The following is a 142,766-nucleotide window of genomic DNA, read 5'->3' on the forward strand; positions in this document are numbered from 1 at the left end:
AGGGTTATTTATGAATTACCCATTTGGTCATTGGTCTTTCTTAGGTTATTACATTAGTCTGAGCTTCCTTTCTCTGAGTTTCTTTTGGAGTATTGAAAAGCTTTTCACAAGGTATATTTTAAAATTACGTTTATTTTTAGTCCATTAAGAATTGGTTTTTGACTCACAATCTGTCGTTAAAATCTAAAACGAACAGAGCCTTACTTTACACGACAAAATCTAGAAATATAAAATTGAATTGCTTTCGAACTTTAAAGAATGAAAAAGAATTCTAGTTGTAGACACGGTGTACAGCTGCATGTCAAACATCTAAGCACGTTTAGGGTTAAAAAGAATTAGGGTGTCCATGTGTTTAGGATGTCATTGTAAGCCTAGCTTTCGCCAAATAAAATTTATTTAAAGCCTTTTAAATCTTATAAGATCCTAAGCTGCTGCAAAAGAAGCACCACCCGTAAGCACCCATTTCCTTACGTCATTTTTCATTCCTTCGGTTATTTTAAGATTCTCACCATTTAATAAAGATATCAGCTTCTCTTGATCCTCACGCGTATGTTCATAATGGTTAACCCATAGCTTTTTCCCTTTGTACCTAAACCGCAATTCTTTCACCCTGTCGGAAGAGGTCTTGCAAGATGGAGACCCAAACGGCGAGTCATAGAATGGAGACGCAAGCGGCGACTCCGGCGGAGATATGTCTAGGTCGTCAAACATGGTGAAACCTAAAGAAGGAAAAGAAAAGCATGAGAAGAAGAGGGGAATCAAAAAGAAAAAATTAGATATTAGAGCAAGAGAGAGAGAGAGGGAGAGCTGAGCTCGTCTCAGACTCTCAGATAACCTTCTTGTGCTTATGCAGCGTTAAAACTCCTAATTTTCCTCTTTCTCCGCTCTTTCTACGCCACTAGAGTTAGTTATGAATTACCCATTTGGTGATTGGTTTTTCTCAGGTGATTACATCAGTCTGAGCTTCCTTTTTCGGTGTTTCTTCTGGAGTACTGAAAAGCTTTTTATAAGGTATATTTCAAAATTACGTTTATTTTTAGACCTTTAATAATTGGTTTTTCACTCACAATCTGTCGTTAAAATTTAAAACGAACAGAGCCTTACTATACAAGACAAAATCTTAAAATATAAAATTGAATAGCTTTTGAACTTTAAAGAATGAAAAAAAATGCTAGTTGTAGACACTATTTACAGCTGCATGTCAAACATCTAGGCATGTTTAGAGTTAAAAACAATTAGGGTGTCCATGTGTTTAGGATGTCACTGTAAGCCTAGCATTCCCCAGATAAAGTTTATTTAAAGCCTTTTAAATCTTATAAGATCCTAACACAGTGTTGTGTGCCTAATAGGCCGTAAGACAAATAAACTTGCACCCCGCTAAAAAAGTGTTTTTTATGCCTAAATGAACCCCCGAAGCGCATTACATACCTTAGTTTAGAAACAAATTGTACCATGAATACAATTGGGTTGGAAAATATCTTCAGCTTAAAAATCAGGGTAGCTGATTAAATTTCATAAATATGCTAAACGAGCACTTACAGACATAAAACTAGAGAGATCAAAATAGAGATAAGACTAAGTTCTTCTTCAGAAATTTCTTTGTCCCCCTCCCTATCTCAAGCAGAACTTACCTTCATAAGGTAGACAGTAGCTACCGCTGCTGCAAGAGCAGCAGCACCGTTAAGCACCCATTTCTTCACGTCATTTTTCATTCCTTCACTTATTTTAAGAATCTCTCCATTTAATTCAGATATCAGCTTCTCTTGATCCTCACGCATGCGTTCATAATGCTTAACCCATAGATTTTTCCCTTTGTACGTAAACTGCAGTTCTTTCACCCTGTCGGAAGAAGTCTTGCAAGATGGAGACCCAAACGGCGAGTCATAGAAGGGAGACGCAAGCGGCGACTCCGGCGGAGATATGTCTAGGTCGTCAAACATGGTGAAACCTAAAGAAGGAAAAGAAAAGCATGAGAAGAAGAGGAGAATCAAAATGAAAAAATAAGATATTAGAGCAAGAGAGAGAGTGAGTGTGAGAGGGAGAGCTGAGCTCGTCTCAGACACTCTGATAACCTCTTGTGTTTGTGCGGCGTTAAAACTCTTAATTTTCCTCTTTCTCCGCCTCTTTCTATGCTACTAGGGTTATTTATGAATTACCCATTTGGTCATTGGTTTTACTCATGTGATTACATAAGTCTGAGTTTCCTTTCTCTGTGTTTCTTCTTGAGTATTGAAAAGCTTTTTACAAGGTATATTTCAAAATTACGTTTATTTTTAGTCCATTAATAATTGGTTTTTGACTCACAATATGTCGTTAAAATCTAAAACGAACATGGCCTCACTATACAAGACAAAATTTTGAAATATAAAATTGAATAGCTTTTGAACTGTATAAAATGAAAAAGAATGCTAGTTGTAGACATGGGTTACAGTTGCATGTCAAACATCTAGTCACGTTTAGGGTTAACAACACTTTGGGTGTCAATGTGTTTAGGATGTCTTTGTAAGCCTAGCATTCCTCAAATAGAGTTTATATAAAGCCTTTCAAATCTTATAAGATCCTAACACAGTGTTACGTGCCTAATCGGCCGTAACACAAATAAACTTGCACCCACACTAAAACAAAAGTGTTTTCTATGCCTAAACGAACCCTCGAAACTCTTTACATACCTTAGTTTAGAAACAAATTACACCATGAATACAATTGGGTTGAAAAATATCTTCACCTTGAAAATAAGGGTAGTTGATTAAATTTCATAAATGTGCTTAACGAGCACTTACGTTGATAAAACTACAGAGATCAAAATAGAGATAAAACGAAGTTCTTCTTCAGATATTTCTTTGTCCCCCTCCCTATCTGAAGCAGAAGTTACCTTCATAAGGTAGGCAGTAGCTACAGCTGCTGCAAGAGTAGCAACACCCTTAAACACCCATTTTTTCACGTCATTTTTCATTCCTTCAGTTATTTTAAGAATCTCTCCATTTAATTCAGATATCAGCTTCTCTTGATCCTCACGCATGTGTTCATAATACTTAACCCATAGCTTTTCCCCTTTGTACCTAAACTGCAGTTCTTTCACCCTGTCGGAAGAAGTCTTGCAAGATGGAGACCCAAACGGCGAGTCATAGAAGGGAGATGCAAGCGGCGACTCTGGCGGAGATATGCCTAGGTCGTCAAACATGGTGAAACCTAAAGAAGGAAAAGAAAAGCATGAGAAGAAGAGAAGAATCAAAATGAAAAAAAAAGATATTAGAGCAAGAGAGAGAGTGAGTGTGAGAGGGAGAGCTGAGTTTGTCTCAGACTCTCAGATAACCTATTGTGTTTGTGCGGCGTTAAAACTCTTAATTTTCCTCTTTCTCCGCCTCTTTCTATGCTACTAGGGTTATTTATGAATTACTCATTTGGTCATTGGTTTTACTTAGGTGATTACATAAGTCTGAGTTTCCTTTCTCTGTGTTTCTTCTTGAGTATTGAAAAGCTTTTTACAAGGTATATTTCAAAATTACGTTTATTTTTAGTCCATTAATAATTGGTTTTTGACTCACAATCTGTCGTTAAAATCTAAAACGAACATGGCCTCACTATACAAGACAAAATTTTGAAATATAAAATTGAATAGCTTTTGAACTTTATAAAATGAAAAAGAATCCTAGCTGTAGACATGGATTACAGCTGCATGTCAAACATCTAGTCACGTTTAGGGTTAAAAACAATTTGGGTGTCAATGTGTTTATGATGTTTTTGTAGGCTTAGCATTCCTCAAATAGAGTTTATATAAAGCCTTTTAAATCTTATAAGATCCCAACACAGTGTTACGTGCATAATCGGCCGTAAGACAAATAAACTTGCACCCCCACTAAAACAAAAGTGTTTTCTATGCCTAATTGAACCCTCGAAACTCTTTACATACCTTAGTTTAGAAATAAATTACACGATGAATACAATTGGGTTGAAAAATATCTTCACCTTGAAAATAAGGGTAGTTGATTAAATTTCATAAATGTGCTAACGAGCACTTACATTGATAAAACTAGAGAGATTAAAATAGAGATAAAACGAAGTTCTTCTTCAGATATTTCTTTGTCCCCCTCCCTATCTCAAGCAGAAGTTACCTTCATAAGGTAGGCAGTAGCTATAGCTGCTGCAAGAGCAGCAGCACCCTTAAACACCCATTTCTTCACGTCATTTTTCATTCCTTCAGTTATTCTAAGAATCTCTCCATTTAATTCAGATATCAGCTTCTCTTGATCCTCACGCATGTGTTCATAATGCTTAACACATAGCTTTTCCCCTTTGCACCTAAACTGTAGTTCTTTCACCTTATCGGAAGAAGTCTTGCAAGATTAAGACCCAACGGCGAGTCACAGAAGGGAGACGCAAGCGGCGACTCCGGCGGAGATATGTCTAGGTCGTCAAACATGGTGAAACCTAAAGAAGGAAAAGAAAAGCATGAGAAGAAGAGGAGAATCAAAATGAAAAAAATAATATATTAGAGCAAGAGAGAGAGAGAGAGAGAGAGAGAGTGGGAGTGGGAGAGCTGAGTTCGTCTCAGACTCTCAGATAACCTCTTGTGTTTGTGCGGCGTTAAAACTCTGCATTTTCCTCTTTCTCCGCCTCTTTCTGTGCTACTAGGGTTATTTATGAATTACCCATTTGGTCATTGGTTTTACTCAGGTGATTACATAATTCTGAGTTTCCTTTCTCTGTGTTTCTTCTGGAGTATTGAAAAGCTTTTTACAAGGTATATTTCAAAATTATGTTTATTTTTAGTCCATTAATAATTGGACTTTATTAAATGGAAAAGAATGCTAGTTGTAGACATGGATTACAGCTGCATGTCAAATATCTACTCACGTTTAGGGTTAAAAACAATTTGGTGTCAATGTGTTTAGGATGTCTTATTAAGCCTAGCATTCCTCAAATAGAGTTTATATAAAACCTTTTAAATCTTATAAGATCCAAACACAGTGTTACGTGCCTAATCGGCCGTAACCCAAATACACTTGCACCCCCACTAAAACAAAAGTGTTTTCTATGCCTAAATGAACCCTCGAAACTCTTTACATACTTTAGTTTAGAAACAAATTACAACATGAATACAATTGGGTTGAAAAATATCTTCACCTTGAAAATAAGGGTAGTTGATTAAATTTCATAAATGTGCTTTACGAGCACTCACATTGATAAAACTAGAGAGATTAAAATGGAGATAAAACGAAGTTCTTCTTCAGATATTTCTTGGTCCCCCTCCCTATCTCAAGCAGAAGTTACCTTCATAAGGTAGGCAGTAGCTACAGCTGCTGCAAGAGCAGCAGCACCCTTAAACACCCATTTCTTCACGTCATTTTTCATTCCTTCAGTTATTTTAAGAATCTATCCATTTAATTATGATATCAGCTTCTTCTGATCCTCACGCGTGTGTTCAAAATGCTTAACCTATAGCTTTTCCCCTTTGTACCTAAACTGCAATTCTTTCACCCAGTCGGATGAAGTCTTGCAAGATGGAGACCCAAATGGTGAGTCATAGAAGGGAGACGCAAGCGGCAACTCCGACGGAGATATGTCTAGGTCGTCAAACATGGTGAAACCAAAAGAGGGAAAAAAGCATAAGAAGAAGAGGGGAATCAAAATGAAAAAATAAGATATTATGCAAGACAGAGAGTGGGAGAGGGAGAGATGAGCTCGTCTCAGACTTTCAGATAACCTCTTGTGCTTGTGCGGAGTTAAAACTCCTAATTTTCCTCTTTCTCCGCTCTTTCTATGCGACTAGGGTTATTTATGAATTACCCATTTGGTCATTGGTCTTTCTCAGGTGATTACATTAGTCTGAGCTTCCTTTCTCTGAGTTTCTTTTGGAGTATTGAAAAGCTTTTTACAAGGTTTATTTCAAAATTACGGTTATTTTTAGTCCATTAATAATTGGTTTTTGACTCACAATCTGTCGTTAAAATCTAAAACGAACAGAGCCTTACTTTACACGACAAAATCTTAAAATATAAAATTGAATTGCTTTCGAACTTAAAGAATGAAAAAGAATGCTAGTTGTAGACACGGTTTACAGCTGCATGTCAAACATCTAGGCACGTTTAGGGTTAAAAAGAATTAGGGTGTCCATGTGTTTAGGATGTCATTGTAAGCCTAGCTTTCCCCAAATAAAATTTATTTAAAGCCTTTTAAATCTTATAAGATCCTAACACAGTGTTCTGTGCTTAATTGGCCGTAACACAAATAAACTTGCACCCCCGCTAAAAAAAAGTGTTTTTTATACCTAAATGAACATCCGAAACGCATTACATACCTTAGTTTAGAAACAAATTATACCATGAATACAATTGGGTTGGAAAATATCTTCGGCTTAAAAATAAGGGTAGTTGATTAAATTTCATAAATGTGCTAAACGAGCACTTACAAAGATAAAACTAGAGATATCAAAATAGAGATAAAACTAAGTTCTTCTTCAGATATTTGTTTGTCCCCCTCCCTATTTCAAGCAGAACTTACCTTCATAAGGTAGACAATAGCTAAAGCTGCTGCAAAAGAAACACCACCCGTAAGCACCCATTTCCTTGCGTCATTTTTCATTCCTTCGGTTATTTTAAGATTCTCATCATTTAATTCAGATATCAGCTTCTCTTGATCCTCACGCGTATGTTCATAATGGTTAACCCATAGCTTTTTCCCTTTGTACCTAAACCGCAATTCTTTCACCCTGTCGGAAGAGGTCTTGCAGGATGGAGACCCAAACGGCGAGTCATAGAATGGAGACGCAAGTGGCGACTCCGGCGGAGATATGTCTAGGTCGTCAAAAATTGTGAAACCTAAAGAAGGAAAAGAAAAGTATGAGAAGAAGAGGGGAATCAAAAAGAAAAAATAAGATATTAGAGCAAGAGAGAGAGAGGGAGAGAGGGAGAGCTGAGCTCGTCTCAGACTCTCAGATAACCTCTTGTGCTTATGCAGCGTTAAAACTCCTAATTTTCCTCTTTCTCCGCTCTTTCTACGCCAGTAGGGTGAGTTATGAATTACCCATTTGGTCATTGGTTTTTCTCAGGTGATTACATTAGTATGAGCTTCCTTTTTCGGTGTTTCTTCTGGAGTACTGAGAAGCTTTTTACATGGTATATTTCAAAATTACGTTTATTTTTAGTCCTTTAGTAATTGGTTTTTGACTCACAATCTATTGTTAAAATTTAAAACGAACAGAGCCTTACTATACAAGACAAAATCTGAAAATATAAAATTGAATAGCTTTTGAACTTTAAAGAATGAAAAAGAATGCTAGTTGTAGACACTATTTACAGCTGCATGTCAAACATCTAAGCACGTTTAGGGTTAAAAACAATTAGGGTGTCCATGTGTTTAGGATGTCACTGTAAGCCTAGCATTCCCGAGATAAAGTTTATTTAAAGCCTTTTAAATTTTATAAGATCCTAACACAGTGTTGTGTGCCTAATAGGCCGTAACATAAATAAACTTGCACCCCACAAAAAAAAGTGTTTTTTAAGCCTAAATGAACCCCCGAAGCGAATTACATACCTTAGTTTAGAAACAAATTGTACCATGAATACAATTGGGTTGGAAAATATCTTCAGCTTAAAAATCAGGGTAGCTTATTAAATTTCATAAAGGTGCTAAACGAGCACTTACAGAGATAAAACTAGAGAGATCAAAATAGAGATAAAACTAAGTACTTCTTCAGATATTTCTTTGTCCCCCTCCCTATCTCAAGCACAACTTACCTTCATAAGGTAGACAGTAGCTACAGCTGCTGCAAGAGCAGCAGCACCCTTAAGCACCCATTTCTTCACATCATTTTTCATTCCTTCACTTATTTTAAGAATCTCTCCATTTAATTCAGATATCAGCTTCTCTTGATCCTCACGCATGTGTTCATAATGCTTAACCCATAGTTTTTTCCCTTTGTACCTAAACTGCAGTTCTTTCACCCTGTCGGAAGAAGTCTTGCAAGATGGAGACCCAAACGGCGAGTCATAGAAGGGAGACGCAAGCGGCGACTCCGGCGGAGATATGTCTAGGTCGTCAAACATGGTGAAACCTAAAGAAGGAAAAGAAAAGCGTGAGAAGAACAGGAGAATCAAAATGAAAAAATAAGATATTAGAGCAAGAGAGAGAGAGTGAGTGTGAGAGGGAGAGTTGAGCTCGTCTCAGACTCTCAGATAACCTCTTGTGTTTGTGCGGACTTAAAACTCTTAATTTTCCTCTTTCTCCGCCTCTTTCTATGCTACTAGGGTTATTTATGAATTACTAATTTGGTCATTGGTTTTACTCAGGTGATTACATAAGTTTGAGTTTCCTTTCTCTGTGTTTCTTCTTGAGTATTGAAAAGCTTTTTACAAGGTATATTTCAAAATTACGTTTATTTTTAGTCCATTAATAATTGGTTTATGACTCACAATCTGTCGCTAAAATCTAAAATGAACATGGCCTCACTATACAAGACAAAATTTTGAAATATAAAATTGAATAGTTTTTGAACTTTATATAATGAAAAAGAATGCTAGTTGTAGACATGGATTACAGCTGCATGTCAAACATTTAGTCATGTTTAGGGTTAAAAATAATTTGGGTGTCAATGTGTTTAAGATGTCTTTGTAAGCCTAGCATTCCTCAAATAGAGTTTATATAAAGCCTTTTAAATCTTATAAGATCCTAACACAGTATTACGTGCCTAATCGGCCGTAACACAAATAAACTTGCACCCCCACTAAAACAAAAGTGTTTTCTATGCCTAAATGAACCTTTGAAACTCTTTACATAGCTTAGTTTAGAAACAAATTACACCACGAATACAATTGGGTTGAAAAATATCTTCACCTTGAAAATAAGGGTAGTTGATTAAATTTCATAAATGTGCTTAACGAGCACTTACGTTGATAAAATTAGAGAGATCAAAATAGAGATAAAACGAAGTTCTTATTCAGTTATTTCTTTGTCCCCCTCCCTATCTCAAGCAGAAGTTACCTTCATAAGGTAGGCAGTAGCTAAAGTTATTGCAAGAGCAGCAGCACCCTTAAACACCCATTTCTTCACGTCATTTTTCATTCCTTCAGTTATTTTAAGAATCTCTCCATTTAATTCTGATATCAGCTTCTCTTGATCCTCACGCATGTGTTCATAATGCTTAAACTATAGCTTTTCCCCTTTGTACCTAAACTGTAGTTCTTTCACCTTATCGGAAGAAGTCTTGCAAGATGGAGACCCAACGGCGAGTCATAGAAGGGAGACGCAAGCGGCGAATCCGGCGGAGATATGTCTAGGTCGTCAAACATGGTGAAACCTAAAGAAGGAAAAGAAAAGGATGAGAAGAAGAGGAGAATCAAAATGAAAAAAATAAGATATTAGAGCAAGAGAGAGAGTGAGTGTGAGAGGGAGAGCTGAGCTCGTCTCAGACTCTCAGATAACCTCTTGTGTTTCTGCGGCGTTAAAACTCTTAATTTTCCTCTTTCTCCGCCTCTTTCTATACTACTAGGGTTATTTATGAATTACCCATTTGGTCATTGGTTTTACTCAGGTGATTACATAAGTCTGAGTTTCCTTTCTTTGTGTTTCTTCTTGAGTATTGAAAAGCTTTTTACAAGGTATATTTCAAAATTACGTTTATTTTTAGTCCATTAATAATTGGTTTTTTACTCACAATCTGTCGTTAAAATCTAAAACGAACATGGCCTCACTATACAAGACAAAATTTTGAAATATAAAATTGAATAGCTTTTAAACTTTATAAAATGAAAAAAATGCTAGTTGTAGACATGGATTACAGCTGCATGTCAAACATCTAGTCACGTTTAGGGTTAAAAACAATTTGGGTGTCAATGTGTTTAGGATGTCTTTGTCAGCCTAGCATTCCTCAAATAGAGTTTATATAAAGCCTTTTAAATCTTATATGATCCTAACACAGTATTACAATCCTAATCGGCCGTAACACAAATAAACTTGCACCCCCACTAAAACAAAAGTGTTTTCTATACCTAAAGGAACCCTCGAAAATCTTTACATACCTTAGTTTAGAAACAAATTACACCATGAATACAATTGGGTTGAAAAGTATCTTCCCCTTGAAAATTAGGGTAGTTGATTAAATTTCATAAATGTGCTTAACGAGCACTTACATTGATAAAACTAGAGAGATCAAAATAGAGATAAAACGAAGTTCTTCTTCAGATATTTCTTTGTCCCCCTCCCTATCTCAAGCAGAAGTTACCTTCATAAAGTAGGCAGTAGCTACAGCTGCTGCAAGAGCAGCAGCACCCTTAAATACCCATTTCTTCACGTCATTTTTCATTCCTTCAGTTATTTTAAGAATCTCTCCATTTAATTCAGATATCAGCTTCTCTTGATCCTCACGCATGTCTTCATAATGCTTAACCCATAGCTTTTCCCCTTTGTACCTAAACTGCAGTTCTTTCACCCTGTCGGAAGAAGTCTTGCAAGATGGAGACCCAACGGCGAGTCATAGAAGGGAGACGCAAGCGGCGACTCCGGCGGAGATATGTCTAGGTCGTCAAACATGGTGAAACCTAAAGAAGGAAAAGAAAAGCATGAGAAGAAGAGGAGAATAAAAATGAAAAAAATAAGATATTAGAGCAAGAGAGAGAGAGAGAGAGTGTGTGAGAGGGAGAGCTGAGTTCGTCTCAGACTCTCAGATAACCTCTTGTGTTTGTGCGGCGTTGAAACTCTTAATTTTCCTCTTTCTCCGCCTCTTTCTGTGCTACTAGGGTTATTTATGAATTACCCATTTGGTCATTGGTTTTACTCAGGTGATTACATAATTCTGAGTTTCCTTTCTCTGTGTTTCTTCTTGAGTATTGAAAAGCTTTTTAAAAGGTATATTCAAAATTACGTTTATTTTTAGTCCATTTGTAATTGGTTTTTGACTCACAATCTGTCGTTAAAATCTAAAACGAACATGGCCTCACTATACAAGACAAAATTTTGAAATATAAAATTGAATAGCTTTTTAACTTTATAAAATGAAAAAGAATGCTAGTTGTAGACATGGATTACAGCTGCATGTCAAACATCTAGTCACGTTTAGGGTTAAAAAGAATTTGGGTGTCAATGTGTTTAGGATGTCTTTGTGAGCCTAGCATTCCTCAAATAGAGTTTATATAAAGCCTTTTAAATCTTATAAGATCCTAACACAGTGTTACGTGCCTAATCGGCCGTAACACAAATAAACTTGCACCCCCACTAAAACAAAAGTGTTTTCTATGCCTAAATGAACCCTCGAAATTTTTTACATACCTTAGTTTAGAAACAAATTACACCATGAATACAATTGGGTTGAAAAATATCTTCACCTTGAAAATAAGGGTAGTTGATTAAATTTCATAAATGTGATTAACGAGCACTTACATTGATAAAACTAGAGAGATCAAAATAGAGATAAAACGAAGTTCTTCTTCAGATATTTCTTTGTCCCCCTCCCTATCTCAAGCAGAAGTTACCTTCATAAGGTAGGCAGTAGCTACAGCTGCTGCAAGAGCAGCAGCACCCTTAAACACCCATTTCTTCATGTCATTTTTCATTCCTTCAGTTTTTTTAAGAATCTCTCCATTTAATTCAGATATCAGCTTCTCTTGATCCTCACGCATGTGTTCATAATGCTTAACCCATAGCTTTTCCCCTTTGTACCTAAACGGTAGTTCTTTCACCTTATCAGAAGAAGTCTTGTAAGATGGAGACCCAACGGCGAGTCATAGAAGGGAGACGCAAGCGGCGACTCCGGCGGAGATATGTCTAGGTCGTCAAACATGGTGAAACCTAAAGAAGGAAAAGAAAAGCATGAGAAGAAGAGGAGAATCAAAATGAAAAAAATAAGATATTAGTGCAAGAGAGAGAGTGAGTGTGAGAGGGAGAGCTGAGCTCGTCTCAGACTCTCAGATAACCTCTTGTATTTGTGCGGCGTTAAAACTCTTAATTTTCCTCTTTCTTCACCTCTTTCTATGCTAGTAGGGTTATTTATGAATTACCCATTTGGTCATTGGTTTTACTCAGGTGATTACATAAGTCTGAGTTTCCTTTCTCTGTGTTTATTCTTGAGTATTGAAAAGCTTTTTACAAGGTATATTTCAAAATTACGTTTATTTTTAGTCCATTAATAATTGGTTTTTGACTCACAATCTGTCGTTAAAATCTAAAACGAATTGGCCTCACTATACAAGACAAAATTTTGAAATATAAAATTGAATAGCTTTTGAACTTTATAAAATGAAAAAGAATGCTAGTTGTAGACACGGTTTACTGCTGAATGTCAAACATATAGGCATGTTTAGGGTTAAAAACAATTATGGTGTCCATGTGTTTAGGCTGTCTTTGTAAACCTAGCATTCTCAAATAAAGTTTTTTTAAAGCCTTTTAAATCTTATAAGATCCCAACACATTGTTAGGTGCCTAATTGGCCGTAACACAAATAAACTTGCACCCCTGCTAAAAAAAAGTGTTTTCTATGCCTAAATGAACCCCCGAAACGCATTACATACCTTAGTTTAGAAACAAATTGCACCATGAATACAAATGGGTTGAAAATTTTCTTCAGCTTAAAAATAAGGGTAGTTGATTCAGTTTCATAAATGTGCTTAACGAGCACTTACAGAGATAAAACTAGAGAGATCAAAATAGAGATAAAACTAAGTTCTTCTTCAGATATTTTTTTGTCCCTCTCCCTATCTCAAGCAGAACTTACCTTCATAAGGTAGACAGTAGCTACAGCTGCTGCAAGAGCAGCAGCAGCCTTAAACACCCATTTCTTCACGTCATTTTTCATTTCTTCAGTTATTTTAAGAATTTCTCTATTTAATTCAGATCCTTAGGCATGTGTTCATAATGCTTAACCCATAGGTTTTCCCCTTTGTACCTAAACTGCAGTTCTTTCACCCTATTAGAAGAAGTCTTGCATGATGGAGACCCAAACGGCGAGTCATAGAAGGGAGACGCAAGCGGCGACTCCGGCGGAGATATGTCTAGGTCGTCAAACATGGTGAAACCTAAAGAAGGATAAAAAAGCATGAGAAGAGGGGAATCAAAAAGAAAAAATAAGATATTAAAGCAAGAGAGAGGGTCGGAGAGGGAGAGCGAAGCTCGTCTCAGACTCTCAGATAACCTCTTTCTCTTCTCCAGCGTTAAAACTCCTAATTTTACTCTTTCTCTGCCTCTTTCTACGCTACTAGGGTTCACATATTGATAACAGAATTGGACGGTTGTGATTTAACACATCGTGACTACACGCGTCGTTTTGTGAGTCATCGGAAGTTTCTAGGAAGGAACGAGAATAGGAGCCGTCTTGGCGGCTTGGCTTGGCCCACACCGTGGGGTCTCTCTATCTCTTTCCCTCTCTCTCTCTCTCTCTCTCTCTCTCTCTCTCTCTCTCTCTACTAGGGGTGCAATTAAGGTTGCAACTAGGTTTATTCGGGGTGCAACTCGGGTAGGGTTGGGTGGGGTTAAGGCCAACCCGAACCCAACGCGAGTGCTCATTTCTCCGACCCGAAGTGGGCTAGCCCAACCCAACCCACATAACTATTTTCTAAACCCAAACCCAACCCGAGATGTAGGGAACAAAAAAAAACAGAAATTGGTAGAAAAAGAGGTCCCTGAAAGTCATCCGTTGGTGCCATGCACAAGTCCCCTTTCGACCCATAGAGATCCACCTAAATCACTTGGGAAGTCCAAGCCATTGATTTGACGGATCATCAAATCAATACATACATGAGACACAAATTTTAAAATCCAGACCATTGATCTGATGGATCATCACGAGATCTCATGCGGATGCATCATCCGATTGTTGTTAAGAACGCCTTAATCATATCATCTATCAAGTATCATTTAGGCCCGATTTGAATTGCAAGAACTTTATGGAAAAGTTAGGAAAAGAAAAACCTTTTCAAATTTTCATGTTCTTTCATTGTTTGATTAGTCCTGAAAAGGATGTAACTTTAACTACCGGGTGCAAATTTTATTTAGGCTACTGAGATCCATGCTTTCAAACTTTCCTATCATGTCTCCATAGCATAATACTAGGCAAAGTATAGGAGATTACTTAGCAAAAAAATCACTTGAAGATGTCCATTTTGTTGTGAAAATGGGATGCTTGGATGCAGAAATATGGAGGGATAAGGAAGGAGGAATTTTCGCCTAAATTGGTGGGAGTCAACCAGAACAAAACGAAAATTCCCTAAAAATCAGTCGGATCGCTTATTCCATATTCAAAAACTACGTAGCAGCCTAAACAAAACAGAAATTCCCTAAAAATCAGCTAAAATAGAATTTTTTTATTGTTCTCTCTCTCTCTCCTTAATATATTTCTTATTTTATTGCTTTCTCTCTCCCTCTCTCATACCTCCTCCCTTAATACGGTTTTAACAAAACAATCTCTTAGTACAACTCCAATCTCCCATCAACCTTCCTTATCTGTTTCTTTAACTCTTAAGCTTTCTTCTTAGCAACATCGGCCACGCCCATCCTCTCTCTCTCTCTCAATCCTATTAATGCGGGTGCTTAAGAGGGAAGAATAAGAGAAATTAGAAACCAAGAACACAACTTAGAGAAGAAGAAGAAAATGGGAGCAAAGCTCAACCCAATTGATATTCCATCAATTACATAAGTTAATCAATCAACATCCAAAATCCCCTTTAAAGATGGTTTCTAACCCTTTAAATAAAATACAACCAAAGAAAATTCGTTCAAGCTCATCCACTAGCTAGCTTAGGGACTTACATATCATAAATGGCATTGTAACTCACTAACTTTGACTGTTTTGGGAACCCACTGACACAGTCAACTAAAACTGCCATAACTTTCTTCCCTCTTGTCCAATTTTCAAGTACAAATACTTGTTGGAAAGATCTCAAAGATACCTACAACTTTGTAGTTTACTACTTTCCATAATTCTGCCATTTAGAAACTCAAAAATCAGGTTCAAAACGGGCCAGCAACATTAATGAGGGACCGCACCTTGGAACTCCACCAAAACCACCTAGGCATGACATGGCTGCCATGTTGGCACTGCATCATTATCTCCGGGTGAGAAAGAACTCACCCACGAGTTCTCATCAAGCTCTCCATGATAAGTTGTCAAGTCTTTAACGTTGAAGTTGGGTGAGTATTGATATTTGGAGGGAGCTCAACCTTGAATGCATTATCCCCAATTTTCTTAAGCACCTGAAAAGGGGCATCCACACAATCTTGAAATTTGCTAAACTTCCTAGGTTCAAGAAAACTCGTCCTCGAACCTTGAAGTATCGAAGAATGATCATCAATTGAAACTTCTCAAGATCAAACTCCGCTTCATAATCTCCATGAAGAAGTGATAATTTGTCTAGATTTTGAACATGTTTGAATATATAAATATCAACTGTGAACTTCAATGTAGGATCGAATAAAAATAGATCGATGTAATTGGATGAAAAAATCGATGTAATATTTTTTCATTCACCCATCACTTCAATATCCATCGGTTCACCTAATATGCAATCGGATCCAATTTCTTTGGTGATGAATTCATTGAATTGCCGTTGAAGTTCCTCTTACTCCTCGTTAGTTTCAACAACAAGTAGAGCATTGAATTTACCATTATCATTGGTCTCTTGATCAAATTCGTTCTTGGAAATAAAAAAGTTACTCTCATACCCTTTTCTTGAACCATGCAATCCGATACGGCTTTGGATGTGGTTCGGTTTTGAGCTTGTGCTTGTTCACCATTTTATGAGATACGATGTTCTCACAACTCCCACCATCGATCACAATAGAGCAAACCTTGTCATGAGATTCACATCGAGTCTTGAAAATATTGGAACGAAGCCAATCATCATCGGATTCAACCTTTGGTGTAGCAAGTGCTCTTTGGATCACCAAACTTTATCCTTCTTCGGGTTCGATTTCTTCATTTTGTGGGCCATCTTCCTCATCATATATGGGTTGATTTGAATAGTCAATAAGATCATCATCATATATGGGCTGATTTGAATCATCAACAAAATTATCATCATTTTCTTCATCAGCTAAGGCAACTACTTGCCTCTTTGGACAATCTTTGAAACGATTGCCAACTTGATCACACTTGAAACAAGCATTTGAATTATTGGGACGATTGGGCTGATTCCAACTTGATGTGTTGGGGCTGATTTTGTAAAAAATTTGTTGAAATATTCGGACCTTGACTTTATACCTCCACCATGTGAAGATTCACCTTTAGAAGAAGGATAGAGACTACGAACATCCACATACTTTTTAGCACCACGACGAGAAAGCTTATCCTCCACCTTCAAGGCTAGTTGATAAGCATCATTGACGCTTAATGATCGGTGCATTTCCACCTCATCACGAATGGAAAACTTCAAACCATTAACATACCTTGCCACAGGTTGATCTTCACCCTCTTGAATATCATTACGAGCCATGAGTTTGTAGAATTCTTCAGTGTAGTCCAACACCCTCTTGGATTCTTGGCGTAAGTTGTTGACTTGAGAAAATATGATTTGGGAAAAATCTAACGGAAGAAATTTCTCCTTAAGCCTTGATTTCATTTTCTCCCAAGAAGAGATCTTACGCATTCCTTTGCGAATTCTTATCTCTTGAACCTTATCCCAACATGTTGAAGAGTAGCCACGAAGCCTTGTAGCCACAAGCTTCACACGTTGGCTTTCGGGTGTCTCCTTGTAATCAAAGAACTTCTCAATGGCACTAAGTCATTCAAGAGACTCTTCGGATTGTAGACGACCATGGAACTCCAGCAAGTCAATCTTGACGGTGTCAAAATCAAGATAGAACATTCCCAACCTAGCCTCTTCACGAGTATTGGCGAATGGATTCACATCGGATTCATCACTAGAACCTCCACGGCTTGATCTACCACGCTCACTATGAGCCTCTTGGCGTTCAAGTCGCATGGTAAGTTGCTCAACTTATCTTCGAAGTGCTTGAAGTTCATCATCTCTTTCATCTCTCAAATCTTCTATCATTTGGTTACCACGCCTTCCTCTACCTCTTTGTGCCGTTATGAAAACCAAATCGAAGCTAGCCCAACAAAGTAATGTTGGCTCTGATACCAGATAATGCGGGTGCTTAAGAGGGAAGAAGAAGAGAAATTAGAAATCAAGAACACAACTTAGAGAAGAAGAAGAAAATGGGAGCAAAGCTCAACTCAATTGATATTCCATCAATCACATAAGTTAATCAACATCCAAAATCCCCTTTAAAGATGGTTTCTAACCCTTTAAATAAAACACAACCAAAGTAAATTCGTTCAAGCTCATCCACTAGCTAGCTTAGGGACTTACATATCATAAATGGCATTGTAACTCACTAACTTTGACTGTTTTGGGAACCCACAGACACAGTCCACTAAATTGCCATAACTTTCTACCCTCTTGTCCAATTTTCAAGAACAAATACTTGTTGGAAAGATCTCAAAGAGACCTACAACTTTATAGTTTACTACTTTCCATAATTCTGCCATTTAGAAGCTAAAAAAGCAGGTTCAAAACGGGCCAGCAACATTAATGAGGGACTGCACCTTGGAACTCCACTAAAACCACCTAGGCATGACATGGCTGCCATGTTGGCACTGCATCACATATTCAGGCCCCTCTCTCTTTTATAAGGCAAGGCAAGGCTCATGTTTGATTTTCTTTTTTCCTTTTGTTCATTAAACATATGAAGAGATGGAAATGTGACAGTTTTCGTGGTGAAGACGTATTTGGTTAGAAAGCTTGGTCACGAAGCTGATTAAATCTGTGTCTTCTATTATAGCAATGTGTATGCTTGATTCTATATGAGTGCTTTAATAGTAATGTTTTGAAGAATTCTTTATGATTGCTTTAAGGCTCTGTTCACTTGCTTTCTCGGGAAATTGAATCCCTGGAAAACACCTCTCTTTTTTCCGAGAAAGCTAAAATAGTGGTGTTCACTTGTTTTCCCGAGAAACTAATAGGATGAGGTGGAAAATTTTAAAAATGACATGGAAAATGCCACAAATGACGTGGAGAAGACTCTTTTCCCACATGTGTGAGAAACCAAATCCCACCATTTTGATGGGAATTGGTTTCCCACATAATAAGTCGTGTGAGAAACATTTTCCTGCACAGTTTCTCGGGGTTTCATGTGCAAGTGAACAGGCGCGGGCACAGTTTCTCCGGATTTCTTTTCCTTTTGCCACGTCAGTTTCTGAAGCATTCTTTTCTCGGGATTTCTTTTCCTTTTCTAGGAAAACAAGTGAACGGAGCCTAATAGTCATGTTCCGTTCAATTGGATGTTTCCTTCTTCTGCCTTTTATTGCTAATTTGACCAATGGATTTGCTTTTTAATTCAATATTGTTGGTTTTAATTCTTTACTTTTCTTTGATCATCGTTTGAAGTTTGGTTTTATTTACGAGTCTTTTATCTTATTTTTATTATACGGATATTGTTGATGGTATCTTATCTTAGCAGGTTATTATTGATTATCGGGTTATACTAAATGGTGAGTATTTTTTTGTTTATTTGAACGTGTGGATGTATGCTTATCTAGGGTTTGATATTGTTTGTTTTTTTATTATTCCCAAATTGATCATTGAATTTGCTTCTTAATTGAGTTGTTATAAAGTTAATTTTTAAATTCCTACATAAAGACCTATTCTCTTTTCTACCATTGTCCTTCTTCTCTCTTGAAATTTGAGCATCCTCCTCTAATTTTTCGTCATGGCAAGCAACACAAACTAAAATGCACAATCCATGGCTGAGACTAAGATAACACATCAGAGAATCACCATCCATTCTCCTTCCTTGAGAAGATGAAACAACAAAAAGACAAGTAGAAAATTAGTCTTCAATGTTTTGTTTTGATTGTCTCAAATGAATCTTTACTTTCATTGAGAATTTGAGCATCATGGCTTGAAAGAATTAATCATCCTCTCGTTCTTCACCTCAGGAGTCTCAATCCACACTAAAGGATTGGACATACACAATTCCATGGCTAAGATTAAGATTATCTCAAAAAAATTTGAATTTTCTCGAGAATCAAAATTTAAGCAAATCTAATCTACTCCTATCAATGTCTATTTATGCATGGAGAGTATTAAGTTAGGGGGTTATTTAGGAATGTTGTACGAAGTTTCAGATTTTATTGAGATTTGGGAATTTTAGCCAATGAGAACTAGGTTTTAGAGTTTAAAAAAAGAGAGATAAATTTGGAGAAAATTTGGGAGATGGATGGCCAATTATTAGAGATTTTGTTGGAGGTTTGATTGAAGATTAAAACCGGCAGTCTTTATATTATGGTTTGGGAACGTGAGCGAGCTAGGGAGAAATTTTATAGATGTTACTAATAATGGTAGAGTAAGGTTTATTGTCTTTAGATTTCATTTCCTAATTTTTTGATGGTTTTGGAGGGTTAGGATTAGGATCAAAATTTTAAGATTTGATAGTAATTAAAGATTCTAACCATTTCGCTTTGGGTTAGGAGGATGAAAAAAGAGAAAATTAAAAAATCGTTTGCGAGTGTAAGTAGGACAGTGTTCCACATTTAGTTTTATTTACCTATAATATATTATTAGATTAGATGTAAGTTACTGTTCATATATAAACACCCCAGCTGTGAGAGAGAGAGAGAGAGAGAGAGAGAGAGAGAGAGAGAGAGAGAGTTTGGGCTATCATAGGTTGCCAGGTTGGTAGGATGTGTTGGGAGTATTATAATAGGAAATGAGCAAAGATAAGAAAAGGTGGCATCTAGAGGAGCTTATGCTTTACATGCCCAATCAAGTGTAAGAGATCTTTCTCAATTTTGCTTATACTAATAATCGCACCGGGCAGCAACTAGTAGTCCATTAGTTTTCAAAGTAGGATGATCCTAACCGTCCATTTGATGGGCCACAACATAAATAGTAGGGGTGGCCAGAACCGAACCAGAACCGAAGAACCGAACCGGAACCGAAGAACCGAACCGGAACCGAACTGTAAAAAAATATTTTTGGTCCGGTTCAGTTCCACTGATGAAGAACCGAAAAATTTCGGTTCGGTTCCGGGTCTAATGTTCTCGGTTCGGTTCCGGAACCGAAGAACCGAACTTTGAATATATATATATATAATATTTTTATATTCTATTATATATATATACTTTATAATATAAATTACTTATAATATTAATAAGTAATAGTTAATACTATTCTTATAATAAGAAAGTAACTTATATTATAACTTTAATTAAAAGTTTTTATAAATTATAATTAATAATTAATAATTAGCCATTAGAACCGAAGAACCGAACCGAACCGGACCGAATATTTTCGGTCCGGTTCGGTTCGGTCCTACTGTGTACTACGGTTCGGTTCGGTTCTTACGGTTCATGGAACCGAGAACCGAGAACCGAAAAAAAATGAACCGAGAACCGAGAACCGAACCGGTTGGCCACCCCTAATAAATAGGTTGTGCCCAAAATATTATCTCCATAAGATAATCCTAGCCTTCAATCTATAGATATTTCCATAATATGCAGGTCCTATACTCATAGATTGGAGGGCTAGGATAATCCTATGGACATGATTTTTTTGGCCACAACCTAATTACGTTGTTGCCCAAGAAATGGATGGTTTGGATCATCCTATGGCCTATGCCGTACAGTTCCATTTTTTTTTTGTTATACGCCTTTTAGAAAATAAAAAGAGACATAACTTAGGGCATGTTTGGTTGGCATAAAGGGGTGGAATGAGATGGAAAGGAAAAGGTTTTCCAGCTTTTTTGCCCTTTCCAATGTTGGGTAGCATGTGGAAAGCAAATCCCGGATGGATAGGTCTTTCCATCTTAGCGATAAAGTCAATGCTAATCCACAAAAATCTTTTCTTCGTGAGACGTGGGATGCTCATAGTCATCTCACGTCTCTATCTAACAACGAAGATGTGCATATCCACCTTTTACTGTCCATTTCAGAGTGATTAAAATTTTGCAGACACTAGGTCATACATGCATGGGTTTTGAGGGATTCATTATTAGTGAGCAGGGAAAGGAGAAAAAATTCTAGAGTTGGATTCGTCTCTGACCACCTGATTGCCGACTCACTAATGAGATTATCGGGTTGGGCATGGAGACATCTGAAGGATGATAACATGGTGAATGGCGGAAAGAAGGGGATTCGATCAGCCATTGTTGGATGCCTCAGGCTCTTTGCATGTGATGGTCTTTTGGCAAAGAATCCTCATGGCATTTCTCCATCTCAATGTTTTAAAACTCCCCCGTGTCCGCGTTGACTCCCCCTAGTCGACTTCCTTTTACCTTGGCAGCATCCGCGTTGCACCGCATCCGCATTCCACATTTTGCCCTACAGAGTCAATAGAAATTCCTTCGATTCTTCCGAGTTATGACCGCATCAACCGAGTACTCAGCCGCGTCAATTGTGTTCTTCGCCGCTTCCGCGCCGAGTCTACAAGGATTTTTCTTGGCCGCTTTTTCAAACAATACTCCATCTATGTAGATAGCGGAGTTCTAAATTGCCAAACAATGAATCTTTTCTTTACAAGAAATGCTCATTTTAGCCTTTTCTCCTCCAGATCAACCACAAAATTTGATAGCGGAACTGGCTGGCCATCTTACTATAAGCCCATAGGAAACAATGTGAAATCAAAGTTAGACACGTCAATCATTTTCATGCCACGGCAGGAAGTTGTTTGTGCAGTTTGTGATGCCCATCTTGGCCATGTGTTTGATGATGGGCCTCATCCTACTGGGAAGCGGTATTGTATCAATAGGTGAGAACTCTTTTCACTGCTGAAATCATCTGAATTTTTTAGTAGTTCAATCTTGATGTTGATTGCATGTTATTGTGATTACCATATCTGCAGTGTTTCTCTAAAATTGAAGCCGAACTAGGTAGACATTTTCAGCTAGTATCTGAAAGATCGGCGGTCTTCAGTTGGAATTTATGATACTATTCTAATGTACTTTTATATTAAAACATGTATTGCATAACCCGCTCAATCCAACTTGGTTTTGGTATGTTATGTGTCCAATTTGTATTATAATCTGAGAACAATCAATGGCTATCGTAGATGTGTAATTTATGTAGTATGTATTGTGATTTTCTTTCAGATGCGTTTGCTATTATTGTCATTTTGATTAAAACATCGATTTTTGTGGTTGGTGTATGGATGTTCCAAGTTAGCAACTCTGTATTATTTGCCTTCTAAAGTTCTGTAAAGTTATCTATGCTCCGTTTCTTCAAGTGTAACACTCCATCTTAAGCTCTGTTGGTATCCTGCTTAGCCCTGCAATTTATAGCCTTGAGTTGATGCAGCTGCATTTTTCACTCCAGGGAAATACCTTTTGGATAAATCAAGATTCAATACTACCTGTAGGTCTATCTATGTACTCTCAGTGCTCTGTAAATAGTATTTATTTAGTGACTTTTATTGGCAAGCACACATCTGGTCCATTGCCATGACTCTATCTTGAATTGGTGATCCTATCCCTTGATCCATAAAGCTATTTAGAAAAATTTTTATTTTTATTTTTAATGGCAAATTTCATTCCAATGGAGATGGCCAAGAAAGTCATCTCCATTGGAATTTAACCCAATAATAATAATAATAATAGTAATAGTAATAATAATAAACCATTGATTTTTCTCCAGCTTATGGAGTATGTTGCAATCTAGTTTCCAATAGAAACCATGGAAGATACAAATCAAGCCAGGAAAGAACCAACCATAAGGGACCTATGAGTTTTGGTTTTTGAAGTTGCAATCTATCGATCGAAGCTCCAATCCATTGATCGATAGCCTGAACCATCGATAGAGAGAGTTCAATATTCCATCAATCAATTGTTCTGACCATTGATCCGTGGATTGACGAATCAGTGGTGGAAATGTGAAATTACGACTTCGAAGATTAATTTAGCAGGTTTTTCTTTGTTTTCTTTATTTTTGAGGAGAAATCATGTTGATTTAGGATTTTAGCTATATAAAAGTGATTCTACTATTAAAAAAAGAACATAGAAAGGTTCAAGGGGTTATGAGTTTATGTTTGAATTAGGATTTCCCTATGAAGGGTTTTACCAAATTTTGAATGGAAGTTGGGTAGGTTTGATCCTCTTTAAGTTGGCGATTTATCTCATTGACGCATTTGGGGGTATTTGGAATTATACAGTTGGGACACCCTTTTTTTTTAATGGTGCAGCTGGGACACCTTCAGCTTCTGACTTTTCAATTATCTATATTGGTTTAGAATGATGCTTTAAACTAACTAGACTCGAATTTATGAGCTTCATCCCCAATTTTACCACCCATTACAGATCTCCAGTATATGGTAATGGAAGATAAATGGGAAGGCCAACTATCATATTCTTATTCTCTTGTTTGCCGATGGAGCTTCCTTTTTGAAGTTCATCAGGCGATCTTGACATTTTCTTTCTTAGTGTTAATAATTATATTTCATAGGATTGTGTGATCATGATTTAACACTACATCAGAAGGTTACCGTTAGAAAAACACAAAATCTTTACGCAAGCGTCATGTCCTATCAAAAGAAATCAAAAATTTTGAGTGGCTCTGGCTACTCTTTTTAAGAAGTAGCTCTGGCTAGTCTTTTCCTTTTTTTTTACCTTCTCACATCATTTCTCGTTTAAACTCCCGTCTTCTTGACAGTTTCTTAGTTCCTTTTAATAATTATATTCCATAGAATTGTGTGACCATGATCTAACACTACACCAAAGGGACACCATTAGTAAAAGGCAAGAAACTTTAAGCAAGAGCTATCCCTACTAAAAGAAAACAGAAATTTCGAGGGGTATTTGCCTCGTCCCAATTTTGAAAGGTACATAATGCACAAAACGTTGTTCTATTGATAAATATTTTCAACAAAGATCTCAAATCACAATCTCAAGCAAGAACATAAGAAGTTGTGTAAAAAAGACTTCCCCTCTCTCACTTGCCGGGGACAAAGTTAGTGGCATAGGCCCAAGCGTTGTTGTTCACGGGATCAGCGAGGTGATCAGCCAGGTTTTCCAAGGGGCCTTTGCCGGTGACAATGGCCTGGACAAAGAATCCAAACATGGAGAACATAGCCAACCTTCCATTCTTAATCTCCTTCACCTTCAATTCTGCGAATGCCTCTGGATCATCTGCCAACCCCAGAGGGTCGAAGCTGCCACCGGGGTAGAGTGGGTCCACCACCTCACCAAGTGGCCCACCGGCAATACGATAGCCCTCGACCGCACCCATCAAGATGACTTGAGTAGCCCAGATAGCCAAAATACTCTGTGCATGTACCAAACTGGGGTTGCCCAAGTAGTCCAAACCACCCTCGCTAAAGATTTGTGCACCCGCCTTGAACCATACGGCCTCACCGAATTTGACACCGTTGCGAGAGAGTAGCTCTGGGAAGACACACCCAAGAGCTCCAAGCATGGCCCATCTGCAGTGGATGACCTCGAGCTCACGGTTCTTGGCGAAGGTCTCGGGGTCAGCTGAGAGGCCGGCGGTGTCCCAGCCGTAGTCACCGGGGAATTCTCCAGTGAGGTAGGAAGGGGGCTCACCAGAGAATGGTCCCAAGTACTTGACTCGGTCGGGGCCATACCATGGACTGCCCGAGACGACTGGCTTGGGCTTTCCTACACTCTTACGCATGGTGATCCGGCCTTCGCCGAGGAGTTGGGAGGTGGAGGGAGCAAGGTTGAGAGCCTTTCCGGCCAGAGAGGGAGAGGAGAGGGCCATGGAAGCCATTCCTGCTTTTCTTTCTAGTTGTAGCTAGAAATGATGGCTCCTTTGTATTGAGGTAAAATGGGTGTTGTGTTGATGAGGATGAGAAAGGAGATGGTATGTGAGCTGGTTTTAATAGCAAAGGAAAGATGAAGTAGAAGATTTTGTTCCTCATCTTTGGAAATCTAAAAGTGTCTTCCTATTGGACGATGGATTCTGTGTTAGACTGTGACCAACCAGTTGGCACTCCTTATACCACACAAACTCTAGAGATATTTTGTTTTGTGTGTGGGTGAGCGTTTTGTAGGTTGCATTTGCTCTAATGAATGCCAACAGTCCACGTTTCAATTTGAGATTTCACTATCCCTTTGATTTATCATTCTATTTCTATTTCTCAAAGACTATTGAGCCCACCAATTTGGATTATCCAAATCGTTCATCTACTAGGCCATGCTGCAAAATCTTCTGTTGGACTATTCTAACCCTCCGATATGTAGACATTTGCTATATGGACATTGATGGACGACTAAGATTGTTTCATGTTGCGGATTCTTGGCCCATGGCCATCCATAGTGGGGCTGAACATGCGAATGGATTGGATCATTGAACATGCGATTAGGATTGTCTCTAAATCATAATCTTGTTTGATCATTACCGAGATTTCTTTCTTCAAGTATAAAGATATAATTTCCAGAATTTTTAAGTTTTCAAACTAAGATTGTAATCTCATTGTCAGATAAAATATATCTTGAGCCTCCTGATGGAGTTGAAGGCCTCCTTGCAGTTGCCGATGATTTAGGACTTGGCTCCGCAACGCTGCGGAGGAACTTCCTCCGCAATGCTCTTACAGCAAGGGGAATAAGGGGTGTGGAAATATCAATTAAAAGAATGGAATTGATATTGGCCCTTGCTATTAGAGCATTACGGATTCATCGTTTTCTGCGCCAGAGCATTGAACTTATTTTAAGTGGCTCCGCAGCGTTGTGGAGCGAAGTTCTATTCGTTCAATGGCTACCCTCAATTTTGTTTTTCCATATAAATGCTTACAAATTTTTAAACGTAGAGAAGGCAGAATAACATAAACACTAAGGCCATGTCTGGCGGCTAGGAAATTTTTTTTTCATGATAAATTTATTGCCTCCAGGGGGTGAGAGAGGAGTAGGATGGGTGGGAGGAGCGAGATTTGAGAGAGCAAGAAACCGTGAAAATATTTTCCCTGGAATATCTGTGGGGCTAGTTGTGACTTATGAGAGATGGGTTTGAGAGAACCATGAAAAGCCCTTTAAAAACTGGGGAAAAAACCCCAATATTAGGTAGGGAAATTTTCACCATTTTTTGGGTTCTCCTTTCTTATCATTGTTTTGCTTTCTTAATAAATTCTCGATTGCCTAGCAACAAAAGTTAGTGTATTTAGGCTATGTTCTCCATGTTTGGATTCTTTGTTCAGGCCATTGTGACCGGTAAGGGACCTTTGGAGAACTTGGCTGACCACCTAGCGGATCCTGTCAATAACAATGCTTGGGCCTTTGCTACCAATTTTGTCCCCGGAAAGTTTGTGAGAGGCAGGCCTTAATGTTCTTGCTTGAGATCAATCAATGTGAGAGTGTGAATTCAGAAATTAAGATCATTGTTGTAAATTATTTATCAATGAAACGTGGTTTTGTTACCTTTCCCAAATTCTGTCCGTGCTTGCTTATGTAGTTTCTTGCAATATTTACGCCATGTTGGGCAACCATGAATTTTTCTTCCTATTGAATATTAGCTTAATTAATGACGAGCAAGGCTGGAAGAGGCGGAGACCTGAGAGGGATTGAGTGAGGAGAGGGTAAGAGAAGGCTGAAAAATAAGGGGGGAAAAAAAAACTTCATTCAAAATACGATTTATTTTTCCTTACTTTTAGCCATTTCTCATCCTCTTGTCATTCATGTCCTCTCATGTCTCTTCATCTCCCTACCCGTCTCTCACTACTTATAAGCTAATATTCTTTGGAAAAATGTTTTCATGGCTGAACCACCTATGTTTGGAATACGATCCGTTCGAATCCTTACTAGTGGGCTCCTAATCAGAGAATTCCTTAGATCTAACTTTCGTCGGCGTCATGATGCATTTCGAATTGAACCTTTCACTAGAGAGTTTCCTACTCTACATCGACTGATAAATTAAGGAGCAGTCTGTTGAACCATGAAGGATCTTTTGCATGACATCAAAAATATGCCACATATATCCATGAGAGCTTAGAGAATAGTTGAAGCAACCTATTGAGTTATATTAATGTATAACATGTATAACATATAGAATAACACCCCTCATGCTTAGCCTGTACATGAGAATCATGAAGGGTAATTTTTGTATTTTCCACACTATCCAATCGGACCTGGGATACTTCGATGGACCAACAGTTTCTATTTATGTCCTATCAGAGTAGATTAGGTTGTGTCTATGCCCCACTTGGGACACTCTAATGGACCCAAGACTTTTAGATTAGGTTGTGTCTATGCCCCACTTGGGACACTCTAATGGACCCAAGACTTGTGTCCATATCCATCCATTTATATTTGGATCTTTGAGACTCACCGGGTACATTGTTCTGCCAATCTTTGACCCAGAGCACCAAATTGACCGTGCAATCTCACTTGCAATCGAAGAAGTATTGTAGGGAATTTAACAGGGAGAACTCACCCCTAAAAGCTAGCCATTAGAGGAAGGTGCCCATTCCCTTATAAACCATCCCCATCCATTTCACTTATCTGATGTGGGACTATTTGCTTCCTCTCCCCCACCCCCACTTGGAGCAACGTGGACAATCTCGCCCCTCCACCTTTCCCCACTGTCGGAGGCAAACCGGGGTTACCAGTATACCACGCCCTGAGCACTGATACCATTTGTAGGAATTTAACAGGGTAGAACTCACCCCTAAAAGCTAGCTATTAGAGCGAGGGTGCCCCATTCCCTTATAGACCAGGCAAAAGTGACCCGGACCCACGGGTTCACCCAGCCCGCCTGTAATTTACAGGGTCCAGGTCACTAGTTAATTACCCATTTGAAATTTGACCCGGCCTGTACAGGTCACGTCCAAACTGGACAGGGCCGGTGGACCCGTGGGTTTAGTTTTTATATGGTGTAAGCCCTTATAATCCCTTATTTTTAAGATTGTACTATACGGACCACATCTTAGGATGATCTAAGCAGTCCATGTGATGGGACACAGCTTCAATAGGTTGTGCCCCAAAAATCATTTCCATAGGATTATCCTAACCCTCCGATCTATAGATGTTTCCATAAATAATAATATGTGATTCTTACATAGTTCAGAGGGCTAGGATCATCCTATGGAAATGATTATTTTGGGCTCAACCTATTTACGTTATTGCCCATCACATGGATGGTTTGGATGATCCTATTATAGTATGGGAATAAAAACAACAAAAGAAATAAAATAAAAAACAGGGTAACCCGCAGGTCAACCCGGTCTGTACAGGTGGGGTCCAAGTTCACCAAATTGTGACCTGTAAAATTCTAGGTCATTTATGACCCCGGCCCGTAAGACCCGGACCCGTACGGGTTGGGTGAAACCCGGACCCGTAAGACCCGGACCCGTACGGGTTGGGTGAAACCCGGCCCGGCCCCCCCGTTGGCCAGGTCTATTCCCTTGTAACCCATCCGCATGTTTTTACCGATGTGGGACTATTTGCTTTTGCATGGAACTCCAACAACTATGAATTACCCATTTGGTCATTGGTTGTACTCAATCGATTACATATATCTTTCTATGTGTTTTTTCAGGAGTATTGAAAAGCTTTTTACAAGGTATATTTCAAAATTACGTTTATTTTGAGTCCAATAATTGGTTTTTGACTCACAATCGGGTGTTAAAATAAAAAAACAGGGCCTTACATGACAAAATTTTGAAATAAACCTTGTAAAACTAATTGAAAAGGTTTTGAACTTTATAAAATGAAGAAGAAAGTTAGTTGTAGACACAGTTTACAGCTGCACGTCAAACATTGAGGCACCTTTAGGGTTAAAAACAATTAGGATGTCCATGTGTTTAGATGTCTTTGTAAGCCTACCATTCCTCAAATAAAGTTTATTTAAAAGCTTATAAATCTTATAAGATCCTAACACAGTTTGCACCCCGCTCAAAAAAAGTGTTTTCTATGCCTAAATAACCCCCTAAACACATTATGTGCGTGTTTGGCGTACCGTTTAAAACACCGTTTGGCGTTTGAAACACCGTTTTGGGGCCAAACGGCCGTTTGGGAGTGTTTGGGTGCGCAACCACCGTTTGAAACACCGTTTTGAACCCTCAAAACAGCGTTTTGCAAACGGAGCGGCGGAGGTCCGTTTGCAAAACACCGTTTTGAACTGTGTTTTTGGGCTACGGGTTTTTACATGTTTGCCCTCACCAAAACCCTTTTTTACGTATATACGTGCGATTTTATGCGTTACGTCAAATATAAAAAAAGTGGGGGTGTTAATATCATTCTTGATGACACAAATTTGTTAAATTGTTAATATTTAATTCAAAACAAGGGACTGCTGATATCATTATATGATCTCTTAATTTTGATTTTTTAAAGACAAAAGAATTAAAAGAAACCCTAGTTTCTTACTTTCTTCATCTACTTTGCAAAGTTGCAAACCCTCTCACACCTCACTGCCACAGCGCCTCCACTCGTCCGTCAAATCCGGCAAATCCGGCCGTTGAGAAGAAGAAGGAGAAGAACCCCAAAGGTATAGCCATTTTTTTTTTGGCAATGATGTTAAATTTTAATAGTGTTTGAATGAGATCCTAATGATCTTTTAATATTGGGCCTAATGAGAGAGTGGTTGAGTTACATTAAAGCCAACCAAACAATGCCCTTTTTGGTCATTTTACCACTAAAACTCTGTTTTAGAGCATTTGCAACCAAACACACAATACCTCCGTTTGCCGTTTAAAACGCCGTTTTGATCTGGCCAACCAAACATGAAAATGCCGTTTGGCAAAACACCGTTTTGAACCAAAACACTGTTTTGCAAAACGGAGTTTTAAACGCTATTTCAAACGGTACGCCAAACACACCCTATATACCGTAGTTTAGATACAAACTGCACCTGAATACAATTGGGCCGAACAAATTAAATGGCAAAACGTACTAAACATTGAAAGGGTCTGTGGTGTTATACATATAGTGGAGCTTTAATATTTTATATTCACGGCGGTCACTTTTTTATAAAATATTAGAGAAAATAAAATATTAGAAAATAGATCCACCACCACTGCACCTTACCCTTCATTTTTTTTTTCTTGACAATAGTAACTTTTAATGTTATATCTTGGATGAGAGAGAGAGAGAGAGAGAGAGAAACGGAGAGAGATGAGTTGAAACTAGCATCATGCAATGCAGTGGACAAATATGGCAAGGCATGGGGTGATGTGATGACAATGATAATCAAGGACTGTTGAAGGCATTGTGGGATCATTACCCACATCATTCAGATGGATCCACCATTGTGCAAGCTGCATATGGTACACCATGATAGAGGACTTCGACCCTTTGCCATTAGAGAAGGAGATAAAGCCTGGCCCGCGGGATCTAATCAATAAATTAAGCTACGGGTTCATCAGCCTATAAGCATTGAAATTTTGTTGAACCCCAAAGAGGAACTCGATGCATTCCAAATTTTCATGGATGACGAGCCGTTAGCTACATCTAAGGTAGGAGAAGAAGATGCCAACGAGGGAGTAGAAGAAGATGATGCATGTGACATTATACCGACGGAGCTTCACCCTGCCTTAGGCCTAGTGATTAGGAAGCTAGATGATGACCCCGTTGAAAACAAAGCGGAGATTTTAAAGCTTTCAACGTTGCGATGTTATGTTTGGGAGAAGGAGCATGAGCGCAAAGCTGCACAAATGGCGCAAAGGAACATTCACAACTTTTTTAGATTATATAGAACATGCGTTTTGTACGTACCATAGTTGCCGAAAATGCCTTGTGTGGAGGGGAAACTCATTTTTCTAGAAACACATTTCAAAATCATTTCTGAAATCTAAAAAAAAATTGAGGAAACATGTGTGAAATGGGTGAGAAACATATGGGAAACACGTGAAAAATGTATGTGAAATGTGTGGTATGCACGGAAAACGTTTCGAAGAAATCACACGGAAAAAAATTGTGGAATGCAAATTAAGGCCTATGTATGACTCTATTTAAATCAAAATTATGAAAAAATCATAAACATATGTATATATGTATAAATGCATGTAAAAATTTGAAATTAACACATTCCTAATCTAAAAAGGGACATGATTTCAGCACAACTATGTTTTGATACATGCACTCATGTATCTTGTCTTTTATCATTTAACTGTCACGTAAGTGCTTTTTGGGGACCGTAAAAACCCTTTTACAGTTCTTTAAATATAAGAGACAAGAAACATGAGCGTCATGTTTCAAAACATATTTGTGTTGAAATCATTTCCCTCTACAAAAGCACATATTTTGTGTTTCTCTTATGTTTATTATGTGTTTTCCATTCATGTTTCTCTATCGCTTCCTAAACATTTCTAATGAGTTTCTTAAAAAATTTCTCAATGCTCTTCTCATAAGATTTTCTATTGATTCTCCGTTCTTGTTTTCCCTCTATTTTTTCTATTTTTTATTTTAACCCCCTCACTCCACAACTAAATAGTTAGGATAATTGAACAAGTGGTTTTCACCAACATTTTTGCCCTTCTTCTTCTTTGGATAATATATGCAACCTAAAAATCACTAATAAATTTTTTTTATGGAAACACTTTGAAAACGAGAATGCATTATTTGAAGTTAAGACCATCCACCAGATGAAAAAAATACCCGTATTTACATTATAGATTTACAAACAGGTACCATTTCTTCGGCCTACTGTGACGGCCGGATGAGCCCAACACCAATAGACGTCATATTTTATTTACAGAGCATTGACAGAACAGGTAGAGGATATGTCAAACTGTCAAAGTAGAGATATTTGTAAAAGGGGCCCCTTCAAGAGCAGACCACATATAAGATGGCTAATATTGAAGAAATCTTTAATTTCTTCAAATACAAACGAATGCTGTAGGATAATCCAGTAGCCTGCTCTTATTGGTTAGAAGGCACTTACTGTTCAACCACACACCCAATCCTATACAGATGGATTGGTGGCTCACAAATGATCTTCTTATTCGTACGTGATGATGTTTGTGTGTGGTGGAGAAGGGGGTGCCACATATCAAAATCACATCAACCAATACAAAGAGAGTTGTCTATATTTCCACGGATAAGGACCATTTCCTTCTATCACCCCTTGTCTACACTATTTAAGCAAACCACAAACAGTTCTCTTTCACTCACTTAGAAGCTTGAATAGCCTAACCTTACCAAAAAAATCCTTCTCTTCCTTTCCTAGCTAAGAAACTGAAAACAGAGAAGACATGGCTACAATGGCCCTCTCCTCTCCATCGCTGGCCGGAAAGGCACTCAAGCTCTCCCCATCCGCCTCTGAGTTGATGGGTGAAGGCAGGGTAAGCATGCGTAAAACTGGAGCCAAGCCCAAGAGTGTCTCTGGCAGTCCTTGGTATGGCCCGGACCGAGTAAAGTACTTGGGACCTTTCTCTGGTGAGGCCCCTTCCTACCTCACTGGCGAATTCCCCGGCGACTATGGCTGGGACACCGCGGGTCTCTCTGCCGACCCCGAGACCTTCGCCAAGAACCGTGAGCTCGAGGTCATCCACTGCAGATGGGCCATGCTAGGAGCTCTTGGGTGTGTCTTCCCCGAGCTACTCTCTCGCAACGGTGTCAAATTCGGTGAGGCAGTATGGTTCAAGGCAGGTGCACAAATCTTTAGCGAGGGTGGATTGGACTACTTGGGCAACCCCAGCTTGGTGCATGCACAAAGCATTTTGGCTATCTGGGCTTGTCAAGTCACCTTGATGGGTGCCGTTGAGGGCTACCGCATTGCTGGTGGGCCACTTGGTGAAGTGGTGGACCCCCTCTACCCCGGTGGTAGCTTCGACCCTCTGGGGCTGGCCGACGATCCAGAGGCATTTGCAGAGTTGAAGGTGAAGGAGATTAAGAATGGAAGATTGGCTATGTTCTCCATGTTTGGATTCTTTGTTCAAGCCATTGTGACTGGCAAAGGCCCATTGGAGAACCTGTCTGACCACCTTGCTGATCCTGTTAATAACAATGCTTGGGCCTTTGCCACCAATTTTGTGCCTGGAAAGTGAGAGGGGAACACAAGCACATCTTCATGTTCTTGTTTGAGATCAATGAATGTGAGACTCTGAATTCCAGTCATTGTTGTAACTTATATATGAATGAAAAAATGTTTTATGCATTTTCCACCTTTCCAAACTCTCCAAGTTCCTGTTTCATTTGCTAGGAATTAGTGCTTATAATTTCTCCCTTTTTCTAAATGGGTATCCTCGAAACATTTCACTCTCTCGCAATATGCAATAATTTTTTCTTAGGTTTTATGTTTGCAACAAGAAATTACCGCAAAACATTTCACTCTCTTGCAATATGCAATATTGTGTGCCTGTGTGACAAAAGAATAATAAAAAGAATATTCTCCTGGGCATCCTTGGTTTTAACGGGGCACCAAGAAAATTCATGATCCAACATTGCAAAGCCAGAAAAACAAAGGGAACTGCCACCCAACCATGAAAAGCAGAAGATAGTGATTCCTACTCGAGTGCTGTTCGTAATTCCGCACTTCCATGAACAAAACTCTCTTCATAGTCTTGATCATGAACACTCCCATGCACATACACAGCCATGGCATGAGAAAGTAGTACATGTAACTCCAAGATATCCTCGCCAAAACGGCAAGAGAGATGCCTGTAAATGCATACCCGGCGTAGGCGATGATGTCCAATACTGGTGCATCTCCACTCCCTAATGAACATATTGTTACTTTAAGCAGTAAAACCTGCAAAAACCATCCAAGAAGCCCCTTCATGAACTGCAGGCTCAATGCTTCAGGGCTAAATCTGCATGACAACAATGGACAACTGAGATAACGGCAAATGCTAATTTCAAGAGAAAACTTAAAGCTTGGCAATGAATGTCTCACTTTCCAAGAAGACCCAACGAGAAGCCAGCGAGAACCACATAGGTGGCAAAAGCCGTGAATGGAATATACAAATCCGGAGCATTTATATCGTAAATTGGAGGTTTGTAGGAGACCCTGCCTCCGACTAGCTCAGTTATCCTTGTCCAATGTCCCTTGACGTAAGGAATATAAACTGTGAGAATCACTAGTTTTTAAGAACTAAAAGGAGCCAACCCATAAGAAATTAATTACATCTGAGAAATTACTTACCCTGTAAAAGAATGGAAATAAGATCACCTTCAACTTGTTCAGCACATACTGGTCATTCACTTGAAAATAGCATTGAGGATCCGAGAAATACCTGCTTATCTGTACAAAGAAGGGGGATATAGCTTTATATCCATATATCCATTGAAAATAATCGCTGAAAACCATTCAAAATACACATATTGTATATCTGTTCCTGCATAGGGTGGGTCTAGTGTCCTGTTAAATTCTTGTATTATTTTTCTTTTTATGGGTTAGAACTTAAAAGGTGTTCATAGAGGTACATACATTACTTTGCACATATTCCGAGCCTGATCCCAAAATTCTCTCCCCATATGCACCCAGCCCACCTCGGATTATCCCCGATCCAGGGCCATAGAATGCATTACCCAATGAGTTAGGATGTGGGTTAAACAAGGCTCCAGGCACTCCAGCCTGGCTTCCCAAATGCTCATTCATCGCTGTAAGGAGGCAAATGAAGAAAAAAATTATCAGATCATGACAACTAGGAAAATAAATAAATAGCAAAAAAGGAGCTTCATCTGACAGCAACATACTTTTATTAGAGGAAAATAACAGGTCCTTTTTTATAGAATAACGATTTTATTAATAATGTAAGTGGAATGCAGAAAGGGGACAGAGTCATGCCACACATGTAAACTGCAGTTACAGTAACCATATACAGAACGCCTTGGTAAATCAGATCCTAATGGGACAGAGCCATGCCCCCTTGCAATTACAATATGGGCCTGAAGGGCCCACATCTAAGATGGATTTTTTTTTATTTTTTTTTATTTTTTATTTTTTTTTGGGGGTGGAGGGGGGGGGGGGGTGGGTTAGGTGGCAGAAGCCACTTAACACGCACAATCCCCTCTACCTCGAGCAGGGGAGTAGAACAGAATACGTGTTGAGTGCCAGCAGCCACTTAACACAGAACACCCTCCCCCTCGGGCAGGGAATTTCTAACTAATCTCTCAAATCACTATAAAATGAAAAAAGGGTGGGAATTTCCACCCTGTCCAAGGGTGGGAATTTCCAACTAATCTCTCAAATCACTATAAAATGAAAAAAGAAAAAGAACAGAAAAACCCTCAATGATTCAAGAAAAATTATATGTATTCTTGATCAATGGAGAAATATATCGTCGTTTTTTATCAAGAAGATACCAAAGTGAATGATTGAAGTATTCCATACTAGAAATAATCACAAGAAATCCGTTGATAAGCCCTATGGCTCATCGCATGATATGCAATGTGGGAATCCAGTCTCTGGATTCATGCCCAAGAGTTTTGGAAAATGCGGAGCCATATCTTTGTTCACGTGTCCATATTTGTATCAGTATTTAGGTATCATACCTTCTTATCATTCAAAAAAAATCCATTGATAACAATGATTTCTATTCCTCAATAATATCAGACGACCAAGGTATTAGTTGAATCCTATGTGACTATAGAAGTTTATTGATATCTTCTTTTTATAAAGAAAACCCTTAGAAGATACAACAGCCCCAGGTGGTGAAGAGCCAGGCATTGACGTGTCAAAGTAAAATCTTGGAGAAGATCACCCTGTTATGCCAAGGGAGCTTTTATTCGTTGAGAAAAGACCCTCAATTGGTACCGTCGGATCACTAAGGCTGACTCCGCGAATAAAAATTACTAAGGGTCTTGATGCAACCAACAAAAGTTTCATCCATCATTATGAAGGGTGGTCCATCAACCCAAATTTATTGGAGAAGCCTGCAACCCTACTTGGCCTCAACCTCTAAAAGCAAAATGTTCATCCTTGGCAACAAATCCCCTGTCCTATCCTTATCATGGCGAGGAAAAAGCTTACCTATCAGGCATCCAAAGAAGCGATTTCATCTCACATTACATTTTATTAAGTCTATAGCTTCCTTATTCCACAAATAGAGAGTGCGAATCCAAACGCCTTTAAGCTTTAGCAAGAATTGGAAATGTGACAACCCAAATAATGGAACGGCAATCCACTAGTCCCAAACTATGTCTTTAGAGGAAGGTTGCAACAGACATGGGCTTATGTATAAGAAACACGATACATATCAGACTCCCATAGATCAAGAACGCAAGGTAGCATATTTCCTAGTGTAAACATGTATCAGATGATACCATCTATTCTCTTTTTCGCTTTTCTTACATAAAATTTATTGAATTGGTAAGAAAATTTTCACCAAGGGGAGTGATTGCCCCACACAAAAATTTATTGAGATGGGAAGAAAATTTACAACAGGGCCAGAGATTGCCCCACAAGGAATCAATGAAAAAAAAAAAATCCGTCTGTTCTTATGCATTAACAACAAAGAATCAGGAAATACACATAAATTTGGTTTGAATTGTCGGATTAAAAAAAATTAAAAAGGGAATATGAATCAGATTAATTGCAAGTGCTCCATCATCCATTCTACTTCAATTTACAACTTCCAATACGAGAAGAAAACAGTAAATGCCAGAAATCGATATAAGAAAGAAAACCCTTGGGAAGAATAAAATATAGAGTAGATCTACAAAAGAAAGCTAACCCAGAATGCACAATAAATAGTAATGTCGATGCCGAATCAGAACAAAACCTAAGAAGATCTCTACGGATCGTGAAAAGGAAAAGGAAGAATAGATTTTTTTTTAAAAAAGGTACCTGCAAGGCCTCCAAGAGGGATTAACGGTCAGGAAGAGGGAAATGAAGAAGGCAACTAATATTGAATAAGGGAACCATAACCAAAAAAGAATATTATATTGAATAAGAAGAGTGGTAGCAGGACGCTCAAGGATGACGGCAGAACGGGACTGCCACTCCCAACGCTCCCTGCATGTGGGCCCGTCTGTTATACCGAAATTCTTAAGTTCGAATCAATTCTTAAAATCCGTTTTACAGCCAACCAGGAAACCGAAGAAATCGGTTATTTCCACCACATCACAAGCGACATTCAAATCTTCCTTGTTTTTAGAAAACACATCAATGATTTTTGGTCTCTCCCATCAGTCTAATTCTCGGTGAGAATCATTTTCCTTAGTTTATTGATGGTTTGATCTATACGCTCTTGTTGGAATACTAGCATTGTCTAGCTTTGATGCGTGGGATCATGGAGTGGATTCAAAATTGTGTTTTGACCCTGTTGGGTTTTGGATTTTAAGAATTGATTTTGAGTCCAGAACTGATTATTAGATTCAACCAGAAGTCAGAATTGATTTTGAGTCCAAAAACCAGTTCACGGCTCACTTTTTCAGGAGAGAACTGCCACATCACATCAATAAGACAAAATTTGCTGCTAGGTGGCCTTTCTCTCACCCGACAGATTCAAGAGACTTCATATACAGCGCCTCAACATCAAGCTGACATAACCTGAAAATAACTTCGGACAAAAGCTCTAGATAAAGGTAGACGACAATACTTCATTTTTACCCTACGGGCAGTTTGGGTACTTAGAAAAGAGAATTGCTAAGCATTTTCGCAGAGAGACATTTCGCGGTTCACCATTTCACGAGAGAACAGCCACCTCAAATGAATTACAAGAATAAGACAGAGCCTGCACTTCTCTCCTGAAAAAGTGAGCCACTGCAAAATTTCCAACCCAATTTAGAAAAAGTAAATGGAAATGATATCAGCGCTCTAATGTTTTGATATTCACGCTAAGTTTCCTGTCATTTAAAGGGCTGTCAAAAGGTTATTACAGTTCCCAAAAAGCTCTCTCAACTTCACAAGTCCTTTTAAATACTAAAAGACAAGAAACTTGAGCGTCACTGTCAGAACAGTGGAGCGCCGATATCATTTCCCAAAATAAAATAGGAAATATTTTCCTTCAAAACGAGCTGCACAGTGTTTTGCTGACCCATTTATCAAGAATTTTTTGTTCGAAATCAAAACGTCTCATTGTCTTCTAATAAAATTGCAACTCCTTGGAATTTTTTTTCTTCCTCATTAACTTTCTGAGAAATTATGTCACAAAGGGTAAGGAAGAGATTTTTGTCACACGGCCTATGCCCTACCATAGGGAACCAACAATGGAATGGCTTAGATCATGCAAATAGGTTAGCCCCACTGTACGATTGAATGGTTTAAGTAGTGAATGGAACCAATTCAACCAAACCATGTCATCTGCATGCTCAGGTCGGCCATATTAAGCAAGTGTGTATTATGGCAATCATCTCATCTTTATTTTTAATCCCTACATGCTATACCCTTCAATATGAATGAATGGTTAGGATCACCCAGCACAGAAGATTTTTGGGGGCACGATTAATTTTATGCTGAGTTTGAGCCAAACGCCATCTAATTCCTCTAGTGGGTCGGACTTGCAGAAAATAAAGAACCTAAAATTAACCCAAAATAATTCCTCTCTTAGGATACCAGTTCTCATTGAACCAAAATAACGCCTGAAACTTTCAATATTCGATGTCGTTTCTACAAATATAGCATTCCCACGGCATCCTCATCTATCATAGAACTGTTTAAGACTGAAATTCCTGGCAATTTCCCCCCTGGGCGTATAATTTTCTGCAGATACGCCGGAAAGCCAAAGGTTCCAACTTCCAAATATGAACTACTCGTTCTAGTGCAACAATCAGTTTAGTTTTTGAAGAAAGATAACAATTATTATTAAGATAAAAGATTACAGGTGTACATCTAGGGTAAGTGCAACAATCAGCGGAAAGGCCAAAACAAGTGACCCATAAAAGACGTTGACACAAAACATCATAGTGGCTGTGAAGGTACTCGAGAAATAAGAAAAATCTACACAAAATGAACTACCTAGCAAATGGACTATGGAAGAGGGGCAGGCAATTTCACCTGCCCTAAAAGTAAAAACCTATAACAGACCATGGATGAAAGATAATAACATGAGGGCTTGCTGGAGATGTTGAGAGAGAGAGAGAGTCTGTATAAACACCTAGACTAGATGGAGATGCAAATACATGCGTTCTGCGCTGAAGGTTTATGCAAATTGAAACGAGACTATGATGTTGGCTCCTAATAATGCATTTCCCCAAACAGAGAATTCTTCCTTCAGTCTGACGTTAGACAGAGAGATGCACACCCTGTGAAACAAGGCACACGATTCACAGGACCAAACTCGTAAATTAAGCTAGTACTGGAAATTTAGAGAACTTGCATGTGATGCGGCTACAACTTTCAGTCTATCTTACAGATTGAAACTTTGGATTCCAGTCATTTATTTGAAAGAATGACATGGCACCATGCCCATTAGTCGAGAGAGGCTTCAATGCCCAACTAGGATTCCAGTCATTTATCTGATATCTGCAAAAAAAATGACAAAACTAGGGTTCAAAGAAGTGTAGGGAAATCAAGGTGTGAATATATATGGCTAAATGGAATGGCTGGTCAAAGAAATAGGACTTCAAACACAATTGTGATTTGTGAGGCTCAAAGAAGGCAGCAGAAGGGTAAATAATGCAGTCCTAGGGCTAACGACATGTCTGATGTCAGCCAACAAGTCAGTGTTGATCCAAAGTGGCTTGTGCACTCTGTTGCCAAGCCTCTTGGCAGGCTCACGGTATAAGTAGGGGAAATAAAATTGGAGTGATTAGAGTTGAGGTTGAGAAAAAATTAAAGAGAAATGTGGGCGAGCTAATAGGAAAAGAAATAATAAATCCATACATAGGAAGGAGTACCAAGCCTCAGGCATCATCCCAGTCCAAGTGCTCTCCAAGAGAGGTGAGAGATGCTAGAGTAGAAAGATATGAGGCTAATCTCAACCAAGATAAAGGAGAAAAGGAAGAAAGAAACGTACTCAAGAAAAGGGAATCAGGATCAAGAAAGCGAAGAAGACCAAGAAAGGAGAAAGATAAGAGTAGAAAGGGGAGCAGTTTATAATCCCAATTGGAAAGGATGAAGAAGGAAAGAGAGAGGAGGGAAAAGATACAGACTATAAAGAAAGCGATGAGAGAAGTAGAGAAGCGGGAGAAAGGATGTAAGAAGCGAGAAAGATGGGGAGAGGGGGTGGCAAGAATGAGATATAGATGGGGAAACCAAGGGAGATAAGTTGAGAGGAGAGAAAAAGGAGAGGAAGATTGGGGTGGTGGTGGTGCATGGGGGGGCTTCATTTTGACACCGTACACCTATGTCTGGCCAATATGTTAAAAGAAAAGGAATTAAAAGATTTTCAGTGAGTTTTAAGAGGTTTAGGAAATAAGAAATACGAAATAAGTGGGCCGGGACTAAAAGGGTATAAAAGATGAATTTTAAAAAGAAGGCAACGGAAAAATGTAAGATGAGTAGTAGGCTAGTGTGGACAATTCTCACACCTATGATAAATAAAATGCTAATAAATCAAACAATATACTACTTAAAAAGTAAATGTCACATGTCCAATAGTCCAATAGAAAAAATAAATCTAACCGCCCAGGTGATGGTTAGATCACATCAAACTTCCATAGTTCCATTTATCATTTCCTTTCCGCCTTGTCATCCATAACAATCTCCTCACTGCTGACACACGACTAACAAACACAGTAAGCTTGGCACAGGCAATTGGACCTGTCTTCTAATTATGTGATGCCACAATCAGTTAAAATGAACGTCCCAAACTACGGCAAAGCAACTTTACAAAACCTATGAAACCAGTTCAGTGTCCATTGTACTATCAACACTGGTCTCTAATCACCATAGCAACTCTAAAACTATTGTGACCAAATAATTGAGAACAGTTGCACTCACCCAGCTCCACAACCAACTCAATCTCCTCACGTCATGGGCAAAACCAAGACTTTGAACACAGTGCCCCTAACCAGGGAACCAGGAGGCCATTTTCCAGCCTCATGCCTCCTGTCATTCCATGACCGACTCTGGCCATAAGGCTGTTAGACAACCAGAAGCCTCATTGATGCATTGCCAGGGTCACTGGAGGGAGTGGCAGCCTCCAGCATCACTCAAAAAACACATACAATACAGTCATGACGTAATGAAAGCAGTGCATATGCATTAAAGTACAATAGCACAGCCAATGGCACCATTACTACCAAAATTCAAATGCACAACTTCAGAATCTTATAGTTATTGTAAATTAACGGATTATCCAGCAAATTTGGACCGAATGAATAAAAACAGAACGCTAACAATTGTATTGAATCATATGAAAGACAAAGCAGTAGACAAAAGCGACTCATCACTAATCCCAAGCAGTTCAAATCACAAAACCAAACTACAACTAACTGAAGCTTCCAAACTACCAATATCTAGATACTGCTATACGCCGTACCTACGAAAAAAGATGGAACCTCTCAATCAAACAAACTAAATCCCATATCCTGCACACACAAAAAAAAGAAGAAGATCAGCATAAATCGAAGAGGCTAACACATTAGGAAGAAACAAACATGAAACATGAAGAAGTTTCGGTTCTAAGAAGCAATACATCATCAGATTCCTCCTTTTCTTCGACCTTCTCCTCTTTCTTTGGCTCCGCAGCAGCAGGAGCAGCGGCCGCTGCTCCGCCGCCACCAGCGGCAGCAGTCACCGGCACGCCACCTCCGCCGCCAGCCGGAACTGAGGCTAGTTTCTCCAATCCAGCAGCGACAAGCTCGTTGATGTCTTTCCCTTTGACTTCGGAAAGTAGAAGCTCGATCATATCATCTTCTGCTTCGGCTCCCACTACATATCGAAACAAAAGAAATAGCAAACCCTAAATAAAAGTAAAACCCCAGAGAAGCTGAAATCTTGAAAAGTGAAGATGGAACCCTAGATTTACCCGATCCGAGGATCTTTTTGATGTCTCCAGAGGAAGGATGTGAGTTTCCGCCAAGATGAGCGAGCAAATACGCAGCGAGTACCTTCATCTCTGCAGGCAAAAAACGGGAGGAGGAGAGAGTGGAGACAAAATGCGTCGTTTTAGGGCTTGCAAAACCCTAGGGCAATCAAATGCTTGCTTTTATTAGTAAGGCGTGCCCTCATCGTAATACAATGAGGTCGCGCCCTCTCAATTGATCTGAACCGTCCACTCGATAGATCTTGTGGTATATCTTTTGTGGCCCAGAAATGAAGCTAATTGTTCCATCCTTAGATTTATTAAGTCCTCTGGAATCGGCATCCTATTCCGATTCAGCGCCATTCGGATGGGATATTATGGTTCAAACAAATGAAAGGAATTATGAAATTAAGAGCGGAAATGAGACGGGGTGGAAAGGAACCGGTAATGGGTATCGGCATCCTATTCTGATCCTCATGGAAACAAAATGAAAAAAAATAAAAAATAAAATAATTTAAAAATGTAATAAAAATTTCATACATACCAGAGCAAAATCAGAATTCCACCACTTAGGCGGGAAACAAATTCTGACATCTTTCCCCTCAGTGATATTTGGTAGACCTCACAAAAAGTGACCCAGACCCTTGGGTCCACCCGGCCCGCCCGTAATTTATGGGGTCTTGGTCAGTAATTAGTGACCTGTTTGAAATTTGACCCTTCCCGTACGGGTCACGTCAGAGCTGGGTTGGGCTGGGTGGACTCGTGGGTGCTTGCGTAAGCCCTTATAGTCTTGTATTTTTCAGAAAGTATTGTACTGATCACATCATAGGACGATCTAAACCGTCCATGTGATGGAACACAACTTAAATAGGTTGTGCCCCAAAAATCATTTCCATAGGATGATCTTAGCCCTCCGATCTGTAGAGGTTGTTTCCATAAATAATAATATGCAATTCCTTCATAGATCAGAGAGCTAGGATCATCTTATGGAAATGATTTTTTGGGTACAACCTATTTACGTTATGGCCCATCACATGGACAGTTTGGACCATCCTATTATAGTGCGGGAATAAAACCAACAAAGAAACAAAAGAAAAAAAAAAGGGTGACCCGCGGGTCCACCTGGCCCGTACGTGTGAGGTCCGGGTCCACCAATTAGTGACCTATAAAATTACGGGTAATTTTTTACTCGACCCGTATGGCCCGGACCAGTACAGGGCGGGTGAAACCTGGCCCAACCCACCCGTTTGCCAAGTCTACTATTTGGATTGCTAGAATAATCCCTGGAATAAGAATCTTATTCTGATTCCAGAATTTGGATTCTTGGAAAGTAAGTGATATATCCGCCCCTTCTGACTACTAAGGACACCCAACAGCAGTGTACGTGGCAATCAGAACCATTGAATCTTCCTGACATGAAGTACATCAGCCTTTCTGCAGTCACTGATACACTGCTGCTGGGTGTCCCAAGTAATCAAAAGGGGCGGATATATCACTTCCCTTTTTGGAATAATGCCATGGAATTAGCATCTGATTTCTAATTCCGGTGTTTCCTTCAAAAACATAATGGAATCATTAGGGCAAAATGCTACCAAAACATAATTAAAAGGGGAAAATGTCAAAATCTTTCCCGCCTCAAAAGGTTGTATTCTGATTCCGCTTAGGTATAAATGAAATTTTATTAGAAAAAAGATGAATCAAATTTTTATTCCAATTCTTTTCATTACGTTTCTAAGAAAATTGGAATAGGAATCGGAATAGGATGCCGATTCCGGCAATCCAAAAAAAGCCATAAGGTGTTTAATATTTACTTATTAGACTTAAGAAATGAGAATATGAGAATGTCAGGCTCAAACACGACATCACCACAGCATAGCATCTATGTAGCAGAAAACTCATCCATAGAGGTGTTATCTCCCGAGTATTGAGGAATGGCTATACCTTACAACTTGATCCTCCCACGCCCATAGAGAGGTGTGAGAACTGAGAAATCTGAATCCTCTTCTGTGAGTAGTGAGGTCACTCAAATAATCTCTCCTCTGGCCTCCTCTACACATGAGAAGTTATGGAATCCCTTTTGTGCAACTTCTCACTCAGAGTAGGAGCAATGACATCAACAACAACAATAAAATCTTCCCTCCCCACAACCCTCACCTTTTACAAACAGAGCCTCTCAAAAACCAACACTAAATTGCCCCAAAAACTGCTACTCCATGCACTGGCAGGTGCCCTTTCCCTTGGTCTCTTCATTTCTTCACCTTCCATTGCAGAAATGTCTCCATCCCTTCAGTTCCAACCATCTACCGACTATTGCCGGGAAGAAGAAAAAGAAAAACCGGCAGAAATCGCTTCGGAGTCAATAACTAATGAAGGGATTGTTGAGGAAGCTTGGGAGGTCGTTAACGAGAGCTTCCTTGATGCTGGTCGGGGTCGCTGGACGCCTGAAAAATGGCTGGTAAAGTACCCACAAACCCTAAACTGATTTTTGTGGCTTTTTTGTTGTTGGGTTTATTTGGAAAGCATTTAAAGATAGAAATGTATCATGTTTGAACCCTTTTCCCTGTTTTCTTATCCGAATTAGAATTGCCCATGTCATTATCTATTTGTTTGCTTTGTTAGAAATGTGGGAAGTGATTGCTTTGAACAGTCTTGATACTTAAAGATTAGCAGTTTTGATGGTTATACATAGATGGTGTCCAGGTTTTATGTCTAGGAATTGCTGTGTTGTGGAAATTCTCAATAAAAACTTTGATATCAAGAATTGTTGGGGTTCTATGCGAAAGTAAAGATTTCACATCGGAAAAGTCAAAGAGATGTGGATGGGCCTATAAGGGCTTGGGCACCCTCCCCTTAGTGGCTAGCTTTTAAGGGTGAGTTCTACTCCGGTCCCAACAAGTGGTATCAGAGCCGGGGCGTGGTAACTGTGGTTGGCCTTGAGGATGGAGAAAAAAACCCAAAGCCTTCGAACGTTGCTCCCGCGGAGGGGGTGATTGTCGGGTTTCCATCCGAAAGCAAAGATCCCACATTGGAAAAGTGAAAGAGATGTGGATGGGCGGGTTATAAGGACTTGGGCACCCTCTCCTTAATGGCTAGCTTTTAAGGTTGAGTTCTACCCGGGTCCCAACAAGAATCACTTTGAAGGCTTTGAACAGGCCTTTAGTCATGTTGGAGAGATGGAGTGCTGCACTAATTTAATGGAATTGATTTTCAGATTATCATAATTCTCTTTTATGCAACTGCAAAAGTAATTATATGCTTAATTGGTGATTTTGGCCCCACAGAAGAGCAGTAAACACCAAGTAACAATTATTGGAGATCTCAGCACAAAATTAGAGCATACGAGAGCCCTCTATCAAATGTCTCTAACAATGAAGAGCATGGTTTTGTGTTTATTTAGACAATCTTATGTTTCAACTGCATTTTTCATTTCGCTTTTTTTGTTGAGCATATTGACATTGACATTTCCTGGTCACATGATCACAAATTATTATTCGATTCTCCATATCTATGTTCTCATAGGTTGGAGTGTGTTCACTATCCACGGGACCTTTACTTAATATTCAGTTAATTAGTATGCCTTTCTTATAGCACTTTTGCTTATACCAGTAACTTTTCTGTTACAGCAAAAAAAAGAAGACATTCTTGGCAGCTCCATTCAAACAAGATCTAAAGCTCACGATGTCATTAAGAGGATGCTAGCTAGCTTGGGTGACCCATATACCCGGTTCCTCTCTCCATCTGAGGTAATGTTCTCTTGATGTGTATCTGCAGTCACCTGTCTATGTGATGGTTGTGTAGATGTATTGCAAACTCATAGGCTGAAGTTGCTCCCTAATTATAGCAATTGCCTCTTCACATTGACAAAATATTGTACTCTGTTAACTTTTCTAAAGTACAGCCAGAATTCTAATTCAAATCAAATGCTTATCTGTATGGAATGGAAACAGTTTCCATAGTATGAATCCTGCATAGCTTCTTGCTCATGTTGGTATTTGTTTGTTAGAAATACTTAAAAACCTACCATGAGATTGGCTGCCTCGCATGAGCTGAACAGTTCTATGCTCTTAGTAGCTTTGTAATAGATATCTGAATTGAAGAACCTCTTCGAACACCAAAATTTTGATTCAGAAGCTTCACATGAATTTCTGCATTGTGCCATAAGCGAGGTGATTTTTACCTTTTTTTGTTCCAATCATATCATATAACTTGGATGTAGATTATTAAATTTTAAGCAGTTATAACATTCTATCAAAGAAACATTTTTGAATCGTTCACTGTTGGAAATAGGATTTTTTTTATCGATGCTGCTAAAAATTACGTACAATACATCTTAGATATTAGTTTCATGTGCCTATATTCAATTCCAGGTTAACTTAGATTTTAATATAATTGAGATTTACTAAGTCTTAGCTTTTACTGGTCGTGCCTTCTCAGTGTTCTATTTTTGTTTCTCCATGTGCTCTTTTTAATAAAAAGTCTCACCAAAAGTGCTTGCTCATTCATTTTCACAAAGTAGATTTTGTTTTAGACTGAGTAGAGGACTGTCGTGTCAGTATTTTTCGTCCATGTGGGTTTTCTATCCTATAGTCTTTCTGCCTCTTTTGTTTTTTCTTTTTTCCCTGCATGTCCCCTTTTCATATTTGAAGTTTTTTGATTCTGCATAGTTTCTCTTACGCATTTTTTATTGTAGGCTTGTCGTTGTTAACATTACATGGTGATGTCTTCCACTATTAAATGTGTCACTTCAGTGCCATAATTTCTACTATAGTAACTGCAGTTTTCTTGTTTCATCTCACGTGTTACATTCATCACCGATGAAAGTTCTCAAAGATGGCTAGGTATGATGTAACTGGGGTTGGAATAAATCTTAGGGAAGTTCCTGGTGAGGATGGTGCTATAAAATTGAAGGTATTAGGGATCTTATTGGATGGTCCTGCCCATGCTGCTGGTATAAGACAGGTAGTATACTGTCTACGCCCTCTCTTTTCGGCTGATCTTTTTGTTTGGCGTTATACCTCTCTTTTATCTCTCATACCTTATGCGTTGGATTGTTTATTTGATCATCGCAATTTGTGATATTAATGCTTATCATATACGGAACATTTGAAATTGATATTTTTGCGTATTTTGCAGCATTATGCCATTCAATCCATTGAAAGATCCATTTAGCTCGCTTGTACCTAAATATCATCTTACCTTCTATTTAATTGTTAGTTTTCTCTCGGGTCTCATTAACTAGCTAAACGTGCATGGCAAAGATGTGGGATTATTTCTTTATGTTGCCCAGCTTCCTTGTAGGGTTAATTCAAGTTTACATTTAATGTGATTATTGAACTTTTCGAAGGAGGGCATATGCATAGCTGAATAAAGTAAATCCCCAGCTGAGAAATTGTATAGCCTTATCCAGACTTCAGTTACATTATGAATCCAACAAATTATTGAACTTTTCGAAGGTGGTCATATACATAGCTGAATAAAGCGAATCTCCAGCTGAAAAATTGTAAAGCTTCATCCAGAATTCAGTTACATTTTTTTTGTTTTCTAACCCGGAATTTATCTAGGAACTCTGGCCGGCACCTTAAATTTTATTGATGTACGAAGGTACACTTGGTTCAAAAAAAGAAAAAGGTTCAAGATGAGGGCATACCCACCTTACCTCTGAATTCAAAAGGATACTAAACTTACTTACGAATGGAAGAAAATGTACCACGTAGAAGAACCCAACTAGAGCCAGGTATATTCCTTTCTCCTTCTTCATGAAATTTTTCTAAAGGATTCATTTAGCTGACCCCAACTAGTTTGGGACAAAGGCTTTGTTGAGTTGACTAAACTTACTTACATCGAATACTTGAAATACCCAAAGCACTAGTCAGTTACATTATGAATCCAAAATCTTGCAGTGGAATCTCAGATGCATGTGGAGGAATCTCCTTTTGAATAAAATCTTAATTGCAAAGAATGACGGTACTAATGCATTCATAGTGGAAACTTATGCTTTGTGTTTGACCGGATTATAATGTATTTAATTGGAATTAGAAATATATGAACATCTCTTCTTTTCTTTCTTTTTTTCTACCTTTTCTCTGTTTCATCATCATGTAGGGTAACTTCTGTACTTTCACTTGATTCATAAACTATAAAGGGGGTAATTTGGTCGTTACTCAAGTTATTCAGTACTCATGCTTTACTTTGATTAGTGAAAATTAGATCATTATTTTCTGCCACAGTATCAATAACTGTTTGCCAACCTCTTTGCCTATCCAATTTTCCTGTGTTTTCTTTGAATCTCTCATCTCTGATTTGAAAATTTATTTAGATTCAGATTATATTTCTTCTCCTTTTCTTCTGTAAAAAATGAATAATCAAATCCTAATTTCTCACTTTTAGTGACAAAAATATCAAGGATTTTGAATATCTCCTGTTATCATCATGATATTTAAAAAGGGTAATGATATATTCACCCCCTTTTCTTACTTGGGAGATCCCCCTTAAGTGTAATACACTAAGGGAGGCTGTCCCAAGTAAGACAAGGGGGGCAAATATATCACTTTCCTAAAAAACATTATCGCTTGATAATTACAAAAATGAAATTTCCTGTGATTTCCTCATTAGTCATGTTTCTATATTATTTTTTTGAATTATTATTATTTCATTTTTACATTTTAGGAAAATTTCCCATAAAAATCCTTAGAAAAAAATTCGAAAGCTGTCCATGAGTTCCCCAAAACGATATGCATTTGTAAAATTTGCTGATAACATATTTATCTCTATGATTTACCCTCTTGAAACATCAGACTAGATGGTGTAAATATCATTCTTCGAAAAGGAAAAACCATTTTGCTGGGTTGAAGACCTTCTGGGTTACTTGGTTCCATGTCTTTCTCCTTTTGGATGCATCTCATCTCTGGTTTCAAACATATTATCCAAAGTTAAATTCTTCTTGCTTCTCTAATTTTCTTTTAAAACTGCATAGAAATCTCAATTTTTCCTATTGTAACCAGCGAACTAGATTGTCCAAAACTCATCCTTCAGAAACGACAAAATGTTTTCCTGGTTCAAAGTAGAATTTTTGTAAGTCACTCGTGGTTATGTCTTCCACCACCATTAGAATGCCTTCTCATTTAAAATTCACTTCTATTGAGGAAAATATTGACAAAAAAATCCAGGGAGTAATGATGAATTTGGATTGCACTACATGGAAGAACAGGATAAAACTCATAGTTTCCAAATGGCCCTAGAGGTATTGTCACAACTATTTCACATGAAACAATAATCATAGGAATCATCTCAGTCCAAGGTATAAAATCTTGGCGTGTGGACTGTTATGATAAAGTATATGGGCTCCTGACGTGGCTGAATTCACTTTGTGTTGACCAATTAGAAACAAGTCCTAGTTCTAAACTTCTAATGGCTTGTAATTATTACTTCTGACTGGTACCAAGCATAAATTTTGAGGATTTTGGCATTTGGTGTCATTTTTTTCCTTTTTATCCTTTTCTACTGAGCATCTTGTTTTCCCTTCAAAACTTTGAAAGCATCAAACACCGATTGACTGGGACATGGTCCACTTGTGAATAATTGTGATCCCTTATGGTTTCTTAAAGTTGTATGTATGCCATTGATACTAGGAATGTATTTTGCATTAGCAAAAAAAAAGAAAAAGAGTAGCAGTAACCTACATCTTGAATATTAGAAGATGCAGTTCTATTTTTGCTGGTCTAATATAGATGGTACATCTGCCTTGTATTTTCATCATTGCCTTAATGATACAGATTTTTTCTTAGGCATTGCTGTTATTGTAAAGATAAAATTGACAAATTTATTGTCACAGTTCATTCCTTTACATTCTATGCTCTATTGGTAGGGGGATGAGATCTTATCAGTCAATGGGGTGGATGTCAAGGGGAAATCAGCCTTTGAAGTATCTTCTCTCCTACAAGGTCCTAAGGAGACATTTGTGACTATTGAGGTTGTCATTGGATGCTGTTAGACACAGGGAGCATTGACATGTTAAATATTTTCCAAACTAAATAATGATGCTTGCAGATTAAACATGGAAATTGTGGACCAGTACAATCTTTTAAAATCCAGAGGCAAGTTATTGCTCGAACTCCGGTATTATATCGCTTGGAACAAATGGAGAATGGATCGGCTTCAATTGGATACATACGCCTTAAAGAATTCAATGCACTGGCAAGAAAAGATTTGGTTACAGGTGCATGCTTTTTGACACGAAATTCTTGCAACCATATTTCTTTCATCATACATCAAAACCAGCCTTAGTTTCTTTCCCACAGTTTAAGCCAATTATGTATCAGTAACTTTCTTTTGGTGTTTGTTTGCATCTCAATCTTGTTATTAAAACACTTTTTTGTGCTGAAATTTGTTCTATAGTTCTAGGTTTTTGTTAAAGTCATTTCACAGTCTCATTTAGCATTTTATTTTGATTTATAGGATGACCATACAAATGATGTACTCAAAGAAGTTAAATTTAGCAAACAAGTGAAGGCTTAAATTTTAATAATATATATAGGCTACTGGTATTCGCACTACCATGTTTTGAATCTTTTGACAATGGGGCGAACTCACCTTCTCTTTTCTTTTTATAATTGTCTTTTTGTTTTCCATTGTCTGCATTTTCTCTTTCCTGTCTCTCCTCTGTATAGGAGACCTACACCATTCAGTAGACATTCATCTTTAGTCTATGAGAGACAGATAATTGGTATATGCTAATTCATTGGGAAAAACATCCTAGATAATTTTTTTTGTTGTCGTTAGAGGGGATATGCATTATACTGGAAGTATTTTATTTATAGTAGAGGTAAGGTGAAAGAGTGGAAAGATGAAAAGCTCTGGCAGATGAGGATCTCAAGTTAAATTCCGGTGGTTAACTCGGCAACTATAGTTCAACACTGATTGGTCATTGGTGGTATTTTAGAGACCATGTAGAAGTTATGTTGGCTTCTTTGGGGTGTAAGGATTCAAGTGAGGCCGAATCCCTTGTTCTTCCTCAAGGAATGAAATCATTAGCTTCTCATTTTTTGAGATTGAAGGGAATTCTCTTGATATCATTTGGTAGATGATGCAAGTAAACTATTAGAAGTCCATTAAAAATAGGAAACTTGGCAGAAAATTAAATGATAATTTACAATTATGAATCTGTGTAAAATAAAACGAGAAATGGACAAAACCGTAGTCTTCCCATCAAAATATAATCAAAGAAGGGTAAAACCAAAACTCAATAGAGTAAACTTGTAATTATTGATTAACCTCTCCACACATACAACAGAACTTCATATATAGGTCCAAAAACACCTTAAAACCCTAGTTCAATTTTAATCACTGGTGTATGATCAGTTTAAGCCCCTTTCCCAAAAAAATTTAAAAAAAAAAATGACTTAAATCATCATGAATTATAGCTCCCCTAGATACCAATTTTCTTTATTCTCAGAGCCTTGGATGGTCCACCATTGATGTTAGCATTATGTTTAAGTCTCCTTTGAACTTATTTTTGGATCTCAGTCCTCCACTCCACCCTCTTTTTCTTCCAAATCATCATTGCTGATTCATAGGCTTGTTCATAACATTGCTTGCATTATGTGAATGAAGGTGAGAAGTTTCCTTGGAGCTTAATGAATATGGTTATATATTGGACATGTGAGTTGTTGCAAGTTGTAAATTATCATCTTCGTCATGAGTAGGCTCTGTCACCGACACATAAACCTAAGGAGGGAGTGTCAAGTCCTCTGTTTTTGGGTCTCACTTTCCTGTTCCTTAGCTTACATGTAGGGTCATCTATGTCTTCTTTTACTCTCTTTTTTGTGACTGTTCAGACGGAAAAAAAAAGAATCATGCAACCTGTTAAAAACCATCTTTGTGAAAGAAAATTTCAGCTCTAGAGTCCAGCACCTTTTGTTCTACTGAATGACAAGGCATTCAAAGAATGTTCTTGTTTCATACTCTTCTTAGTTTAGGGGTTCTCTGTTCAGAATTAGGATAAATTTCTCCTCAATTTTGTTCACTTATTTATAACATTCTGTTTCTTTGGATTTATTTTCTTTTCAAATAATTCACATCCTTATGCTTATGCGCACCTCCTTGCATTTTGATATCAACAGTTCCACAAATTATTTCATCGTATGCTTGCACTGCATAGTTTAGATTTTCTTCATTATAACATTGATGGGAATTTCTTTGCAGCAATGGAGCATCTTCAAAATTCTGGTGCTTCTTTATTTGTTTTGGACCTAAGAGATAATCTAGGTGGACTGGTGCAGGTTTGTTCAATATCTCCATCTCTTACAGATATAGTTCTCAATCCAAATCAAATAAAATTTGACCAACTAATGTTGTCTGCACAGTAAAAAGATGATCTATTCATGAGAAACCTAAAAGGGTAGTTTATAGATTAAAAGAAATAGATAACAACTGTGGATAAGATGCTTAATGCAACTTATAGAGGACAATTTTTACAAATATAATATGGTTACAAGAAATTTTATGTCCTATATATTCCTTTCGTTTATTGTCCCTTAATTTTTCCTTAAAATTTCATGGATATGATTTTTATTTGCATATCCTTATTCACTGCTGTGTGTTATGATTTATCATTTTAAAATTGTGAGGTTGACAGTGCTATTTTGCTCCTCGCAGGTTGGCATTGAGGTCGCTAAGCTATTTTTAAATGAAGGGGAGACGGTATGCATTTCCTGCGAGATATGAACTTTGAATATTTTCCATTCTAAATCTAATCAACAACAATAATTTTTCAGTTTGTTCCCTATTCAGAGTCAGAAACTCATGTATTTATGTGACTATACACTCCCCTTCTTTTCATTTTTTACTTTTGTTGTTACTGATTTGAATATGAAGCTTGCAACTAAAACGAATTTTGGCTTAACTAGTACCAACTCGAGGAAGGGTATGTGGAGAACTTAAAATCGAATTATTCTGTCATATTTGTCCCAACTCTTGGTCTGCATGAGTCACACATACAAGTTATCGAAAACATTGATCTTTTTGCTGTTTAAATACATTGATCTGTTTGCACCACATTTGCATGTGTGTTTCGATTCAAAGGTGATAGTGAGATATTTGGTCTCCCTCATTCTCTATTTCTCGCTCTCTCTGTCTCTATGTGTGTGTTTGTGTGACGGCCTTTAATGATGGCACTCCTCATTTAACTTCTCTGATTAGCTGTTGACAGTTTTTCAAAAATTGTGATGGCCTTTAATAATTAATTAGAGAAGTGAAAAATAAAAAAACGGCAGTGCTATTATTAGAACAAGTGTGAATATCATTTCCACACGCGCGCGCACAAAAAAACACAGTACACAAGATATGTGACAAAAACTGTCTCAGATGATGGAAGAGAAGGACTGTCAAAGGAAATTGATGACTTATAAGCTGGAGAGCTATATAAAACTCATACAGATTGTTGGTAACAATGAGCTATATAAAACTCTTATAAGCTCTTTTGTTTTAGTTTTCTTGTTGTAGCTCTGACTTCCTCTGTCGGGGGTGCTTCTCTTTTCCAATTAACAATATGCTCATCATTCAAAAAAAAAAAAGGATTGTTGATAACAACGAGCAATATTGCTCTACAGTCAACAGCTGCAACACGTTTTTTTGTCAGTAGTGAAGGTTTATCAAAAGAGAACAGATAATTGTAAGAACTGTTCCAAACGATCTCAAAGAACTGGTATCTGTGATTCCTGGATACGGATACAAATACACTTGGCAATTTACAAAATCCTTAATACTTTTACAGGCATTGGCATTTTGTAGTTCTGAAACATCTTTTATATGTTTCCTTGTTGATTCTTTAAATGATAATATTGATTACAGAGCTATTATTTTACATAGGTTTTATAGTAATGCAAGTGTTTAAACATTAGTTATTCCATGTCACATTAAATTATTCCATTTTCTTCTGGTGATACAGGTCACTTATACTGTTGGAAGGGACCCCCAGTATGAAAGAACTATTGTTGCAGACACTGCACCCTTAGTTACAGCTCCTGTCATTGTATGTGTAGATTTTATTTTGAGATATCACTTTATGTTTGGATCTTTTGTAATTAAGAAAGTAAGTTTGGGGTTTTCACTTGATAATTGGCAAGGCCTTCTCTTATATCAGCAGTATTATCTCCCCTATACTATAGCTTTGTCATTTACTCGTTTGCATGACAAAGCCATGTGTGGGTAACATAATGAGTTCTGCCTGAAGTAATCTTTCATTGGCTTGCTGCCAAGAATGGTCATGTTTTATCTCATTCAAGATGGATGCGTACTAGTTACAGCTCCCTTTGTGCTTTCAGAAGGGCATTTGTTCATTCTAAGTTTCTAACCGTACATATATATAAAGATATGTGTGTGGTTTTAGGCTACTGAGATTGGCACTACCATGTTTTGGTAATTGCACTAATTCAGCTCGTCTTTTATTATTTAAGCAGCCGTCAAAGGTTATTACAGTTCCCAAAGCATATCACCACAGGAGTCCCTCAATAGTAGAAGCAGTAGGAATTTGTTGTGTTGTTACTGTCAAACTTCTAAAAGGCATTTTCTCTGACTTATCACTTCTAATGCAGGTTCTAGTAAACAACAGGACTGCAAGTTCAAGTGAAATTGTGAGTTACTCTGTAATTCTTCTTGCTTGTACGTGTGAGGATTTTCACAAAGCTTGTATTATAATCAGAAACTAATTTTCAGGTTGCAACAGCGCTTCATGATAACTGCAGAGCTGTTCTCGTGGGGGAAAGAACATTTGGCAAGGTCAATATGATCAAAAATTTCAAAAGAGTAACAATCATTACTAGGAATTTTAAATAAATTTTACATTCTATGGTTTTAACAGGGCCTGATACAATCTGTTTTTGAACTTCATGATGGATCGGGCGTGGTTGTCACTGTTGGGAAGTACGTCACACCAAATCATATGGACATCAATGGAAATGGAGTACAACCGGATTTCCAACGCATGCCAGGTAACATTTTTGTCTTTCTTGCAATCAAAATAAAGAGTACGCCTCAAAGTTCACAGAAACATACATTTGCAGCCTTGAGTGAAGTTATTGAACGTCTACTGAAATGTCACATGCAAAAGAAAGGATAATATGTAAAGGTTTGCCCTTCTTTCTTTTTGCTTTTAGTTTTTATTATCAGTTCATTGTTTTCTCCCAAGGGAACATTCATGCTCACCCATAGCTTATAATACGTCATCTACAGCCCCATGATTTACAAGATTTTAAGGAGGATGGAGAGCCCACACAACATTGATATCAAATGTATACAAGTATTTACATTACTATAATCAACAGAAAGGTATGCGTAAGAGTACTTTCAGAAACAATTCTAATCCAAATATTCCATGAGAAAGTTTGAAATTGGTGTGAATTTTCTGGTGGGAGGAGTCCTCAGTCCCCGGGCCGTAGAAACTAGTAGAAAGAAAATTAATTTGTATGTTTTGCTGATATGTTTCTTGTTCATTTTTTTTTTTTGACAGGTAAGATGGGATCAAACCTTCGACCTCTTAGATTGGAAAGCAAAGCCTTTACCATCGAGCTAGAGGCTCAATCCGGAAGCTGTAATTTTATAAAATGATTATTTATTTCAGCATGCATCAAGAACTGTCAGTGCCTGCAGAAACAGATTTGAATTTATTTGTGTTTTTTTTTTTTTTGCACCCCCCTCGTTGCAACCACAGAATATCTCATACTCTAGAGAATTTATATGATGGGTGGCTGTGAAAACACGTGAAGTCTAAAATAGTAGGTACGGCCCACTCCATATGATGATCCATACTGTTCATCTGTTTGGGCACAACTTAAATAGGTTGTGCCCCAAAAATCATTTCCATAGGATGATCCTAACCCTCCGATCTGTAGAAGATTCCATAAATGATTTTTGGGGCACTCCATATTCAGATCAGTTCAGATCATAGGGTTAGGATCATCCTATCGAAATGATTTTTAGGGCACAACCTATTTATGTTGTGCTGAAACAGATGAACGATTTGTATCATCATATGGAGTGGGCCGTACCTACTTTTTTAGACTTCGCGTGTTTTCATGGCCACCCATCATATAAATTCTCCCACCTCAGATGAATTAATTAAATGAATGAGGCAAAATCTGCTAAAAAGTAAGCTGGTGTGGCTGAACTCCTCCGCAAAAGTCAGCCTTCAAAATGGAGCAAATCCCAATCCATTGTTATAAATAAGAGAAGTCAAAAGAAAAGAGAATCTTAATAAAAAGAATGCATCTCTAGAACATAACTAGAAATCATTTCTCGAGTAGGGTAGCTTTCAACAGAAAAATAACACATCTAAAACAGCTTAGCTTCATGCCACTTTCTCTATTAGTAATAAGCAAAGCAAATGAAGAATTAAGCTCCTTAATCTAACTCTTGGTAACTTGTCTCCCTGGGCCCGACCAAGCGTAAAGATCCGTAGGCAAGCTAACATTGGCAATCAAGCTCTGAGGAACGCCACACAAGCTCGAAACTTCAAGGTGGTGATGGTGATGATTTGGGTGATGTTGATTATGTGCAGCAACCTCCGTAGGCAAGCTACCATTGGCAATCAAGCTCTGAGGAACACCACACAAGCTCGAAACTTCAAGGTGGTGATGGTGATGATTTGGGTGATGTTGATTATGTGCAGCAACCTCGTCTTCACCCATTGGAAGTCGATCGAATGTGGCATTCGTGAACGATGCGGCCATGACTACCACAGGACCCGAAGCAACAGCAGCTCCAACCACACCGCCACCCACAACTTGCCCCTGGGCGCCCGCCAAATAGATTGTTAGACCATTAACTCCCTGTGGTGCCGGAGGAGGCAAGAAAGAACCTAACAATGATAGTATCTCGAATCGCCCATGAAGGGTGACAATGGCCCCAGAAGAACCGGGTTGGCGCAGGGTGACATTCATCACACAACCACTCCCACTAAGTATGCAAATTCCGCGTTGTTTCCTTCTTGCAAAGTTTGCTATGCTCTCAGCAATATCACACCCTGAGCTCACCTCAATGGCATGGGCACGAAGGGCATTAGCACTATCGCGTATGATGATGATGGGCGGCTTCGGCTTGTTCTTAGAGCCCGCGGGTCGACCACGGGGCCGCTTAATAGAATCTCCCTCTGCCTTTGTTATGGCCTTATGGTTATTATTGGTGACTCCTTGGCAATCAGTGTTCTTGGATCCAAAAGAAGGGGTTCCTAGATCTGCACCGGCCATTCATGCAATCCTTGCACCTATTCCCTCTTTGATTACTGGAGAAAGGCTTCCTTGTTACAACAAATGTGTTTGGAATGAGATAGTTTAAGTAGGAGATTTATGTCCATAAAAGTAGGGGAAAAAGTAAAAAGAATGATTTGGAATTAGGAGGTGGTTCAGTAAGACCAACCTATCAATTTTACAGTAATGTAATGTTAACTATCTAACTTTCAACAGACTCTCCTCTCATGTTATTTGTCTGTCCCAACAGAAATCTATTTCACAATTAAAAATCCAAGCAGCATTTGGTCCAGTTACCCTCCGCGAAATGGACTGATCTCAAAGAACATATGCTCAAAAGAATATATAAACACCTCTGTTTAGGTCCTTTGAAATAATCAAAATTCTGATGCATTGCAAAGTCCCCATGACTTTGCTCGGATGGAAATTCAATTACGTGATTGAGCGATGCCAGGCTATTGCCATGATCCTATAAACATGCAAGTTCTTATGCCATATTATCACATAAACCAAGATAGTGTAATTATGCATTTTTGAGTTTAGTTGCTTTCAAATAATCTACAATGATGGCACCAAAATCAAGTTCAACATAGTAAAGAAGCAAGTGACTACATTCATCAGATGCTTAGCCGCAGCCTAATACACTGAAGTAGTTGGGTTAAATTTCTTGCAGAGTTGTTACATGCTACAGGAAGAATAACCAAACAAGAATAGTAGTTATTGCAGAAGAAATTGAAAGGGAATTTTAACGGATAATTAGTATGCATGAAGGCAAAAACTACTGCGGTTAGATAACTTAGATTCACGGTTACAGAGGTAGCAAGTCCGAAAGAGAAGCTTTTCTCCCTATGCAAAAGCCCATGACAGTCCCGTGTGCTCCTACGTTAAAGCATACCAGATAGTCGCAAAGTAGAATACAACCCAAAGGCACAAAGGCAGCAGCCAATGAAGTTCTCTTTACTATGTACCATTATCAGACCCGAGCACTTCAACACTAAAATGTTTTGATCAAACAGTGACACCACTTTGGATTGGTCACATTCCAAATTCCTATGAGATCCTGAGTAAAAACAAGGAGATATTAGAGAGGATCAGTAACTGTGCTGCCACATCTGTTGGGACTCCTGAGATGGGGGACCCTGCGAGGCGCTTAGAGCCCCATCATTGGGTGTTTGCTGATGTCCTTGTGAGTTCCTTGTTTGAGTATGGTAGAAAGTCGAGTACCCAGAGCTCCGTAATGTGAGGGCTGATGTTCTTGAAAGCTGTAATATGTGCTGGCCGGAAGGGCTGACATGGTTCTTGAACCAGGCCTATGGACCCACACCGCAGAGCCTTCGTTCTGGCAATTTTACAAAAATAGATTAAGAGAAATATATAATTAAGAAAACATATAATAAGGCATTAGCTTGTGGGAGGAATCACCTGATTCACCTGCTGGAGAGGGACATATAATTAGGCAGATCCAAATATAATTGTTACAAAACAAACAGTTTAGATCGATCAAAATGGAACATACTGAAGAATTTTACAGAATTTCTATTATTCTTGATGTAATTACAAGAGAAACAAGTACTAGTGCTTATATAGAGCACTTAGATGATAAACATAGAAAGAAGATCATGGTAAACATGGAAAGAGATATTGTTAGAATATTCTAATCTAACCTAATTACTAATTTAATCTGAGTTTCCTAATCTATCTAGGTTACTTCTACTAGCCAACTTGCCTAGTATAATAAGATGATCTAACAGTAAGATCTCCACACAATCCACCAATGAGATCTTATGAGATCTCACATATTCTAACATGCCCCCTCAAACGTATGTGGATTGAAAATCAACATACGTTTGATTACAATGAAATTCCCCCATAAGAAAATAAAATTTTCTCCCCATAAGAAAATAGAATCTTTTGATTGAAGTGCACTGCCGAAGTTTGATGATGAATATGCCCTGATGTTGTTACCGAATGTATATTGCCGAAGAAGAAGAAGCTTGTTGATTTGCCGTGAAGAGATGGATGAAAACAAATCATAGCCTCAATAGGCTAGACAAGACTCAAGCCTCGATGGGCAAGTAGTAATGAGTCACTATGGACCAATGCCGGAATGGGCAAGAAATGGGTCAATATGGACCAATGCTGGAATGGGCAAGAAATGGGTGGACCAATGCCGGAATAGGCAATAAAGAAGAAAAAAAATACAAAGAGATGGGCAGCAATGATAGGCCGAGAAAAATAATTATTGCTGAACATCAAGATCATAAGAAACATTTGATAGTGTAAAAAAGGGCGGTGCAAATATTAATAGTGGGAGACAAAAAAACTCGTTCCAAGGAGAATGATAAGATCTGAATATAAGAGGAAACACATGGAAATCATAATGTAAATTGAATTATAAAGGAAGGGACAGAGGCTAGAATTATGGTTTGACAAGTAGAGCTATTAAGAGGGAGCGGAAGAAGGCGAAGAGATTTGGGCCGGGCGGATGGCTACATCGGCCGTCCGCCGGAGAAAGACAATACTCTTTGTTGTGCTCAGGGCAGCGGATCGTTATGCTCTGATACCATGAAGAGTTTTACGGAATTTCTATTATTCTTGAATGTAATTACAAGAGAATCAAGTAGTGCTTATATAGAGCACTTAGATGATAAACATAGAAAGAAGATCATGGTAAACATGGAAAGAGATATTGGTAGAATATTCTAATCTAACCTAATTACTAATTTAATCTAAGTTTCCTAATCTATCTAGGTTACCTCTACTAGCCAACTTGCCTAGTATAATAAGTTGATCCAATGGTAAGATCTCCACACAATCCACCAATGAGATCTTATGAGATCTCACATATTCTAACACATATTGCAACAACGTCAACCTTACACAAACCTCATGTTGTCACCCAATGTTTGATCGTTCTAGGATCAGCCCACCATTTTGCAACTTATGTTTAGATGGGGTCAGGCTCACCCTTTTACACCCATGTTACGGGTTCAGAATACTAGTTTATCACAAGTACCTAAAAGGTACCCACTAGCATGGTCCTTGGTTTTAAATTTCGGCTGAAATATTTCGAAATGTAGAAAATCAACTCCACTCTCAGAAAAGAGAACATCAAAATTCTTTCAAGATATTTCTAAAAATGACAAAAAAGAAAAAGAAAAACCACTGGCAATGAATCTTACCCGGATGCATTTCGTACCGAAATGTTTCTAATGATTTTACAAGATTTCAACTGAAATTTCATACTAAAAACCAAATGTTTCCGTTTCCCTAATGACCAAGACCAAAATTTAAAACCTTAATCGGCCTGGTATGAGCCAGGTTTAAAGGGCCTAGCCTAATGTGTTCCATCCATCATGGGTACTAGTTAGGTATCTAAAAGGAAATTGCAGCATTTTCTTCTTCATATGGACTTCGTGCACACGTGCATGAGCCACACACACACACGGGCATCACCACTTGATTCCATTTTCAGCATCATCTGAATTTCACTCTTCATTTGGTGAGTCCCACGTTGTAGATGAGATGGTATGGAGCTCACATTCCATCTAATCATTCTGACATTTTTTTATTAGAGAACTTCAATGTGGACTGTTGCTCATTTTTCTCAAACCGTTCATTTGTAAGCCACAAATGGGACAGTTGGGCAGTCCAAATGTCCAATAGTACATATTTTTATCTTTTTCTCCATGATGGGCCTACCAAATGAAGGAACTGGGTAATTTGGAAGTGGCTAGGCATGGACCGTGTGCGTCTCAAAGTAATGCTTCTAATAGTTAATGAATTATGTTCTTCATAATTAATTCCAATATTAAAAATGCACCTATGAGGTGAAATGCATAATCAGAATATCTTCCATGAAAAAGATATAATACTTGTAATTCAATGCGCTTTATGGAGAAAAGATTGTGCAAGCAGCAGGTCACTATTGAAAACTGTATAACTAAAAGTTGTCGTTCGATTACAAGGTTAAAGCAAAATACAATGAAATTGTAACGGACAGTGCATATGGAGCTTGATATGAATCCTTTGTTGGTTATTATTATGCCACTATAAGAAGGAATATCAGAGAAAATATGAACCGAGGCCTTCGAGTGGAGAGATCAAGATAGACAAATTTTCTGAAGACAAACAGGTCGACTTAAAAAACAATATTAATCTAAAAATTCGGTTGCGTAAATGTGTAAAGAACAAGCTTTCACCGAATTTTTTTCTAACAGAAATCGACTCCAAAGCAGCCATTTCTATTAAAACTCTTAATCCTCAAAACGAAATCAAAAAACAAAAATGCCCATTTATGTTAAAACTCTAGCTTAATCCTCGTAAGATTCAAAGCTATCGGTATAGGGACCAAGTCTTTTGCCTCACTTTTCCAGAATCGGATAATGTTTTGGCGAAACTCTCTCTAATCTTTACTTCACTCGCACTTATTTTAATGCAATAGTCCATTAAAATTCTTGTACTTCTTTTGTTTCCAACCCAAAATTTGAATGAAGCCCATTAAAATCCTTTGTTGGGTTCTTCTAGTTCTGTGGCTAGAAGGATCAAATGCTTCAAATTCGATTCCGCGTCGTCGAATGCTTTCCGAATTTCATTCTAGGATTGCACAGGCGATGGGGAATCAAGTGACGGCAGCTTCGTCGGTAGTAAAGCGGGTGAGTAGAAGTGATTTTTTGGCTTTTTTTGGTGGTCTTTTGATGCAGTTTTGTGATGATTTTGAATGGGTTTTTGTTGTGTAGAATGGTATGGTTTTCTACCCAATAGGGTATGGTGCAGACCCAACTGGAAAGATAGATAGTAGTTATGCAATATTGAGTGCTGTAGAGGATGCTTTTGGAGTGCAAAAAGGGTTGGAATTGCTTCCAGGGATTAATGACTTGGGTGGCGTGGTTATTGATTTGCAAGGAGGAAATTATAAGATTAACAAGTCTATCCGTTTCCCTCCTTGTGGTGGTGGAAATGTTTTGGTATGTTCTTAAAGAACTCTCTCTTTCTCTTATACAACTACTGCATGGGTTTTTATGGTATGATATTTTGAAATTTGAACATCTCTATCTCAATGTCTTACATCAACAATGGTAAGAATTTGGAAAAGAGTGTGGTTCAGTCGTTTATTTTTTCTTTCAAAACTTGCATTTTAGACTTCAATTTGGCAATGCTTTTCTGAATCATTTCATGGGTATTTCATCATTGACAGAAGACTGAGAGTGTTAAAAATTACTTCCATGAAGAATGATCCATTTTATTATTTATGGGTATTTGAATTCTAGTATGAAGTTAAGATAGTTTTCTCTATATACATACAGTGATGAAAAACATGTTCCATTAATGGATATTTTCATAAAAAAAGGACTCGAAGGGAATTTATGATTGTCTAGCTATGGCTAACAGGGTATTTTAGCGGATAGCCATTGTATTTCTTGATTAGGTATGAATCTGCACCCGCAGTTGCAAGCACTGAATGTGGTTTTTACTCTTTTTTTAATGAATTCCTGGTCTTATGGAAACTTCTTTTATGGATTTTTCCGAATTTTCAATTCTACTATTTGGTTGACCGTTGATGTTGTCAAGTTAGCAAACACGCCATAACCAAAAATCACCAGACTACGCATATTTCATATATAATGACCAAAGTACCCCCAATAACTATGGGTAAATAAAAGATGAGGATATTATAATAATTTTCAACGAGAATGGGGTATTCTAGTCATTTTCAGGGTATTCTGATCATTTTCATGAGTTAGGGATATTTTATTTAATTTTTTATTACATATCCTTATCTCACAGAAAAGACCCAAACAACACTAATCCCTATGAGGTAAGGATAAATAAAAGATGAGAGTAGTTTTATCATTTTTGAAGAGAAAGGGATATTTTGGTCATATTCTATGAGCTGAGGTATTTTAGTCAATTTTCTATAATGGTATCTTACACCTCTTGACCATCCATGTTCCTACTGTCACTCTCAGATTCACGGAGGAACTCTACGAGCATCGGAGGATTTTCCAACAGACGGGTTTCTTATTGAACTACATTCAGGGCCATCTCCTCAAAGCAGGCTCAACCAAGAATTTTCAATCCAAGAAGAAGAGTTCACACAAATGAAAGTGGCAAAGAAGCAATTCTACTACGAAGGCATCACCCTAAGAGACCTCCTCCTTGATTCAAATTATCGGGGAGGTGGCGTTCTAGTTGTGGACTCCGTTCGCACACGTATTGACACTTCCTTCTTCATCCATTTCGCCACCACCGGAATCCTAGTCGAGAGAGGCCACGAAACCTTCATTTCAAACTCTTTCCTAGGCCAACACATAACCGCCGGCGGTGACCCACATGAGTCTAACTTCTCCGGCACTGCCATTGATCTCGCTAGTAACGACAATGTACTTACCGACATCGTCATCTTCTCGGCGGCCACAGGTGTTATCCTACGCGTTCAGGCTAACATGCTCACTGGGGTACATTGTTACAACGAGGCCACATTTTGGGGGAATAGGTATACTTGTCAAGTTAGCTGGCTTAGGCCAAACTAGGATAGATAATTGTTACATGGACTACACTGGGATTGTAATTGAAGATCCAGTTCAAGTTCATGTCACAAATGCCTTCTTCTTAGGGGATGCCTATATCACTCTGAAGTCGATTAAGGGGCGAATATCAGGATTGAACATAGTTGATTGTATGTTCTCTGGTAGTGATGGGGGGACGCCGATTGTGAAGTTGGACGAGTCAAGTGGGCCATTCACGAGCATCGATCAATTGGTGATTGATAGGAACAATGTTAGAGGTATGAAGCTTATCTCCACGGTTGGGAAGGCAACGGTGGCAGGGAAGGAGACGAGGTGGGTAGCCGACTTCTCGTCGGAACTACTCTTTCCGAACCGGATAAGTCATTTGCAGTACTCGTTTTACATGCGCTAAGCGTGGTGGTTTCCTTAACACGCAGTGACCAATGTGTCTAACAATTCGGTGGTTGTGGAGACTAGAAAAGTGGTGGATGGAGTGGTTTCCATGGCGGTGGATCAAAATACCATGCCGGGAGAGAAGAGGTTCCTCATGTAAAGGGAAGATTATTTTTATTTTATTTATTATTATTATTTTTTGGAATGGCAGGGAAGATTAAAACATCATTGGTAAACTTTATTTCATGCAATAATTGTAGTTATTATTTATATAATTATATGCATTTTTATTGCTAAATATATTGTATCAGAACGTGACCTTTGGACTCGTGGTCAGATCAAGACCATTGATCTTCCTAAACATCATGAGAAGAACCACATGGTCTGGTCCCATATGAACGGGCACACCACCAGTAAGACAAACGACTCTGAAAATTGACAGTTAATCTTACATTAAGGGTTGATGGATCAAGGGCCTAGATCATCCAATCAAGGCTAGAATTTGAAGATCATAATCAGTATTCAATAAACTCCGGTAAAGTTAAGGGCCTCTTTGGATGCCTCCAAAATTAACCCTCAACAGTTCGTTAACAAAATTTACACCCAATTTCCACTTACAAATGGGCGTAAAATTTGTTTTACGCCTATTTTACCTCGAAAGAAACAGAAAGTTGGAAACCTTTTCTATAGACTATACGCAAGCCATTGAGGTAGGATCTTTAGATTCTTGCAAAACTGAAAGCTTCGTTTTCACAGTAGAACAAATTCCGTCTTTTATTAGTGACAAGTGACAACTGATAAAATAATGATAGCCCCAAACAGGATTGTTGCGACGGTAAATCAAATGGTTGAAACATTCAAAACGGGATTGTTGCGACGGACCGTAGACAGTCGTCCTCACTGAGAGGAACTCCGTTATCGAGAGAGACTACCAGTGTGGTAAGCTCATAGATTTTCAATTCACCATTTTTTTCAACACTGGATCACTTGAATTATGCTGCAGGGGTTTCTCTTTCTTGCTTTTCTTCTTCTTCTGTTTTTTTTTTTTTTTAATATCTTTTTGTTTGAGTATACATTAGCTGCTTGAGATTTGATGGACCCCGAGTGCTACTCTTCATGATTCCATAAACCCACTACTCATTTCCTTTTCTTCATGTGATTTTATGTTGGTGATCTTGGATTTTCTTGGGTTTGGGCCTATAGCTTAATTGGTGCATACTTTATTCTTGGTAGAATATCATTCCCCTAACCTAAAACTTCTGACAACTTTTGATTTAGAAATAGCTTCCCAGATAGAATGTGAATTGTTATACACTATATTTCTGAGGAAGTGACTCATGTTATGTGAATCCTTTATTATGAAATTAGAAGCTTCCCCTGCCCCCCTACATGATGTCAGCATGATATGCAGTTCTGGACTCTTCATTTGTGGAGGCCCAACACCTTGTACATGACATGGTCTGAAAATCACTCCGATCAAACATTCCTAACCATTTAAGTTTATGTTGTCTCCATGATGGGCCTACTAGACAAAGGGATTGGATCATTCAGATGTGGGTAGGCACAGACCAGTCTTGTGCTTCTTAGAGTAAGGCTTCTAATGGTTACCTTCTCCTTCTAAAAGCAATCCATCGTTTGTGCAGCCTTGGATTGCATTTCCAATTATTGATGTGCGAGGGTTCAAATTGATTAATGTGTATCCACTTGGGTTCCGGTAGCAAATTATGATTTCTTTTATGGTTATATCATATTGATGAATGTGTATCCACTTGGGTTCCCCAAGCAAATTATGTAACTGATTTCTGGTCTTCTTTTGATATGGATATCTTTTTTATATTGTATATTATTTGCAGATAACTGCTTGCGACTCTCCTACTTCTTGAAATTTACAAGGTGCTTTTGTATGTGGAATCCCATGACCTCACAGGGCTCCAGAAAGGTTTCCTGTTTTTCTAGGCAATGTGGTTGTTTACTTATACAAGAGCCCCTGCAGAAGTGGGTGCGGGTGCGCAAGCGGCTAGCACATCTTTTATTTACAATGAGGGGTGCTTGGAAATATCTGTTTTCTCTTCATTTTTATTTTGTTTTTTTATATTTATTTTGGTGTAGCTCCAATTGGGTAGCTAGCTTTCCCTACATATACCAGTATCGTCAGTGCTTAGTCTCCTAATCACCTAAGTTTTATACTCTGTATGCTCTTTTTGGCATTTCCTTACTGCTCTATGACTCATACCTTCCATGGCAAGATTGTTCTAGTTTTGGGAGATTCACTGTTGAATTTTCTTGATTAGGAGGTTGTTTATTTTTCTGAAAATAATTGTTATGATTTTGATTTTTTGATATTATGATTATTATTATTTCCTTCTTCAGTTTTTTGAAATTTGTAGTCAAACTTGCGACTCTACTTTAGCTTACTGTTTTGATAAGTGATACCAACTAACCAAAATTGGGTCTCAAAATATGGTGTGAGTATGATGAGTTGCTTCAAGAATTTGTTCTAGAAAATGGAGACTTGTTAGAGACGTTCCTAGCAGTTTATTGTGATATATAATCCTGCAAAGGATAATGTGGTGCTGCTCATATTCATATGATCTTATTTCACTTTTTTCAGTTGGTTATCTTCAATGCAGCTGCGTAATGATGCTTTTTCCCACTTTGTCGCAGGAAAAAAAAGGTGATCCCTTGACTTAGTAAGATGAAGAAGCATGAGAACAGCAAAAGCCATTTTACAAAGGATGTCATCCCTGGGAGTGATCTTTGGACAGATGGACTTATTTGTGCTTTTGAATATGTTCGAGGCAATAGAAGGACTGGTCATTCTAAATCTGAGTCAAAGATCCACTCTTTGCAAGGGAGAGAAGGTCAAATTTCAAACAAACAGGTGCCTATACTTGGAACGAATGACACCTTACTGGGGTCCACATCAATTAATGGTACCTCATCCATCTTAGGAGCCGACGAGGTTACTTGTTTGGACTGTAATAAAGATAGCCACGATCATCATTTGGATGGTTTTCAGGACATGGAGAAATTTCCCAGAAGTCATTGGGTTCCAATTGGATGGGCCAGAATTTCAGAACTTGTCCAAACAGTGCAAGTTGATGCTGTCTGGGGTTTGCAGCAAATGGAGTTTGCTGATGATGAGTATGACCTCACAGTTGCAGATGTGGCAGCTCCATACTGGGAAAGGCCGGAGGGGCCTACATGGTGGTGTCACATAGATCCAGGTCATAAGTCCATTGTTGCGTGGCTAATTAATGCTCAGTGGTTACATCCTGCCATCCGTACTGCTTTGAGAGATGAAAGTCAGTTGATTAGCGAGCGCATGAAGCACCTTTTGTATGAGGTGATTGCTTGTTTATTTCTTGGATTAAATGCTTAGTTTGTTAAGTGAATTATTGTATTTATCCAAATTTGCTGAATTGGCTACATCTCCTTATTTCTTCAGCACTAAAGTAAGATATAAGTTTGGTTATGCTTTAGCTTCTTCTGCCGGAGTGTTCTCTGAATAAAAATGTTTTTGTTATACTTTTTTTTCTGTGCCATCGTTTTATTGAGTTGGATAATTTCTACTCTACCCTATATATTTCCAAGCCAGGAGTTATGCAGATCATTTTCAGACTGCAACGGTAATATCTTATGTTGTGCTAAGTTATGAAATCACTTACTAATCTTAATATCTTATATCAATTATCGGTGGTCTGTCTATCATTTAAACATCTAAAATAAATAATGATCTGTAGACACAGATACGAGGTATTCGACACGGCAACCTCTAAAAATCTAGTAACATAGCACGCTCATACGCTTACATACATATAAAATTACTGATTATTAATCATAATTTTCTACAAGATAAATATTCATTTAAAAAACTAATAAGTCTTATGATTAAGGAACTATAAGTCTAAAAGAAACATGATATAATCAAATAACAGTGCATTCATCAATCTAATCTAAGCTCTTTTTAGTCTCCAATATGTGGTGAGAAAGAGTGACCAACAGGATACAATAAATATAATATTGAAGCAATAGTTTGTTTAAGGTATTAGGTTTGGGAGAGGGGGGAAGAGTTTATAATAAAAAAGGAGGTAAACCCATATAAAAAAAAAATTAAAAAAATAAAAGGAGGGTAAACACTGTATTCAATAATAAACTGTATTTCACTTGACATGGTACAAATGCACCCACATTAAGGGGGTATTTACTCATTTTTGTTGCTAGACTTCTGTTCTTTGTATCAGCTGGGTGCTGTGTAACCAATGATACGTAAGCAAGGTATTTCAGATCCTTTATAGAGAAGATAGATTATAGATATTTGCAATCAATCATATATCATTTCGGGGAGGACCAATAGTATTTCATTGCTACAAACATGGATTATTGAAAAGAATAAGACGTGGTATTTAGATATTTCCTTTCAACTAACTCTGTAACACACTCAAGTACTTACCAAGATTAGTGGCAACCGAGATGTTTTGACTAATACGACTGACCCCCTACTCCTAACTCCCCTGCATCCATTGAGCTTACAGCTCTTATAGGCGATCGAAAGAAGGAAATGATTTACCCTCTCCCTAGTCACCACTTGACTTTAGCCACCAAGCTAAACGATTTACCCTCTTATTGAACAAAAATGGTGATATTGTTCCTCCATTGATCAAGAATTTCGATCTTTGGGAAGTATCATGATCATCAAATAAGAAACCAGTTCCAATTTGGGTTTACCAGCTACCAGATTAAAGATACGGCTTCACAACAATAGATGAATCTGCTTAGTAGGGGCGTATCCCAAGAACAGAAGAAAGTCGCATATCTTCTCGACTGGACCAGCATTGATTAAAAAATGACAAAATCAACACTTCTCGCATAGCATCATTTTCCGGTGTAGGATTAAAAATCAGGTCCAGGATTCGAGTCGAAGATCATTCCTTGCATCATGCCATGCAACTAATTGATAGGCAGACTGTAGCGAAGGAGAAGAAATAACTGAGTTCTATAGGCACTCAGGATCTGAAAAAGTAGATTCAAGAGAGGAAGCAGCTGGAGCTCGTTTAGCGGTCGTAGATCAGTGATTGAAAGTCAGAATGGAATGCTCGGTGAAGGTGTTTAGAACATATCATGTCCGGCTACGTGCAGGGAGAGGGATTTGAAGGCTAGGGGCGGAAGCCACTCGACTTCTCATCGTGGCTTCTGAAAAGACTCCCCTCACTAGAAGACATTCCCCTCGGCCCTAGATTCATTTTCCGAGGATGGGGATAGGGAAGAGTTCTATGCCTGAAGAATGGCATTCATAATTTTCCGCCAATTATTGCTTATTTGTTTGACATGTGCCATATTAGTATTCATAGTTAGTTTTTGCCAATCCTTCTTTACATTCATCTCTTCATCTGATGTCCAGGGTTTTGATTTTGTTGGATTGCTTAACAATATCTTTTGGTTCGATATTTAGGTACCGGTTAGGGTTGCAGGAGGTTTATTATTTGAGCTTTTAGGGCAATCAGCTGGTGACCCATTTTCTAATGAGGATGACACACCCATTGTACTCCGATCTTGGCAAGCACAAAATTTTCTAATAACTTCATTGCATATAAAAGGATCCCCATCAAACCTAAATGTGTTGGGGATCACTGAAGTTCAGGTACTTCCTTGCATAGAATTATTTAAATGGAATATGCATGATGTGATTACTCTAATCAAGTTAGTTCTAATTCAATTTGCTTGTATCATTTTTTTATTGCCTAATTGCCATTTCCTAGTTTGATGGAGTTCCTTCTACCTAGGAACTTCTTGTTGCTGGTGGTACTAGAATGCCGAGATCGATTCATGAAGTCATAGCACATCTAGCTTGCCGCCTTTCTCGATGGGATGATAGGTAATATGCTTGCTTTTTTTGGAGTGGAGTCATCCAAACCATCCAAAGGATGATTAATTTTGGTGTCTTGACTCGTGAGAAGAGTGCATAACAATGTGAATCTGAGCCTTGATCAGTTGATGTATTTCATGTTTAATTGCATAATTGTGGATTTCATGGATGTTTCTTTATTTTGATCTTCTCCTAAACATGGTAAAAAAATGTTTTTTTTCGCATGAATAAACTTATAATATAAACATTTTCCATCCTAATGGATGAGAGTTTCACTAAGGTTGGAGTTTTCATGTTTATTGACAGTAATGTCTATGTTATTTGTGTGGTGTCTGATTTGATCATTAATCAGCTTTATGGATACACAAGTTCTAGGGGAACCTCATTAGCATTAGCTCAATGATGCCTAGTTTCTTTATAAGTAAATTGTAAAATTAAGATTTGAAACAGAATCCTTCGTTGTATGATACATTTAGGATAATTCTGGTCTTAATTTAAAAGAAAAGAAAAGAAGGATAATTCTGGTCCGGCATGTCATGTGCCCGAATTGTTTAGGTGAACTACCTCCAATGGTCACAGGCTGTGAAGATGTTTATCTAAGGGAGAAGTTAGTTTAAAGACGTAATTGGTAAGATGAAAGAACCAACCCCAGATAATTCACTTCATGACAGGTGTGGCAGGTGGGAAGTAGAGAACCCCAAAGTCATGTCTATCCTGATTAATTCAATGGGCCCCTAGATGAGTGGAGATTTCATGTTCTTGAAGACAGACGTGGCCATATGGGATGCAGCATCCAAACTTACAAGTGAAAAACTTTGCTAGGATATATCAGTCACAACAAGACATTGCTTATCATTGTCGTGGGGGTGGGGGTGTGGCTGTTCTATCAATGCCACTAGGCCTGCTACATCGAGGAAATTACCGAAATATCCTTGTGTGTTTTGCACACATTAGTCTGTTAGGGTCCTGTATAATGCCAGAATACAAGACATTTGCACAATAAGTAGATTGTGGCATTCCTTCCATCTTGTTTAATGAAGGCAGCTCAGTGATTTCTACTACTTCTCTTGAGCCCTATGTGTACCATAGCCGAGCTGAGCTTTTCAAACCACTCCCGAGGTGACTGTTTCAGCCCATAGATCACTTTGTTTAACCAACACACCTTATGACCAAGTTGAGTTTTGCAACTACCGAGAAGGTCTCTTGGTAGTCGATCTCCATAGGAGAGAAAATTCCTTTTCTAACCATCTGATCACCCATTTGGAGCCTAGTTCAATCCACATATTATGGTTTTCTAGCTTGTTGATGAACTTTATGTCATACAGTAATGGATAAACTTCCTCATCGACCATATGACAACTCATAGCTGGGCCAGTAAAAGCCAATAGCACTGCCCTGGAATGATCATATTTTAATCCTCCATAACTCGCTTGACATTGATCAACCCCTTGATGACACCTGAAAATTTTCACCCAAATTTAGCTTTTTACAACTCACTGGTTTCACAGTCCGAGCCATTTTTCTTTGCAACACTGGGAAAATTTTGTACAAACTCCAATCCGGTTCTTAATTAGATAACAGCTTTCTTACAAATATCCACCATAATGTTACCAATCACCTCCCACAAAGTGCTTGGTACCTGATGAGAGACCATCCAAGATGCCCTGGATTCGCATCAGTACCTGAGAAAATGGGAACCAGACATGTCAAGATATCTGTGGGCTGAAGCATATCGAGTAAAGTAGTAACGACTCCTTTGATGTACGAGGGGAATGTCCCCACACCATTTATTTGAGGAATTAAAAAGGAGGTAAACTCCCCTAAGCACACAAGATTATCTTTTTAACTAATCCAAATGGAGACCCCATTGGAATTCCACCTCCTAAGCACACAAGATTATCCTTGTTCAACCCATCAAAAAAAGATTATCCTTGTTCTCATATTTAGCCTTATCGTCAAAGTGGTTATGGATACTTTCCATCTTACAAATGTGATTACTGGGTTCTTTACTTTTATCATGCTATTGGCTATATTAAGAGTTGAAGGCTTTCTTTCTTTGATTCCTATTTAGATCTTCATATAGCTTTATCATTGCTATATTATTGATATTAACTATTTCACATCTTTACCCTCTATTTTTTGTTGTCTGTCATTTTTTTAGATTGTTCCGGAAGTATATATTCGGAGCAGCGGATGAAATTGAGTTGAAGTTTGTTCACAGGTATTGATCTCTTCAAGAAATTTCTTTTGTTAGTGCTCATGCTCATTGACTTTGGTAGTTGTTTCTCTGTTATTTATGGCTGATGTGTATTGCTTAAAAACGTCAAATAATGAAACAGGAGAAACCATGAGGACTTGGATCTATTGATTATAATCCTGAACCAAGAAATTTGGAGGTTATCAACACAGGTATTTCATCCTTTCACAATTAATTAAAGTTGTTCTTTCCACATGCACTTTTGTTTCTGTTTTTTTCTTTTTTAATTGATAATAAAATATTTAACAATTTCTTCTTAACAAATGGTGTTATCTACATGGTGACAGTTGTAAATAAAAACACCAAGATCGCTGATAGTAAACTTTAAGAACAGACAGTATAGGATTCTTAAAACTAGCTGCATTTTTTTTCTCAATGAATTTTCTTTTGAAGATTTTGATTAACACGAGAAGGGTCACTTTCAGTCTCTCCACTTTGGCACCATGAGTGATTTGCCTTTATTGTGCATGCATAGATTTGATTGAATGCATAATCCATTTCTTAGAGTGGGCAATCGTTATGCAAAAGCCTGGTTTGGTAGCACAACCTGTTTCATGATGTTAACCCTTCTTGTGCCGTGCGAGACATTTGTTCGTCAACAATTGGTGCCTGTAAGTTTCCTGATATTTTTCCTCCACTAATTAAAGATCAACCGTAGGAATAACCAAAATTTGTCATGCTGCAAGGTATAGTTATAAATTTCAGATTCAGGAAAGAATTGTTGAGAAAATATTTGAAAGTCTAGAAGTTTGAAAATTTATAAATAGAGAAATTATTTTACAAAATGAGAGTGAGAGATGTATTGCAATTTGGGAGGCTTCTAGGCCTTTCTTGTTTTTTTTCTTCTTGATTCTTGGTCTTCCAACTTTTCTCTTACGTAGACTTCAACAAGCCTTTCCAATTTCTGGATTGGAGAAAAAAAATTCATGGATGTTTCTCCGCCAGTCTATTCTATCTCTGCAACTTCAGCTCCTGCCTGTTCAATTCAAGGTGCAGTGGCTTTGTTGGTATGAATATCGAAAGGATGACAGCGTGTTTCTCTCCACTTTTATTCAAAAGTAGAATTTAAACTCAATAATCAATCACCTCTCCAAGCCTAATTCGTGCAAGCATTTATAATAGCAGCACTTACATGTTTTTTCCCTATCCCAACAATAACACGTCTAAGAAAAGAAAGAAAACTAGAAATAAAAACATAACAAAAACTAACTTATGTTGTTATTTTTTGAGTGATCTGTCAATTGATGGAATGATTTGTCGATCGACTATCTAGTCTGTCGATCAACCAATCACATCATCCACAGTCACAAATCATGGGCCCCTTGAACCTTGATGGGTTTCTTGGCTTGCAGACTGTCCAGATACTCTTGTGCAAGCAGATCTACATCATAGGGCGAGAATGTTACTTTTTTAATGCAAACATTAGCTAATAGTCCATTTACTGTGTCATGGAAGGCAAAATTATATATGCCGAATACACTTGTCCCTTGTGCAAAATCATGGGTCATCTGGAAGGACCCTGGCTGGATTGGCATTCGAGTTATATGTCTTCTTGTGCATGTTATTTTTTAAGTTTGCCTTGTCATGTCCTCTACATTTGTTTATTAGTCTCAGACCTCAGTCCAAACAGCTTCTTCTTCTTCTTTTTTGAAAGGTATCAGACTCTATCTTTTGTTTTAAATTAGTGGGAAAATAGGGGTTGTTTCTTACATTCTTGGTTTAGTTGAATTAGCAAACTAATTATGCAATTCTTACATTCTTGGACCTACTAGATTAATTGTGTAACTTGCAATTATGTTTATGGAAGGTGATTAGAATTAAGTGGTCACTTCATGCAAGAGAGGAGATCATCTTTGAACTATTCCAACATTTAAGGGGGAATGCAGCAAGGAGTATGTTAGAGGGGATACAAAAGTCTACAAGAGATATGATTGGGGAGCAAGAAGCAGTTCGTGACCGCCTGTTTACAGTTCAAGATGTCATGCAAAGCTCTGTCCGTGCATGGTTGCAGGTATGTGGTCTATTCCTCAGAGAAAGCCATTTTTTTAGCGTTTGTTTATAATTCAGGCTTTCTATCATATATTTATTTACATTTATTTTGAACGCTGTGCTTTTGTCTGTGCTGCTGCTAGGATAGAAGCCTTCGTATTACACATAATTTGGCTGTTTTTGGTGGTGTCGGCCTTGTTCTTTCGATCATCACTGGGCTTGGAATCAATGTGGACGGGATGCCTGGAGCCAAGAATGCTCCATATGCATTTGGCATCTTTACGGGAGTTCTCTTTGTAATAGGAGCCATTCTAATCAGCCTTGGAATTGGTGTACTAGGGTTGAAAAGACCCATTACTGAAGAGCAGGTGGAAGTAAGGAAGTTGGAGCTCCAAGAGATGGTTTCAAAGTTCCAGCGCGATGCAGAGACTCATGCCAAGGTTAGGCAACCTGTTTCTAGACATCGTTTGTCCCCAACTGCTGCAGACATGCTTCACTATGATGATTATATGGCGATCCCTTGAAGACTGTTACTCCCAGTACTTATTTCGTAACTTTCTGTCTAATCCTGTCTTACCTCAATATTTTGAATTACGATGTCATACACCAGTAAATCATTTGAGAAACCCATAAATTATATCTGATCAATTCCAGGTATCGGTGGGGCATTTTTTTTTATTTTTTATGGAGAGTGATCTAGGTAAAACATCTAGGCTGCTACTTCTTTAACTGGAACTTTCTCCTCAGAACATCATCTCTGCACAACTTGAAATGAGATGTTAGCTGCTTGGTCTGCACTGGATTGATGCACATGCACTCCTATGTACACTGAATTAGGATTGATATTTTCCTAACTATCAATGTTTGAGTTCCATATGCAGCATCCATGCATTTTTATTTATTTTTGAATGGTAGCATCCTTGCATTTATTAGCGCAAACATGCACAGCCACTCTTCTGATAACATTTTTCTGACAAAAATGCATTTATATGTACGAGCATATACAAAATTATTTTTATATGATCTTAGATGCATGTAGTCTGGTTTGCACATAATGCAAATAATGGTTACTCGTATACCTTTCTTAGGAGTTTTTATATGATGTGTGGACGTTGAAATCTAGTATTTTTCAACAAGTACAGTGGGGCCCACTTCATAGGATGTTCCAAAGTCCAAACCGTTCATTTGTTGGCCCACAATATAAATTCGTTGTACCCCCATAGATCATCTACATAGGATGATCTCAACCCTTTCATCTTTTCTTTTTTTCCTTAGAAAAGTAACAGATTTATTGATGAAGCGAGATTGTATCACATGGAAGGGGGACAAGACATCCCACAAATAGTAATACAAACAACTCGATAAAAACTACAATATAATGCATACATGACACTACCCATTTCCACCCTTCGCCTATAAGCCAGTGATTTCCACGTCGATCTTGTCTACGCCATCCTTCGCCAAAAACCCCTCTGATCTATATGGAGGTATTATTTGCATATGAGCATTTCGAGCATGCCCAGAAATCAGGGAATTCCAAGGAAATCATGGCTGATGGAGTGAACTCTACGGGGTAAATAATTGTTTGGTTTGAAAGACAGAACCATGAGACTCTTTGGATCAAGGTGTCACGAACATCCGATCAAGGTGCGTTCAGCGGGAACTAGTGGACCCGATCATGTCCACGTAGGTAAGAGCAAGCTTTTAAATTTCGGTTTCGGGGGTAGTTTCGGTCCTCACCGAAACCGAAATTTAAGCCGAAATTCGGTAAGGGCCTGTTTGGATACCTCATATTTTGTATTTGGATTTGGAATTGAGTTTTCAATACAAAATGAATAGATCGCTCATGTTGAGGGAGACAGAGAGGTAAGGAGGTACTTCCTGCAGCAGGGGAGAAGTTGAGGAGCTAAGAGGGTGAAGGAAACTGCCAGATATGTGGATTTCCAATTTCTTATTCCCATAGCTTATTTGGAAATCTGATTTTTTTCACTGTTAGTCGTTGAATTGGAAATTCAAGGATTTGATCGGGATCCAAATGTCAACACAAAAAGGGCTGCAGATGTGAGAATTCCAAATCAAAATCTTCTCGGAATCCAAATGGGCCCTAAAGGTGCTTGAAATGTCGTATTTTTGGGCCCCAAAATTTCGGTAATTTCTGCTGAAATTCTGTAAAAGAATAAAAAAAAAATAATTTATCGAAAAATTCGCCAAAATGTAGACTGAAATTTGGTAAATTTCGGCAATTTCGGTTTTGGAACGTTTCGGATTTCCACCAAAATTTAAAACCTTGGGTAAGAGGCCAACTATCACGGTTTTTTAGCAACATGGTTTCTAAGCTCTAGCTCAAGCTGAGCTAGAGATTAGAATACACTATCTCCCATAGTAGTTTGACTCATCCAACACATTCATTTTATACTACCTCACATAGATAGGGTGTTTCTAACAAACCAGCTCCATACTATATTCCTAACCATCCGATCTATATGACCATAATTACTAGCCATCCATTCTAAACCTCTACAAATCATAACCCTAACCCTAACTATAACCATAACTTATAAACTAAATGGGTTGGATGACTCAACTAACTATGGGAGTAGTGGTTTGTTTCTGAGCTCGAACTCAGAAACCTTTTCCTATGTTTATCTTTTTCCTTAAAACATGACTTTATTTGGGGAAATTGACAAACAAAAGGAGGTGAAAATACAGTCATTTCCCGAAAAAGATGATAATATCTGTTTCTGTGCCGGGATCGAGGCGGATCGACTATCCTGAAAAGAGGGGCCACTTTTAAGGGTTGAGAACACCTTGATGGGATGACCCAAGGCCCTTGATCGATCACCCCTTGTTTACAAGATCAATGGTCTCGATTGCACATACATGATGTCCCCACTCCTAGGTGGGCCATAGAAGTTCTCAGATACAAAAGATGCCACGGCTATGTTGGCAAAGCAGTCCCAACAAAGCACGGAGCAAATGGGAGATGGACGGGACAACAAATGGAAATGCTTATGGCTACCCTATATACCCTCGAAGATAGCGGCTTTTGCTTGGTTGGTTGCATACAGATGTATTAATACTTGTGAAAGGCTTCAAAGGAGGAGTGTTCGGTTGGCAAACAGATGTGCTCTATGTTGTAATAGCACTGAATCAATTGACCATCTGTTGTTGTTATGCCCTTACTCCTTCGAGGTATGGATGGGGATTCTCAGATTCTTCGGACTGTTTTGGGTGCTCCCAAATAACATTTCAAAGTTGCTCATGAACTGGACAGGAGCTTTTCATGGCTGCTTGGGGCAGAAGATGTGGAACACTATTCCGTTCGCAATAACATGGTTTTTATGGATAGAACATAACAACAGAATTTTCAATGATCGGAGCAAGGCTCCTAGATTTTTATGCCTCTCCATTATTATCGCAATCCTCACTTGGGCAAGCAGTAAAGGGGGCGTACCATATTCAATATCACATATATTGCGGAATGGATTCACAGTCATGACAGAAAAGCGGGGTGTAAAGGCCATCAAGCCGATTTGGTTACCACCGCCGTAGGGCACTCTTGAACTCAATTTTGATGAAAGCTCGATGGAAAATCCAGGACCTGCGGGGTTTGGGGGAGCAATTCGCGACTTTATTGGAACCACAATTATGACATTTTCTGGACCGGCAGGTGTATGTGATGCGAACGAGGCGGAAGCTAGAGCATTATTATTCGGCCTTCGAGAGCATTATTATCCGGCCTTCGTTGGTTTAGGAATCATAATTTGGGGCCCTTAATCGTGGAAGGTGATTCAACCAACATCATTGCATGAGTGAGGAATCAAGGTCATGGACCTTGGCGGCTTGCAAACGAGATTGATGAGATACGAGATCTCATGGGTATCATACGTCCGTTGATAACGCATCGAAGGCGTACAGCTAAAACTCTGGCCGATCGTTTAGCGAAAGAGGGAGTGGGATTATAGATTCCGAATGTTGTATTTAATGCTCCGGGAGCGAATCTCTTGTAATTCACTGTATTACACAAGGACATCTTGTCCCTTCTTCGTGTAATTTCCTTCCAGGAATTAAATAAACTGTTATCTTTTAGAAAAAAAAAAACAAAGCACAGAGCAAATGTATCCGTGCCTCTGTGCATTGCCTTCCTCAACCTCCATATCCAAATTCATATCCGACCATCCATCTCTTTCCATGTTAGAGCAAAAATGCCACAACATGAGAGACCTTAAAATGCTACACGCCCAGATCATCAAAACTGGTCTAGCCAAAGACACCATTGCTAGTAGCAGAGTCCTTGTATTTTGTGCCACCTCTTCTTTTGGAGACATAAACTATGCCATGCTTCTCTTCTCTCAAATCCAAAACCCAAATCTCTTCACTTGGAACACTATAATTAGAGGCTTCTCCCAGAGCTCTAACCCCCACCAAGCCATTTCTCTTTTCTACCACATGCTCCACTCTACCGTACAACCACAAACGCTCACTTACCCTTCCCTCTTCAAAGCCTACGCCCTACTTGGCCTAGCCCATGAAGGAGCTCAACTTCATGGCATGGTTCTCAAACTTGGGTTTGATTCTGATCCCTTCATCCGCAATTCGATGATATTTATGTACGCAATTTGCGGCCTAATAGTTGCTGCACGTCAATTGTTCGATGAAAATTCGACCTTTGATGTTGTCTCTTGGAATTCAATGATCTTGGGTCTTGCTAGAAGTGGGCAAATTGAAGATTCAAGATGTCTGTTCGACAGAATGCCAATGAGAAGTATGATCTCTTGGAATTCAATGATAAGTGGTTACGTTCGGAATGGACGGTTCAAAGAGGCATTGGACCTCTTTCACCAAATGCAAAAGGCGAGAATTGTGCCTAGTGTTTTCACTATGGTTAGCTTGTTAGCGGCCTGCGCTCGCTTAGGAGCACTCCAACAAGGGGAATGGATTCATACTTATATAAAGAAGAATAGGATTGAAGTCAATGTTATCGTTTTGACAGCAATTATAGACATGTATTGCAAGTGTGGCTTTGTAGACAAGGCTCTTCAAGTGTTTGAAGCCACCTCACGAAAAGGACTATCATCGTGGAACTCTATGATTTCTGGCCTAGCAATTCATGGATGCGGAGAGGAAGCAATTCGGCAATTCTCAAAGCTTCAATCCTCCAATTTGACACCTGATTATGTTAGTTTTATCGGTATCCTAACCGCTTGTAATCATTCGGGCATGGTAAATGAAGCTAGGCACCATTTTTCGCTCATGATGAAAACATACAAGATCGAACCCACGATCAAGCACTACGGTTGCATGGTCGATGTTCTAGGCCGTGCTGGCCTTCTTGAGGAGGCAGAAGAGCTTATAAGAAGTATGCCCATGAACCCAGATGTTATTATATGGGGGTCCTTGCTTTCTGCTTGTAGGAACCATGGAAACATTGAGATAGGTAAACGGGTTGCAAATAAAATAATTGATTTGGATCCGCAGGATACTTGCAGCTATATACTTCTATCGAATGCTTATGCTGCCGCTGGTCGATTTAGAGATGCTATGAAAGTGAGAAGGATGATGAAGGAGAAGCGGATAAGGAAGGAGCCCGGGTGTAGTTCCATAGAAGTAGAGGGGGTTATACATGAATTTACAGTTGGTGGGACGTCTCATCCTCAAGGCAAACTGATCCATGCCCTGTTGGATGAGTTGGGTTTTAAGTTGAAGGAGGCAGGCCATCTAGAGAACAATACCATAGAGTTCTTTGATTTCGATTGCTTGTGATGGGAAAAAACAACATTAGGAAACACTTTGATGTGTCTGTAATGAGGCTCTTTGGTCAATGGTCATGTATATTGAAATTGAGAATGTCCATAATTTGAACATAGAACTCTCTCTGTAAGAACAGAAAATGATGGCCATGATTGACAATAGAATTCTCTCTACAAGAACAGAAAATGACTGGAAATGAGAAGAATGGACTAGATATACTTAACCGAAGACTTGTTATATACCCAATACCAATCTGCCTCTATAACATGTTTGGGATGTATTAATCAGTAACAGCTATTTTCCCATTTGCATGTTTAACAGCTACTGTTATCAATCTCATTAGTCCATCTAGCTTATGAACTTTGCCACATAATTCTTTGGAAAACACTATCAGACCACAGGACGATCGGAACTGCTCAGTTTTCTTTCAAAAAATACGAAGGCAGTGAATCAATCTAATTTCTCATCAACATCATGTCTGATCTTTCCACACAATCAAATCCAAGAGTTTGGCAATCCTCCACCCTTCAATTTTTAGATGATAACTAGATGTCTATGAACAGAGGATTAGACATTTTTTGTTCATCTAGATTATCTCATAAAGTCACTGTATTCAAATCCTTTACTAAATAAGAACAAGAATGAAATAATGATTATTGAATAGACAAAACTTTTGGCATGAAATGGTAAGGGTCCTTTCCCAAGAGTGAGAAGAACCCTCCAAAAATAGGCGTATGCCTCTTAGAGTGACGAGCACACGGTATTCTTTAGTAAAAGGCGAAAGAATAGTTCGCTCTGTGCTCACCACGAGGCTGCGTAATTTAAAATGATGGCTAATGTGGTATTATATAAGCAGCTATTGAGGTCGAATTCTCCACTACTTTCCGATGTGGGACTATAATAACGAGATTTTGTTGTGACAGAAGTGGTCATGGCCCACAATACATGTATAATTTATGAGTTTTATATGATGTCCTCATCTAGTTGCACAGTGATACCCATTTAAAGATCCAAACCATTCATTTGTTGAGCCCGAGCGTAAACGTAAATAGGCCGTGCTCCACCAATCATCTCCACAGGATGATCCTAACCCTCAAATCAGTAGATGTTTATCATCCTATGGAGATGATTTTTCGGGCACAACCTATTTACAGTGCGCACAACAAATGAATGGTTTAGATCTTTGAACATGGTGGACTCATATTTATATTTTAAATAAAATTACGTGCAGCTATGCTATGTGCAGAACCATATAGAAACTCTTATCATGTATTCCTCCATCGGCCTTGTATCGATCTACCAAGATCAGATTGATCATCATCCTGTGATTATCAAATGTTCTATAGACCTCAGTAGGTAAAAGATCTGGATCGTTAGTATGGTGGGCCATATCATTAAAGTCTCACAGTAAAAATGGATAAGGTGATGTATCAAATTGCTATAGGAAATAATTTTGGTTTAGAATTGGCAGGGTTCTTTCAAAAGAGAAAAAACCCTCCAAAAATAGGCGTATGCCTCTTAAAGTGGCGAACACACGGTATTCTTTAGTAAAAGGCGAAAGAATAGTTCGCTCTGTGCACACCACGAGGCTGCGTGAGTTCGAACGAGTGCTATCGTAGTATTATATAAGGGGCTGTTGAGGTAGAATTCCCCACTACTTTCCGATGTGGGACTATAATAACGAGATTTTGTTAAAAACATGGGAGCGTTGCGGTGCTGCATGTAACTTTTTAAAAAATGTAGTGAGACCCAAGAACCAAGCCATATTCATTTGTTGCCCCCAACGTAAATAGGCGGGGCAGTGGGCTCCAACAATCATTTCATAGGATGATCCTAACCCCCAAATAATATTTTAATACAACCGATTGCAGAATCGGTTATATTACATAATCGACGACATATAATCTGAAACGAACAGGGCCTTAGATCACTAGAAAGTTAAAGCTGATTGTTGACGGACCCACCATAATCAGTTGATCCTTCCTCTTGGATCAACGAGCCTTATCACGGAGGAGAGTGATGGATTACATTACATTCCAATTTCAAAATCAACACCTATAAACAATTAAGGGTTAAGCCTTGAAAAGCCATAACTATGGTTTTACAAGCATTGATCACACGGCTAGCATCCCTTCATTACGGATGGTCATGCATGAACGTGCACGGACTAACACACGTAGTCCGTGCTTCTAAAATCTTTTTTCCTTTGGATGATCATACCCCTCAGGTTTTTATAGTTTTATTTATAATGAGATGTCCATTTCAAACCTCTACAAATTAGAGGGTTAGGATCATACCATGGAGAAGATTTTTGAGACATGGCTTATCTGCTTTGGGGATGGGGGGGGGGGGGGGGGGGGTGTGGAGATTAAATTTACATGGGTCCTGTTACTTTTTTTTTTACCACATGCCCATGAATGACCGTCCACCATATAAAGTACCAGTTATCGGTCCCATAATCTGATAATCCCCCGTCCAACAAATGGACCCGGATAAATATATCGTTGATTTGCTAGGGTCCATCGCAGAAGGCATTTCGCGGCTGGTCTGCTGCATGTTAGACGAGCCACCTCGTGCACAAAGACAATAGCTTTTGTCTCCATGCACGAGGTGGCTGGTCTAACGTGCAACAGACCAGCTGCGAAATGCCTTTTGTGATGGACGCTAGCAATTCCCCCGAAAGATTGCAACCATAATTTTTGTGTTTTGAGGAATATTTTTGTAAGGCACGATAGCCACTCTTCAATCCTAACATATATTATTGTTGATGAATGTAATTTGAGGAATATTTTAGTAAGGCATGATTGCCAACAAAATTCATAGTGGGTTTTAGGACAGAGAGCATGATTTTTTCTTTACCATAAGAGATTCAAAGCACGACCTGTCAAATGGACGGTTCTGATCATTCAAAGGTAATCTACTAGATTAGGACGGAGACCATGATTTATGGATGATATCAGGAGTCGGCTACACTGTTAGACCCCTTGCCATCTATCACAACTAGCCCCACAAATATCCCATACAATATTCTTTCGTTGTTGCAAAACATTCCCAAAGTAATCTACTAGATTATCACGGTCACTGAAATTGAATCAGATAAAACTAATATTTTTAGATCTATTTAGAATAAACTGATCTAACCATGTGGATTTACTTTATTAATACAGTTTAGGTTAAAAGCTTACCTTAATCGGTTCTTCAGATGATCGATATGGGGCTGGAATGTCTATTGCCTCTCCGGTTGATCAAATCACTGATGGGTTTGATCTTCTGATAATCTATTGATAATCTATTAGAAGGAAATAATAGAGACCAATCCCTTATTCATAGAAGGTTAAATGTTCTAGTTCTCCCCATGATAGAACTGTAGTAGTTAATTCATATCGAATATTTATGTGATATGAATTTCAGGTTTCGGGTTTAGGGTTTACAATTTCAGGTTTAGGGTTTAGGGTAATTCCAATAGTGGTCTTCTTTTATAGTTTTTCACGAAACAGTTTATGCTTCAAAATCGAAGTCCGTATGATGCAAATGAGACTTTCACACAATATTGCACTTGTTGAGCGGTACCAGTGATATTTTTATTTACAATACAAAGACATTGTTTCCCTATTACATCCATTGTTAGCAAAACGTGATACGGCCAAAAAAAAAAAAAAAAAAAAAAGGCTAAAATTCGAGTTTAATAAAGTGCTGATTCAAAAAAACGTAGTCAAAAAAACAGAAACACAGGAAAATGAGTTTAGAATTTTGTCATTTACAAAATATGGTGGGGTAAAATTGAAAACTTGGCAAAAAAAACATATTTAAAACGTTTGCCTCAACAAAATGGAGTTTTATTCGTTGTAAAAGTTTTAAACGGAATTTTAAACGGGACACCAATAAAACGCATTTAAAAAAAAAACGCATGGGTTCTTCAAATAAGTCGTGTTTTCCATGGTTTTCCCATGTTACAACTTCCGTACCAATTCGATCGATCCGGAATGGATCGGTTAAACATTCCATTAGGGAGCTTGGTCTTGACTCTTCTGTGTGGTATTCATTCTCCTTCGGCTCTTGGAATCACATCTAGCAGTGGTTGGAACAGCTCGCAAAATCCAACCACTTCACCTACTTGATTGCCCCCAATCGTTTTCCGTACCTCTATTGAATTATCAATCTTTTCTTGATTCCATGGATTATTCCCCTTATTACTATGCACAGAAAGGAAGAGCCGTATGAGATGAAAGCCCAAATCTCTATTTGGGGCCTGCTCATAGCCTCTCCCAAGCAAAGGAAGGCAGTGCTGAAAGAGCTTAATCGCGCCCAGGTCTCCTTAGACACCACTCCAGATCAGTTGGCAGCTATCATGGGGATTTCAGCCTCGCCTTCCACCAGTCACTGGACACTAGAGGAAGTGAAACACTGATTATCAAACTCCCCCCCCCCACCCCTCTAAACCCTATTTTTCCAACTGGTCCGCCATTTCATTTGAAGATCCGAGTTTATGCCGTAAATCTTTATTTCTGATCATATCTGTATCCTACTGTTTCTATTTTTCATAAAGTGTTTTTCATTGTTTTTAGAAAACAAAGAGAGAGTAGTAGTTTTGGAGGCTGGTTGAAGAAAAAGATGTATAGGCACAAAATTAATTACTGGGGATAAATGTGGGATGGTCACTTTGTTCTTTTAAATTCAAATTTGAGAAAGGGGCAAGATTTATTGTGTGCAAGAGTATGAGTTTCTGTGGAATTTTATACGGTTTTGTGTCTCCTTAAATATAGAAATCTTCCCGAGTTGATCAATGACTCGCCCTAGTAAACTCAGACTGGTCTTACCAAGAACAAAAACTCCTCAACGCTCAAAACTTGTTGCACCAATCATTTAACTCTCCCAAGTTGACTCAATTTTACCTTGTGCAGGCGACCATTAAAGATTTTAACTGATAGAAACCTCAAGAACAAAGAATTTGAGTGTCTCTTGTTCATTAGGTCATCAGAGAATGTACATCTGTCTCTTACACGATCACTCGAGACGAAAGAGTTTTGGAATATATCAGTGGAAGAGGGTGTCTGAAATTGAAATTGGTGAACGATTGAGAAAGGCAAGGTCCCAACTTCACAGTGTTTCGTAAAGACGAGTTGGGGGGTCTGGTTTCTGAGAAATTTGTTCCATGTAGTATTTAAAGTGCTTACAGACCACCGAATTGAAGCAACTTGATAGAGATCAGGTTAGGTGAAAGGAATGACTTGTTTTTTCCTCTCTTTTCAGACTAAAGAAAAATGATCAAATGCTTAAAACTGTCAAAGAGCCTTTATCCAAACTCTGAAATATCATACCAAATTGAAAGCTATTTAGACTTCTTAGGAGTTAAGACAGTTAAGTTTAATATACATTTTCATTTGGTGCAGTTCTTTTATCAATTCCTTATGTTACATTAGTAGGATGAGGCCACATCATGAATGGCCCTAATGGTACATATTGTAATTAAGATTGAGTTAATATATGAGCGACATATCCTAGCATTAGTGTTACTTGCTTAGGAGAAGAAGACCCCTGTAAGCGTGCTCTCTCTCTCTTCTCTACTTTTTTTAGTTGAAGGGTTTGCTCCTAGTGCGTAAGTGCTACCCCCTTCAACAATTCCATCTAACCCTGACCCTAATGCTACGCCTCACCCCTTCTTACATTCATCAATATTTCCAAAACATCTTGTTCCCTAATGGAAGATCTGAGCCTTGTCATTCATACGGTAAACCCCTCCAGTCCCAAGAATCTTTCTATAATTAATTCCCCATTCCTTTAGTGCACAAGAACCTCACCAATAAACCTTTACGTTACACCTGCTGCTGCAAATCGTTCCACCCTATAGAACAGTCCCTGCACACCTGTTAGAGCCGAAACCTATTACCAGTCCCTCTTACACCCATTACCAGTCCCTGAACTATATCTAAAGACCTTATTCACCCTATTCTCTAATCCATTATCATCTGATATTAGATTTAAACCCTCAAGAAACCCCTCCCAGTTGGATGTCAGCACTATGTCAGATCATTAAAAATCTGTTGGAACCATCAGCAAAGTCGTCACCACAAAACAAAGTAATAGGTCTTATCTCAACTTAAGCAAAAATGATATTGCATAAGCATGCTTACTTCAAAGTCTTTACAGTTCTAAAGGAAACAGTTGAAAAATATCATAGTTCTCTTCACTACTTCACTTCCATAACCGGTCGAGCTCTAAAACAGAGAACCATTTGCATATGATGAATTCTGATGTTTTAGAGACAGGAAAATCTGTCAAATCTATACAACTAATTATTCTGAAACATAAAAATAGCACATGCATGACTCCAGATTTGATACATGGTTCAGATTCATGCAAGAAATGAATCCCAATTGTTTTTTACCATAGAAATATAGTTGAAGAATGTCACCCACAAACAGGTCTGGAGCTTCTTCTCATATTACTGGCAGCTTGGTACAGTCAAGAAAATACTTTCCAACCTGCAACAGTGGCTAACACAACACTTACTCAAGAGAAAATACTCAAAAATGGTATTCTTCTAAAAATATGTGGAAGTTAAAAATAAAATCTTACAACATAATTGAACGTAATCATACACTTTATCATGATATGATACAAGAATAGGCTTCAACACTTCTTCGAAGCAAAAATAAATACAATGCTACAAGAGGGTTATAATAAAATGCCGAATTTCCCCTCCAGATTCTTCCACTCAATGACCGGCAAGTGCTATGGGCATAAACCCTTGGAAAAATTGAATCATACAAAACATGCTTCCTTGGCTATATATTTCAAAGAAGTATGAAGCCAATAAATTGAATCAGGACGCATTTCTTTTTATCAGTAACAAGGCGAAATAGACTAGTCAATATGGTATTTTCAGGTCAATTAACTGCACCAACATATTGGCTTCATCTTGGTTATGGTTCACAAGAGATACCACATACTTGCCAAATGCTAATCATTTTGCTGCATTGGAAGGATGCTTCCCTTGGCTAGCCACCAGTGACGACCTATAGTTGTGCAAAAAGAATTTCGTTCCATGTATCTGGAACGCCCGGTAGACACCAGTGCAAGCAATCCTGCACACCCTGTGTGGATTTAATACTGTACCTGGATTTGTGACACTCGTCTCTCAGTTGTGACAGGGCAGTTATGTCCAAAAGCTTAACTCCCGTTCCCTCCACAGCACCCTCAGCATCAGGGTCACTAGATTTGTCTTGTAAAACCTGGTTCCCTCCAGCCAGTGGAGTGGTATTATCGCAGCTTCCCCCTGAATTCCATTCTCCATTGACGAAATGCCTAGGTGATATGGTCCTGAAGAAGGCTTTCAATCGTGGATGCTTTGGAAGCTGTGAATCCAGCCACTTAACAACACTGTAAACAGTAAAATTTTTGGCAGCTCCTATGCCTGCAAGTGCCCTATTTTTGTTGGGCATGCCCCCGGCATACATTACCCACCGATTTGCTTTAAGCTTCCCTCTGTTCCAATGATGCCCTGTATTTAGAACCAGAACATCAAAACTATGAAGGTACCGGCACAAGAATGTTGCTGGCCGATCAAGATGCATAGCATATTGAGTAGCTGGATCAGTAGTGTTTAAGGGCTCCAATTCACAAAGGCTAGCAGACCAGTAATAGAGAATGGTAGTATTGGTGCTTGGGAATCTATAAGCCCAACCATCAGGTCGTACAGCACCACGAGCTTTGACAAGACCATACTTCCATCCAACATCCTCAACTTCTGGACTCTCTTTCCCACCTGTGATCATACACATAAGGGACTGGAATTGTTGCCTCCCCAAGGAATCTCCTATGAAGCCAAGAGTCTTGTCCTGCATCCTGGAACATATTAATATTATCAGCAGTAAACAGCATCAAGATGATCTATGATATTAAATGAGAAAAAATAAAACCATTCATTCCCTTCCAAATTGGCCCATCACAGACCGCTTTGAACTGTGAGATGTGGAAAATCAGAATTAAAAAAGTTGAAAAAAACATACCTTTTCAAGAATATGGACCCTTCAAAGTCTGGCATCTCACAATTTTCAGGCTGCCATCGAAATCCTTCATAGGAAAAATCAGTGCGTTGGGTCAATCTACAAGCCCACATCTCAGATAGCCATTGCTTACAACCAAAACCGGAATACAAAGGTCTTCTGCTGTCAGCAACCCATTTTCCCTTGGCATAGTTACACTCTGCATTATTGATCAGTCAAAATCCAATGGATGAAAATCAAATTTCTCAAAAACCATCTTTGATGAATATCTCTTTAGGTTCCTGACTATGAAAACACAACTCACTAAATAGCAGAAGCCTCTAAAGAGAGAGCAAGGTATTTAACGAAAGGAAGCTTGAGAAAACACATCACTAAGACGCTCATTAAGTTTTCAAAAACCTTACCCAAAAAATCCGTTCAAATAACCCATACTTGAAAACAAAACAGACATAAGTATCAAATAAGCAGGAGCAAGAATTACCCTACCTTTTTTCTCCGTAGGCAATGTAATCAAATCCTCATCTGTATTTGTTTCTTCATGGGAGCTTGTCATTTTAGAGCTTGGAGGCAAAGAATCAGATTCTTGCTCCGTTTCGTTATTTTTCTTCTCTCCAACCTCGGGTGCATGTGAAAAATCTTCTTCTACATACGTGTTCTTTTCCGTTACCTCGGGTGCATGTGAAAAATCTTCTTCTACGTATGTGTTTTTCTTTTCCATTACCTCAGGTGCTCTTACCTCTGGTGCGTGTGAAAAATCTTCTTCTGAGTACGTGTTATTTTTTTTCATTACATCGGGTGCATGTGACAAGTCCCCGTCCATGTTTCTTTCTTTCTTTTCTCCTTCATCAGATATTGAGTATGCTGGAGGGGTGCCGATGAGAAACTCTAGCACGAACGGGACAATACAAAAACTTCAGATAAAAACAAAAATAGCATGGCCATAAAATTGAAAAGAACCATGTTGAGGTAAATTGGGACATGAGACAAACCTGGAGAAAGGATCTCGATCTGATTCTGCAGCGGCAGCAATGTAGTGACAAATGGGGTTCTCTCCCATGCCCAAAATACAATTGTAGTACAAACGAGAACAATAAGAGCAAGCAAGAACTGTTTACCTCTCAATCCATTAAATGCTCCTTTCATCATTGCAAATACAACTACACAGCTGATCTACTACAGTCCTTTCTATCATCAGCTTAAGAGCATCCTGAGATCGTCGTAGACAAAATGTTTTTCTTAAATTCTGCAGAAAATATCACTAGACTGAGAAATATGCATTGATTCTTGTGGAAAAGTATATTTTGAGGAAGCCAATACATGCATAAACATTATTTTTATCAAATGGTGATCAAAACTTTATTAATTAAGAAAAAAAAACATACAAAGAGAGCACAGATCACCCGTCAAATAAAAATTCTCTACCCATTACCTGCCTTTGGCCAACAGGTACGACATATCATTAACATTCAGGGAATGTGGGTGGGGGATGGATTATAGAAGGTACAAATATAAACAATCTCATAAATTATTCCAAGAAGTCCCCAAGGACCAACCAACTTCCTCATCCATAAAAAATAATGCCATGAGAAAAAAATAAGTCCCCAAGCACCAACTTCCCCAAGTTGCTGTCTATTCATGACAGCAACTTCTTTGTTCGTAACAGCAACTTCTCTAGTTCAAGTACTCAACTCAACTAAGCCTTTGTCCCAAACTAGTTGTGGTCGGCTAAAGTCTAAGAAAAAAATATGTTATACTCTGTTTCACTCTTCTGCTTCTGTGCTTGTCAACCACTTTGAATACCGTTTAAGTGAGCATCAGCCAGGACTTGTGTGAACAAACTATAAAGTCTAGGGTGTTATTTATTCCAAACATACAGATTGGTGATTTCACTTTGAATTCTTGAACAAATTGAAGATCATGATAGCATTTTATTTTGAATGATGAGGGATAGTATTAAAAAGGAACGAAAAAACGACCGAGTTGGTCTGTACAGACGAAAAGGAACAAAGAAGCCATTCAAAAAAAGGAAGAATACAAGAAACCCTAAGGGCGGAGAAATTCAAACAGCTCTATGGATTCCCTTGCAAGCCTATCCGCCTCACTATTAGCCGACCTTCTAACATGTAAAAAGAGATTGAGAATCCCTCTAGACGATCCTAAATCTCATCGAACCATTGTGCAAATCTCTATGGGATTGGATGATTCCCAAGCAGCCATCTCACAACATTTAGGGAATTACCATTGAGTCAGTCCATCGAGAACATCACACTCTATGCAATTGATACCCTGAAGAACAGCTCTAGCCTCCGCCTCGTGGGAGTCCACAATACCGATACTGTATCTCCATGCTCATCTCTTAGGAGGCCTCCTATCCCCACCGGCTCAGGATTACCCAGGCTAGAATCATCAAAGTTAAACTTCATCCTTCCCGGATCGGGTGAATCCTATACCAGGGTTGGCTTCTCCACATGTTCACTTCTAGAGCATATCTCTCTCCAACCGTGCCACAAGTCAAATGCTGAGATGAACCTGAAATTCGGAAGGGTTCTGACCCATGCTATGGTTAGGGCTATTGCCTTAGTATAAAGGAGGTGGGCTCTCTTGGCGTAGCCATTGAACACCCCTGCATTTCTCTCCTTCTATAGAACCCAAATTGTGGCAAGCAGGACCACTTTCCAGAGGATCTTACCCCCTTTTTCTCCAAGGGGCAGCGAACCAACATTCCAGAAGGTAAAGTAGCCTAGATGGAAACACCCATGCTATACCAAATCTGTCAAGAACCTTATTCCATACTTCCCTGCTCATCTTACAGTGGAGAAATATATGGTCCACTATTTAGCTCAAACTCCACACAGAGGAGGGCTTAATGATTCACAATCAGCGTGTGCCGACTTCGCAGGTGATCCACTGTGAGGATTCTAACGAGGAAGGCTAACCATCCAAAATCACAGACCCTAGGGGGCGCCGGAATGCTCCACACTCAAGCTGATTGTGCCGACTTTGCAGGTGATCCACTGTGAGGATTCTAACGAGGAAGGCTAACCATCCAAAATCACAGACCCTAGGGGGCGCCGGAATGCTCCACACTCAAGCTAGAAGCGAGAGGCCAGTTGGGGACAAGTTGATGATAAAATGACTAGACATTAAAAACCCCGGAAGAGCTCCAAGTTGAAACCCTCTTATCTTCATCACTCCTTTTGATGTGACATTTGTTTAGAATCTCTAGCAGCCTACCTACCCGCTCTAATTCCCAGTCGAAGAAATTTTTCTGAAGTTGATTCTCCATGATATTCTTCCCTCCTCCCACTCAAAACAGTCGCTGACATAAACCTCCTTATCCATTAACCTCCTTTCCTCCCCAAACCTCCATAACCACTTGCCAAGCAGGGCGTTGTTTACACTACTTAGTCTTCCAATACCCAGGCCACCTGCTCTTATAGGATTACACACTTCCACCCAATTTACCAATGGAACTTTCTTCTTCTCATTTGCTCCACTCCACAGGAATCTCCCTTGGATTATATTCTTTTGACTACACTCATTGGACATTTGAACACCGATAGCTAATCCATTGGAATGTTAGCTAAGACCGCCTCCCTCAATGTTAGCTGAGACAGATCATGATAGCATTATTAATAAATTAGACAGAACATTTTATATATATATATATATATATATATATATATATATATAGAGAGAGAGAGAGAGAGAGAGAGAGAGAGATATTTTGTGATGGATTTTCACTTTTGACAATGATATGGAACTTACCTGGAAGAGGAATCATCCTCTTAAACAACAGATGAAATATCCTGAATTTTATAATGCAAAATGGATGATTTTCATATTTTGATGATTCGATAGGAAAGAATAACTTTTCTTGGGCTTAAAATATATGACAAGTTCCAATCAAAGCCCACTATTGAAAGGCGATACTTTTCAAGTTTAGAGTTCACTATTCTTAATAAAGATTCACATTCAGAGGGGAATCAAGTAATGTGTTCACAGAATATAATGTAAGGTTACATTTCTAGTGGATTAAACAAATAAGAGTTTATAGGAGAAATGCTTATCAATATCCCATTTTGAAGTAGTTGGACTCTAACTCCTGCAATGAAAGAAAGGTATAACTTTAATGTTCTTAACTGACTTATTGATGTGTTTGGTGTGAGTCGCGTGACAGAAGTTGCAAAGCACTCTTGATTGACACCGTCGCAGCTCCTTTTTTTTCTCTTTGCAACCAAATACTTCTTCTTTTTTTCTGTTTTTTCCTTTTCTTTTCGCCACATCATTTCCGAGGTCTTTCCAACCCATGGAAGGCAATTGAACGGAGCCTTCCTTAATCCTATTATTTTCTTTTCCAGGGAAGTAAAAAAATTCAAGACTTCTGACGGGTTTTCGACATTAGTTACAGTCAAATTGGGATAGAAATTTGAAGTTATTTTTTACTATAACTTTCTACTGTCAAATTGTTGTATTTCCTAATTCCATAACACAATAATTTCTGCTGTCACAAAGCCAATCTAACCAACGACCTCATGATGGTGGAAATTCTCTTTAAAACCATACCATCCATTAAAGTTCCTCTAAACGCAAACATGATGTTGTTGAAGCCAAGGTAATAAGTAGATAAAGTAATACATACTAACCCCCACCCCCAAATGAATCGGATCCATGAAAACCTCAAGAAACAGTGAAATATAAACCGGAGGAAAATACAACAATCTAGGAAAGTCAAAATTGGGATAGAAATTTGAACATACTACTTTAGTTTATTTATCATTTGTCATCCTTCCAAATCAAACAAACTCTGGTGACATTATTTCTTAATAGATAAGTCTATGAAAAAAGAAAGCAAATTACATGGATTTCAAGAAGATATGGCAGGGAATCCTTCAAACATCTCCAACGACGAATCGAAAGAGAGAGAAAATGCATAGTAAAAAAATTGCTCTATTCACGTTTCTTAAAATTTTCTTCTTTAACTACCTATTCACTTACATTGAAAGATGGATCTCTCACTGAACCAGAAAAAAACCTAAAAAAATCCATGAAACAAAACAAGATGCTACCGACCTGTGAAAATAAAGATGGACGATAGACAGATTGATGTTAGATCCAGTCGCATAGATTCGAAATTCAAATCCCGTTGATTAAGCTTTTTGGCGATAGATTTGAAGTTTCTGACGGAGAAGGAAGGGACTTTGATCCAATAATCGAGGAAGGCTACTTTTCTTTATTAAAAGTGAGAACTTTGATTCTGCGCTCTAATGTTGTGATAAACACTTCCTCACTTGTTTGTCGTGTAGTATTTAAAGAGTTTTAAGAGCTTTTTGAGAACCCTGATATCCTCTTACATCCCTTTAAATATTACTCGACAAATAAACAAGTCGCATGTTTATCAAAATAGCATAAATCATTTCCCTTTATTTATTGTAGTTAACTTTTCACTCCTTTACTTGTTTGACCGATAAATGGTGGGTTTCAAAACTTCTATGTTGAGGGAAAAAGGTTTCCATGAAATCGAAGCCATCCAAATCTGTGTAAAGTGCAGGGGTCCAAACTTGGGCCGGGCTCAACCAAATCCGAGAAGTTTAACCTAAATTCTATTCGGGTTGGGTTAGCACTTCCTCAAGTTGGGGTTGGGGTTGGGTTGAAACTATCCAACCTTATTTAATTTTGGGTTGGGTCGGAGGTTGTGTTAGGACGGTTTTCTAAAATTAGATTATTTTTTCTTTATTTAAGTATTGCCATATTAGAGTGGGTTTACTTATTCTCGTTTTCATATTCTGCTGATTTCTATTTTCTTATTTGGCTCCTCCTAATTTCTATATAATGTAGATGCCGTATGGCTATCCAGCAAGAAATAATGAAATTTAGTGCAATTAGCATATTGGAGGCCGAGTTTCCTCAAATTAACTCAAGGGAGGCCTTGGTTTCCTCGAAATAACTCATTCTTTCCCTTTTCTCTATCATCTTCTTTCCTATTTTCTTTTTTGATAGCAGGTTGAGGCTTTGGGCAACTTGGCCTAATCTGAATCTGATCCCCTCTAATTTTATTGTGATCTTATTACAATTTCTTAGGATTACATTTTTGTAGTTTTATTTTTCTGTTTTTGCTCCGGCCAACCCAACCTGACACGATTTGGAAAAATTGGATTAGACAAGTTGGTTTAGGGTTAACTCTCTCAACCCGAGCCTTGGATTGGTCGAGTTGGGGTTATGGTAATGCTATCTTGGGTTGGGCTGGGGTTCTTGGGTTGGGCTGGGGTTCGCCTCAACATGACCTAACCCGGCCACAGTTGCACACCTAGTAAGGTGGCTTCTTACAGAAACCTGTTCCTGGAACAGTTTTACTGCATCCAACTAGTATCCTAGTTTCTGCACTACGTTCGGCTTTGGAGAGAAAAATAACAAGAAAACATAATTGAGTGTCTGCACTCATATATTATCGTATGTGCAAAAGTTAACGAGTTTGATCAGTTTTAGCTGCGATATAACATGAAAACACATACCGTGGATCATATTTTCCAGCTCAGTTTGGGGGTACGAGGCATCCACAAAGGAACCGAATGGGTGAATAGTTTGGAACGTCTAACTATACCGAAATTGCTTCGAGGGAGTTGCCACTGCCTACAAAGCAAGATATTTTATATAGTACCTTATTTTTCAAAAAAAGTAATGTACGGATCACACTATATGGTGATCCAAACCGTCCATACGATGGCCCATAACGCAAATAGGTTGTTCCCAAAAAATAATTTCCATAGGATGATCCTAGCCCTCCGATCTATAGACTATAGATCGGAGGGCTAGGATCATCCTATGAAAATGATTTTTTGGGCCTATTTACGTTATGGCCTATCAGGTATATTACTTTTTAGAAATAAGGTACTATAACACAGTATAAAATCTCACAATGAAAAAGCAATTTCAAAAGGTACAAAGTCGGGTTAATATTACTTGCTTGTATTGATTGAAGACCATGTAATTCCTCAAAAAACCTAATCAATCAGGACCAAGTTGTTTTCTCGAAGCATTCCTTTAATCTGAATCACCTACCCACTTTCTCAAATCACTTCGAGACACTTCTTTGATCTAAGTGGATATTAAATGTAGCCCAAAAGCACAAGGGCCAGAACAAGGGGAGTGATAAATCGACCCCCTCTGTCTCTTTCTCTCTCTAACCCAGAGGAGAGAGAAAGACACATAGGTGGTCGATTTAAGATATTTGGGGGTCGATTTATCACTGCCCCTGAGCAATTCTAATAGTAAACGGATTCGTTGTGGATCCAAAATTAGGATCCTATCTATAAGGTTAGATGCGTACAGATCCATGTACATTTTATTTGGTAGGATAAAATGATATTCGACTCAGTACCAACCTCAATGGACTCAGACACTCCGATGGATCCAAACCTCAATGGACATGATTTGAGCACAACCTATATCCAAACTGCGTCCATTGGATCCACATCTTCAGGTCCAAAATTGTCCATGGAGCATCCTAGATCCGAATAGAGGGCACTAATTTACAAAAGTATCCTTCATATTTTTATTCAATGATGCCGTTCATGAGGGTTATTGTCATAATATTTTAAAATAGAAAAGTGTTTCAGTGAACGTGAGCAGGGAGCCGCTCCCTGCGCACAAGTGGCTTAAAAAGCAACCGATTGGTTCTTACGTCGGATCCACCTCTGCGTGGTTCTTAAGCCACTTGTGCGCAGGTAGCTCCGTGCGCAGAAACACCCTCTCTCTATTTAAAAACCCTACTCAAAAGGAGACATTTCATTTTCATGCATTTTATTATGTTGACCTCCCACTCAAAAAGATTCGAACGCTTAGAAGAGCATCCAACTGATAGATTGCACGTCTATTCTAAGCCATTAACTACTATATCGTTTCTAAATATTATTTGTAAATAATCATACTTTATGGTGTTTAAAAATCATAAACCAATGAAATTAGCTCATCTGGATGGAATATGTGACTAATAGCTTTTGCAAATAAGATTATATGCTAGAGATAATTACATATTGAGGAATGCTAGATTCACAGGCGCCCTTGCAAATCAAGGGGCAAAGGGTGCCCCTATTGGTCAAATTCCATTAAAGATAGTCAAGGGGCAAAGGAATTTGACCAATAGGGGCAAAGGCACCCTTTGCCCCATTGCAAGGGTGCCTGTGAGTCTAGCATTCCTCTTACAATTTATTAAAACAATGCAGTTGAGATGAATGCAATGAACAGGCTAATAGTCTGGAATTTTATTTTTTAATCCAATATTGGATATTTTTTGAATTTAAATCATTTTTTGTTGGATCCTAGATGACAGAAGCCGAATGGGCTTGGGGACCATAATCCAGAATCACCTTAAAATCTGATGGATCCAATTCAGATCCGATTCAATATGGATCTGAACAGATGCTGACTTGACCATGATACCCCATGAAGTGGTAATCCTGGCCCCCAACAGCAATCCAAAATGCTCACGGCAGTAGCAACAGAGACTCAACACTCATTCTCCACAATAATCAATAGAAAAAATTCAATTTTGAGGGCTTTGGCATAGTTAATCTAACAGCAGAGTTTTAAAAGGAAAAGGCTAAGGGTAGAAGTTTGCTACCTCCTAAAAAGTCCTGAGCTCTGAAGGGTTCTACTATAGTCGGCAATGACCGGAGATTTCTTCACTATCTCCCAAATGCGAGCTGAGTTCCGCAACCAATCGCGTTCTGACACTGTCTTCGCAAAAGTGCGACAGTTCATCGACAATATCTGAGGCAACATGAAAGAATTTCTTCAATAAAAACCTCCGTTTTCCTTATTATGGGAGGGAAATGATATCAGCACAACCATGTTTTGATATTCTCACTAACGCATGTTGTCTTTTAGTATTTAAAGAGCTGTCAAAAAGTTATTACAGTTCCCAATAGGCTCTTACAAGTCAATTAAAAAAGAAAAGAACAATAGGCTCTCACAAGTCAATTAAAAAAGAAAAGACAAGGTGGGTTTGTGCAATTATTAAAACATGGTTGTGCTGACATCATTTCCTTTGTGGAATTGTACTAAACTGCAAGTGCAAGTACAAACACAAATACAATTAAATGTATTACATAAAAAGAAATATAAAAATGCATTCAAACTATATATATATATATATAGAGAGAGAATAGAGTTCCTAAGGTGTCACCTCATATAGCTTATATGAGGTGGCGCTTAAAAACATAAGGGGCCCACTTTGTTTGGGGTAATCCAAACCACTCATTTGAAAGGCCCTTAGATAGATATGCTGCCTACAAAAAATCATGTTCTTCCATTTTATGGAGGTAAAAAATGGGCATATTTATGGAGGTTTATACCCATCCATTTCAACCTCCACAAATGGAAGGGTTAGGATGATCCTAGGAAGTTGATTTTTTGGGCACACCCTATCTATGTGAGAGCCTATCAAATGAATGCTTTGAATCATCCAAACAAAGTGGGCCCCTTTTGTTTTTAAGCGCCACCTCATATAAGCTATATGAGGTGACACCTTAGGAACTCTATTCTCTATAGAGAATAGAGTTCCTAAGGTGTCACCTCATATAGCTTATATGAGGTGGCGCTCACAAAACATAAGGGGCCCACATTTTTGGGGTGATCGAAACCACTCATTTGAAAGGCCCTTAGATGGGTATGGTGCCTACAAAAAATCAGGTCCATAGGATCATCCTAACCCTTCCATTTATGGAGGTTAAAAATGGGCAAATTTATGGAGGTTTATACCCATCCATTTCAACCTCCACAAATGGAAGGGTTAGGATGATCTTATGAAGTTGATTTTTTGGGCACACCCTATCTATGTGAAGGCCTATCATATGAATGCTTTGGATCATCCAAACAAAGTGGGCCCCTTATGTTTTTAAGCGCCACCTCATATAAGCTATATGAGGTGACACCTTAGGAACTCTATTCTCTATATATATATATATGGCATTGCAATAAAATACAAAATGGAAAAAAAGAAGATAATTTAAGGTTATGGCTTAATTGCTGTGTCATCAACGTTCAAGCATGTGTGTTCAATGCAGTCAAAATATGGGCTGTTTATGTCATAAAGATCTCATATTTACTGAAACTGATTTGAGAGACACAATCTGTGAATGCTATGAGCTCATCATTTCAAAAAAAAAGAAAAAAAAAAAGAGGTCTGATATTTACAGCTTTCTTTGATCATGTACAAACAGAAACGAATGCAGAAGCAGGCGATCTCTCCAGGGAGCGAGGGTCACGAGCCCATACCTTGTCATGATGAACCACGTGCAATCACAGGACTTTTATTTTCTGCTTATTTTATTTTTGTTTTCCGATTATCTTAATCGGGTCACTGTTTTACTCCGTTAATAAAATTGTTACTATCATTCAAACAAAAAAGGCTGTTCTTCACAAAAACTCAAACAAGCCACAAATATCTATCTATCAAAAAGATGGGATTTGCTAGCGTCCATCGCAAAAGGCATTTCACGGATGGTCTGTTGCATTTGAGAGCAGCCACCTCGTTAATGACGACAAAATCTGCTGAAAAGTGAGCCTGTGTGGCTGCTCTCACATACAACAGACCATCCGCGAAATGCTTTCTGGGATGGACACTAGCAAATCGCATTATAATCATCTGCATTTTGTTAATTCAATGATTCAGGAAAGATACCAATGAGACATTAAGGATTCAATTGAAACAGTAGCTGCATTGGGTTGTCGGGTCCTCCATGGCTTGCAAACTCAATATTGGAAGTAGAAAGAATTTTGCAGAGAGGTTCCTCCCTCACTTGAGCATATTCAGTAAGCAGCAAATGATGTGGCAGATATCCTTCCTAATGAAGGTGAATTGGGATGCACTTAGAGTAAGGCTACTAGTACTTTTGTTGTAATGCCTTTTGAGATAAAATTTTAAGGAGCTTTCACTTTTAAATTCTTCTCTCTTTTGTTGTAATAATTGCGGGACACCTTGGCCTCTTCGAAAACTTCCTTTTTGTCTAATAAATCTGTCAAAAGACTCAAAACCACTAAAGAAAAGGACAATACAAATTTCCGTGGAGAAAAAAATGAGCTATCAGCATATACTTCTTAAGCATTCAAAGGACTGAGATATTAATGCATTAAGAGAGGAATTGGCTCCCAAATAAGTACAACAAAATTGCAAAAAGGAAAAATTACCTGATTACGAAGTCGCCCCAACATGGAAATGTAACTTACATACTGAGCTCTCTGTGAATCGTCTTGAGCTCTAAGCGGGAGCAAAAACAAACTCTGCCCCAAATAACCAGTCTCGCTGTCCGGTGATCCAGAAGAATCCATCTGTTTTTTGGTTTCATTTTCACCTTTCATTACACTAAAGGATGAAGAGTCGAGGTACTGTGTAAGGGCCTTCTTCAGCTGCATAATGCTGCGAGGGCAGAGGAATTGATCTTGCACTCTGTAAAAAAACAGAGGTTGTGAGCTCTCTTTCTCTTTTCTTTGGTCAGGTAAGTCATCATTCCTTAATGCTAATCACACACAAGGCTAGCAAGTTACAATACAAGTACATAACAGAATTTTCCGAGGCTCTCTACCAAGCATCATTGGTAGTTAACAGACTTTTCAACAATTTATTAATAAACAGAACTTCCAGAAAGATCGAACAATGATAAATGATATAGGACAAAAGTAGAAGAAATTAAAAGAATAATTGAGCCTATCATGATTGAAAAAGAGACAACAACGATGGAATCTAAAGAAAATACTTCTGATAAACCAAATGCATCAATGAAAGAAAAGAGGATGCTTTACTAAGAAAGGTTTAAACTGAATGAAATTGAGGACCAAGTGGCTCAAGAAAATGCAGGAAAAAAAGATGAGAAATAGTGAAGCTATAAAAGGATGCGTGTACCACTCAAAAAAGAAAGGATGCACGTGCCTTAATTTATAAAAGCAGGAATTTCCTGGGAAAAAAATGTCCCTCATTTATCTAAATTAGCATGCTATATAACACGATTTTTTTTTGACGTAGCCCAAGAGATGCGGCACGTCTCTAATATACTAAATGTTTTATTTGGTGAAAGAGTCCTAGAATTGTTAGGAGTTTAGTTTGGTTTTGAGAATCGATTCCAAATATAGTTTAATTCAAGTAGAATTACATAGTTGAGTCTGGATAGGAAAAGGAGTCGTGAGATTATTATAAAACCCGTGTCCTTGGATTTTTATTATTATTATTATTATTATTATAAAACCCGTATTTGGATGGTTTTTAAACTTATTTTTTTCTGAAATCAAAGCAAACTTCTTTCTTTTTTAGAGAAAGAGGTAGTTTATTTGTTCTTTGTGGATTCAAAGAACAGCATGCTGGCCTAGGTGGGTTACTGGACCAGATTGGAGGTTGGCCGTGTGGTCCTAGCCTTCTGCCAACAATGCCCCCTAGTCTAGACTCTTAATAAAGATAATGGTAGAGCCTTTTCCATCAACAATTGGTTTTGAGATAGTTGGTAAGCGCCACGATCCTACACAGCTCTTCGTGGATTTGAAGGTTTATACGATTGCTGTTCAACGGTGATCAACCTCGACTCGTTCTTGGTGCTTCCGGCTACGCCAATTTTCTACAATATCACATGCTTTTATAGATTTATAATTAGTTTTGCTATATGAATTATATTGCATATGCTATAAAGTATAAACAAAAAGAAACATGGCGTTATATTTTTAAATTATTAAATAATTTAACAAAAAAGTTGATAAAATTGGGGTCAAAGTGAGGTTGGACTGGGGAGCCTATCACCTGAAATGTGTCATCACCTTATCGAGCCAACTCAGCAACTCTAACTCAACTCCACTGTATGTTTAAACCATTATTCAAAGTTCAAAGCACAAAGCCTTTTTTCTTTTTGAACAATATTAAAACATGTACATGATTTAATTGATTCGCATGACAAAGATGCTGCAAACCTTTATAAAAAAAACTAATATAGAGAATCAGTTAAGCGATCCTCAGCGCTAATTGGATCCTGATCGCTGGGACTTATCACACTCAGAAACTCTCCTTTTTAAGGAACTTTGTAGTTTGCACACCATGGTATATGAACTCTTGATAGCTTGATAATAGTTTTGAAATCTCTTCTTTCAAACAAATCCTTGCATATTCTTATCAAAGAAAAATCAAGCAAGAAAGAATATGGTGACTTGTGAGTGTATCTTCAGTGCAAGAAAATCGAGGGCGCCTGTTTCACCAACAGTCATGCAAGAATTAGCCAAACATAACCCCATGACTCTAAAATGGAAACATGGGGAGTGGTACAAAGTAAAACACAAGAAAATATGACCTCAGAAACCAAATTCCTTGACCGAGAGCAAGTTATGCTCCCAATTCATGAACCGCCTAAATTTATTAGTGACATGGTTCACCAAAAAAAATGTTCCAAAAAGTCGAGACATAATATATAGGGCAGCCCAGTGCATGAGGCTCCAGCCATTGCGGGGTCTGGGGAGGACTAGATGTACGCAACCTTACCCCTGCTTTGCACGGAGGCTGTTTCAGTGACTCAAACCCGTGACCACCATCACAATCGAGCCATAATATATAGAAATGATTAAACTCCCATCGCAGCCTATATAAGTTATGCAAACGTTAAAAAAAAAAGCTTTTTACTACAAAAAAAATTTTTCTTAACAAAAGAATCTTAATTTTCTGTGGAGTTCAAAAAAGGATGTGATAGTTTTACATTTTCCTGGGAATTGCCAAATAAATTAAAAAATAAATAAAATAACCACATGCAGTAGCTTTAATTAATGGCATTCTATTATAGCCGGAAAGACCACTAATTAAACATAAATTTTAACATCGAATGGATAAATCAAATACCGACTACCCAGTGAGCATCCTGGTAAAGATCATGCAGTAGTTCAAAAGTAGTTTTTTAATAAATAAAATAGGTATTTACAGAGTAGTTTAAAAAAACTACCGTCTTTACAGAGTAGCTAACGCCACACGATTTAGAGGTGTAATCAGTAACTCAAATTTCCAACAGTATCACAAAGACATAATACTTACTTTGTATGAACAAAGAGAGGAGCTGCCAAAAACTCGTCATTGGTCTCCTGCAAGTTATCAGAATTTTCCTTGTCTTGACCTTGAATAGAGTTCTGAGAATAAGGAGGCATTAATAAAGATGGATCCGGTATGCCGTGCTTCAATAAGTCGACCTGCAAGCATGTAAATAGTGCATCAACTTACTTCAGTCAGACTTGCAAATGAAAACTCGTTATCAATATCAATAAAAAAACATCAAGCTAAAAAGTAGCCCCAAAAGTAGTCAACCCAGGCTACAAGGATGGAAAGCACACTGACAAGATGCATGTTTCATTGGAAAAAGTCAGCTATTGAGATAGACAAGCTTCAGGGGCTGTAAAGGCAAAAAAAAATCCGCACAGCTATGTTCAGAAATATCAACGTCACTTCTACAACCTTGGCATGATACATATGAATAACAAGAAATGAGTGATCAAATAAGAAGACATTTTTGTAGCCTGCATTTTTCAAATACAAAAGTTCAGTATCTTCCAACGAATTAGTGAATTAGGCAGGATGCTTTTGTGCAGAATAAAAAACAGCAGGTCAATCTTCATAAATTTCATCGTAAATGTGAAATATTCATACAAATACAAATGTGGGAGAGATGGTCTCAGCTCCTCTCTTGGTAACTCCTACCATTACTGGTAAAAGCTAAGAAATTTCACAAATTTAATTCCAGAACTTATTCTAAAAAATCTATACATGATATCTTCTAAGAAAGATAAACTAGTCCCAAGTAAAAGAAATTCGAGATTGGAACAAAATTTAGAGTGGAAGATGCAACTGATAAATTTTATTTGCAAACTAGTACATCCAAGCTTTCAGTTCAGAGGCTGTCATGTTAAGGGTACCAACATTTATTTTGTTGATACGTAAAGAACATTGAATTCAAGCAAAGAAATTTCTAAATAAATCAAAAAATAGCCTTTAGCTACAGAATCCTAAAGATGGAATCCATACCGTAAGCATCAGATGCCACATACTGATATCATGAACTCCCTCAGATACCACGAGAAGAACATGACAAATGGAGGCGAGGAAAACACCAAGCTAGAATGGTTCCTTGCACCACCATACAAAAGGATAATGCCCGATCAGACATGTCAAAAAAAACTAATAAACTAACATAATGTGCATAACGTATATGACTGTGTGTAGGGACATGTTTTTTCAGTATAACAGTTTCAAATGGGAATTTTTTTTAAAAAGGAATGCAATGCTCTCATCTTTGCAGTTACCTGAATGCCCATCAATTCATGAGCCAGGTCAGCTGACATAGACTCACCACTTAGTACAGAAACTGTAGATGACCCATCGGGTCTCATCATCTCGGCTAAAACAGAAGGACTGAATATAGGCTGCATGTAGTGAAAAATGCTTCTATGAGAAGATAAAGCTGACCTAAAAGAGCATCTAAAATCTAGGAAACATATTAATAGCAAAAGTAAACACTAAATAATTTAGAGCTAATGAGACATAAGTGCAGACATGCAGAATTTTTATGTGAAACCCTCAGTAGAATACCTTGGCAGTCCAGCAAGTATGGGTGTGCAAGTTCATGTTAATGGAAGCTTTGATTTTATTTTATTTTTATCGTCATCAATGGAAGCTTTGATTCAAAAACTTAATTGACATGACAAAACAGATAAAAAAGGGAAAAAAAATATTCTAGCATAATAAAGACTTAATTGACATAGATGAGGGGAAATAAACTAGGAAAAAAAAAGAAGAAGAAAGAAACCTGGGTATCAAGAAGTATAAGCCGTTCTGCAGAAACCCTAAGTTCAATACCCGCAGTACAGTGCCTTGCCATCGCTCTCGTTTCTTCGGACTGTGTTGTGAAAGGTGGTAGCATTCCTATAGACAAGAATAGCACAATTTTATGTTTTGGACAGTTCCTAATACAACCAATAAGAAAAAAAATGATGACCATGGGAAATGAAAATGCATTTCATCATGTACACAAATCAGCTATTGATAACGCATAGCAATTACCAGGCGAGCTTCCGTCGAAGCCGTAAAGCTCGTTCAAGATCGTCGACTTGCCAGCACCGGGAGGACCGATGACGCCGATGACCGTGAAATCGGTGTTTTCAGAAAGAAACTAAGGGAGACAAAATAAATAAATATTAGGGTTTTCGAGGGTTTTGTTAGTGTCTATGTAGGGATTTCGTGACCTAGAAACGAGAAATAAAAGGAGTAGTAGTAGTAGTAGTAGTAGTAGTAGTAGTAGTAGTTACGGGGAGAATGCGATCGGTGTGAAAGTCCCAAGAATCGGAGAGAAGATTGAGAGATGGGAGAGGCGGGAGACGAGATCGAAGAACTACAGATTCCACGGCGGGAACCGAGATTGGCTTCGCTAACAGGATTTTCGGAGGATTCGATGACGCCATTCATAAATTATTCCCCAAATTTCTATACAGTAGCTTGGCCCTTCTTCAATTTTTTTGGAGATAGAAACTCTGGCTTGAAATCGAGGTCCTTTTATGGGCATCGCACAGGCCATATACGGAGATTTTCAGCGTACAACCAATTCACGTTGTGGGTGTGGCCCAATAAATTAGACGGTTTGGATCATTCTATTTGTTGATTAAGGAATAACAAATGGGAAAATTACATGGTTTAACTTTAATGTAGGTCATTTCTCCCTTAATGTGGGTCAATTTTTTTTGTGCCCACGCCCAAAATCCGAAATTCACCCCCCTTGAACGAATCTAGCCTTTGGATTTGGGGAAGATTTCTTTTTTTTTTTTTATGGGTATTGTGGAAGATTTCTTGATAAATACAAACCGTTGATTTCTTTTCTTTTTTCTAATTTATTATCTCACCGTTTATTAAGTGGCCACAAAGTAGAGGTTAGAATCATTGAATGTGAGTGAATTTGGCTCCATGGCTCATACATAGAAAAAAAAAAAAGAGTGGCTTGGACCGATCCTACTCAATTTCTACTCAATTTTTACAAAGGGACCTTCAATTTATATGATAACATCCCTCTGAATTAACCATTATCATATCATTTTCCTCTAACTTGTAGAAAGAAAATATTTACCAACGATTTTTTTTTACATATTTCTTGCAATTCAGACAGGGCCTTAAGGATATAGACTGACCTAAGCCGAGCCCACTGATATCGCTAAAGGTAGAATATTAAAAGTGTGGATAGACAGAATGTGCATTTGAGGCACACTGCCTATGATTCAGCCGACACTTTGAATTTATTGTAGACCTCCAACACAAGACTATGTCCACACCTGTCGACACTGCTTTAGACACTTTTAAATATATTACTAGAAGTGTTAGTAACAATAGTAACTTTATATGTATGCATGTGTACGAGCGTACCACTATTTCTAGATTTTTAGGGTTTGGCATATCAGATACCTCATCTCTGTGTTGAAACTCAGCACACAAATTCCGTGTTCACAAATCTTGATTATATGTACTTTCTATTTTAGCTGTGTCCCCATTTCTAAATTTTAGGAGTTTGCCGTGTCCACACTCCATGTCCGTGTCGACACTCGTGTCCATATCCACAAATCATAGCACACTACCAATAGTCTGATTTCTCATCACAGTATAGGAGCTGCTAAGAGTTCCAAAACAAGTTAACAAAGATTATATCATGGGAGGCACTGTAGAAATGACAGTAAGCAATTGAATATTTGTAACAACACTGTTGATCAAGAGCTTATAGCCTATGCAACTATTGTACGATCCAAAACACTTAGGCTGGCCAGACTCCAAGATCTCCATTGGCTTTTATTAGCTCGCAAAATGCTTATTAATCAGAGGAAAAGAAGGTTTGCCAAAAAGTTGTGTGAATGACAATGAATTCAGTAGGCCACAAGAGAACATTATTTAATCCCTCAGAAAGATACCCACATCAACTATTTTATGAACTGATTTCATAATGCAATAGAGAGCAATGCCATGTAAGAACCTGATTCAGTTGGCAACTGTCAATGAAAATGCAAGCCAACTTTTAGTACTTACAGAAGGAACTTGAGATAAAGTTCATGGTTCCATAACAAACCTAGGAAGTAACCAACACACTCCATGTGCATACGCCTAAACTTTTTTTCTCAGTAGATGTTGCAGGTCGAGAGAGTTGATCTTAGCAGCGAGTATAAAGTCGTTCTCCGTCAGCCCCCCTGTAACAAATCATGTACATGATCAAATGATACAATAGGAAAATGCATCATGAAAGAGACATGCCTAGCACCCCCTAATTTCTCTCGTCATGGAAGTTGAACTGTAGAGTTTAAAGATTTGTTCACATTCGATGTACCTAGTCTTTTGGAAGAATCAACAGCAGCCATTGAGACAAGTCTCAGCCACAATACATCCTCATTAGTTGTGATCAAACTCCTTTTCTAATTCTAACTAGTGATCAAACTCCTTTTCTAATTCTAACTACACCTCATTAAATTGTGTATTACCACTCATCCTATTCCTCAACTTTTAAAGCAAGGTGAGAATTAGAGCTTCCTTTTTTTTGGCGGGTAAGCTGGGATCAAACCCTCAGCCTCTTGGTTGAGGAACAAATCCTTGTACCAATGAGCTAGAGGCTCAACCCCTAAATTAAAGCTTCATTGTATGCACAATGTAATCAATCAGAAGTATTTTGGAAAAAAGTAACATGGTAAACAGAAATTCGTACCGACTGAATGTGTCCAAATTTCAATTTTCACATTGTTCCAACCAACAAGATGAAGGTCAGGATGATGACCTGCCACAAAAAACATGATATATCAGTGAAAAGGAGATGAGATATGGGGTCGCCTTGCCTTATGCCCCCTTGAGCTAGAGAGAAACCCGAGAGACCTCACATGTATAATGATTGAGAGTATCTATCTACAAGACACATACTCAAAATCCATATATTTCAAGCATCAAGCATGATAGTTAATCCGATAAATAACTACGCATGCAACACTGACAATCAACATTGGTGTCATATCATGTCAAATACTATACATTAGGCCCACACAAGTATCTGTGTGGCATAGCTACCAACTTTATCAGTCAATTTGGAATCACATGTGAAAACAATTACCCCTAGAAAACCAGAAACTTTATGTTATGAACCACCTATGCATGATCTATAGTAATGATAGAAAATTAGAAACTAACAAAACCAAACCATGAATGTTGATGGTGCTAGAGATGCTTAGGGAGATTGTGATCAAGTATCTAATTGACTTACCAGAAAAATTATTGCAATCGTATGTGCATTTATTTTATTTACTTATTTGAAAAATAAAAAAAAGTTTATTAAACATGATTTTTTTTTTTGGAATGGTAAAATAATGAATTAATAAAGAGAACCGAGAAAGTCCTCAAAGGAACATACAGAGGATAAAAAATACAAATAAAACCACGGACTCGGGGAGGGAGGAAGTCAAAGTGTCAAACCATTCCAAAAACATGATACGTGTGGCAAAATAAGAGTATCATTATAGTATCGTGTCAAACATGATACATTGAGCTTAAAAAATTGTCCTGGTTTCATACCTGGGCTTCAATTTGTAGCACACTAGTGCACTAGAAGAATCACCCTCTACCAAAAGCTCGCCAGAAAGTTCACTATAAAGAAAAAAAGAGAGAACTCTAGAAAGACCTCATGTTTCGCATCATTGGTCCTTGATTCGTGACTTCCCAACAAAGCCCTGTTCGTTTCAGATTCTGACAACCAATGGTGAAGCCCCAAACCTAATCGGTTTGGGGCCTCACCATCAGTTGTCAGAATCTGAAATGAACAGGGCCTAATCATGGTTCAAGTATCCATAAACAATTATTAATGTCAGTTCTACAAACGCTTCAAGTTTCACATTCAGTATCACTAAGTTACTTCCCCAAATCTTACCCAAATCTTAAAGTTTTGGCAAAGTATGACTTAAGCATCAACACAAATAGAGACCTACATGACTTAAGCATCAACACAAATAGAGACCTACCTTCTGCTTCTGCAACATTTGCTATGGCCTGAAAAAACTCCAATCCTTTTGTGAAACTTTTCACTTTCCAAGATCGCTGTAACTTCAACGTACCGTTCTCATTTATCAGGCTCCATCCTGGCACCTAAATGTAAATAACAACTCAAAACAACATACTGTATGAAACTAAAAAATCAAATATCCAGCATGGGTTCATAGACAAACCTTAGGAATTAGCTCATGAGCTGATTGTTCAATCATAGGCCGAATATCCTTCGAGGAACATGGTACACACTTCTTGGTTGACAAATCTAGCACCCCAGAAAACAGTTCCATATGTTAGAAACCACCACATCCCCTAGACGCATGATGTCACTAAACTATAATACCATGTGCAAATTTATGATAAAGATGGTTCATGACATACAAACTAACACATTCTTGATATGGCAAGCACCACGAATTCATGGATATGTCCACCAAAACATTGGTAAATGCACTTAAACATGCAGTCCCATCTCATATAGATGCATGTATTTTGGGTCTGACAAGCCATTCAAAAGATCCAAACTGTTTTTCACTTACTAGACGTGTTTGCATTTTTGAGCTGCATCTGCAGAACTTGTGTCTGCGGCTAGCATTCCTTATTCTACCGATATGTAAGCTTTTATAATTGTAAATTAAGATAACTCTATAATTGCATCGATGTGTCAGTATGTCCGATCTGTTGCCACCATTGCCTCCAAGACCATGCGCAAGCTCTCACACCGACTCAAGTATCTTTGTGTTACATAGACTAGTGTATATGCAAATAAGCTATGATTTGTGACACGGACACGAGTGTCGACACAGACACGGACACGAGTGTCGACACAGACACGGAGCGTCGGACACGGCAAACCCCCAAACTTTAGAAACGGGGAAACGGCTAAAATCGAAAGTATATGTGATCATGATTTGTGGACATGGATTCGTGTGTCCGGTTTCAACATGGATACGAGTTGTCTAACTGAGGTAAACACAATATTCAATAATAATAAAAAAACAGAATGTCACACTTGACATAGTACAAAAACATGTCCACACACCCACATTAAGTCTAACACTTCCAGCAATACAAGTAAAAGTGTCCAAAGGATGGACACGCTTGTCGTGTCGGACATGGCAGGACACGTGAGTTAGCAATAAATTCGAAGTGTCGGCCAAATCATAGGTTCCCATCAATAAGATACCATCTAGAATGCTTTGAAGTGTCAAAAGTATTTCCAACTGAAAGTCACATCAATCCCCACTCTCCCATCTCTCCTAAAACATGTTATGATGCAAATGTCATAGCTTTTACTAAACTATCTATGAAAGTGTGTATCTATTAAAAAAAAAGTGTGTATAGTATAAGAATTCAACATTACTAATTTAATGAATTGCAATTGATAAATAATATGTGTACCTATTTATCACACTAATACACAATTCCAGATAATCATATAATTCAACTGTAATAATTTAATGAATTGCAATTAATGAATAATATGTGCACCCATTCATCACACTAATACACAATTCGAGATAATCAAATATGGGTCTTCAAGGGATGCCATGCAATGTCCCTCCGTCTGTTCGAATGTCCATGTCCTTTTCCATGAATGATTACATTGTTTTAATCTATCAGCTATCAAAATTCAACGACTATTTGCTGAAAACAACATATTTTTTCTAATTACCAAATTAAGATAGATTGAGGAACTTGTGAATTGTACCACCTCTGAGGCAGAGTAGCTTAAAGGCATTGGATACTGATCAAGCTTGAAAATAAACTTTGAATAGATCGAATGACATTGTCAACTTTAGGTCCATCCAAAGTAATCAGAAATTAGTCGTTTCACTAGAACATCAAATTTTGGACAACAAAAGGTTAGTACGCACCTTTTGCTGTGGAACAAATCCTAAACCCATTAAAAGGGTTCCTATTTGGTGATATTCTGACATGGTCTTGTAGTGTCTCAGTTACTCGACAGCTTGAGCTGTATGAATACAAAATTTAATCTTTACAAAACAAAATAACACCGCCAAAAGTTATTTAAAAGAAAACAGAGCTCATAAATTTGATTTAGAAAAGACACCATTTTGTAGATTAAGAACTACAAACAACAAAGAAACCCCAAAGGCCAAATCTGTAATAGTGGTCTTGAAGTGTCTCGGTTACTAGACAGCCTGAGCAGTGTGAATACAAAATTTAATCTTTACAAAACAAAATAACACCACCAACATCGAGCACAGAAATTTGATTTAGAAAAGACGCCATTTTGTAGTTTAAGAACCACACAACAAAGAAACCCCAAAGGCCAAATCTGTAATAGTGGTCTTGAAGTGTCTCGGTTACTAGACAGCTTGAGCAGTGTGAATAACAAAGCCAAAAGTCTGTCAATTCACCCCAGTCTGCAATCTCTCAATTCAGTAACCATACATGTCATAAATAACTAGGACTTCGTAATAAAATTGGTAAACAAGACCATGATATCACGATATCTCGATGATATTATTTGGAGAAGTAAATATGATATCTTAGTTGAGATGCATTAGGTACAATAGTTTATGATGGAAAGAATGCAAGTGATCCTGTTACAAAAATTGAAGCACAGCCATAATCAAATAAAATGTAAGGATGATGAAAGAATAAACTGGGCAGTAATAACGCTAACAAATTGCCAGTAAATTCAACTCATGCTTGCATGTCAAAATTACTAGGGCAGTTTATAAATAATTTTTCGCTGCCATAACATGGAATTCTATTTGTCCCTTTTGACATTTCAAGGACAAATCGGCTTAAATTTAAATTGCTTATTCTTAAACGGAACAAAATGAGACAATGCCATGATGTACTTACATAATCATACTTCCCCTACAGCTGGCCATGTTACTCCAAGTTCTTCAACAACTCATGGACTCAAGTGACCAGAATGTAAATTGTAAACGATGCATCTATTAACATTCCCACAAACTGGGAAGCAAGACCAGTCAATCCCAGAATATGATTAGGAACTAATGTCATTTCCAATATTCTGCGACTTTAAAAAAAAAAATGTCATTTTCAAGGTTTTTCACATGAATATTGGATAATTGTTCTTTCGCTCCATTTATAAGCGATTCTAATGGACCCTTTTGTTAGATTCCGCAGTCTAGAACAACATCTTGAACACTTGGGAGAGCCAGAGACTGAATGCTTGCTTCAAGATCGAACAATCATGATGGGAGGAGAGCAAGCGGTTGATAAGATTACCTCAAAAGATTTACTCGGTAAGTGATGCATCTCCCGAGGGTGGCATATTTCGGTCTTATGTTCCGGAAGGTTTATCAAAAGAATATAACTCATTGTGAATTTCTTGAATGGAACAAATGTAATGCCATGTCACGGTTTCCTCGTCAAAAATCCTTCTAATGACGGTTGATTGAATCAACTCCAAATCATTTGTGTAGATAACATTTAGATATGGATTAACAAAGAAGATACCACTGGAATATAAGACACAAAACGTAAATATATAACACAAGCGAAGCATAATCCCAACTATAAATAACTCTTATGCACTTATTGTTATCGCTCATAAAAAAATTTAAAAAAAAAAAGAAGTAGAAGAAGAAAACTGATAAGGCATTATGCCAGTTAGAACCATAATTGAGTAATCGCAACTATGATTTAATCTATGGCTTGAGATGTTGTTAGACCATTATGTAACACAAATCAGTATGGTATAGTATACCATTAATAGTTTAATACGCTTACAGTTTTGGTTTCACTATGTGTTTCGGTTTCGATATTGGTCTCGGTGGGGATGGAAACGGAACCATTTCGATCATTTCATGTCAGTTTAGGTTGAAATTAAAAAGGATGATTTAAAGCAACTTATGTAAATGATTGACATTTACGTTTGATTCATAATTATGACAATTTTGCATTTTTATTTATTAGTAAAGTTCATTTGCTTTTCTCATCACGATGTGATTATACTTTCTTTTAATTCATGTGGAATGAAAAGTAAAAAGATTAGGATGGTGACAATATGTGATGACGTAATGTCATGTCAGTAGGTGAGTTCCACCCCTTGGACAACATAACACCTTGAACACTATGATTGCAATGTCAATTTAGTCACGTGACCAATATTACTTGGCATGATTTAATCGGGTAGACAGATGCCTTGCGGAGGAATTATCTTCCTAGTGTGAATTATTGATGAGGACATCCATTTAGGATTTTGAGTATACCGGCATTAGACAGGGGCACCAGCAGCCTGCCATCACATCCATTTGGTTTGATGACGGATTTCCAAGCTTTAATCGAGATGGATCCGAATTCCAGGGTACAGATTGTCCAGAGCAAATTATAAGTTATTTTCTCTTCCTCTTTCTTCCCACACTTCTCCTCCTCTCCTTTCTCTCGCACTCATGGTTGGGTTTATAAGACGCCCACCCCCCACCCCCCGGCGGCCCTCTTGATCTCCCATTTTCCCCCCCTTCTTGCTTTGGCTGTGATCAGCCCCTCAATCCCTCACACCTCTTGCCTCTCGGACAATGTTTGCAGCGGACGATCAAGACATGAGGGCCGGCAAGCCATCCTAGAAATTAATCCTACTAACCCCTAAGTTTACACAACAATGTGTGGATAAACAAAGATTGTTTCATTAACAATTTATGAAATAGATCATCAGATATTCGATATGAACGACTCAGAGAAACCAAAAATGGGATTGACTACTTGGGCAATCCATCTTGTGAATTTTCTTCAATTTGATCTTCCCATATTTGGGCTAGAAGGAACATTTTGGTATTTTGGAATCACTTGCAACAGAGTTACATATGGTCAGTTTTATAATATTTTTGGGTCAATTTATATTGTCGGGTCCGAAAAAAAACATAGGACACTCGTAGGGTCACTTTGGTTATTTGAGTCTTTTTTTAGAGTCTGACTTGTTTCATGAGTGCGGTTAAGAGCAAAAACGTGTTGAAGACCATATAAGACTATAAGTCATTGTACTTAACAAACAAAAATGAAGAATTTTACAATTGCTCTTGATATTTTTCTATAATCAATTGAAAAACAAGAACCCTAACGTAATTCAATCGAACCCCATTCAGTTTTTGAAGAAGAATCGATCGAACACCATTCAATCCATTTTTCCTTGTTCTATTTCTCTAACCATAATATCTCATTCTTTATTACATTGAAACCCTAACTCCGTCAAGAATAATTCTTCGAAACCCTAACCCTAATAATGACGCCCACACCACCAAAAAAAAAAAAAAAAATAGCATCAAACAAAAAAGAAGAAAATAGAGGAGTTAGAGAACAATCACCGTCCATAACCTCCAGATCGAGTTGGGGCCTGTGGAAATCGAGTTGGGGTTTCTGGTTTAGGGCGAAAGTGAGAAAAAGGGGGCGCTCTCAACAAAATCCTAATCATGGCTTCTTTAGGGTTGAGGAGAGAGAAAGACTTGAATGGGACTGCCGATGTTAATGCGAAACGTGGCATGAGACTGAGACTCTGCGTGTATACGTCGTGGGCTCACCGTGGATTCTTTTTCCCTGAAAAATAGCTTCTCTGAAAAATGAGTTTTTCAGTGTTTCGTTATCACCTATCAGATATTTTTTATTCCCGAGGTCAAAATACTCCTTTCCACTGTAACGTACGGTATGTTTGAGAAAAAATTTAAAAAGGGTGATGCTATTTTCACCCTCCCTGCAGTACTTGCACACCCAACTTTTTACGTCAAATCAGGTTATAAGGGGGGTGTGCACATAATGTAGGGGGGTTAAAAAAATCTTAAAAAAGAATAAAACCTTTGAAAAATCTTCAGACTCCTATTTAAAAATTAGGGAAAATGACCAAATAGAAGGGGTTTCTACTGACTATGACATTTCAAGAGGGGTGTTTTCTAAATCACCAATCAAGAGTGCATATGACTAAAATGCCCTTGACTCTCTCTCTCTCTCTCTCTCTCTCTCTCTCTCAAATCACCTTTTTGAAATGATTACATTTAGAGAAAAACAAATCCCAAAACCCACCTTTTTCCCTCTTCTTCTTCTTCCTCCCACCTACCAAAAAAACGTACGTATGAAAAAACCCAAAAACCTCCATTTTTGAAACCCAAAAACCTCCATTGTTAGATGCCAAAAGCTCCATTATATTGCTGAAAACCTCATTTTTAGATGTGAAAGCCTTCCTAACCCTTCATTGCATTGCACAACGCCTCCATTTTCAACAAATATTGGAAAAAACGTTATTGGATTTGGAAATCTTAAAAATCTTCACTAGAAACCACCATTCCATTGTAGAAAGCTTCCATTTAATGGAAAGGTGTGTATTTTTACCCCTCTCCCCTCTCTTTTCATTATAAGGCATGTTTATAAACTTGAATGAAAGTTTTCCATGTTAAACTACTGTCTTCCATTGCAGAAAGCCTTCAATCACTATTTAATCTTATTTAAATTACTTTAAACACTTTATAAACATTGTTATTTTTCTGTAAACCACTAATTTCTTAAGTTTAACCAGTATTTCACTACCATAAACCGGTACTGAAGTGGGTGTTTATAAGTGGTTTATATAGCTTCTTTGGTTAAGAATCCTCCGTAGTGGTTTATAATCGTAATTAGTGGTTTATTAAGGCTTACCAGTGGTTTAGAGTGTTTATAATTGGTTTATAAAGATTTATAAATGATTTATACAGGGTGAGCAGTAGTTTATAGTGTTTATAAGTGGTTTATATAGGCTTATAAGTGGTTTACAGTGTTTACAACTGGTTTATATAGGGTAAACAGTGGTTTATATAAGCCTATCAGTGATTTAGAGTGTTTATAAGTGGTTTATGTAGGCTTATCAGTGGTTTAGAGTGTTTATCATTGGTTTATACAGGGTAAGAAGTAGTTTACAGTGTTTATAAGTGGTTTATATAAGCTTATCAGTGGTTTAGAGTGTTTACAACTGGTTTATATAGGGTAAACAATGGCTTATATAAGCCTATCAGTGGTTTAGACTGTTTATAAGTGGTTTATGTAGGCTTATCAGTGGTTTAGAGTGTTTATACATGGTTTATACAGGGTAAGAAGTAGTTTATAGTGTTTGTAAGTGGTTTATATAGGTTTATCAGTGGTTTAGAGTTTTTACAACTGGTTTATATAGGGTAAACAGTGGTTTATATAAGCCTATCAGTGGTTTAGATTGTTTATAAGTGGTTTATGTAGGCTTATCAGTGGTTTAGAGTGTTTATACATGGTTTATACTGGGTAAGAAGTGGTTTATATAGACTTACCAGTGGTTTTAGAGTGGCTTATTAGTGGTTTATGGTGTTTATAAGTGGTTTATATAACCCTATCAGTGGTTTAGAGTGTTTATAAGTGGTTTATATAGACTTACCAGTGGTTTTAGAGTGTTTATAAGTTGTTTATTTAGGATTACCAATGGTTTAGAATGTTTATAAGTGGTTTATATTGGCTTAACAGTGGTTTATAGAATTTATAAGTGGTTTATATAGGGTAAGCAGTGGTTCATATTTCCTTGTCATGACTTAGTAGTGGTCTAGAGTGTTTAAAAGTGGCCCGAATTGTCTTAGTAGTGGTTTATGTTGTTTTATGGAGATTTAGTAGTGGTTGAAGTTGTGCATAATTCTAAAATGGTTGTTTTACTTGTTAATTGGAATGATTGTTTTTCAATTGGTTATTTTGACAATGGTTTAATTTTGTGTAAACAGAAGAACGGTAGAACGAAGAGCTTCTTTTATCTTACACGTCGACGGCTTTGTAAAGGATGCGGTATCATTTGAATACATCGGCGGGAAGAAGTTGCCCGTAATTGTGGGTCGAAAAAAAATTGTGAAAAAATTGGAAGCAATTAGGGGTTTAAACCAAACTTTAGGGCTCTAAACCATATAATTCTAAGAAATTAGGGGTTCAAACAAAACTTTACGACTTTAAATCATATATTTCTAAAAACATAACCAAACTTTAGGGCTTTAAACCATAGATTTCTAAAAAAAAAATAGGGTTTTAGTTGCTGATTTTCCAAACTGAAAGAGAGAGAGTACCAACCCTAACTTATTGGTTTGAGTCTAAACTGATTTGGGAAAATTATAGAGTTTTCTAAACTGATTTTCCAAAATATACGGTTTTCTCAACTAATTTGGGAAAATATAGGGTTTTCTAAACTAAATTTCTAAACCAAACTTGGAGGTTTAAACCAATAGTCTGTGAAAAATTTGGGGAAAATTAGGGGTTTAAACCAAACTTTAAGGCTTTAAACCATAGATTTCTAAAAAAATTAGGGGTTTAAACAACTGAAAGGGAGAGACTACCAACCTGTGAGAGGAGGTTCACTCAGAATAAGAGGATACCGGAGAGAGGTGCACGAACCTGAGGGGCATTGTGACCCTCTAATGGACGGTTGGGATCATCCCATGAGAGAAAGAGGGCATTGTGGCCCTCTAATGGATGGTTGGGATCATCCCATGAGAGAGAAAGGGGCATTGTGACCCTCTAATAGACGGTTGGGATCATCCCATGAGAGAGAGAGGGGGCATTGTGGCCCTTTAATGGACGGTTGGGATCATCCCATGAGAGAGAGGGGAGCATTGGGGCCCTCTAATGGACGGTTGGGATCATCCCACGAGAGAGAGAGGTGGGGGGGGGCATTGTGGCCCTCTAATGGACTGTTGGGATCATCCCATGAGAGAGAAAGAGAGAGGAATTGTGGCCCTTTAATAGACGGTTGGGATCATCCCATGAGAGAGAGGGGGGCATTGTGGCCCTTTAATGGACGGTTTGGATCATCCCATGAGAGAGAGGGGGCATTGGGGCCCTCTAATGGACGGTTGGGATAATCCCACGAGAGAGAGAGAGAGAGAGAGAGAGAGAGAGAGAGAGCCCTCTAATGGACTGTTGGGATCATCCCATGAGAGAGAAAGAGAGAGGAATTGTGACCCTCTAATTGATGGTTGGGATCATCCCATGAGAGAGAGAGAGAGGTGACGGTATTTTAAAAATGAGGGTATTTTTGTCCTAAACCCTTGCAAACCAGTCACCATCACTATATATTGGTTATTTCTAAGTCTCCCCTCTTCATATGTCATAGTTAGTAGAAAGTCCTTTCATTTGGTCATTTTCCCTAAAAATTAACCAAGACGCCGTTGTCTCACCAAAATTACGTCTGTTTCACCATGAATGACCAAAACACCCGTATGTAATCGAAAATGACCGAAATGCCACAATGTGAATAGGTTGATCCTAACCCTCCAATCTATAGAGGTATCTTATATGGATCGGAGGGTTAGGATCATTGTAGACACCCCATTTTGACCAAGCCCTAAAAACAATTTTCAAAAAAAAAAAACAAAAAACAAACAAAAAAATTGGAAAATCCCTGGGCAGCTGCGCCCGGATAAGTCCTCGAGTGCAAATGTGTGTGTGTATATATATATATATATATATATATATATATATATATATATATATAAATAAAAAAATTAGCAACTCAAGGCTCTGGGGTTAAATCTTGAATAGTTCGAGACCGTAAGTGGGCCTCATGAAGTTTCGTCGAGATTCGACAGAATTTACCTGAGTAATGGGGTTTATTTCAAAAAATAGTGCAAAAGAGGGTTGAATTAGTCAAGTCGGGGGGTGCCCTGGGCAGAGAAAAGCCAGTGAAAATAATCCAAAAGGGGGGCTGTCCAGATAAGAATGGGTTGGCAAATATGTTGCTTTTTCTATAAAATGGGTAGAAGAGTAAAACCCCCCTCTCAAAAGGGGCATTCTTGGAAGCTTGTATTGCTTTCTTTACAAGCAATGAACAAGGGCTGTTGGATCAAAAGGTGAGATATAGGGCTTAGATTAGCTAGAGCATTCTAGGTTTTTTAGGGTTTCTATGATAGAGTTAGGGCTAAGGGTAGTAGATCAATGGCTGAAAATAACCCACCAAAAAAAAAATGAAATGGGGCAAATGGAGGGTGGAGATTAAATGGAAGAGGGAGACCTAGCTATTTAACTCCAAGAGAGCTCGTGAGACAGAGAGGGGGAGCTGATTTTTTTTTTGAGAAAAATCAAGAAGCAGAGAGAGGGAGAAAGAGCCGCCGACCACCACCTTCCCACCGGCAAGCCGCCTCCATCTCCTCCCTCATTCTCTTTACTTTCCAGCCACCCTCATACCTCTCCCACTTCATCTCCCCAAAACCCATTATCCCAAACCCACTCTAACACCACCATTTCCACCTCCTCCGGCCACTCCTCCGGCAAGCCACCATCTTCTCCACCCTCTCTACATCCACCATTCGCCCAACCACCACCTCCACTCCTATCAAGAATCTCAGCCATCATCTTCTTCCCTGGCAAACACCGCCGGAATCCGGCACCCATTCTACCCAAACCCATTTTTGAAAACCCACATCCATACCACCTTCTTCTCAAACCCCCATCTAGCTTCTCCATTTTTCTCTCTCTAACATACACAGGGAGAGAGGAGCAGAGAGAAGAAAATCCCTCTTCTCCGGCGAGTGGTGCCGGAATCCGGCACCCATTCCATCTCCGGCCGTCCACCATCTTCTTCTTCCTATCGCCATTCCCACCACCACAATCACAACCTATCTCCACCACTAGCCACCATAGCCATCGCACCCACCCTCTTCTCTATTTTCCACCATCCGAACCCCATCTTCACCCAAATCCTCTCCACCACCAGCCACCTCCATCTTCGATCCCCATCCACCACCTCTGTTGTTTTCCCTAAAACCCATTTTAAAAAAAAAAAAAACTCTCTCCACCACCAGCCACCTCCATCCCATATCCACCAAACCCACCTCCTTCTTCATCAGCCACCCTCTCTTCCACAGCAGCCAACACTCGAAATCCCTTAGAAACCCATTTCAAACTCCCCACCATCAACCCCTGCTTATCAAAGCGTCGAAATCAAGGGAGTATTTTCGTTTGAAAAACCCTAGCAGAGAATAGGGAGAGATATTGTGAAGGGGAGCTCGAGCTCCACCTCTCCGGACACTCTCCGATCAACACCTTTGCAACCCACCTCTGCTCTCTCACTCCCATCTCTATCTCCATCAAAGATCAACTTCCCTGTTCAGGAATAAGAAGAGAGGATCAAGGATTTGGTCATCATATTCCGAAAATTTTCCTGTGGCTTCTATTGTGCTTGAGCCAAATCTGGGCAGAGGAGGAACAGAGATAGGGGTCGGCAGCTCATCTTCGTTGGCCGCCAACCTGATTTCCGCTTCGCAAATTTTGCCTTGACATTGTGGGAATTGGTTCTCTGTCAAAGAGCTCCGGCAAAGGCGATCCGAGGTCGTCCCAACCCGGTAACCTTTTCCTTATCTTTTAATTTCCTTGGTAAAGTGCTTTGATTTCTGGTTAAACGGCAAACTTAGCCTGTTTTTCTCTATTCCAAATGATTTCCTATCTAGACATTTATAGAGACTATTTCATAGACAGGCAGCAAAATGCTAATGCCCTCTTTGCATTCTTGATTTCTTGCACTGCTTGAGTTAAATAGTTTTACAGGATCTATTATGCATCTATGGCCGATTGTATTACCTGTGGATTTTGGTAGTAAGTTATTCAAGCTATTAACTCATGGTATGAATGCATGGGATGATTTGTTGGCCTCCATTTCCTTACAACAAGATTTTTACTTGTACTGTGATTTGAATAAAAGGGTGACCTATTTGGATCGACCAATTTGGCAGCTCACTGTCTTGAGCTCATTAGGATTAGTGGAATTCAAAAAGGTTTCGTTTCATCGAAGGGTGTTAAAGTGTATGCACACCAAGTGTTGATGAAATACATGTGAAGGCTCTATATGCATGTCAAGAGTTTTGATTAAGTGTGCGTTTATAGCTAGAATGCATGTTTTAGGAAGCTCTATCTGTTGAAGTGGAATTGCACATCTTTTGATTGATGGGGATGCTCATATTAATCTCATTTGACTTAGGGGCTGGAATTTACACTATTCCTTAGTTTTGTTCGGAGATTGGCGTTCATACCGTTCCTTAGTTGGTTGTCATGAATTGGGAATTTTGGACCAAGAAGTTGACCTTTACAATTTTTTTGGAGTCATGTTTTAACACTTGGTACCCTTATTTCATCAGTCGAGAATTGTCCTCTCCTTTGATACCCTGGGTTAGATGTTTTTAGGTTAATTTCACCCATGACTAGGCCCCCCTTCAATTTCTCATATTTTCTCCATGAGTCTTTATTTCTTAAATATCGATTTGATAATAAGATTATGAATCTAATCCATGGTAGAAGAATATTCGCATTTGAACGACCTCTTCTGGGATAAAAGCACTTTGCTGAGTCAGGCTATGACGGAATGCTTCTTGAGCCAACCCCTTCCCTTTTTAAAGTCTGTCCTTCCCTCTTTCAGGAGTCAGTCCTTCAGTCTTTCAAGAGTCTGTCCTATCATCATAGGGGTTAGGATTCTGTCCATCCCCTCATCAAGTCATGTGATTTTATCCGCTCTTGCAAGGTATAGGATGTTGTCCAACCCTTGCAGAGTCGTGATTCTGCTCATTTCCTCCCCCCCGCAAAGCATAGGATGCTGTCCAACCTTTGTAGGATATCAGGAGTCTGTCCTCCCCTTGTGATGATAGGATTCTGTCCTGTTGTGTCAAAAAAATCAAAAGCATCTGAAAAACCAAAAATCTCAAAAATCGAGTCATTAAGAGTGTAGTTAGGAAAATCTTGTCCGAACTACGGATGGCTTGATCCCTAGCTAAGGGGTACGTAGGCAGCTCAGGCTTGCAGCTGGCATCCTGAGTTCAGTCACAATTTCCATAATTTCATAACTTTTCACAATTTCAAAAACTTCCATAAGCTTCAAGACCTTTCAAGTCTTCTCAAAATACAAAAATTCTTTAAAATAACCTTGCAAACCATTTTTTCAAAAGATCTTCCCATAGAGTTAGGAGTCTGTTCTAGGCGTTTGGGGTGTCTTAGAGTTAGGAGTATGTCCTGATTTTATGGATTTGTCATGTCTGGTCGTGTGAGTGTCCTCAGAGTTAGGAGGCCTCGAGTCGTGGTCGGCTAGACACTTAGTCGAGCCGATGGCTAAACTAGGACGCGCTTAGAGAGCCCATGGTTTTCCTTAGGACGCACAACCTAGTCACACATAGGGTGTAGGGTCCACTTGCATTAGTTAGGGCATATAGGGAGTCCTAAAAATTACAATTCACTCAAACTTAAGTAATGGCGCAAGAAGCTTTAAAAACAAGTCAGGTCTAGTTGATCGAGTCTAGGATAGCGGTCCTAGAAGGTTAGGCATTGTAGTTTAGCATAGGTCGCTGAACTACGTTGGCTCTGATTCTTCCCGAGGCCGGGATACGTAGTGCAGCTAAGATGGATGGCCATCTTGGTCCGAGTCAATTATCTCATTAGAGTCTAGGGTTTGTCATATTGTATGTTTTGCTGTGTTTTCTTACTTTTCTGTACATATCCTATACTTTTAGCTGTAGCATGCATGTGTTTGTCCACCAGAACATAGACACCAATTAGGCATGACACTCATAATCTAGCTATTCTTAGGTGTCATGACTTTCATTTCTTTTTTTGTGTTTGCTTCTTATTCATCTCCGAGACATGCATGATTAGCTAGACGTTATCTCGGGGATATTCGTTCCCATTTCACATGATTTTCGCCCAAAATTCTTCAAAGTTAATAATAAATGGCATAAGAGACCAGGTGCTCGCACTTGGGCGAATTGGGGGCGCCTAACCCCTTCCCCATTCGTCATCAGGCACGGACCTTTTATATCTCTGGTTATCTGTTGCGACAGAGCACAGCATGGGATCCAGGGCCTACTTTCTTGGATGACGACTCTTTCTTTGTTCGAGGTGCGTCTCGAATCCGGGCTGGTCCCCGAATCGAGAGGTATCTCACTTTACATCGCCGCTCATGCTATGAGGGGCACTCTTTCGAGAGTTTCTTGGTGGGGCTCTCCTTCACGTGGATGATCCTGAGACTCGCGTGGGGGCCCGTCCCACCGCCTCTCTCGGATTGGGGTCCACAATCATCCTATGGAAATTATTTTTGGGGCCCAACTTATTTACGTTGTGGCCCAACAAATGGACGTTTTGGATCGTGGTATGGAGTGGGCATTACCGCACTTTTAAAAATCACGTGTTTGCACGGCCACCCATCATATAATTTCTCAGATATTTATGTCCTATAAAGGGATTTGTTAGGGACCATGCAGAGGGCATTTCACTAACAGTCTGTTGCATGAGAAAGCAGCCACCTCATGAATAAAGACAAAGTGTGTTGAAAAGTGAGCCTATGTGACAGCTCTCTTATGCAACAGACCATCCACTAATTGCCTTATGCGATGGTCCCTAGCAAATCCCTCCTCAAAAATTATCATTCTCATTTTCTACCTTGCCATACCACCTTTGTACGACAATGTACTAAAATGCATGGTTACAGTTATTCTAAATTGACCCGAATCCATGAAACTAATCAAAGCCCAGTTTCAAGAAGAAACATGCATGATAACTGGTTAAGTGTTCTTCTCAAGACTTAAGCAATTGTAGTTGTTCAAATTGGTTCTACATGTTTCCATATCATTTCATAGTGGGAATAGGACCAATTTATAGTCTCAGGGCCTGTTTGTTTTAGACTGTGACAACCGATTGTGGGTCCCAAACCATCACAATATTATACGAGCAGGGCCTCAGGCATGTCGCTTATTTGTAATATGAGCAATGATAAACTGAAGGGTGCCCTTGCACAAATGAGTTACATGGGCACCCCATCTGTCCTTTCCAACAAAGTGTATCTATTGTTCATATGATTTTATATTTGTATGCATCATTTTCATTTTTTTCCCGTGCCCTTATAATAAATGAACTTGAGACGAACCAGTATCGGGGCACCCTTTGCAACTGTTTTTTTTCACAAAGGTGCCATTCACTTTATCATTTCTCTTAAAAATTATGACTATAACAACCTTCGCAACAAAAAAAAGGCCATTTGAAGTGTGTGATCAACAAAGATTGTTTTAAACAATAAGAAGTTGGGGGTAAAAAGTTAATCAAATGGTCTATGCATTCGTCCCAAGGTCTCGACATTCCTTGTACGTAGAAAGAATCGAGACAAATTTGATTGGTTTTACGTGTTGAGTTTTTCGCCGAAGAAAATCCACTTTAATTACGAAGCAAATAAATATGTGGATTTAAAGAACCAAACAATCAAGAGAGCAATCACACAAGAGAACAACAAGATTTACGTGGAAAACCCTCCAATGAAGAGGAAAAAACCACGGGGTGAATCCGACGAAATATCCACTAATCAAAATAAGTAATACAGCGTCTTTCTCTCAAGTTTTCACCCAAAACTTAAGCCAATACAAGAAATAAGAGAGATAAAGGGTTACTTCGTTGTGAACAACAAAACCCACTTTCTCACCAAAAAATACCCACTTCGATCTTCAAGTCGAAGAAATCCAAATCTTCTCGAAGTCTCCACGTAATGAGAGGATTCAACGGCGCGGTGAAAATCTCTAGGAAGAAAGCTCCAAAACTTTGGTTTTGATCCCACACAAAACCCTCAAAAAGAGCTCACAAGAAAAAACCCTTGCTTTTCTTCTTCTTCTCTCTCTCTTTCTTTTTCTTTATTCACGTTTTCACAAAACGTCACACTCATACACACCCACGATTCTCTCTCTTTCCTATTTCAATAAGGAAAGTTAGGTTTCCTAATTTAATAGGAATTGGTGTAGGGGTGGACATGGTTCGGTTCGGTTTTGGAGTATACCCAGAATTGAACAATATATAATCGGTTCCCTGAAATTGGAACCAGAACCGAACCATATATGTTTGGAACCAAACCGAACCAGAACCATATATAATCGGTTCGGTTCGGTTCTGGGTTTACCCAACCTTCACCAAATGTAGATATTTTGCCTAATCGTATTTATAATCGGTTCGGTCCTGTTTATATATGAACTACAAACACTAACATGCACGAATTTGAAATAATCAGGCACAAATTTGCACAAATTTGAGCAATGTAAAAATTATATACGACCTACAAACATGCACAAATTTGGAATAATCAAGCACAAATTTGGGGGGTGAATTAAAATTTTAAAGGCAAAGCGATGAGGCATTGGGTTTTAAGGTGAGGGTCGGTTATAGGTTCGGTTTTCGGTTCCGAGATCCCAAACCAATAACCAAACCGAATTTCCATCGGTTCCAGGATATCAGAACTGGAACCGAACCATATAAATATGGAACCGAACCGAACTATATGTCCTGGTTCGGTTCGGTTCCTCGGTTCGAACCAGAACCATGTCCACCCCTAAATTGGTGTGTTTGGGTGTGTGGGGGGCCTACATGGGTTGGACCCACAACATTCAGAACCTGACATTGTTGGAAATTACCAAACTTTAGACTTTCTAAATTTGATAGAATCCCTTGGGAATCAAGGATTCTATGTTTAGGATTGCTAATTTGAGTATGGCCTTGCACCTTTAGTAACCTTTCATGTTAATAAGGTATTCCCTTGAATTTGGAAACATTTGGGATTAGAAAAGTGACTTAAATATCACTTTCTATTTTGCTTGGAATAAAAGTTTTATGGGAGCTATGCCTATAAAAGGAGACCCTTGGTCCCTCTTTCTCCACACCATTAACTTGAGGACTTTCTCTCTCTCACCAACAGGAACAGTTGGTGGGCCCAACAGGAACCGTGCCCTGCCCATACTTTTCAAAATCAACGCCACACCATAGGATGATCCAAACCGTCCATTTTATGGGCTACAACATAAATTGGTTGCGTCCCAAGATATAATTTCCATAGACCGATCCTAGCCCTCCGATCTAAATAGAAACTACATATTATGCAACCTCTATAGATTAGAGGGTTGCAATCATCCTATGGAAATGATTTTCGGGGCACAACATATTTACATCGTGGCCCATCAAATGGATGGTTTGGATCATCCTATGGAGTTGGTCATACAGTAACACTACGGCCCAATCGTAGGCCCCACCCTTATTTTTTCAAAATGAAGTGTACGGTTTGGATCATCCTATAGTGTGGTTCATATAGTAACATTAAGGCCCAATTGTAGGCCCCACCCATATTTTTGAAAATGAAGTGTATGGTCCAGACCATAGGATGATCCAAACCATCCATTTGATGGGCCACAATATAAATAGGTTGCACCCCAAAATATCATTTGCATAGGATGATCGCAACCCTCCAATCTATAGAGGTTTCCATAATAAACAGTTTCTCTTTATATCAAAGGGTTAGGATCATCATATGGAAATGGTTTTTTGGGACACAACCGATTTACGATGTGGCCTATCAAATGGACGGCTTGGATCATCCTATGGTGTGGGCCATAGTTCATTTTGGAAAAAAACTGGATGGAGAGAGAGAGAGAGAGAGCAGTTATCTAGTCCCCAGTTTTTATATATACTAATTTATTTTGTAAATTCTGAGTCGTACGGTGGGCCACAACGTAGAATGATCCAAACCGTCCATTTGATGGGCCCAATGTAAATAGGTTGTGCCCCAAAATATCATTTTCATAGGATGATCCTAACCCTCCGATCTAAAGAGAAACTGCATATTATGGAAACTTCTATAGATTGGAGGGATGCGATCATCCTATGGAAATGATATTTTAGGGTGCAACCTATTTACCTTGTGGCCCATCAAATGGATGGTTTGGATCATCCTATGGTGAGGGTCGTACAGTAACTTAAGGCCCAATTGTAGGCCCCACCAGTGGAAATGATATTTTGGGGTGCAACCGGTCGCAACCCTCCACTCTATTAGACCTGGCAAAAAGTGACCCGGACCCGCGGGTCCCGCCCGTAAATTCCGGGTCCGGGTCACCAATCTGTGACCCGGGCCGGGTGGACCCGCGGGTACCCGTAGAGAATTACAAAAGTTTTATTTTGGCCTTTTTTCAAGTAATTGTCATATATTTTTTATTTTCTTTGTAGTTTTTTTTTGGTAATTGTCATATTTTAACTCATTCTTTTGGTATTTTTTGGTAATTTTTCTACTTTGCCTCCCTTTTCCGGTAATTTTTCATTTAAAACTTAGTAACCGTATGATTATTATAAATTGCTATTATTTTATTGCTAGCCACCTTTGCGCAACTCGTACTTCAGTCGGATCTTTGCAGCAAAGGATGTGGACAAGCTGAAAAGTAGACTAGGGGAAGGTGGCTAGCGAATCCCTATTAAAAAAAATCTTAAAAATAATATGTCAGAAATCCGGGAGACCCGCGGGTCGGACCGGCCCGTACGGGCCGGGTCCGGGTCCAAGCATAATGAACCGTAAAATTTTCCAGGTCATTTTGACTCGACCTGTTTGACCCGGACCCGTACGGGCCGGGTCAAAACCGGCCCGGCTCGCCCGTTTGCCAGGTCTACATTCTATAGAGGTTGCATAATATGTAGATTCTATTTAGATTGAAGGGCTAGGATCAGCCTATGGAAATGATATTTTGGGATGCAACCTCTGTGGCCCATCAAATGGACGGGGTCTGCCTAACCTCGGCTTGCCCATAAAAAAAAATGGACGGTTTGGATCATCCTATGTTGTTGCGTTCATTTTAAAAAGTATGCGTAGGGTTCAAAGATGGGCCCACCAACTTGTTGGAGAGAGGTAAAAAGTTGGGAAACATGTTATATACGTTACACTTAGGGCAACGATATTTTCCCCCTTTGGTGGATATTCCTCCCCCCCCCCCCCCCCTAACAAATATTTGTTAAGATATACAAAGGGGTGGAAGAGCCACCGTTAACTAGACCTGGCAAACGGGTGGGTCGGGTCGCGGGTCAAGCGGGTGAGGGTCACGGGTCAAAATGACCCGCATTCCTATAGGTCAGCAACTGGTGACCCGTACCCAGTGCGGGTGCGTAGGGTCGACCCGCAATTTTTTCCAAAACAGTGTTTTTTTTGCCGGCGATAAATTCACCCCCTAATTTTCAAAATGGACGGTACATCCTACACCATAGGATGATCCAAACCGTCCATTTGATGGGCCACAACGTAAATAGATCGTGCCCTAAAAATCATTGCCATAGGATGATCTCAACTGTTCGATCTATAGAAGTTTCCATATTGTGAGTCCCTCTTTAGATCGGAGGGTTAGAATCATCCTATGCTAATGATTTTTTGGGCACAACCTATTTACATTATGGCCCATCAAATGCACGGTTGGAATTTGGATCATCAAAAGCATATAAAACATTGGGGTCAGAGTTTCAGAGTTTCAGTTCAAAGCACATCCTATTTTCAGTTCAAAGCACAACCTATTAACATTGGGGTCACAGTTTGGAATTTCACAACCTATTTTCAGACTTTCAGCATATATAACATTGGAATCTGGAAGTTGAAGAGTGGAATTTGGATCTATTTCAGACTTTCATCATATATAAAATAGATTGTCTACAATTAATATTTCCATCACCTGCAGCTACAAGTAACAAGTGACAATAAAGGGAGAAGGAAGAAATCATCCTACACAGCTAAAAAACATTCCTGAAAACCACACAAGGCAAAATTCCAGGCTCCATAGTTTGAAGACAATAAGAGGCAAAAGAGAACACCAACAATCCAGTAAATGTTAAAAAGTCTCTACTACCCTGTGATCGTATAACTTTGTTTGTTTCTTCTCAAGTCTAACTCATACCGTAGCTTTCAGGGGCGATGCCAGAAATTTTGCACAAGGGGGGCAAAAATTATAGTAATTTTTTTATCTATCTTAAAATTAAGATAGAAAAAAATTCTATCTGAAATTTTGCACAAGGGGGCAAAAATTATAGTAAATTTTGCACAAAAAAGGGAGATAAAAATGGTAAAATTAAAATTTTAAACTTATTTTTTATCTTAGGGATGATTGGAAAGGGGGGCATATTTTTTTAAAAAAGGGGTAAAGATAAAAAAATATTAAAATATGAAGGTATATTTTTTTTCCCAAAAAATTAAGGGGGGCAATTGCCCCCCTTTCCTCTCATGTGGCATCGCCCCTGGTAGCTTTGAAACGAAAGAGAGGAAAATGAGAAATGGCCACTCTTTTAACTTTTTAAGTTTTGAAACCCTAGCTTTGATCTTAGCCCTTGATCTCATTTTCTATTTTAAAATAAAAAATGTTTAAAAAAACCAAAAACCCGCGGGTCGTGGGTTGACCTGACCTGACCCGTGTTTTTGCTGGTTGGGTCACCTGCGGATCAGTTTTGGCTAGACCTGGTAAACGGGCGGGCCCGGAAAAATTTATGTGTCATGAAACTTGGACCCGCACCCGGCCCGTACGGGTCGACCCGCATGAATTACAAAAGCCCATTATATTTTTTTCAAACATGTGCTTTCACGGAACTCCGTGAATTTTTTTTCCAACAGGTGCTTCCACGGAGCTCCGTGAAAATTCACGGAGTTCTGTGAAAATTTGAGAGGGGTTGAGATCCCAAGGGGATTTAGGGTTTAGTTCGGACCAAGAAGAAGGAAGGGTTGAAAGCATCTTGTCAAGGAATTCGTCGTGGTTATTATGGTGATTGAAATGGGAGGGATTTTGGATCTGTTGTTGTTGTTGAGTGTTTTGTGAGGGGTGTAAGCAGGAGGGTAACACCATAGGATGACGGAGATGGCGGAGCCCAACACCTGCGTTCGAGGCTGCTGTACCAGCGAGAAAATCCCTTTGCATCTCCCCTCTTCTTCATACTCCTTGATCTCACCAATTGCTAGAGGTAACACCATCACAAGCAGAATATACAAATCCCCTCTTATCTATCTTGTTTTTCTCTCTCTCTTAATAATAAGCATCTCTCGTCTTCCATTTCTCTCTCGCTCTCTCTTTTTTTCAAGGTTCGGAAAGCGTTGTCTACGAAGCAACGCTGGATGGCAAAAGAGTTGCTGTGAAAAAGCCCATTTTGTCTACATCAGACGACCTCGACAAATTTCACAAGGAATTGCAGTTGCTTTGGTAAGTTGTTTCAGCTTTTGTTTGCATATGTAATTATTAAGTGTGTATTTTATTCCAAATTTCAACTAATTGTGTTTCTGGGTTTTGGAATTGAAAGCAAATTGGATCACCCTGGGCTTGCCACATTGCTTGCAGCCCATGCCAGACCTCCCAATTACATGTTCTTCTTCCATTTCTATGAGTCTCGAAATCTCGCCGAAAAGTTACACGTAGAAGAATGGAATCCATCAGTTGAAGAAGCCCTCATTATCACCATCCAGCTAGGTTTCTCCCTAATACTTAACTTTTTCTCTCTGTTAAAAGACTGTGGTTGTATTTTGTTTGTGCTATAATTGGGTGATTGCTCTTTTTCTTTTTCATAATTGTAATTAACTAGTAACCCTGCCTTTTTCCCTTCTGAATTATGCAATGTTTTAGCTCAGTATCTGGAAGTTTGGTATTTATATATTGAGAAATTTGGCCAATGAAATTCATGAAGTGATGGCGTTCTAGAACTTGATATGAGAGTGTGAGTAGTTCCTATTAAGCAATAACAAACAATTAAACACACATTGGGTTCAATTGACAATCAATCTCATTATATAAAGCTTGATGGTTCTAACATGAGATTCTCACATCAGCAAATGCTGGTCCGTTATAACACTTGCAACATCAGTTATTAAAGCAACTTCAGTTGTTCAATGTTGGTTCTGATATGTGCATATTATTATGGTGGTTACGGTGTAGCTGTAATTTAGTTATTATGTAGGGTATATGTTTTAGGGTTATGGGTGTTAGTTATTGCTTATGCTTCATGTAAATGGGTCAATAGGCTAGTGATACCTTTGGGTTTGTATTTAAGAAGTTGTATCATAATGAAAAGGTTGAGAATTTAGCAACCAAAGAAGAAACTTATGTTTCTGTAGAATCACGGTTCCTCTCAAATTGAACATTTAGGAGGTCCGGCTGCCTCGAATCAACCTCTCTCCCCCTCTTTTTCTAACTTTTCTTTGTTTATTTGTGTTACGGCTTTTTTTTTTAATGGTATTTGTAGTATGGCTAATTAGGCACATAATGGTTTCTTTAGATGCATACTTCACATTTCTTAGTCTGTTCCTCTTTTCTTTAGATGCATACAGCATCAGCCAATTGATTCTTGGTTATCCAGATTTGTTGAAGTTCTAATATTAGATTTTCCATTTTCCTTATTATTTTTTCTTATTTATTCAGCAACCAATTTAACCATGTTATTTGTTTCTTTTTCTTCCAGCAAAATCTTTGCAATACCTACATAAGCTTGGAATTGCACATAGAGATGTGAAACCAGCAAATATTCTTGTCAGTGTCTTTCGTTTTTTCACTGCCTCTTGTCGCTTCCCTAAACTGATATTGTTTTTTTTGCTGGTGTAATGCCTTTGCTTATATGAAACTCTGGTTTCGAGTTTCCTGCTCTAATATATCTGGCTAACACTTTTTTGTGCAGCTTGACAAAAACCTTAAGCCCTACCTGGCAGACTTTGGTTTGGCAGCATACAAGAAAGATCTTAAACATATTTCACTTGAAAATTGGAGATCATCTGGTAAGCCAACTGGAGGTTTTCATAAAAAGAATATGGTTGGAACAATCATTTATATGGCACCTGAGATACTGAGAAAGGACATACACACGGAGAAATCAGATGTGTACAGTTTTGCAGTAACAATCAAGTAAGAATTTGAAACTACTTGCTATGTTGCACCATAATACCTAATTCTAGCTCTCTTGCAGCAAAGCAAAGTTGAGATGCATATTCTCTTTCCACATATGTTCTTGAATCAGTAATATATGGGTCTGTTTCCACATATGTTCTTGAATCAGTAATATATGGGATAGCATTGAAACATGTTAACGATTTTGTTTTGTAATCTAAATAGCAGACCTTTTACTACTTAAAAATATTCAATAGCGATTACAAAAATGTGCATTAATAGTAAATATTTTATATTGTAAATTGTAATAATGTTTTAAAGTCAATTGAGTAATCAAAAGACACGGGGACTCAGTCCAACTCGACAAAGACTCAGGTTGAGTTATGAGCATAAATTGATTTTTTTTTTCCCTTGATGAGAAAAACTGAGATTAATACTCAAGAAGATTGACCTTAAGCTATTGGAATATTGTGCAATTGATAAAACTTGCTGAAACGAATGAAAATATGGCTTCTAGCTTGGGTGGTACTATCAAGGATTTAATTGCATGTAGTACTATTCTTGGAGGATTTAGCAACTAATGTTCTAGGAAATGAACATTACTTGTGCTTATAATCAAGTGTGTCAAGTATGTATAAATAGTTATCATCGAGCTTGGAGCTTGAGAGAAGAGGGAAGAGAAGAAAGAAGAAAAGCGGAGAGATAGAGAAGAGTTCAGGTGAGAATATTGCCCGGATGACCCACACACGATGCATACATTAAGGGGTTTACATAGAGAAATAAAAAAGGATCAGTATACCCTTGATAAATACAAGAAATGACAAAATAAGTAATTACTAAACTACCGTAAATGAAATGTGCACAGTTGCACCTTTAACACTTCCCCTCAAGTTGGAGCATAGATATCTTTCATGCCCAACTTGGATATAAGGTGGCACAATCTAGTTTTCTTAAGGGCCTGTGTTAGGACTAGGGGATCTTCCAATTGGTCTCGAGTCTTTCTATGATGAGTGACAAGAACTTTTGAAGTCATCTTCTCATAAATAAACTGACAATCACCTTCTCCTATGTGCTTGGTTCTTTCACGGTGAACATGGTTTTCTGCAATGTGAATTGTAACCTGGTTGTCTCTATACAAGTTTATTGGAAGAGGGACTTTAATCCCTAACTCAGATAGTAAGGTGAGAATTCATAGTGCTTCACAAGTGCCATTAGCCATAGCCCTATATTCTACTTAGGCACTGGATCTAGCAACCACATTCTACTTCTTCCTCTTCCATGAAACCAAATTGACACGTACAAAGGCCTAGTAACTGGAGGACGATCTCCTATATCAGAAGATCCAACCCAATTTGCATCAGTAAAGGTCTCCACCTTTGGGTGACCATGATTTTTGTACGATATCTCCTTAACTAGACTGCACTTTAGAATTTAGATAGTGAGGAATCTTGTAAACACTCTTAAGATGGCTGGGCCTGAGAGACTGCATGAACGGACCAACTATGTTAATTGCATAGGATATGTTTGGGCAAGTCTTTATCATGTAAATCGGTTTCCCAACAAGCCAATAATACATGCCTTTATCCTCAGGTGGTTCACCCATTTCATTCTAAGATGATTTTCTGCCATAAGAGACTCAACTGGTCTGGCCTGCTGGTCCACTGGAGCTTTTAGAATGCTTGGACTGGCTTTTTCTGATTTCAGATGATTCCATTTTCCATTTTGGCGTAAAAAATTGCTGTCTATACCTGGGTGGGTTCTAGCCTCAAAGACGACTTTCTGTTTGTGTTTTCCAGCCTAATTTGGGCATAGTCTGTCAGATTTAAATTTGAAATTTTGCCGTTTCCAATTTTCCGCTCGACTCCTTCGTCTTTTCCAGAATTACTGCTATTGGAGGGATTCTTTGATTTGATGACTGATCTTTGGATTGCTGTCTCCGATTGTAGAATTGCAGTATGGGAGGGAGATGTGAGGGTGCACTGCTCGAGGGGCTTCCTCCTATATCGGGCTGTTCTTTTATGCTCTTTTCTGCCTCTATGGAAATGGAAACCAGTGATGGCTGACTTCTTTTTCCTGTTTCTTTGTTTGGTATGGTAGCCTTTTGGTATCTTTCGTTCTCCCCTGACTGCATTGCTATTTTGGCTTTGTTCCGAGCAGGCTCAATTGAGATATTACATGAATTAGGAAATTTCCTTTCCTACTCACTCCAGCTTTCCATTTTCGATGTTTCCTTCAACCTCGGGATACGAGCTTTGAGCTCTGGAGTAGTGGCGGCCTCTACTCTTTTGCTGAGGACCTCGATGATGGATGGTGTTTGGGCGTGGGGGGGGGGGCGGGGGGGGCGGGTGATTTTACTTTTCCTCCTTGGGTGGTGCATCAGCAGTGGGACCATTCTTCACTTTCCTTCTTTTTTTGCCAGATGAGCTTTGCTGTTTTTCCCAGCCTTACTTTTTGTTCCCCGGTCTTTCATCATCTGTTTCTCCTCGTATTTGGCAAGAAATTCATCCAGAAGGCGACGTTAGGAGATGTCCATGCATGGGAGGTAGATGTGTGACGAGGCTTGGGACTGAAGTTTGAGGCTCTAGGAAGAGCAGAAGCACAAGGTTTCGTCAACTTGAAGAGGAAGGATAAGCAGCTATAGGATGCCTTGAAGTCGATGTTGTGACTTGAGAACAGTTATGGAAGATAGACAATTGAGCAAAACTAATCTAATTGATTGAAAAGGAAGACACTGAGCTAAACTGAGCTAATCGATTGAAAAGAAAATGCAATCTAACAGTGAACTAATCAGCATAGGATAGATGTGGGGAGTCTCTTGCCTCTTCTGTATCAGTTCTCCTGGTAGAAGGGGGGCAGCCTAAGCTTCCTCAATTTCCTCTCATCTAGTCTTCATATACTGTTGTTCTGCTCTCTCTTTGGGAGGTTTACTTTAAAGAGTCTTCATATACTGATATTTTGCTATTGTTAAAGCTTAAGTTGTTGTAGGATGCACTTAATGTTCCACCTCGGCACGTTCCAAAAGAGAAAATCCCATGATCACATTTTGGTTCTTACTAATACTCCAGTTCAATAAGTTCTTTATCCTAAATTCAACTAAATAAATGTATGATGTTCTGTATTTTACCATATTCCAGCCAGGGATCTCAGTAGACTGAATGTTTATCTCTGGTCTGGAAATATTGAATTACTCATCAGAAACAAATAATTTATCTGGGTTGACATCTTCTAGCAAGAGCATGTTTGTTTTACGGTACTAACTTTCAGACATTTTTTCACCAACTCTCTTCAATGCATACTGAAGTTCTTACTCGCTCGGTGTTCTATTGCAGCGAGCTTCTTACAGGTGTGGTTCCATACACTGATCTTCGTGCAGAAGCTCAGGTATTGCTTCTCTCAGCTGTATCATTATTTTTAGGTACTATTAGAGAATAAGATCAGATCTGATCTTCTAAGATTTGACTGTGGGAGTGATTGGGGGTGGATTTTGTAATTGGATTAGATTAGGCAACTAAGATTAGGATAGTTGCTAAGTTTAGGAAATCTCTTTTCATTGTGATCTTTTACTTTCTTTGTTTATCTCCTAAAGTGCTCTATATAAGCACTAGTTAGGGTTGATTGTAAGTATCTAAGATCAATAGAATCTTCTATTATTTATCAGGTACTAGTAGACCATACAGTCACCTGACATAATACACATGCACATTTACTTCCTGCGTCATTCAGGGTATATGTGGTATGTTACTGCTGTTCAGTTTATCAAGGACTTCTAGGTTTTCTATGGTTCCTCATTTTCGGCATTTATATCATGCTGCATTGGGCTTCAATATCTTTCATTTTAGCTGCCTATACATCTGCGAGTATATTTTTCTCTCGATGCTTTGCGTAGTCTTGGTTAAACAGTAATGTTTAGTGAGGTATTACTATATATCCTGCCTATAGGCCCACACTGTGCTCGAAATGAACTACACTGAACAACAACTCACAGCAGCAGTAGTGTCTGAAAGCTTGCGGCCAGTTGTTGCTGGTCCTGAATCCGGTGTGCCATCAACTCTGCTGTCATTAATTCAGAGGTGCTGGGATGCTGACCCTCAATGTAGGCCTTTGTTCGACGATATAGTCGATGAACTTGATACAATCATAAAGCAAGTAATTGTAGTAGAAAAGGAGGAAAAAGTCCCTGGAAAACATTCTCTGTCTCTCAGCGATCAACATCCAATGGAAATCAATAACATGCAAGATTATCTAAAAATTACAAACTGGTTCAATCAAGGAGAGCAATTGTCCAAGAGATTTTCTCTTATGGCCAACTCAAATTTGCAAATCTGGCCGGATTCTTCGCATGATGATTTGGCGTACCGTCCAATATTGTCATGGGGATCCTTTGCTACTTGTGGGAGAAGGGAGACAATGGAAGATACACACTTTTTGCTGCCTCACATGTGTAATGAGCAGGATATCCATGTGTTTGGAATCTTTGATGGCCATCGAGGTGAGCCAAAAGTCTGCTTTCCCTGACCTTTTGTGTGCACAACTTACTTTATGTCTGAATAGTCTGTATGCAGGTGCTGCTGCTGCTGAATTTTCTGCCCGAGCGCTACCAGGATTCTTGCAAACTTTGGGTTCTACAAGCAGGTTTTTAAAATAAAAATAAAAATTTGTCCTTCACTTTTCTGTTTTTTGCTCTGGTTCACACTCAAACTCATTTGTGATGTTGATGCAGTCCTTCAGATGCTTTATCTGAGGCATTTGTGAAGACAGATATTGCATTCAGGAATGAGTTGGTATCCCACCGTAATTCGAAAAGAGTTCTTCAGAAAGATTGGCATCCTGGTTGCACTGCAGTCGCTGCATTAATTGTCAGGAACAGGCTTTTTGTTGCAAATGCGGGCGATTGCCGAACAATTATATGTCGTGGTGGCCATCCATTTGCTCTTACTAAGGTGATGAATATATTTATCAGCTACATTATTCTTCTAACAACATCACAGATCTGTGATTATTTGTAAGTTTTCTGGAAGTTTTACATTTTCACTTAATGAATCTCTAAAATAGGATCATGTCGCAAGTTGTCCCCTGGAAAGAGATCGTGTAACCAGGGCAGGCATGCAAGTAAAATGGCAAGTAGACACATGGAGGGTCGGTCCAGCTGCTCTTCAGGTTTTATCTATATCCTTCAAGATCATTGCCTGAATTTGTCGTAGGTCCATAAATATTGACGTTTGCTAAGATTGGAATCATATAAAGGACAGTAGAATGTTATGATCCTGCTTTGACTTTAAATATTTCTGCTTCGTAGTTGTTATCTTTTTCTTTTTTGATCATTTGAGATGAAAAATATTTATTAATAAAAATCCAAACACAAAAAGAGAATCAAAATGGAAAATTGTATAAATAACGTATAGTTCTAACTCATGAGTCTTGGACTATCTCGAGAATGTGAAGCAGCCTGTCCTCTACCATCAGAGGGTAGTGTCCCTTGTCCTGGAATCTGGACCATCGTATCCCTCGTAATCTGCCCTTGGCGGATACTGCTGGTTTCTAGGAGGACTTAACCATTCCATGATTTGTTTCTTTCGATAGACAAGGATATGATGCTGAAAACAAAAACTCTAAACCTTTGGCTTACTATATTGGGCTTGTGGTGGCAGAGGCCAACCGAACCGAAGTGAGAATCCTCTCAAATTGTAGTTTTTTAATGTCAAATCTACCTCTTGAACCTGCTACATGGGGGAATTTTGATCAGTTATGGAAACGGTTCCCTACCTTTCAGCCTCGAGGACAAGGAAGTTTTCAAGGGGAAGGGAGTGTCGAGTCCCTTGGTCAGAGGAGTATCAATAACCAGATTTTGAGGATGGTTTGTTATTTATATTTGGATTATTTGTTTTTATTTGTTTGCTGGATTGTTACTGAGTCCTACTGTATTTAGGAGTCTTTAGAAGGTTTATATGCTGAACTGATTGAAGTATAATGCAGGAGATTTTTACACGTGTTCTCGCACAAGAGGACCGGCTCACCTTAGTGAGCCTCTAACAAACTATTCTCTTATTCTTAACTCTTATCTTGCCGGTGCCTATCACAAACATAACAAGCTCTGATACAAACAGAGAAAATTGAAAGGAGACGAGAGCTGGCAAGCCTCCTCTCTGTTAGTTATAAGAAAACTTCTATCCCAATCAGGGAATTGTTTGTGGAGGCTGAATAAACCTCTCTTTCCATCCACCTTCCCTTGACCTATCATCTTGATTTGTGATTGATCGAATGGGTCTGGATCACATCAGTTCTAGTACTGGAATTATTTATATTGCATTGACCCGTTGATGTATGCGGTTTTAACCCAAAAAGTTGCACAGTTTGTGAGGGGCCCGGTTTCTAAAGCCATATGTACTTTTTACTTCTGGTGGCCCATGGTGGCCTGGTGGGGTTGCTTTTCTATGTCTGGTTTTTAATAAATTATTGTCGTGATATATGTAAAGAAAAAGCACCCTATGCGGAACTTGGTTTCATGCCAAAGGGCGGCAATGTCGTCTTTAATTGCATTCACAATGCTAGCAGTATTTGCAGAGGAAAATTGGAACACCAATAAGAGCAGCTTACAAACTAGATTTCTCTATTGCTGGCCTCTCCAGTTGGTAATATTAAATTCATCAGTAGCCAAATATTGTTAACATCACATTTTATTTCAGCTCTCAATTTATACAAATCATGTATCCTCATGGATTGAAGATCACTTCACTTCACTTGTACCTTGAAAGCCTGCATGTAACCGCTGGAAATTTTTTATATAGGCAAATTCCAATTCTTAAGTAGCTTTGTTTTTTTTATCAGGTCACACGATCAATTGGTGATGACGACTTAAAGCCTGCTGTAACAGCAGAGCCTGAGATAACTGAGACTTCACTATCGTTAGAGGATGAATTCCTGGTAAGTACAATTGTCTGCCAAGTAAATGCATCATGATTTTGTTAGATGGGTCGTATAACCCCCAGGGAAAATCGTTATGCGCAGCGGAATCAAATCGCATAGAATAATTAATTTTGAATTTTGCCCGTAACCCCGGATTTCTCGGAACTATATGATTTGATGGTGATAAAAATAAACATAATTAAAATACCTTGATTGATGAAGTCACGAAGAAGAACCTTCCTCGCGAATGCCGAAAGTTGATCCGATGAGATCCTTTGATTTTACACAAGGGATAGAACAACCTTTGTTCTACTTTTAGATCTGATCTAAATCAGATCTTATTAGATGGGAACTTTGACCAAGCTTGAGAGTAGAAGCAACAAAAATATAGCCCCAAACGAGATCCCAGTATGCCACAATCACCAAAACTTGGAATGATAAGAACAGGCAACACCAAATTGATGAGATGAATTTCAACCTCCAAGAAGAAGTTGAATTTCAACTAGGAAACCAAGTAACTGATTCGGTCACTCAAGAATATTTTCCGAAGTGTACCACTAAAAACCAAAAACGTGAGATAGAGTCCCACAATAGCACCATGCATGAATTTCAACCTTAACATGAAAACTAGGCAGTTCTAAAACGAAAATGGTGGTGAGTTACATTTGCTTAGAATTGTGCAAGAAGTAAATAGTTCCTTTAATTTTTTACTATTTGTAAGGCAAGTAATTTTCAAATACTCACAGATGCTTGTAATGGGAAATGATGCACATATATGAGACACTTGTCAGACATTTGTCCCTGGGCCCACCATGAAGTATCTGGATAATCTGGTCTGTTCATCTGGTTCCTCCACTATTTTATGACCCTCTAAAGGTCTGCCTGAGAATGAAAACTGAAAGTACAAATGTGCCTAGTACACAATGACAATCTCCAGTCAGATTGTTATGATTGTAACTACGAATCACAATGATTGACTTTTGATCTATGACATATCTGTAAGGAGCCCACAAAAAAATAAATGGTCCAGATCATGTTGATGTGAAATGGGTAGTCCGATCATAAGGTGGCTCACAGAGGTACATCTCACTGCATCATCCCCCATTTTTAAAATATTGGTAACATATGTAGTACCGTACTCCCAATTTCTGAATGAAAATAGTTTCAAAAGAGGACACATGATGGGGTTCTAAACTCAAGTGAATATGCTGATTGAGATAGTGTAGATGTAGAGCAGATTAGAATGTTGATTATTAAATTTATTACTATTCCATGTATATTTTCAGGTCATGGCTAGCGATGGACTTTGGGATGTGATAAGCAATGAGGAAGTGGTATCCATCATTAGAGACACTGTTAAAGAGCCTGGAATGTGCTCCAAGAGATTGGCCACTGAAGCTGCTGAACGTGGCAGCAAAGATAATATCACTGTTATTGTTGTCTTTCTTCGCCCAGTCTCTACTGCCGAGAGAATTTACTAGTCACCCCTCTTATTTCTGGGGTGGGGGGAGAGAATTTACTAGTCACCCTTCTTATTTCTTGTGGGGTGGGGGGCATTATTCATTGAGCCTTCAACATTCCATTCAAAATTGCAATAAGTAGTGGTTGGGTTTGTCAACATCTCAATATTTTAGGCAATTAGTTTCTTTTAATGTTAATACTCCACTTTATTAAACACTTTTTTTTATTGGCTTATGATAGTTTTTTGGAAATCTTAATCAATTATAGATAGAGAATTATAAGAACTCATGTAACCATCCAGATGATAGCCTTTCCTCAATCTAAATGATAAAATTGAGTTCACTTTTGCAAGCTCTTGCAGACTAATTAAATGAATAAGACAAAACATGCAGAAAAGTGAGCCTTTGTGGCTGCTCTCTCCTGCAACAGCCAGCCGTGAAATGCCCTTATGCAATGGTCCTTAGCAAACCCCATAATATATATATATATATATATATATATATATATATATATATATATATATATATATATATATATATATATGAGAAAACATTTCCTACACACGTCCATTTTACCTCCACAAATCGTAGGGTTGGGATGATCCTATGGATCTGATTTTTTGTGGACACCCTATCTCTGTGAGGACCATTCAAATGAATGGTTTGGATCACCCAAACAATGTGTGCCCCCACTGTATTTTAAGCTAGTGTGTAGGTAACTTACCTACACAAGTGTGTAGGAAATGTTTTCCCATTCAAATGAATGGTTTGGATCACCCAATATATATAGAGAAAACATTTCCTACACACTTGTGTAGGTAAGTTACCTACACACTAGCTTAAAATACAGTGGGGGCCCACATTGTTTGGGTGATCCAAACCATTCATTTGAATGGTCCTCACAAAGATAGGGTGTCCACAAAAAATCAGATCCATAAGATCATCCCAACCCTACGATTTGTGGAGGTAAAATGGATGTGTATAAACCTTCACAAATTAGAAAACATTTCCTACACACTTGTGTAGGTAAGTTACCTACACACTAGCTTAAAATACAGTGGGGGCCCACATTGTTTGGGTGATCCAAACCATTCATTTGAATGGTCCTCACAGAGATAGGGTGTCCACAAAAAATCAGATCCATAGGATCATCCCAACCCTACGATTTGTGGAGGTAAAATGGACGTGTATAAACCTTCACAAATTAGTCCATTTTTTGCTTCCATAGTTTGAATGGTTAGGATGATCCTATGGATCTGATTTTTTGTGGACACCCTATCTATGTGAGGACCATTCAAATGTTTGGATCACCCAAACAATGTGGGCCCCCACTGTATTTTAAGCTAGTGTGTAGGTAACTTACCTACACAAGTGTGTAGGAAATGTTTTCTAATTTGTGAAGGTTTATACACGTCCATTTTACCTCCACAAATCGTAGGGTTGGGATGATCCTATGGATCTGATTTTTTGTGGACACCCTATCTCTGTGAGGACCATTCAAATGAATGGTTTGGATCACCCAAACAATGTGGGCCCCCACTGTATTTTAAGCTAGTGTGTAGGTAACTTACCTACACAAGTGTGTAGGAAATGTTTTCTAATTTGTGAAGGTTTATACACATCCATTTTACCTCCACAAATCGTAGGGTTGGGATGATCTTATGGATCTGATTTTTTGTGGACACCCTATCTTTGTGAGGAAATGTTCTCTCTCATATATATATATAATGGGGGATTTGCTAGCGTCCATCGCAGAAGGCTTTTCACGGATGGTCTGTTGCATCTGACAGCAGCCTCATAGTGCATGAAGACAAAATCTGCTGAAAAGTGAGCCTGTGGGTGCTTTTAGATGCAACATAGCATCTGCGAAAAGCCTTCTGCGATGGACGCTAGCAAATCCAATATAATGGAAAACTTGGAATCAACACCATACTTTTCTGTGCCCTTTTTCTTTTTTCTGCAAGGGCAACCCTTCTATTTGTCATTCCCTGTAACACTTTTTTGCTATTCGAAGTCCCTAGAAGCATGGTTTGAAATTTCGTTGTGCATATATTTTCCCGAAATCCCGCAATTTCGGACGAAATTCGGTAAAGCTGCTTTGGGCAAAAATTTCAGCTGAAATTTTGTAAAGGAATTAAAAATAAATATTTTATCCAAAATTTCGCTGAAATTACCGAAATTCCCAAAATTTTTAATTTCGGTAGAGATTTTGTAAGTTTCGGCCATTTCGGTACCGGTGTTAATAGAAATCCGAAATTTCGGAACCATGCCAAGACACTTATTGGGCGTACTTGTTTACGTGAATAGTTTAGCTGATCTGAATGGTAATCATAATGTTATCCAAATGGGTCTGAGAACACATCAGATGACCCTAGGCCCTTATCTGAATGGTAATCATAATCTTATCCAAATGGGTTTGAGAACACATCAGATGACCCTACGCCCTTAACTGAATGGTTATCATAATCTTATCCTAATGGCTAATGGGTTTGAGAACATATCAGATGACCCTAGGCCCTTATCCATCAAGCTTTGTATCGATTTAAGAGAAAGCTAATCCTTTTATCTTCTCTCACGCGATGTTCTAAAGATTGACCATCTTAATTCAAATAGCTCATCTGAATTTATTGATATTATCAAATATGGACCCTTCATCTAGGTGTGGTCCACCAATTGGATGACATATTCGCCCTTTTTTTAAAAAACTTGGGACAGCCCTTCTACTATAGTCATAAATCGCTTCCCTATAGAGACATGCTGTATTTTGATGAGGGCACTCCTCAATTTATTAAAAGTAACCATAGGATGATCCAAACCGTCCATTAGATGGGCCACAGCCTAAACAGGTTGTGACCCAAAAATCATTTCCTTAGGTTGATCCTAACCCTCTATATGGAAATGATTTTTTTAGGAACAACCTATTTAGGCTGTGGCCAATCTAATGGACGGTTTGGATCATCCTATGGTGCAGTCCATGCCGTACTTTTAATAAAGTGAGGAGTGCCCTCCTCAAAATACTGATGACGTTTCCTTCCCTACATTATAGCATTAAGCCACTCTCGTCGTGTATCAAGTGCTTTTTGCATGGGATGTTTAAGCCACGTGGTAGCTGACGTGTCAATTTGAATTGTCTTCCTGAGTTGCACGGCACGAGGAGTCTCACAGAGATTGTGAAGTATCCTTTTTTTGTTTGAAAAATTAACATTCAAATTCTCTCTTTATCCACAGATATTTATGGAAACGTTCCTATCGGTTAGAGTTAGATTGGACAGAGTACCACCCATCGTCTCAAATCTAGCCCTGAATAACGCAACTACCGATAAAAATTCTTCAATCTTACGTCTCCATTTCCTTCATCGTTAGTTTCTCAGCAACACGTCTTCTCTCTTCGTGAATCACGACACTTGGGTGTTATTATTTATACATAAAGCTTGTATAATGCGTGTTAACTCCCATTTGAAGGCTCAAAAGAATAACTAATCAAATCGGTACTAGGGGACTTTTATAGGATTCTTGACAAATTTTCCTAGGTAATTTCATGTTTCTAATGACATTTATTAGTTTGATTTCAGACTTGGGTCTTCGTTTTGTTTGATTATTCTCGTTTCAATTGTGACAACTTGGAAAATCTGCATGAAGAATGAAACTGTTTCCTTCTTATAGCATGTTTGTTTTAGATTGTGACGACCGATTGTGGAGTCCCCAACCGATTATTGGACTCAACTTTAGTTCAATTTGCAGTCCAATAATCGATTGTGGACTCCACAATCGGTTGTCATAATCTAAAACAAACAGTGCCTTATGGCTTTTCTCTTTGTTCTTCTTCTTCCAAATGTGGGGTTTTATTTTGAGATTTTCTTAAGGGTGTTCTTCAAAACCATAGTAAATTTATCTCTCTATTTGTCATCTGTTGATCTTTCATTTTTTCCCTCTTTGTCTTAGTTGGTGCCTGCGTACATATCCCCGTTCCTGGCATATGAATGTTTGAAGCTCCTTCTTTTCATATA

General features: G+C 38.5%; 10 protein-coding genes and 4 pseudogenes across 23 annotated transcripts; 6 read left to right on the forward strand and 8 right to left on the reverse strand.

Annotated features, from left to right (window-relative positions):
* Window positions 1–23,797: 23,797 nt before the first annotated feature.
* On the reverse strand, window positions 23,798–24,794 carry LOC143862682 (chlorophyll a-b binding protein, chloroplastic-like). The gene has a single exon (XM_077373757.1). The coding sequence runs from the start codon at window positions 24,698–24,700 to the stop codon at window positions 23,903–23,905; it is 798 nt and encodes a 265-aa protein (XP_077229872.1). The 5' UTR covers window positions 24,701–24,794; the 3' UTR covers window positions 23,798–23,902.
* Window positions 24,795–31,687: 6,893 nt separating this feature from the next.
* On the reverse strand, window positions 31,688–36,744 carry LOC143860329 (uncharacterized). Its single transcript, XM_077370917.1, has 5 exons — window positions 36,653–36,744; window positions 34,292–34,464; window positions 34,007–34,105; window positions 33,758–33,909; window positions 31,688–33,674 (listed from the first exon to the last, which is right to left on the reverse strand). Exons 2-5 carry the CDS (start codon window positions 34,460–34,462, stop codon window positions 33,293–33,295), a joined length of 804 nt encoding a protein of 267 aa, XP_077227032.1. The 5' UTR covers window positions 34,463–34,464; window positions 36,653–36,744; the 3' UTR covers window positions 31,688–33,292.
* Window positions 32,008–33,028, forward strand: LOC143860330 (chlorophyll a-b binding protein, chloroplastic). Its single transcript, XM_077370918.1, has one exon. The coding sequence runs from the start codon at window positions 32,115–32,117 to the stop codon at window positions 32,907–32,909; it is 795 nt and encodes a 264-aa protein (XP_077227033.1). The 5' UTR covers window positions 32,008–32,114; the 3' UTR covers window positions 32,910–33,028.
* Window positions 36,745–41,069: 4,325 nt separating the features above from the next.
* On the reverse strand, window positions 41,070–41,884 carry LOC143862173 (large ribosomal subunit protein P2y-like). The gene is made up of 3 exons (XM_077373172.1): window positions 41,721–41,884; window positions 41,388–41,623; window positions 41,070–41,280 (listed from the first exon to the last, which is right to left on the reverse strand). Exons 1-3 carry the CDS (start codon window positions 41,806–41,808, stop codon window positions 41,254–41,256), a joined length of 351 nt encoding a protein of 116 aa, XP_077229287.1. The 5' UTR covers window positions 41,809–41,884; the 3' UTR covers window positions 41,070–41,253.
* Window positions 41,885–43,559: 1,675 nt separating this feature from the next.
* LOC143859959 (Peptidase S41 family protein) lies at window positions 43,560–55,401 on the forward strand. 6 transcript variants are annotated; one of them, XM_077370440.1, is made up of 14 exons: window positions 43,560–44,172; window positions 45,341–45,460; window positions 46,539–46,676; window positions 49,582–49,686; window positions 49,764–49,932; window positions 51,918–51,994; window positions 52,371–52,415; window positions 53,662–53,745; window positions 54,308–54,346; window positions 54,429–54,491; window positions 54,574–54,703; window positions 54,776–54,840; window positions 54,945–55,040; window positions 55,222–55,401. In XM_077370440.1, exons 1-12 carry the CDS (start codon window positions 43,783–43,785, stop codon window positions 54,829–54,831), a joined length of 1,416 nt encoding a protein of 471 aa, XP_077226555.1. In that variant the 5' UTR covers window positions 43,560–43,782; the 3' UTR covers window positions 54,832–54,840; window positions 54,945–55,040; window positions 55,222–55,401. The 6 variants fall into 6 exon arrangements, with proteins under 6 accessions (XP_077226555.1, XP_077226556.1, XP_077226553.1 ...); XM_077370441.1 differs by having other exon boundaries at window positions 54,776–54,834; XM_077370438.1 differs by having other exon boundaries at window positions 54,574–54,840.
* Window positions 55,402–56,025: 624 nt separating this feature from the next.
* LOC143860382 (AT-hook motif nuclear-localized protein 16 pseudogene) lies at window positions 56,026–56,956 on the reverse strand (annotated as a pseudogene).
* Window positions 56,957–61,446: 4,490 nt separating this feature from the next.
* LOC143860383 (polygalacturonase QRT3 pseudogene) lies at window positions 61,447–64,018 on the forward strand (annotated as a pseudogene).
* Window positions 64,019–64,531: 513 nt separating this feature from the next.
* LOC143862323 (uncharacterized) lies at window positions 64,532–74,887 on the forward strand. The gene is made up of 8 exons (XM_077373348.1): window positions 64,532–64,797; window positions 66,523–67,204; window positions 69,311–69,499; window positions 69,642–69,733; window positions 71,886–71,945; window positions 72,064–72,133; window positions 73,789–73,992; window positions 74,114–74,887. Exons 2-8 carry the CDS (start codon window positions 66,554–66,556, stop codon window positions 74,492–74,494), a joined length of 1,647 nt encoding a protein of 548 aa, XP_077229463.1. The 5' UTR covers window positions 64,532–64,797; window positions 66,523–66,553; the 3' UTR covers window positions 74,495–74,887.
* Window positions 74,888–78,009: 3,122 nt separating this feature from the next.
* On the forward strand, window positions 78,010–80,006 carry LOC143861729 (Pentatricopeptide repeat (PPR-like) superfamily protein). The gene has a single exon (XM_077372618.1). It carries the CDS (start codon window positions 78,087–78,089, stop codon window positions 79,731–79,733), a length of 1,647 nt encoding a protein of 548 aa, XP_077228733.1. The 5' UTR covers window positions 78,010–78,086; the 3' UTR covers window positions 79,734–80,006.
* A 411-nt stretch (window positions 80,007–80,417) lies between these two features.
* On the reverse strand, window positions 80,418–80,535 carry LOC143862733 (U5 spliceosomal RNA; annotated as a pseudogene).
* Window positions 80,536–81,194: 659 nt separating this feature from the next.
* Window positions 81,195–81,312, reverse strand: LOC143862888 (U5 spliceosomal RNA; annotated as a pseudogene).
* A 4,930-nt stretch (window positions 81,313–86,242) lies between these two features.
* On the reverse strand, window positions 86,243–104,689 carry LOC143861701 (protein trichome birefringence-like 14). Of its 7 annotated transcripts, none has more exons than XM_077372583.1 (9): window positions 104,039–104,689; window positions 103,794–103,902; window positions 103,540–103,655; window positions 103,037–103,156; window positions 102,759–102,848; window positions 101,778–101,929; window positions 98,915–99,173; window positions 96,348–96,496; window positions 88,782–88,934 (listed from the first exon to the last, which is right to left on the reverse strand). In XM_077372583.1, the coding sequence occupies exons 1-9, from the start codon at window positions 104,189–104,191 to the stop codon at window positions 88,919–88,921; spliced, it is 1,164 nt and encodes a 387-aa protein (XP_077228698.1). In that variant the 5' UTR covers window positions 104,192–104,689; the 3' UTR covers window positions 88,782–88,918. The 7 variants fall into 7 exon arrangements, with proteins under 7 accessions (XP_077228694.1, XP_077228697.1, XP_077228695.1 ...); XM_077372584.1 differs by having other exon boundaries at window positions 88,837–88,970; window positions 104,039–104,687; XM_077372579.1 differs by lacking the exons at window positions 98,915–99,173; window positions 101,778–101,929; window positions 102,759–102,848; ... (2 more) ...; window positions 103,794–103,902; window positions 104,039–104,689 and adding exons at window positions 86,243–87,566; window positions 87,731–87,926; window positions 88,214–88,612 and having other exon boundaries at window positions 88,717–88,970; window positions 96,348–96,484.
* Window positions 104,690–105,534: 845 nt separating this feature from the next.
* Window positions 105,535–113,354, reverse strand: LOC143861703 (Transcriptional coactivator/pterin dehydratase). 3 transcript variants are annotated; one of them, XM_077372587.1, is made up of 7 exons: window positions 113,087–113,354; window positions 109,658–109,755; window positions 107,960–108,045; window positions 107,756–107,879; window positions 106,459–106,527; window positions 105,832–105,949; window positions 105,535–105,754 (listed from the first exon to the last, which is right to left on the reverse strand). In XM_077372587.1, exons 1-6 carry the CDS (start codon window positions 113,260–113,262, stop codon window positions 105,867–105,869), a joined length of 636 nt encoding a protein of 211 aa, XP_077228702.1. In that variant the 5' UTR covers window positions 113,263–113,354; the 3' UTR covers window positions 105,535–105,754; window positions 105,832–105,866. The 3 variants fall into 3 exon arrangements, with proteins under 3 accessions (XP_077228702.1, XP_077228700.1, XP_077228703.1); XM_077372585.1 differs by having other exon boundaries at window positions 105,535–105,949; window positions 113,087–113,353; XM_077372588.1 differs by lacking the exon at window positions 109,658–109,755 and having other exon boundaries at window positions 105,535–105,949; window positions 113,087–113,226.
* A 14,765-nt stretch (window positions 113,355–128,119) lies between these two features.
* On the forward strand, window positions 128,120–138,992 carry LOC143860483 (protein kinase family protein / protein phosphatase 2C (PP2C) family protein). The gene is made up of 12 exons (XM_077371152.1): window positions 128,120–128,492; window positions 128,611–128,728; window positions 128,826–128,992; window positions 129,978–130,045; window positions 130,191–130,414; window positions 133,726–133,777; window positions 134,336–134,885; window positions 134,959–135,028; window positions 135,117–135,336; window positions 135,449–135,553; window positions 137,222–137,317; window positions 138,586–138,992. Exons 1-12 carry the CDS (start codon window positions 128,381–128,383, stop codon window positions 138,778–138,780), a joined length of 1,977 nt encoding a protein of 658 aa, XP_077227267.1. The 5' UTR covers window positions 128,120–128,380; the 3' UTR covers window positions 138,781–138,992.
* Window positions 138,993–142,766: the final 3,774 nt, after the last annotated feature.

The sequence above is a fragment of the Tasmannia lanceolata genome, unplaced genomic scaffold (genome assembly GCF_043159265.1).
Source record: "Tasmannia lanceolata isolate RefF3 unplaced genomic scaffold, GAP_Taslan_0.1 ptg000037l, whole genome shotgun sequence".
NCBI lineage: Eukaryota > Viridiplantae > Streptophyta > Magnoliopsida > Canellales > Winteraceae > Tasmannia > Tasmannia lanceolata.

Bases quoted from the DNA above. Each gene is read 5' to 3' on its own strand.
- LOC143860329 (XM_077370917.1), bottom strand. From the start codon at position 34,462: ATGAATGAGCATTTGGGAAGCCAGGCTGGAGTGCCTGGAGCCTTGTTT. The intron at 34,106-34,291 runs GTATGTACCTCT...TTCTTTGTACAG, and splicing joins CGGAATATGTGCAAAGTAAT to ATAAGCAGGTATTTCTCGGA. The intron at 33,910-34,006 runs GTAAGTAATTTC...CCTTACGTCAAG, and splicing joins TATTTCCATTCTTTTACAGG to GGACATTGGACAAGGATAAC.
- LOC143861703 (XM_077372587.1), bottom strand. From the start codon at position 113,262: ATGCCACGTTTCGCATTAACATCGGCAGTCCCATTCAAGTCTTTCTCT. The intron at 108,046-109,657 runs GTGCGTACTAAC...CTGGGGTGCTAG, and splicing joins GATTTGTTCCACAGCAAAAG to ATTTGTCAACCAAGAAGTGT. The intron at 105,950-106,458 runs GTACGAATTTCT...GATTTGTTACAG, and splicing joins AATTTGGACACATTCAGTCG to GGGGGCTGACGGAGAACGAC.
- LOC143862323 (XM_077373348.1), top strand. From the start codon at position 66,554: ATGAAGAAGCATGAGAACAGCAAAAGCCATTTTACAAAGGATGTCATC. The intron at 67,205-69,310 runs GTGATTGCTTGT...TTCGATATTTAG, and splicing joins TGAAGCACCTTTTGTATGAG to GTACCGGTTAGGGTTGCAGG. The intron at 69,500-69,641 runs GTACTTCCTTGC...CCTTCTACCTAG, and splicing joins TGGGGATCACTGAAGTTCAG to GAACTTCTTGTTGCTGGTGG.
- LOC143859959 (XM_077370438.1), top strand. From the start codon at position 43,783: ATGGAATCCCTTTTGTGCAACTTCTCACTCAGAGTAGGAGCAATGACA. The intron at 52,416-53,661 runs GTATGCATTTCC...CTGGTGATACAG, and splicing joins TTTTAAATGAAGGGGAGACG to GTCACTTATACTGTTGGAAG. The intron at 54,347-54,428 runs GTGAGTTACTCT...ACTAATTTTCAG, and splicing joins CTGCAAGTTCAAGTGAAATT to GTTGCAACAGCGCTTCATGA.
- LOC143860330 (XM_077370918.1), top strand. From the start codon at position 32,115: ATGGCTACAATGGCCCTCTCCTCTCCATCGCTGGCCGGAAAGGCACTC.
- LOC143860483 (XM_077371152.1), top strand. From the start codon at position 128,381: ATGACGGAGATGGCGGAGCCCAACACCTGCGTTCGAGGCTGCTGTACC. The intron at 128,493-128,610 runs GTAACACCATCA...CTTTTTTTCAAG, and splicing joins GATCTCACCAATTGCTAGAG to GTTCGGAAAGCGTTGTCTAC. The intron at 137,318-138,585 runs GTAAGTACAATT...GTATATTTTCAG, and splicing joins CGTTAGAGGATGAATTCCTG to GTCATGGCTAGCGATGGACT.
- LOC143862173 (XM_077373172.1), bottom strand. From the start codon at position 41,808: ATGAAGGTACTCGCTGCGTATTTGCTCGCTCATCTTGGCGGAAACTCA. The intron at 41,624-41,720 runs GTAAATCTAGGG...TTCGATATGTAG, and splicing joins CAAAAAGATCCTCGGATCGG to TGGGAGCCGAAGCAGAAGAT. The intron at 41,281-41,387 runs GTATTGCTTCTT...TTGTGTGTGCAG, and splicing joins AAAAGGAGGAATCTGATGAT to GATATGGGATTTAGTTTGTT.
- LOC143861729 (XM_077372618.1), top strand. From the start codon at position 78,087: ATGTATCCGTGCCTCTGTGCATTGCCTTCCTCAACCTCCATATCCAAA.
- LOC143862682 (XM_077373757.1), bottom strand. From the start codon at position 24,700: ATGGCTTCCATGGCCCTCTCCTCTCCCTCTCTGGCCGGAAAGGCTCTC.
- LOC143861701 (XM_077372579.1), bottom strand. From the start codon at position 88,873: ATGATGAAAGGAGCATTTAATGGATTGAGAGGTAAACAGTTCTTGCTT. The intron at 87,927-88,213 runs GTAGGGTAATTC...TCAATAATGCAG, and splicing joins ATTGCCTACGGAGAAAAAAG to AGTGTAACTATGCCAAGGGA. The intron at 87,567-87,730 runs GTATGTTTTTTT...AATATGTTCCAG, and splicing joins GGGTCCATATTCTTGAAAAG to GATGCAGGACAAGACTCTTG.